General features: G+C 40.8%; 3 protein-coding genes and 1 non-coding gene across 11 annotated transcripts in view; 1 reads left to right on the top strand and 3 right to left on the bottom strand.

Annotated features, from left to right (window-relative positions):
- The first annotated feature begins 2,203 nt into the window (after window positions 1-2,203).
- Window positions 2,204-8,518, top strand: SETD6 (SET domain containing 6, protein lysine methyltransferase). Its single transcript, XM_036753115.1, has 9 exons — window positions 2,204-2,722; window positions 2,901-2,987; window positions 3,300-3,444; window positions 3,543-3,684; window positions 4,863-5,057; window positions 5,646-5,766; window positions 7,420-7,600; window positions 7,729-7,871; window positions 8,022-8,518. Exons 1-9 carry the CDS (start codon window positions 2,696-2,698, stop codon window positions 8,334-8,336), a joined length of 1,356 nt encoding a protein of 451 aa, XP_036609010.1. The 5' UTR covers window positions 2,204-2,695; the 3' UTR covers window positions 8,337-8,518.
- A 1,129-nt stretch (window positions 8,519-9,647) lies between these two features.
- Window positions 9,648-106,500, bottom strand: CNOT1 (CCR4-NOT transcription complex subunit 1). Of its 8 annotated transcripts, none has more exons than XM_036751929.1 (49): window positions 106,291-106,377; window positions 91,009-91,283; window positions 76,465-76,572; window positions 75,588-75,686; window positions 74,517-74,585; window positions 74,378-74,432; window positions 73,094-73,297; window positions 67,685-67,853; window positions 66,119-66,245; window positions 65,869-65,979; window positions 64,298-64,468; window positions 63,737-63,864; window positions 60,322-60,562; window positions 58,096-58,215; window positions 57,068-57,190; window positions 56,676-56,827; window positions 45,947-46,097; window positions 44,581-44,782; window positions 43,371-43,517; window positions 42,084-42,208; window positions 41,492-41,778; window positions 40,843-40,921; window positions 37,070-37,306; window positions 36,830-36,970; window positions 35,231-35,410; window positions 33,464-33,580; window positions 32,779-32,889; window positions 32,264-32,341; window positions 31,865-32,042; window positions 30,684-30,814; window positions 27,693-27,989; window positions 27,063-27,203; window positions 26,856-26,960; window positions 26,272-26,391; window positions 24,110-24,301; window positions 22,633-22,775; window positions 21,663-21,771; window positions 21,381-21,550; window positions 20,813-21,065; window positions 18,185-18,433; window positions 17,224-17,387; window positions 16,862-16,979; window positions 14,556-14,657; window positions 13,969-14,142; window positions 13,527-13,676; window positions 12,514-12,694; window positions 11,741-11,873; window positions 11,186-11,320; window positions 9,648-10,761 (listed from the first exon to the last, which is right to left on the bottom strand). In XM_036751929.1, exons 2-49 carry the CDS (start codon window positions 91,108-91,110, stop codon window positions 10,683-10,685), a joined length of 7,158 nt encoding a protein of 2,385 aa, XP_036607824.1. In that variant the 5' UTR covers window positions 91,111-91,283; window positions 106,291-106,377; the 3' UTR covers window positions 9,648-10,682. The 8 variants fall into 8 exon arrangements, with proteins under 8 accessions (XP_036607824.1, XP_036607827.1, XP_036607831.1 ...); XM_036751932.1 differs by having other exon boundaries at window positions 43,386-43,517; XM_036751936.1 differs by having other exon boundaries at window positions 20,834-21,065; window positions 43,386-43,517.
- On the bottom strand, window positions 45,520-45,655 carry LOC118845188. Its single transcript, XR_005010053.1, has one exon. It is a non-coding gene; the product is annotated as a small nucleolar RNA SNORA50 (small nucleolar RNA).
- Window positions 106,501-125,718: 19,218 nt separating the features above from the next.
- LOC118842690 (lysosomal protective protein-like) overlaps window positions 125,719-129,008 on the bottom strand; it is a 14,212-nt gene continuing 10,922 nt past the window's right edge. Inside the window, exons 12-13 of the mRNA XM_036750080.1 lie at window positions 126,900-127,002; window positions 125,719-125,873 (exon numbers count right to left, since the gene is read on the bottom strand). Coding sequence (XP_036605975.1) covers window positions 126,916-127,002 — 87 coding nt within the window. The 3' untranslated portion in view covers window positions 125,719-125,873; window positions 126,900-126,915. The remainder of the gene's footprint in view (window positions 125,874-126,899; window positions 127,003-129,008) is intronic.

Below are 129,008 nucleotides of genomic sequence, written 5' to 3'. Positions count from 1 at the left end.
AGTATCAGGAAAACATCTGGAAGCTTTCTCATAGCCCAGGCATAATTTTCTGTGATGGCAGCGGAGAACCCTCCAGTTTGTCTTTCTTTGTATCCCCAGCACTCAGGACAGTCCCTGGCACCTAGCAGGGGCTTAATAAATCTTACTGACTGACTGATTCAATTAGACACAGCTGTCACCCCCTTCAAAGCCCACCAGTTGAGGCAGCTGAGCATTTAGGTGCTTATCAGGGAAGCCACTTTCCCAGGAGTTGGGTGTGAGAAGACAAATACAACATGTGATATTAGAACTGATGGCACCTCCTCCCAGTGAGGCCCAGACCAGAAACTACTTGAGATCACATAGCTGGTGAGGAGCATGTGATAACATCTCCTTCCCCAACGAGAGATCAGCACCTGGCTCACAGGCTCAGACTTCCCGATTCCTCAGTTTACCCACTTCTCATGACCACCTCCTCTACTCCCCGTCAGCCACACACAGATGGTTGTGTCCTGGATCTTGCCACCATCCGTGTACATGACCTCTGAAGTCTAAATAGCTCCTCACCTACCGCCTCTCCATCCCCTCCCTACTTTATGCGTCTTGACCCCGGTCTTTGTCCTTGCCATGCTCCCCGATCCCTCAATGCTTCGGTTCTCTCCCAGGCCATCACCGCTGCCCCCTGCCCACAATCTTGCCCTGCTGGGCCCCAACCACTCTCTGCTCACGCTCCTGTTCACAGGCCGCTGAACGACGGTTACATAATCTCAGAAAGAGCTCACATGTGTACAGTGCAAAGCCATTTACAGCCACGTAAGATGGGTACTTCTATTCTCATTCTGCAGACGATGAAACCGAGGCTGAGAAGGTGTAATTGGCCATGGGCCACTCAGGCGAAGCCAGCAAGCCCAGTGGATAGTGCACCAGGCCTGGAGTTCAAATGGGGAATTAAAACCTCTGTCAGTTTCTTCATCTATAAACTGGCAGGATCAGCTGAGTTAATGATTGTACAGCGTTTCACATAGCTCCTAGCACACAGTAGGTGCTCTATAAATGCTTCCCCTAGTCTTCCTGACTGCAAATGTATCCCTCATTATCTTCTTTGTGACCTTTCAGTGCTGCCAGACGGTGCTCGGCCTACCTCAAAGACCTAGCCTCCTCATGACTCATTTTACCCCTTCAGCTGAGCACCTTGCCTCGACACTTACCAAAAACATCCCTCTTCTCCCCTGCCCCTCCTCTCACATCACCCGGTGCCTTCTGACGCCATCCCTGCACCCCTGTCTCCTGTGACGGGGGAGGCCCTTCTGGCCACGTCAAACCCCTCTACGTGCACAAGGGACCCCGTGCCCTCCTAGCCATCCCCCCATTCACTAGTCTTCGGATCTCTCCCTGCCGCCTACAAAGATGCTTGTGTCTCCCCTATCCTTAAAAAAATATAAGCAGATAGATGGGGCGGTGCATAGAGCGCTAGACCTGGAGTCAGGAAGACCTGAGTGTGAATCTTGGCTCATACGCTAGTTGTGTGACCGTGGGTAAGTCCCGTAACCCGCGTTAACCTATTGCCTCAGTTTCCCCATCTGTAAAGTGGGGATACCTGCGGCTACCTCCCGGGGTTGGCGTAAGGATCAAGCCTAAAGGGCTTTGCAAACCTTCAACTTAACTTAGAGTCAAAACCATAAAGGCAAGAAAATCACGGGGAGAGAAACGGACGCCAGGGTGATGGGACTGAAGAGACCTGGAGAGTCAGGAGCGGTGCAGCCGAGGGAGGGAGAGCTGGAAGGACAAGACGTCGTGTGCATAGAGGGGATGTGGGAGCCGAAGGTCCCAGGGTGGCCCCGCTCCCCTGCAATCTAGGAGGGAGCCGCCACACGGAGCACGGGTCACCCGCGCGGGGCTGCACTGCCCGTCAGTCTCAGTTGTGTCGGACCCATCGCCGCCCCTTTGGGAGTTCTCCTGCTAGAGATACTGGAGTGGTTTTGCCGTTTCCTTCTCCAGTTCATATGACAGATGGGGAAACTGAGGCAGCCAGGGTGAAGTCACTTGCCCAGGGTTACACAGCTAGTGAGTCTACATGCTCAGTTTGAATATCTATGTATATAAAATAAAAAAATTAATGCGTTTTATATAGAACAATATTTTGTACATACATATCTACAGATACACATACACACATACATACATGTGTGTATACGTACATATACGTCACACAATTTGAAGGGGGTGGCCACGAGGCCAGGTCCCCTGGATTGCTGCACGGGGCGCGGGGGCAGGGCGACCCACGACGGACTCTTGGCATCAGATGAGATGAAGCGCTTGGCGCAGGACGGGTACACAGTGGGTGCCTAATCAGTGTTTGTTCTCCCGTGCTGCCCCGCCTTTCCGGGTGCTGCCCCGCCTTTCCGGGTGCTGAGGGCCTGGGCTGGCGTGGGCGGCGGCCGTGGGTACCGAGAGGCCTGCGCTCGCTGCCACGGCACGCTCCATTAGAGTCCTTTCCACGTGGACGCGGCTCCCAGGGCTCCCACCTCCCCGGCTTCGCCCGGCGCAGGCGCATTACAAAGACGGGCGGGGGAGGGACAGGCCCGGTACCACCAACGCGCCCAGGACTTCGCTTTTGGCCCTCTCCGGCCCCCGTACCAAGGGTGGTCCGAGGCTTCTTTAAGAAGGGGGCGGGCCTCGAAGGGAGGAAGCACGGCGGCCACGCGCAGCCAAAACAATGGCGACGGCTGCGAAGCGGCAGAAGGTGAAGAACCGGGCGCTCGGGGCTGGTAGGGGCAGGGAGGGAGAGGGCCCCACCTCCCCTCGCGCTCGCGGAGCGTCCCTTTCCCCACCTGCGAGGACCCAGGGCCGGACCGGCACGCGCCCGAGGCCTCCGTGCCCGGAGGAACCTGGGAATTCGAGCCCTGGCGCTCTGTCCTTAGGTGGAGGGAGTCTCCGGAGGCGGAGACAATCCTGTCCCGGCCTTCCTAAACTGGTGCCGCAGGGTCGGACTGGAGCTGAGTCCCAAGGTGAGCCCGAAGGGGGCGGGTTTCTGGGCGGGGACGTGGATCTCCATTGGTAGCTTAATAAGGAGGCGGAGTCCGCTCTCGAGTGGCCATTGAATTGCTGGCGGGGGCGGGGTCTGAGTAGCGAGGGGGCGGGGCCTGTGACCCACGAGGCTCGGGTCTCTGAGCGGGCCATTGGCTGCTGAGGAAGGGGGCGGCCCTCGATCGCGAGTGGCTATTGGAAGCTGTGGGCAGGGGCGGGACCCGAATAGTGGCGGAGGGGAGAGCGGGGCGGAGCCTCTGATCGTCCAGGTCCCTGCGTCTGACTGGCTTCAGGTTTCCGTGAGCCGGGAAGGCACCGTGTCTGGCTACGGGATGGTGGCCCTAGAGGACGTGCAGCGTGGGGAGCTGCTCTTCGTGGTGCCTCGGGCTGTGCTTCTTTCCCAAAAAAACACCACCATCCGGGGCCTTCTGGAGAAAGGTAGGGAGCCTGGGGAGAGCTGGGGAGCAGGCTCCCTGCTGGGGGCGGGGAGGGGTTCCCAGCGCCCCGGGGTGACCGGGGTCTTGGTTGTCGTGCAGAGCACGGGGCCCTGCAGAGCCAGTCGGGCTGGGTGCCCCTTCTCCTGGCTCTCCTCTACGAGTACCTGGCGGAGGACTCCCCCTGGAGATGTTATTTCTCCCTCTGGCCGGACCTGGGCAACCTGCAGCACCCCATGTTCTGGTGAGAGCTGGGGGCCGGGAGGAGGGGCTCATAGAAGCGGGAAGCACAGGTGGGGAGAGTGGAGGGGGCTTCATTCATTCAAGCTTTCCAGAGCCCCTGGGAGTGCCGAGACCTCCCAGTGTGAAAAGCTGTTCTTGCCTGCCCTACACACACCCACTGTCTTGTCTCTGTCCCTCCATCTCTCTTCCTCTTCTTTCTTACCCTCTACCTCTCTTTCTGTCCCTCCTCTCTTTCCCTTCCCCCTCTTCCTTTCTATCGATTCTTCTCTTCTTTCTTTCCTCCCTCCCTCCCTCCCCTTTCCCCCTTCCCTCTTTTCCTTTCTTCCCCTCCCCTTCTTGCTCCTCTTCTCTGTTTTCACGATCGTCTTTCTGGTAAAAGTAACTGCTGGTGGGAGGTGACCAAAAGAATATTAAAACCGCAAAAGACCTTGGAGCTCACATAATCCAACAGTATTTTATAGAGACAGAGGCTCAGAGGGGAAGGAAGCTCCACAGGCCCTCACTACTGTACTTAGTGTAGAATACCGTCTGTTTCTCTGTAGCTTACTCCTCTGTTAGACTGTAAGCTCCATGAGGGGCCTGGCCTTAGCCAGACTTTGTACTTGCCCCATGCTCTGCTCGCATTCAGTGATCCATGTTTGTTGTATTACCGTGGAGAGCAGCCTGCTTTTAAACACTCCAGAGCCCACTACCTTTCCATGCCCTGATTCTTCATAAAGCAATGTTGCCCTAATGTTTGCAGGAAGGGGATCAAGCATATTGTGGCTGGTTGGCCACTGGAGAAACAAGCCCATACTCCATAATACTTGGAGCCGAGAAACAGGATCATAGATTTGGAAGTTTTAGAGAGCTTTTAGAAGTCATCTAGCTCAGCAGTCTTCATTTTTGTAGATGTGGCCATTGAAGCCCTAAGAGCTTAAGTAATTATCCCAAGCACAGGTGGATACTAAGTGGCAGAAACAGAATTTGAACCTCTTAAGTCTACTCCTTCTTCCACTGTACCATGCTGTAAGTATAGCTTAGTTTATGACCTGGGGCAAGTCACCTGCTCTTTCTGGGACCCCGTTTCCCAGTCATCTTGACTCCATGACCTCCAAAGGCCCATGGAACTTGGGCATTCTATACCACTTGTGGGGGGCCTTGGGCCTGAGGTGTGACCCTCACCCATTCTCCCCTTAGGTCTGAGGAAGAACGGAAACAGCTCCTACAAGGTACTGGTGTGCCTGAAGCTGTGGAAAAGGACATAGCCAACATCAGCCATGAGTATGGTACCATTGTCCTGCCCTTCTTGGAAGCCCATCCAGAGATCTTTCCCCTCCAGGCCAGGTCTCTGGACCTCTACCGCCAACTTGTGGCGATGGTCATGGCCTACAGGTGATCAGCATTCTGTTCTGGGGAGCTCATGCTTTGGGGATACAGGATTGGCCCATGGGGGTATCTGGAAGAATCCGTCTTTGATAGCCACCCACAATAGAATGTAAATCTTGTGAAGTTAGGGATTATTTTTAGTTTTTGCTTTTTTCTGTGTTGAGCACTTAATGATCGCTGACTGACCTTGGACTCACCCTCTAAATTAGGGGTTTTTACCTTAGGCTCCACAAACTTGCTTAATGATTTGATAACTGTTTTGATAGAATTAATTTCCTTTGTGATCTTATAGATTTTATGCATTTACAATCATGATTCTAAAAAAGGGTCCATAGATGTGACTAGACTGACTGCCCAAATGGTCCGTAATAAAAAGGTTACAATCTCCTTGTCTAAACTGAAGCCAAGTTGACCAAGACTAGCCTCTCTTCACAAGGATAAGATATTGTGTCTCTTCTGCCTTAGAGGTGTTGATCCAGTGGGAGATGATGGGAACAGTAGCTTATCTTCCTGTTCCCCAACAAAAATTTGGAGTAGGCCTACACCTCACCTTCCTTTGTGGCAACTTTCTCAGCTCTTCTTTCTTTGTGGTAGCTTTCAAGAGCCCCTTGAAGAAGAGGATGATGAAAAGGAACCCAATCCCCCTATGATGGTACCAGCTGCTGACATACTGAACCATGTGGCCAACCACAATGCCAATCTGGAATACTCTCCAGTGAGTGGGTACATTTTATTCCAGATAGGCTAACCTAATTACTGCTCTTGTGCACACCGGTAATTTAACTTTGCCTCCCAAATATGTGAGTGAATAGTGACTTGGTATTAGCATATTTCTCTCTTATACTTGTATGCAAATGTGTGTAATCAGCCCTTAGGCTCCAAGTCAGAATTTCTGACTTTCTTTATAGTAGAGAAGACCCAAGGAATAGGACAGCCTGACTTACTGAAGGCTTTACCACCTGTGTGGTGACCAAAATAGTTCTAAAATGTAGAATCACAACCACTGGCTTGTCAGGTGGATTTCAGAGGGCATGAATAGAAGACTTGGGAACTTCAGGCACATCATGACTTTCCTGGGGCCTCCTTTTCCTTCCAGCTCCTGTTGACTTGAGATTCAAGTGAAATGCCAGCTGTCACCAGTGAGATACAGAACCTGTTTTCCTAGGGCTAGGTCCCATTGCTGTTTCTGGGGTAGTTAGGGGGCACCACAGCATACACAGCACTGGACCTGGAGCCAAGATCCAATGCTTATCTGTCTGTAAAGCGCTTAGCACAGTACCTGTCACAGTAGGCACCATATAAATGTGTGCTATTCTATAGCACCTTTCTTAGAAAATATGTAAATGGGCTGCCTGGTCTGCTACGTCACAGTCACAGTACTCCTGTTGGGTCATTTCTTGCTGTGGGTTCCATTCCTTTTTATTCAGCTAGTATTTTTTTTAAAGGCTGAGAAGCTTCTTTAAGCATTAGCAAACAGCAGGCAAAGCAAACTGAACTTTAATTCTGAAACTGTCAAAGTGCCCAGCTAGGAGGGTTCTGCCCCCTCTCATTTTACAGATAGGGAGTGGTTTATCCAAAACCCTGCCTGGCAGGTAGCACAGACTTTCAGACCCCATTATTACTTCTTGCTGTCCAATCTTGGGAATGGTAAAATTGATGTTTTCCCCTAGAATCACAGAAATAATAGAGGACAGAATTGAGCTTTCATCTGCTCTGGTTCCCAGAAGAGGGGCTGCATTGGTAACTAAGGTGGGACTTTTACTGCTCTAGAATGCTCTCCCCAGGCCCACACCCTTTTACTACTAGGTGCAGAGCCTCAGGCTGGTTAGCAAACTAGTTAGCTACTTTGAGAGAGGTGGGAAGCCCCCAGGGCCCTAAGGGGAGTTGCTAAGACCAGAGCCAATAGTATTAAGTTCTGGTGGCTCAGATGACATTAGATGACATCCAAAGAGTGCGTAAAAGAGAGAACAGAGTGATTTGCTTGGGGCTGTCACTCTTGGAGGAGTGCTGATGTGCAGACTCAGGGCAGCTCTAGTTAAGAGCCCTCCAGCTTATGAACCCAAATGTTGATGCCTTCTTGGTAACTATGAATTGTATTTGATCTGTTCGGAATGCATCTTTGTAATTTGTTTGTATTTGCTCTTAAGTTCAGGGTGCTCCTGAACCAAGTGAATGGTATTTGTATGTTGGATTGAAATAAGACTGTTAACCCCTTAATGTTGCTTTCCTTAGTAAAGCGTATCAAAAGAACCTGCGCTGGCAGCGTTCTTGTTGCTGGGCTTGCGTTGGTCTTTCACCCCCACAACAGCTGCTAGCCAAATTGTTGCAACAGGGATGGACTGTCACCTCCTCTCTGCTTCTTCTGTAGGAATATTTAAGGATGGTAGCTACCCAGCCAATCCCCAAAGGCCAAGAGATCTTTAACACCTATGGTCAGATGGCTAACTGGCAACTGATCCACATGTACGGCTTCGCTGAACCATATCCTGGGAACAAGGATGACACAGCTGACATTCAGATGGCAACAGTACGTGCAGCAGCTCTGCAGGGTGCGTACCCCTTCTGGGGACAAGGGAGAGAGGCTACAGGGATTCCCATTTCTCAGCTTAACCCACTTCCCAAATACAAATACTTAAGGGATCTGAGAAAATGCTTCCTCTACTTACTTTCTGTGTAGGAGCCACAACTGAGGCCGAGAGACGCCTAATGTGTGAGCGCTGGGATTTCTTATGCCAGCTGGAGATGGTGGGTGAGGAGGGGGCATTTGTCATTGGAAGAGAAGAGGTGCTTACTGAGGAGGAGCTGTCTGCTACACTCAAGGTGAACCTTACAACTGGTCAAGCTTGCTAACCGAGGGGCTCACCCAATTTTGAATTGGATATGCCTTCTAGTAATTTTAAGCATCTGAAAACCAAGTATGGCTCTTAAGTTGGAAGGAATCCAAATTAATTTTCTGTACTCCAATTACAGGTGCTTTGCATGCCAGCTAAGGAATTCAGGGAACTTAAGGAACAAGATGGCTGGGAGGAAGATGATGAGGAGGAGGACACCTTAACACTGACAAATAAGACTATCCCCAAACTTAAAGCTTCATGGAAGAAACTCCTCCGAAACAGTGCTCTGCTGACCCTGCAGGCTTATGCCACAGACTTGAAAAGTGACCAAGAACTACTTCACAACAAGGAGTCCAGGGCCAAACTCGCCTGGAGGGAAGAACAGGCCTTGCAGGTGCGCTACGGACAGAAGAGGATCTTGCACCAGTTGTTAGAACTGACCGGCGCCTAGCCTCTGGCCTGATTGCATGCTCTTCCCTTCCCTTCTCTAACCAGGGAAGCAGATGAGGAAAATTGGCTTCTTGTGCACTTATTGGGGTCTGCTGGGTCCACCTTTCAAAGTCTGGACTTGCACTGTCTGTTCTTTGGTTAACTTTATATTTGTGCTTATATAAAATTCCTTAGTTCATGTAACAACTGAAATCTTACTTGGGGAATAAGGAAGCAAAAGTGCTGTGTTTTGGAGCACAGGAAAACAAGGAATTACAGGGGGAGTCAGGATCATACTACTTAACTTTACAGGGCTGCTGTGCAAAAGTGCTTTCTTTGTAAGTGACTGCTAACTGCCTTTAGTGAAAATGACTGCTTGGAATTCATGCTTAAGTCAGGGATTCACCTCCTCAAATCTAATGCTTCCAGTGAAAGAATCAGGCTTTAAAGGGTCTTGGATCTAGAGCTGGAATAAGTCAGGGAACATCTAGTCCAACTCCCTCCCTTCATTCAGGTCCAGCAAAGTTAAGTGACTTGTCCAAGGTAGTCACATAGGTAGTTAAGGGTCAGCAGAAAGAGTTGAATCCAGGTCCTCTGAATCTACAACCAATACTAATTTTCCTAGGTCATTTCTACCTTAATCTCCCAATTCTAGATCACGAAGTAATGAAATATAAACCTGTGGCACTGTTTTTTTTTTTTACATTAGCATCATTTGCAGGAATAAACTTTAATTCATAGTTGCCGTAACTAGGCTTTCAACTGTTATGAAGATATAGGACCTCTTAATGTCTAGATGGTAGCATAATCAGCTTAGAAAAATTTTATACATGGCCTAAGACTAGATTGTTTAAAAAAAAGTCCTGCAGTGAATTCATCCATACCTAAGGCTGTTAAGGGGGGTGAAGATGTGCACATACAATGTGGAGGGCTAGTGGACCTTCTGATCATTTCTAGATACTGAAAGGTACAGCAGCACTGCCTGCCTTCTAAATAAAGCCAAGGAGCTTTGCCAGAGTAAAAGCTTTTAAAAAAAGTTATACTCCAAGATCTCAATATTACACCCCTTCACAGAGGCTGTTCATTGCCTCTATTCAGTGTTACTATCTGTAGTGACAAATGACATTTACAGGGAGACACTAACTTGGAAAATGATTGCTCACTTGAGGGTATTAGTCTTAAAATTTCTCAAATCCAAAATGGAGCCAGGGTCCTATTCTAAATACGCCCTGTCTGTGCCTTGTGGCTGTTCAGGGCAGGGACTGTCTGTTGTTGTTAATCCTTCCTTGCCACAAGCCCTGACCACTACTGAGAAAGCCACAGTGGACTAGAGTGCATGTCATGACTTTTAATGTATAACTACAGTATGCATATACATACAAGAAGTGGGAGAACTAAAGCCCAGGAACTATAAAGGCTACAAAATACAACACATGGACCAATACATTTACAAAACATTCAAAATCCTTACAAAATGGGCTGTATTGGTCCTTTGTTCTTTTTACAAACTTAGACTGTGTGGCCATTGGGGGTGGGGTGGGGGTGGGGGCAGTTCATAGATTTGTTTCCCTTCCCCTTCCCATCCCCCACAATTTACAAGTATCAGGAAGGGGGTGGGGGGGGGGGGGAATGCTATAGACCTGGTCTGTTTTCTCTTGATCAAGAGCTGACCCTGTCCCATAGGGCCCAAAGTATGTCTTCTCCAGAAGAAGCTATTCCAACTGTGGTGTTCCCTGCTGTCAGCTTGAGGTGGAAAGAAGGGGGGCGAGGGGGGGGGATAAAGAAAAGAGGGGGAAAAACTGGACCTTAATCCCATACCCGCCCCCCAACCCCCATTCCATAGCACCCCATATTCCAACACATCCACATTTTTAACAACTTAGTGATTTTAAAGGTCCCCTGTCCACATAAAGAAAAAATAAGTTACATAATATTAAACTGGCTTTTCAATATTCTTTGGGAGTCCGGGAATGTCAGGACAAGGAGATCTGCCCTAGACAAGTGCTTGGCATCAGCAGCTGCCCCTTTATTACAAGCTGAACAGGCGCCAGTTTATCCACCTGCCTTTTAACACAATTTGCACAAACCCAAAAAGTCCAGACAAAGGTTTCGGTTCCATGTATTTACACTAGTTCAAAATGATATTCACAGCATCTTCTAAATTTTGGCCAAGAGTCAAAAAAAAATGTGTTTAAACTTTGGAACGTGCCCACAAAGATGGGAGACTCTTCCCCGAGGCGAGGGTGGACACCCAAGAACCAAGGGGGCTGGAAAGGTCAGGAAGAGCCAAAAGGATTCTTCAGTCAGTCTGTGAAACTCGGCATGGGCTCTCCCGGCTGGCACGCTTACAATGCAAGAGGCAGCCCATCTAACTGGCACCAGTCCCTTCCATCACTTGCTGAGCCTGCTTCTGTCCCATACAGCACTGTGCAACTGACTGGAACAACCTAAAGGAAAGGGGACAGGAGTTAGGAGGAAGGAGTTCAGTTCCTGTCTAAAGCACCCAAGGGGAGCTACCAAGCAGTCTTGGCACAAGTTCCCTCAGCCCCAACTTGGAAAGTCTTACAGCCTAAATGTCACTACTGTACAACAGGATGTGTTAACAGAAATCTCAGTCCTGGCTTATTTACATCTCTGAGATTTCAAAAACATACTCTATGTAATGTTGAGAACTTTCCAATGGGGGCATGAACACCTCCCTGCTCCACCCCAAATACCCAAACCAAGTCAAGACCACCAGAGGATGGGCTCCATTCCTGCTCCAGGAGGGGAAAAATACTATAGACCTGGTTAGGTTTCTCTTAATAAAGACGTCTCCACTCCTGACTTTTCCCTTGCCAGTTCAAAAATCACACCACACAACCAACTCACTTTTCAATTTCTGGGGCACAGTGAACAAACTCGTGGTTCCAGAACTTAAATGCCGGATTTTTAATCAGCTCTATGAAGGTAATGAGAAGACCCCAAGGATGTGGCCTATTTACAATCAACCGTTCCAAGAGAACCCTGTAGTAAAAGATGGAGGTGGGGGGAGGTTACAGAACCAAAAGAGAGCACAAAGATTTCATCCAACTTTTCCACTGCCATTTCTGCGAACTGGGTCATTTCAGATTTAATCTGCACTTTTCACACAGCAGTGGATCAGGGTTGAGGGTGAGGGATGATGGTCTAGAACAGAGGCTCTGAACCCTGAATCACAGAACTGCCTGGCAGTCTGGTAAAGCCTATAGACCTCTCAAAATAAAAGATCTTTAAGTAACTGAAAGAAATGATAAATCTCAGTTAAAATGTTAGTGAAAATAAAGATGTTATTTTTCTCCCATCCAAGTTTATCGATCCCCTGAAACTGATCCCCAGACCCCCTTCCTTGGATACCGTATCATGGACCCAAGTCATTCCCAGTCTATAAGATGGCATGAGTTTCACCTGGTGATCTGTTCCTGTATAGCTTCAGTGTTGGCCTCTGCAAAAAGGTACAGCATGGTGCAGCTGAAGTAGTGAGTGTGGCTGTTGGGATACCGCAGCTGATTGGCAATTGCATTCAAGAAGAGGTACCGACCTGGAAACAAGAGTAAGACTTAAGACTCCATGTGCTAACTCAAGGGCTGAGCATGGGAATGCATTCCCAATCATCCAGGCACTCTGGCTTTTGGTTTTCTAATTTCACTTTATAGAAAGCTTTCAAAGAAACCAGCTAAAACGTGAATGCACAGGCAGAACCATGTCAGGAAATGCAAAGGGCACTGGACTAGTGAAAGCCTTCATTTGAGTTACAATTCCAGCGTTTGCTAGTTATGTGACCACAAGTAAGATGACATCCCAAGGCCTCAGTCTTCCTTTGTAGAACTGGGACACTAGTCAGACTACTTGTACTTAGGGAATTGTGAGGAAAGCTCTCCTGAACTTTTTAATGCCTGATCAAGGAAGATACCAAATAAATGCTATCATTCACAATGACTGAGCCTAACTTTCTTTTCCACCTCCTTCCTTGCATGTGCTGAGGAGAAATGGAGGTTCAGACGCCTGTAGGTCTATTGTCTTCTACAGTCAACAACGCTTGATTAAAAGGAGAACCTTTCCTTAGGATGCCTACACATTCCCATATTAGAATTCTGAGTTTCCTCACAGACACATGAAGCCCATTTCCATACTGCCTAAAGGTCAGATAGAAGGGTGACTGTCACCCACCACTGACTTACCCTCCGTGTCTAGGTCCACAGCCAAGTTCTGGAAGATGTCCATGTGCGCCGAGTGAGTGATGGTGCTCATGGACGGCGTGCTGCCTTTGTTGTGGATGTGGGCGATGGCCTGAGTACCGACGTAGAGCACCAGTGCATTTATCAGCTGGATGTTGTAGCGGTTGCCAGGTTCATTTGATACCTAGTGAGCAAAACCCGAGTTAAACCTTCACTAAGTATCCTCATTAGGCTGCCTTACTGCTGAAATTTCCAAACCTCTCTATTTTTGAGGCACATAGAGGGGCCACATGATCAAAGCTCTATCCCTGAACAATGTCCTTCATTGGCCAAGACTAAGCTATAACAGAATTAAGGTGATCTTAACATTCCAAATGCTGGCATCAACCCCTTAAAAAAAAAAGGGGGGGAGGGTGCGGGAGGAGTAGAAGACACAGAGGAAAGGTTCCAGGAGAGAAGAGACAGGAAACGGGAGACAAAAGTCAAAGTATCCCATTAAGGAAATTAGAGTGTCCTCACAAAGCTGGAAGGCAGGCACCTGTAAGTAAGAGCAGCACCTGCATCTGACTCCACATGAACTGAGCATGCAGTGGGCATGGTATAGTGCCGCCTCCTCCACCCCTACCGGACTAGTTATAAATGCTTAATTAGGCATAATTCCCAGGTAAATTTCATCTGACCAACACTGAAAATACATCTAATCAGTCTTTGTAATCAAGGCCAAAGGAGGAATGAACTGCCTCTGGTACCAAGAGGCCTCCCCATCTCCTGACTAGGTGCAAAGTTAGGATGATCACTTGTTATAGAGGGACTTTGGCTTCAAATATGACTGGGATTAGGTGGCCTCTAGGTCCCTTCAAACTTCAGATTTGATGATTCTATGAAAGCACTGATTTAAAACCAAGTTGCCAGGCAACACAGAAGTGAAGAAATTTAAAAAGCACCAACCATGATCACTGCATGGTATAATCACTGAGGAATGAACTGAATACACTGAAGAAGCGTGCCAATCTAACCTGTAGGTTACTGCGCAGATCAGACAGGAAAGTGACTGGCGATCGAGTTTTAAGATAGGAATCCAAATCCTTTTTGAACTGAGGAGGCATCACTCCAGTGAAATTAGTGAGGATCCGAGGAGCAATGTTGATTTCACTCAACATGTCCACCTGTTGAGGACAAAAGCAGAAAGAGCCGATGCTGACATCTTAGACACAAAGAAAAGCAACATAGTTCTAAAATGTACCCATTTCAACACTAAACTCCTAAAATTACTGCTGTGTCTGTAGACTCTGAGCCCAAAGAGCCTCCCACCACACAATGCCCCCAGAGGGGGAGGACTCATTGACTCACAATCCACCATCTTTCACTCATTCATTGAGCACCTGGCTCCAAATGTGCCAAAGGAGTTAAGAGGTGCCTCTTCCCTACTTGTGAGCTACCACCATTACAGCTTTTTACCTTCAGGTTGGGAGTGAATGGGTCTGGTAGCCTCATATTTCGTGGAAAGGCACTCAGGATCAGATTCCTTAACTGGATGCAATTGGGTGGAATTACATCACAGAATCCATAGTGGTAGTCACAAAGAAATTCTGGGAAATCATGCAGGAGGACCAGCAGCACTCGTAAAGTACCCTGTATATTGAGAAAAGGGTTTGGAGAGGAAAAAGTGAAAAAGGTCAGCAGCTTCAGCACCAGGCATGTTCGGAACACACGAGAGTGTGTGCGCGTGTGTTTATTCGTACACACGTGTACACACAAACATGTACACACGCATACATGGGAGTACAGGTACACATGAAACATATATTCCTATTCCAAGTTTGATTCAGGTGAAAGGAAAAGCTTATACTCTCACTCAAAAGAGATGAATCATAATTAAAGCATATTATTATTTGCTACCAAAATGATGACATGTTCATAACACATCTAGAAATCATTAAAAAGAGGTTGCTCTTTCATTTTGATGATTCTCTATTTCTACGGGTCCCCCTTTAAACTGAGTCTTTAGAAGATTTAGAACTATGTGACAAACCAAAATAAATTACCTTATAGAGGATTTGCATAGGTTTGCTGAGTTCCACGTTTCTAAGGAAAGGAGCTAAATACTTGAATAAATCAATCAATAACTGTGCATACATAGGCCAGCCCTAGGAGACAAGACAAAGAAGGGAGTGATTAACTATGTAAAGCCCGAACACTCACTTGACTAGATAGCTTTATAAAGGAATCCCAGGCTACAGAAGGATTACTCACAGGCTAAGGAACAATTATTTATTATAATTTACCTTAAACTATTAGCCTGGGTCCCTAGCTTTCCCTACTCTGAAAGAAAAAGGTGGTTCCAACAAGTGTCTTAACAATTCCTACCTACAATCCATGCTCTCTTTTAAAAATCTAGCATATAGTTTAAAAACCTTGGCCAACCAAGTGACTGGCCTTTAACTAAGGGCTAGTGAGATACTGAAACTACTTCTTAAGAACAAAAGTTAGACTATCTTAAGGAACTTTCCAATCCCAGTCCCATTTCCTAAAACTGTGCAACCAATCTCACCTTCTAACCTCTAAATCTAGGTGTCAACGCCATTTTCTCTTACCCAAACTCCAGGAGCCAGCACCTTTAATTTCCCTCACCATTTCATCAGGAGCATTCCCTTCTTCATAGACTGCCTTTATTTACATGGGCAGGTCTTGTTTAAAAACAAACCAGAAACCTGACTTTATCCAATTACCTACCACATTAAACTAACAATATGGTTCTATTCTGTTTGTGGCAAAAGGAAAAATGACTTACTTCCTTTAGTCTTTCATTTTTATCTATTTCCTTACTACTCTCACTACTCTACAGCTAGGCTGATGTTCTGAAGCAAACCAATGAAGTCAAGTCAAGGTCCTTCCTGGTCCAGCTATTGATGACCTCCTAGGCTTGAAGTTCCCTCCTTAGCGTAACAGTTTCTTGGAGACCATCTTGATTTTTCTGTCACTACTTCGTCTCAGTTCCTTCCCTCACAACAGGGCTAATTCAGTCACGATTCTTGTTACTATGCACCTTACTCTCAAGCCCAGATAAATCTGCTAACCTCTTAATACAATATCTCTTGTCAGTCTAACTAGGTATTTCCACTTGGATGTCCTCCAACCTGAAATGAAATGTATTTAAACCTACAATCCTATCAACATCATGCTAGTCATCCAGGCCTCCTTAGCCAGAGTTAAATCTGACTTCTTCACACTACATTCAGGTAATTGATTTGGGCTCTCCCTTTAAGTTTCACCCAGACAACCTCCTCCTCCCAGACCTAATCCATGCCTGGATCATTATAAAATCCTCTCAACAGCTTCCTCCTACTCCAGTCTCTGACCGTCCTGCCCTGGCCACCCCACCCCCCACCCCCCACCCCTGCCACCAAGTCTGACCCCATTCTTGATTGCCACTCTTTCCTTGCTCAAGTCACACCTTAAACAGAATGGACTGGCAGAGTCCATTTCAGTCGAACTTTGTGCATACTTCTTCCTAAAATGCCCTTTTCCCTCCTCCCATCCTACTGAAATGATACTTGTTCAATCTTCAACTCAACTCCCATCAACTCTGATATCTTTAAATCCTACAGGACGAAGGCAGATACACCAAAGGAGTTTCTTAACACTCTGCTTACTTCTATATCCTGGAGGAAATTTCTGCTATCATCTGAAAGCCCTGGCCAAAGAGCATTCTATTTGGAGTCCCTTGGTTCCAATAGCCTCATATTTCTAACTACCTAAGTGACCGTGGATAAGCCACTTTCCTCTAGGCCTCAGGCTCCTTCAAACATGAAATGGCACTCTAACATTCCCTTAAAAACCCTATGGTCCCAGGACAGAAACCTCATCCTTCCTCATCCTTCATTATGAAGCCAATATGTCATGAGTGATTTAGCACTTGGTCCCATTCTGTCTTGTACTTTTACGTAACTTAACCAATTTTGTGTCTCCCCAAAAAGGCTTTGTTAAACAGAGAAGGTACGTAATCTTTTGTTTGAAGAGAATGAGGGCCAGTAACAATATGATGGAAAGAGCTAATCTTGGAAATAGAAGAACTGTGTTCCAATCTGATAACTGCTATTTGAGAGAATGTAGGTTAATGTCACCACCTTTCAGCCTCCATTACTTCATCTGTAAAATACTACTCCCACACAGATTACATTGTTTAATGGAATGAAATAAAATGAAAACAACTTAATTCTACCTACAACCCTTCAAAGAAAAGCCTGCCAACACTACCCCCAATCAGCTAGCTAAGAGAAATCTGCCCTAAGTCCTGACCCCATATGATTCATTACTATCTTCATCTGTAGGAGACAGACTACAGCCACACCTTCTGCTGTGGTGTGTGCGCCAGCATTCTTGCAATAAATATCCGATGTGAGATCAGTTCAAGCCAGGCATACACAAAGCCTGGGGCTTTAGTAGGCCTCAAGATGTGGAATGTATTGCTAGAAGGAAAAAAAAAAATCATTAACACACCTTTGCTACAAGTACAGTTTGTAAAAAGTTCAAAATAAATATTGCAGTGGTACCCCCAAAAGTTAATTTCAGAATACTGGCTAATATGGAAAAGTGGTTTCACCTCTTTGCAAATTATCTATGACAAACTACCAAGATAAATACTACCAAAAATCATACTAAAGTAGTGACATAACCAAAACAACCTATTAAATGTTATGATCAAGCACCTACCAGAAAGCTGTCAGTGTCTGGAAATTAATGGTTTCCAACACATGTTCAGGAGCATTTAGTTCTAAGAGCAACATGATGAAAATTCGGTGGTAGGGAAGTTGCTGAAACTCATTTTGTCGAACATCGTGATCCTGTAGAAGGACACCCACTACTATACCAAGAACCTAAAAATGAGTGGACAAGCATGTCAGTACTTTATCACAGAACAGGTCTCTTACATAAACTTTTCCCCTGTAGCCAGGTTTTTTAAACATACATTCCTGAAGTCCCACTTGCACTCCATAGAAAAAAAAATGACTCGGCTAAGTTTGGATTAAACAATTTGCTATATATTCCTCATGAACAGTGAGCACCTCTTAAACAAATTATTTTGCCCAAACTCTTCAACAGATGCAAAAAACAAAACCAAATTAAACATTGGCTCACTGACATTTGACTACCTGGCTTTTATATACTAGTGACAACCTATGAAACTAAACGTAACAGGAAGGATTTTACTTCAGGACACAGACTTCTATCTGGCTAAACACACTTAACACTGTTTGAGCTAATGAACCTACATTCATTAACTATATAACCAGTAAGGTCAAGAGCCACACAGGATTCCTAAACCCGGCCTTTGTGGAACAGGGGAATAAAATATCCAATATATATTAAGTCTAATAATTTCCCATCTAGAAGCAAAACTTGAAGTCTGAACTTTCAGAAATCAGTGTCCTGCTCTAAATGCCTAATTTTTAAGGAGTATCTATCTACTCTCACTTAAGGGTCTATTATTTGGTAAGACAATTTAAGTGAAATTACTGGAGCTGGGAAATGATCACGTCGATCAGAAATGATGTGCTTTCTTTATGACAACTATCAGATGACTACAATAGCATTCATTAACTAGCCAGAGGCAAAGAACACTTTCCATAGCAAACAGTATATGTCAGCTGATGGGTCAAGAAGGACAGACAACCTTGTTTAACAGATTGATCTTGGTGACTGTGTTAGTGGCCTCCCCTGAGTGCTTGACCAGCAGTGCAATGAGCCGTACAAACGCATCCAGGTTATGGTAACACTTGGCCCGGATCATCGTAGGGTTGGCAGCAGGATTGTGCTGCTGCTCAGCCTGAGCTCGATAGCTGATTTCAACACACATTTCAGTGCACAGACGGAAAAACCTTGTTATGAGGTCATCAGTCTTCAGGATTCCTTGTTGGTGCATCTGTCATGGGGACAAGAAATGAGACCTAAATACAAAGACAACACAATCCAAAAAGCAGTTTTTAAGATTGCTTCAACAATTTAAAAAAGTCTGAAGTCTTAATAATCCACAGATGACAATCATAAGCTCTCTCCCCTGTCTGAAAACTCTTTCCAATAGTTGGGGTGCCGGTGCTCATCACCTGGAGGCCAGCCTGAGTTCAGTTACAGAGCCCATTGTCAGCATTGCTGGAGCCTCCACAAACTGTGTGGACCTGCCAGAAAGTAAATCCCATTGACAGAGCCTCTGAGAATCCAAGGTCACCTCTGCACCACAATTCCAGACACTGGAATGACTTCAGATTTACAGTTTCCAAAAATAAGGAATGTCATTTCTTCTTACATAAAAATCCCCAACTTCAGTATCAGATTCTACATGGGGAAGGTTTTTCCACCTTAAATATCAAATTACCACCTCTTCTAGCTACTAGCCCAAACTTAATGGGGCACAGAGAACATAGAAATTAAGGGTGGCGGCAAATATGGCATCTTTAGAATGATAGTTACCTGCACAGCATGCTATGAAAATTACCAAGAATTAACTTATTAAATCAAGTCCTGTCATCCTGGGAGCATTACAGGAATTTCAGATTAACAGTATAAACTTCTTAGAGATTATTTTTGATTTATCATCGAAATGCCTTAGCTGATGACTGTTTTTAGGAACCCCATATTAATTTCAAAATGACTTTAGTGAAGTTAAGAGAAGCATATGGAAAAGGGGGTTCATTTTTAAATTGCATTAATATAGCTGGACACATACTAACAATCACAAGCACATAATACAAGCAAAAAAAAGAAGAAAAATCTAACTGACTCAAACAAGAAAAGGGCCTTGCAAATTATATTGCACACTGGCTTGAGGCAAAGCAGGATCGGGTTAAATTAATTCAGCTAATAAAGGAAAACTTTTGCCCCAAGCATTACAGCTACAACAAAGAAAAACCCCAAGGACTGGACTTTATTTTTAATATACTAAAAACAGATAAGCAAGAAAAGTAAATAAAGGCAGATGTCAAAGTGCCACACTGCAACATAACCACATAGAATATAGTGTCTAGTTCTGTGTATGTTTTGTTTGGGAGGTAGAGGAAGTAGATTGTTTTGGAAGATTGCTTTGGAAGAAGATACTATTGCAAAAATCAAAAGGAACAACATAAACAGGAAATGACATTAAAATAATTTAAAATGCAACAGGTATTGTCTTTTTGAAAAGGAGGACAGGTCAGTGCAAACACGTGACGGGTGCCGTATTCATGAAATGCAACAAAGGAAATGGATTCCCAGTGCTTCTGTCCACATGAAAAGCCATAAAATTGGCAACAACAGCTTCTCTTGGGATCCATTTTACTCATTCCCTAGATGAGGGAGATTTTATAGATGATCCCTTCCTGGGATTTGAAGAATAAAGTTTACCACAAAGTAGTATTGGCATGTAACCTTGCAAAATAAATTGCATTTTTAATTTATTAAAAACTAAAACTACGACATGCCTTATCACTAACCAACACGTGACCTCACCTGACCTCTACCTGGTGGTGGGATTTCTTAACTTGGAAAGCAGAACAAGAAGCCAAAGAAAGGAAGCTGACAGTTCTATTCGAGAACCTGCAGGGATCTCTCAGAAAAGGGATCCTTCTTACTAAGCTGTTACTGGGTAACATGAAGGCTGTGAATATTAACTTGGCAGCTAGGCCCCTTGAAAAAAAAATGTTAGAAATACCCCGTGGGCATAAGCAACATGGAAATTTATCTTACACTATGGAAGTAAACAACTGCATTTCTCCTTTTCACTGGACACGGTCAATCATCAAAGTCTTATTATCCTCTGCTAACCCTGCTCTCAGGCAATGCCCTATTCTTGACACTTCCAGTTAAGTTCCAATTTAGAACAAATCTGACTCAATATCAAAAATCACTTCCTAAAACCAATCTGCTTAAATTTAGTGTAGAATAAGCTAAAGTTTTCGTGCCAGTAAATACACTGCCAATCTTAAGTATTTTGGTTTTGTTTTAGTGAGGGTACAGATTAAGGTTTTGCTTTGGTGAATTGTAACTCAGAAAATTAAAATTAGCCCATAACCCCATTAAGTGCCCTATTTTCCTCATGTGCTCAGGGCTGTTAAGGATCTCACAATAAAGCACACCTGTGGCTAGATTTATTCAGCAGTCTCATTAGCCAGCATTTGATTAATCATATCCTACCTCTAACAAACTAGGACATTGCTGAAAGTACCCACATAAACAGAGAAATAACAACATTCCTTGACTACACTAGCTGTTTCCTGGCCATCAGTGACATCGGAAGCGCCACACCCCACTTATGCCGAATAAAAAGCACCTTTCTCTCCAAAAGCTCTACCTGTCCAACAAACGCAGAGAAGGCTTTGGTGCTATCTCGGCCAGCCGCTGCAGAGTGGTAGAGGTTCACCCACTCCCGCAGCAGGTATTCTGCCTTCTCCCGGAGGCCCGGGGGGTCATCATACTCAGAGGCCTGGGAGATGCCCGAATGCATCATGAAGTTGGGGCCCCCATGTGCACGGTCGATCATAGCCTCGTAGTTTGACCGCACCACTTCCATCAGCTGGGGCAACCTGGGGCAAGAAATGCAGAATGAGGGTTGTATGAGGCACTTCTGATCCCACAAGCACAGCACCCCAAAGACTCCCCAAAGGCAGTGCCCATCTCTTTTCTGATACATCACTCATTAGCATAGTTCCTCTACATTACTGCCTCTATGTTCTCTGGGTGGTCACACACTGGTAAGACCAGACCCGCCACTGAGATCAGGGACCAATGTAAGGCACAAAAGTCTGTTTGGTAGCAAGGTTATGCTTTGCTCTGAAGTCTCCTAAATGTTGTAAATAAAGCGACGCAGCAGAATTAAAATTGAACTGTGTGGTCCTCACCCTTCTGGGGCATTTCCTCGGGAGTGAGCGTTGATCCTCATCAGCGTCTCAATGGTATGAAACAGATCTGCTTCAGTCACATGGGCCACACTCCTTTCATCCACCAACAGTATCTTCACCAACTGCATAGCAAATGCCACAGCCATGTAGTTCAAACCATTCTCCATTGACTGGTAAGAAGCAAACCAGGAAATTAGCAGGGCAGCAGTCTGGGCAGAAAGGCTCCCCAAGGGAGAAATTCTCCAACTTAGTTCAGGTAAGACAGCCCCTCCCCCCCTTTACCTGAGCCAGGTGAAGATCATATTGCTGCATATTAACTAGGTGGTTGCGAATCAACAGCTCTACTGCTTCCACATTATACTTATACTCATCGCGACACTCAATCAGGCACCTAGAAAAGTTAAAATTTGGTTTTACTGACCTGGGATTAGTATACTGGATACTAAAGAAGAGGCAAATAAAGGACCACTTTTAGACCTAAAAAGGAAATGTGTTCCAAATTCAAGAAACCTGGGATACCAGCAAGTCAACAACGGCCTTTCACATTTTTAAGGGAACTCAGTATAATCACAATAGACTCAGCCCATGCTCTGACCCACTGCCACACCTCTGCTCATGCCGGTCTCTGTACTAGGAATGGCTTCCTTCTGGCAGTGCTCTTCACGTGCTGGGCTCCTCTCTACCCTTTAAAGTCCACCTCAAATGCTATGTCCTTAATGAATTCTTTGATCCCACTCCCCAATATTTACACAACCACGTGCTAATTTCATTGATGGGTATGTTAGAGTTGTTTCTTTTTCTGGTATGACAGATATCTTATGCTCCACGAAGGAAAGACAGACTGTGTGCCTCAATTAACCTTTGTATCTCTCCTCCCACCCCTAGCACCTAACAAAACTCTACCCACAGTAAGAAAATGAATCTTTGTTCAAAGAATGGCTTTACATCAAGTCCTGTATAGAAGTTTCTGCATAAAATTATTTAAATAGGGAATGCTACAGTCAAAGCATTTGCTCATTATTAAGTAAGCTACAATGTGCTTGCAAAATGTCTCTTTTCCCTATTCCATAAGAAGCTTAAAAAATTTACTGATTAAACAATTTTCAGCATTTCTGAAAGAGAAGTCAATAATTAGTCTGTACACTATCCTATTTCACCTCGTGCCAAAGGATTGTCTAGGGGACACTTAAAAACTTTGGACGCATGCAGGACAAACACAGTTCAAACTCTCCTCTTGCATCTCGCTACTGACCTTGTGATCTGTTTGTTACACCAAGGAGACCCATAGGCACGGCCATCCTGTAATGCTTTCAGTACAAGGAGGTGACATTCCCGGTAACGTAGCAGCAGGTCAGCATCTGCACCACTTGTGGCATCTAGCAAGCCCTCTACAGCCTACAGAACAGGAATAAAATCAGCATGCCACATGTACGTACAGCCAGAAACAAAATCTACCCTCAAACCACAACTTATTCCAAAGATTTGTCTATTAGTGAGTCATAAGGTTCTCCCTAACATCCTTTTGCATGCCTTGTGTTTTACCTTTAAATACCGTTTCCACCCTGATCTATTTAAACAACATCTGCTTCATATCATGCGCCTTGAATTTTGTGCCCAAACCCACACATCTTTTTCTGTCAAAAGCACGAACATCTTTCCAGTCCCTCAAGTTGATCACCTTAGAATCTTTCTTGATTCCTCAGTCACTCACCTCATGTATCCCATCAGTTGCCAAATTTGGTTCTTCCTCCATATCATCTCTCCATCGCACAGCTACCACCTGAATTTAAGCCCTCATCACCACTTCCCTGAATTGTTACAAAAGCCTCTTAATTGAGTGTCATCTGTGTCAAGTCTCTCCCTGATCCAATCCAACCAAAACATTGCTGCCAAAGTAGTTTCCCTTCTGAGCAGATCTAACTCTGTCAGTAGTTCCCTCCCACCATAAAGATAAAATCCAAATTCCTCTATTTGGTTTTTAAAGCCCCAACCTATCTGTCCATATTTGACAGGTACTCTCTCCCCTCTTATTCCATTGTGATCCAGCCAAACTAGACTGTTCCTCACACACAACGCTCCATATATTTCTCATCTCTTTGCCTTTTTGCACTGACTGCAAATACGAAATACACTTTTCCTCACCTCCACCCCACAAAAGGTAGTGCTTGAGTGGGGACCTGAAGGGAAAGAGGAATCCTTGTTTGATGCCTCTCCTGAACCCCCCAACTGCTGCTGCCCTCCTCCCTCCCTACTCTGAATTTTCTTTATATTCTGCTTCCATTTAGAGATGTGTTTGTTTCCCTGTTAGAACGTAAGGCTTATTTCTTTGTGCTTGTATCCTCAGCTCCTAGTACACAGTAGCTGCCCAATAACAGTCTCTACATTACTTTCATTCCAGTGAGAAGGCCATCTGTCTTCTGTCCTGGTACAAATTCTCTCCTGCCTAACTAAGGCTCTGGCGACATTACTGTCTAACTTATCCCTCCTTATCTTTCCCACTTCTTTAACCTTTATACCCCCCACTCTTCTCCAAAGGGATGATTTTGAAGTCCCTAACTGTACTGATGTAACTCCAAAGCTGATCTCTATTTTAAAAATCTATATGGAATACTTAATGCTTGACTCTATACAGGGAAAAATCCCACTCAAATGTGTGATTACTATTAAGTCAATAAACAGGAAAGATTTTCATTAGGATAAAGCCTATCTGACTACACCAATCAGCTGACCTTCTGCAGTAAGCCCAGGGCAGCAATAGCATCCCGAGAGTTTCGTGACATTACAACAGCATCCAGAAGGCTCCGGAGAGTCTGAGACTGGGGGTTCATGGCTAAGGCTGGAGGGATGGCATGCAGGTGCTGCTCCAGTTCCGTGATACACTTTTCATAGATCTGTGCTACATCATCAGTAGCCCAAGCTTGCTGTTTCAAGAGAAGCAGAAAACCTTCATAAATGACAGTGCCCTAAATGTACCATCACAGCACATATTTATCATTGCCTTACCATACTAATGTCTAATTAGACAGAAAAATACTGTTTTATGACCAGAAATAATAGCAGTTTTCATTTATAAGGCACATTCCTCAGAAAATACTGAGAGCGTGTGGGTAATACCACCTACTGTTCCTATTCCACAGATAAAAAAGTCCAGGGCACACAGAAGTCAGCTTATTAGGGCAAAGTCAGAGAGCTGGTCGAGAGTTGAAGGCTAGGCTCATTTCACAAATGCAGACTTCAGAAAAACCTAGAAAGACTTATATGAACTGATGCTGAGTGAAGTGAGCAGAACCAGGAGAACACTGTACGCAGTAACAGCCACATTGCCCAATGACTTTGATAGACTTAGCTCTTCTCAGCAATGCAAGAACCTAAAACAATTCCAAAAGACTCATGATGGAAAACGCCATCCATATCCAGAAAAAGAAATATGGAGTCTAAATGCAGATCGAAGAAGACTATTTTCTTTTTTTGTTTTGTTTTCCTTTCTCATGGTTACTCCCATTCATTCTAATTCTTCTATTCAACATGGCAAATGTGAATATGTTTAATAAGAATGCATATGTAGAGCCTATATTGGATTGCATGCTCTCTTGGGGTGGGGTGGATTTAAAACTTATGGAAGTGAATGATGAAAACTAAAAATAAGTAAAATAACTTGTTAATTTTTTTTAAAATGTGTATGTAGAGCCTATATTGGATTGCATGCTATCTTGGGGAGGGAGGAGAGGAGGGAGGCAGAGAAAATTTAAAACTTACGAAGTGAATGTTGAAAACTAAGAAGAAATTTATATTAAAAAAATTTCAAAAAAAGGAAAGGAACCTATTTGTACAAAAATATTTATAGCAGCTGTTTTTGTGGTGGCAAAGAATTAGAAATTGAAGGGATACTATTATACTATAAGAAATTACCAGCAGGACAGTTTCAGAAAAACCTGGGAAGACCTACATAAACTGATGCAAAGTGAAATGAGCAGGAAAACATTGTACAAAGTAAGAGCAATAATGTACAATGATCAACTGTGAATGACTTAGCTATTCTCAGCAATACAATAACCTAACAATTCTGAAGGACTTATTAAGAAAAATGCTACCCACCTCCAAAGATGAACTGATGGCATCTGAATGCAGATTGAAGCATACTTTTTTTTTAACCTTATTTTTCTTAGTGGTTTTTTTTTTTTGGGGGGGGGGGGTCCAGTGTTTTCTTTCACAGTAATATGAAAACATTTTATATAATTGTACATGTATAACATACATTAAGTTACTATCTTAAAGAAAGGGGGGAGTAGAGAGGGGAGAAAAAGAATTTGGAACTCAAATATTAAAAAAAACGAATGTTAAAAAATTTTAATTAAAGAATACATATTTCAACCAAAAAAAAATTAATTTTAAAACAGATGGTGGCTAAGACTTGAAAGTATGAATTATAATTTCAAGTCCAGTGATGCATGCATTACTTTCAGATTAGAAAAATCCATATGATTGAACTAGTGATGGAAAGGGCAACTAGATGGTACAGTGGATAGTACCAGGCCTGAAATCAGGAAGATATTTTCCTGAGTTCAAATCTGGTCTCAGACACACACTAACTGTGTGACCCTGGACAAGTCACTTCACTCTGTTTGGTTTGATTTCCTCATTTGTAAAATAAGCTGTGGGAGGAAATGGCAAACTACTCCAGTATCTCTGCCAAGAAAATCCCCGACAAAGGGGTCAGGAAGAGTCACACACTACTTAAACGGCTGAACAATGACGACAAAGTGATGGAAAACAATTTTTTTAATCATCAAAATTAAGGTTCCAAAAACCAAGTAGTCCAAGAAGTAGCTAATGGGATATATTCATATTCATCACGATTAAAGTTTCAACTCAAGTAAAGTCAACAACTTACCTTCATAGGCTGAGCTAAAAATCCTGTAGGCTGAGTTAAATCATTGGTAGGCAAGAAGCCAGGAACATTACGTGCAAACTCTTCATAAACAGCCAGCTGTTTTGGGTCTACACCACCAACCTTTTTGGAAAAAATAAAAGATTCCACATCTTTATTAGTCTGAATCACCTGTCTACAAATTTAATAAACAGTTATACCAAAGGAAAAGCCTTTATTGGAAATATGAGCCGTAAATCTACTAAGTAACCAGATTCTCACCTTCCTATCACGCTAACAGGGAACGAGCACTAAAAACCATATAAACACTAGAAGACATGACTAGAAGGAGACAAAAGTAGGAATAAACTAGAAAATAAATTCCAAAAAGTGGGTGACTTAAATACTTAAACACTCTTCCGATTGTGAGAGGACTTAGGTCAATTCCATCTAAAGTTGCCAATAGTTAAGTCCTTTACAGATAACTTGGGAGCAGCAGGTGATTCAAGTAAAAAGGGAGCATCCCTTTCCCATCCCATTCCAAATTACCATTCTACTTCTACAGGAAAAGCGTGCAAGGGGAAAGAGAAAAGGCTATGAATCCTGACCTTCAGTCTGATCTGCTCCGGCATCCGCTCAGCCTGGTACGTCAAAACAACAGGATCACAGTACCTGCGCCCCTCTTGCCTTGCATGTTTTCGAAGCTCAAATTCCTACAAACAAAAGTCTTACTAGGTTAGTTTTGTTAGAAGGTTCTTTTTAGGAAGTATTACTTTACAGAGAGCTCTTAAAAAGGCAGATGTCAAAGCACTTACAGTTGCTAGCCTCTTATCCATTTCTGGACCTGCTTTTTCTACTGCAGTTTTCTGAATAAAGCAGCACGCCAATTCACAATTGTCCTGAGCTAGCTGTGCTGCTGCCTGCTCCATCATTTCCCTCTGCTGCGGGGATGCAGCCTACACAAAAGGATAAAATGTTATAGCTTTCTTGCCATTTTCCCACTGAATTTAGAAATTGCTTGAGTAACTGAGTCAAAACATTTATGGTATTTATATTTTTAAAAGTTACTTTATACCAAGAAAATAGTTTAAAACTCAAAAATCCTCAATTGCCAATTAAGCAATTTTTTAAGCAGTTAAAAGAAACTTCCACGAAGTACATTAGCATCGAAGTCACAATTGTCAACAGTAAATTTCAAGACTATTAGTTGAAGAAAGTTGATCGCTAAATACAAGAGTCAATGAGACACAGCCAGGACCGCCCCCCCACCTTGTAGCCCCAAAACTAGTCTCCAACATGTAATTAAGAAAAGAATCTATTTTCACTGCTGTTGTTGCACATAACCAAAACAGAAGCACACAAAATGAAACTTTTTTTTTAAAAGAAAATGAATCTCAATTAGATTTAAAGAGAAGTCTTACTTACTACCTTATTTCTACACTTACTCGTAGTGCTGTGGCAAAGCTGTTTTTCAAGTTGGTAGCTATGCTCATGAGTAAAGGTTCCCTGCAAGTTATCATAGCCATGCCAGCAGTCAGGTTCCTCATCATGTGATGAGCCGCTATCCGCATGCGTGACTCCTCAGAATCCAGTGCAAAGTCTTTCCTGACAATCTGTTCACAAGTAGTCATGGCAATCTTAATTGATCGATCCACTACTGGATGGACAAGCTCTTGGACAGCACGTTCAATTGCTTGACGTACGCACTGCTTCAACTGTGGGTGAGCCTGAAACAATGGAATCTGGAACGAAGAAATATTAAATCAACTCCTAGTTAAGTAACTAAAATCAAACCCTATTTACAAATAACTGTGACTCATATTCTTTGAATTATTTTCAAAGTTAAATTTATCAAACTAACAAATACCAAACAACTGAAAACACTTGTAACTAAAATGACTGGTGTATTCCTACATCAAACTATACATATGAAAATACTTCAGAGGTTAGCAATCAAAAAGCCCAAAACAACAACAAAAAAGTTCTCCCTTGGTATACCATAGTTATAAGTCTTCATGTAACCAAATACCAATTATAATGAGGCAAATTTGAATTTACATAAAACAAAGTTTTCTACCTTTTGGTCTTATTGAAATTTGGGATTTGACAAGTAGGATGCTTTTTTTTCCTTTCTTTCTTTTATAAACAAAAGGCAAAGCAGAAAACAGTTGTCTTCTTTTTGGGACCTTCATACTTCATTAGCCTTTACAACAGACAGATGATTCTTTTAAGAGAGCCAATGTACCATGTACCAAAGCCTCTATTTTAAGCCTTTTGCATCATTACCTGAAAGCTCACTCTCATACCATAATAATTCAAATTTGGCCCCCTTTATTATAAATTTTTTGCTTGCTAATGAAAGCCATTTTCAATTGAGTACTGTAACAAATACATAAATACCCACACCTCTGGAAATGATGTAGAAGAATTCAACCTATAAGACAGTCAAGAGCACTGAATTAAAGTCAGGTGACCTAAGCTCTATTTTGTCCTGCTCTGCTATTAATTAGCTGTGTGATATTAGAGAAGTCCCTTAACCTTTCTGGGGCTATTTCCAATTCTGTAAGGTGAGATTAAGCTAGCTGATCTCAAAGGTTCTATATACAACCCTAAGTATGGTCCCCTAGGGGAAAGGGGAATGATATAATTTAATCAAATTGCTCCCTCCATTGGGAACATTTTTATTTCCCCGTGATGATTAGGACTACTCCATATAGTATAATTAGAAAAATAAGTACTTTTGAGCATAATATGACAACATCTATGAAGCAGTTGGGGGTGAAGACTGTGTGCATGTGTGCATGAGCATGAGGAAAGGGGTGAACAAAACATGACGGTAAGCTTGTGACTGTCCTAATCTACAGATTGCCTACCAAACAAACTTTACATTTAGGATTCCAGCTAGAAGCTGAAATCACTAACCCCTACCTCAAAATGAGGATGAAAATTTTAAGGTGAATATATACAAAGATAAGCTCAGTTCCAGGTATCTGCCAGAAGAGGTAGAGACTTAAGACCAGGCTCAGAAGACCTTCTGATTTGGCTTGCCAAGAAGAGCCAAGTGGGAGAGGAGAACCTGAGAACCAACATTAAGTAATAATTTAATTCATCCTGGGGCTCACCTTTGCAAAAAGCATTTAAAATGCCACAATCCACGTTAACTATTTGTTAAATTTTAAAGTACAGAAATGTAAAAGAATTTGTGCTCAAAAGCAGCACAAGGGCAAAGAATGATTTCCAACTGTGAATTTTAGCTGATGAGACTGAAGTAAGCTAATTGAACATTCACTGGCTATGCCAAAGAGCTCAAACGCTTCTAGTAGAATTGTGCAAAGGAAATGGAAAGTAGATAGAAACCAGATTTACTGAAAAGCTAGTTACCCAATCAAATACAAAAGAAGAGATTTAGTTTAGTGTCTTAATTTATAATGGCTTTAAAAAAATTGTTCTAGCTATTCTGTATTGCAGCAGATTAGGAATTAAGGTAGGAAAGGAAAGGAAAATTTAAACCAATACTACTACTAAGTTTAAGATGCCTCTTGAAAACAATGTCTTGGGTTGGTTTTGTTTTTTTTTTTAAAAGCAATTCTCATGGTTCTCAATTTAATTCCCTTTAGGGATAAATTGACAAGGTCACTGAAGGTCACACAACCACTGGTGCCTCTCAAATTCCTTAGGTGTAGAGACAGATAGTATATAAGTATTCACACTGGTGAGTCATAAAGAGCATGGCCTACCTTACCCACCAGTTTTCTGCCCAAACCAGCTTCCTAATTCAATCTTGCTCCTTGGACTCCTCTTTTATTATGTATCTGACCTTTTCCTGAATCAGAGGTGAATGACCTAGCATTCTGACCCTTTGGGGTACTCACCAAGGGAACAAGAAATATGATACGAGAGTATGAATACTTCAGTGACTATTAAGCAACCTGGTCTCTCCCTACCTTCCATTTCCTTTATTTCCCCACCTCCCTTTCTTTCTCCTTCACTCCCCCAAAATGTCTTGGACCATGCTAGGGTTGGAAAGAGAAAAACAGAGCAGATGAATTAGGTTGTCCTAGGTACTTTTTGTGCTGACAAGGAAAGGAGGTGGGATACAAGGGAAACAAAATGGCCTATGGCCCCTCCCCCAAATAAATTAAGCCCTGGTCTCCTACTATTAACATCATCAAACTTCAGAGCATCCCTCTACATTCTGTAGTTCTTTAGCCCTATTACTAGACTGTATTAACAGAAATTCAGGGAGGAAAGGGTAAAAGAGAAGACTATGGAGAGGAGCGTAGTGAACACTGTATGCCTCCAAAGACCTTTAATTGTGGGGGAAGAAAGGGGCACGGAGGGGGGGCAGGGAGGGAGGAGAGAAAAATGCACGGGGAGGGGAGAAAGGGAAGAAAGGCCTTTAAAAAATGCAATGAAGGGTAATGCTGGGAACTTACCGTAGGATTTAGAGTAATGTGTGGTGCCAGACCTCCCAGTGAATAGACATTGATGTCATGGTAGCTGTACTGAGGCTGTGGAGGAACAGTAGCTGTACAAGTGGTACTGGTAGCGGGTGTGGTAGAAGTAGCTTGATACAGAAAGGGATGAAAACTAAAATTAGAGTTACTTAAAAAACAGAACCAAGTGTTTTACAGAAGTTGAATAGCTCTCAATTTGAACACTCAGAGTAAATTAATCAGCTAGATTGCTAATCTGGAAAAAAGCCATAAAATATGGCTAAGAATCTAGTCAATCTCCCTCCAGGGCACTGACCCATTCTCAAGAATTCTGCCTCCTACACACAAACAGGTGCCTAGATTTAGATGGCCCTCAGGAGAATAATAATAACTTCACAAGAAGAGTTCAAGGCCCTGGAGTTACATTAAGTATTGCCCCATGGTTAGGCCCAAGGCTGAGAAGCCCCAACAAGAACACAGAGTTGAAGAGCTTTGAGCTACACTGGGAATAATGATATCCTCTCCCAAAGAGTCCCCAGGCACCCAGGGAGTATCCAAGCCGCCTTGCCTGCTAGAACCATTCTAATCTAGAAATAAACCACTTTTGTTCACTATAGGATGGAGTAAGGGCCCCAGACAATCTGAGGAATAACATAGATCCACTTATGACTTCTAAATTCTCATAGACAGTAAACTCTAATTCAACACAGTAACAGTACTGAGTTTTCTGGTTAGTCAAATACGTGAGGTGGTTACTGCATGTATACACATGCATATGTACATATGCATATGTTTTTAACTTTTGGTGGAAAAAAACATGAAATCTATATAATCAACCCAACTGAATCCTTCCATGAATTTTCAGAAGGCCCATCAGGATTTCAGGATACCCTGAATATCACTATCAACACCATGGATCACTGTGCTTCAGATATGAAAAATATTCTAACTCAGGGCTGTCCAAAGTGTGGTACCCGCAGTGAGATTTATGCAGTCCACCTACAAGCAAAAAAACTTACATAAATGCTTTAGTAAACAAAGCCGAGCTACTGTAGAGCTCTCACTAAAATGGCAAATCAAAATATGTGTCCGTTGTTTCAATAAAAACCTAAGGTTGGACAGCCCTGTTCTAACTAGTGTAAAAGCAGGAAAAATGTGCTTTCACCAAAGTCTGTACTCACTGGTGGTTGTGATGGGAGGAAGTGCCTCTGGCTGCTTGACGTCCTTTTTAGGGGCAGAGAGCTGCTCTTCTAAGTTTTTCAGTCTGTCCTTGTCTTTCAGGAGGCTCCCAGGTTTTAGCTCATTGATGTCCAGGGCAAGATTCTTGCAGAGAACCTCAATCTCAAACTTCAAGTTTAACTGCATTATTACAGTTGAATTAGATTTAAAACATCTAAATTCCAGTTTCACTCGCTACCCACTAATTTGTCTCCCCTCCCATAGAAGTTGCAGACTGCCTTCAAAGGACAGGGCTGTACACCACAAGACAATGGATTTTACTCCCCTTTATGTATACAATACACAAAAGCATCAGTTTCTTGCACAATGTCCCAAGAGAATAATATAATAAATACATTTACCTTTAAATCATGTTCTTGGTGAAGCTCAGCTAGTACATTCATAATTGCCATTGTCCAAGGATTTGGTGGCCTGAAAACCTAAAGAAAAAGCCTTACGTTAAAAAAAAAAAACCAAAGCCTTATTTTAAAATATCTACCCTGTTATACATGTGCATCTAAAAGTCATAATTATATGCAAAGTCTCCAAGTCCTCTTTATATCACAAAAACAACAGAATATGAAAAAATAGAGAAACTATATCATTGCCTAGGTCTAAGCTCTCAATTACGAGACAGAGGAGAGACTCGAGGGCCAGATCCGAAGTTATCTGCCAAAAAGTCATACACTTTATGTCAGATATAACACATATATCAGACAACTTGATTATCAAGTCTAGTGTTCTTACTAGCATACTGGGATACTAAAAGGAGAGGCTTTGTATGGAAAAAGAAGCAACTCTGATGTCAGTAGCACCTAAAGTTACAAGATGGTAATATGACTGTAACTAGTTCCATTTGAAAATAAGTTGTTCTTACCACACTCCGAACACTGGATTCTAAGACTTTGGCAACAAAGGGCACCACATACAGCAATTCCTGCTGTCCTTTAACGTAAGCTTCCAACAGCAAAGATTTTACATCTAAGTCCTGGAACAAACAAGGAAATAACATTTAAAAGTCTAAAGATACTTTACATGTAAATCATTTTAAGTATGCATCCAGCACACACATAGCTGAAAGGCATTAATAGGAAACTATAGGAAATAGGATGGGGTGAACTTTTTTTCACATCTATAACACCCTACTGGTCTTCTTTTCAGAAGAGAACATAACTATGGGATAAAACGGCACTGCAGTCTCACCTACAATACTGTGGCATACTAAGGCGTATGGGGCAGAGATTGTTAGCACATGCCCAGATCTTGAAATTCCAGGCGTCTACTTGCCCCAGAAACACCAATAAACCATAATTTAGACTAAAAGGTCACTGGCAGCAGCCAAGCCAGCAGATTCATGTGATGTAACATTTAAGGCTTTTTGGCATTCATTTAGGTCAATTCCACCTTTAGATTGAGGTCAGGAAGGCAAATTAACTCTCCTGGGGTAGAGTCAGGGCCATACTCAGGGGATAAGAGAGAGGAAACTAGATTCCCAGGATAAAGCCTCTATGCCCAAGCTAGAATGGTCAGTACTATACGCACAGTTTTTAATGGAAACTCACTGTGTGTAAGATGGGTTTGTTTTTGGCTAGTGTGATCATCCCCAGCCAGTGGCCCAGGTTCTTCAGCAAGGAGCGGTCTGAGAAGTTGGCAGCTGCTTTATCTGATGTCAGAAGCACCTAAAACATTGTTTTTAAGAACTGAGATAGACTTGAAGACTTGAAGAATTATTACTTCTCTACCCTAAAAGACTAAGGATTCAGAACTTAGCCTTTTAGGCTCCAAGTGAAAGAAAGAACCAGGGTTTCAGATAATCCACCCCTTTAAATCAAGTCCTCTGTCACCTAATATTTTTACACAGCATCAGGGAAACATTTTCTTCCAAGAGGAAAATCTTATGTTCTGAGAACTTTCCGGAGTTGTTACAGTGACCTGACTTCAAATCTATTTCGAAGAACCAAAGCCAACTCTCCTGAACATATAGTGATACCAATGAAACCTCCTGAGTAACACAGGGAAAGAAAAACTTAACTAGAACAACGCCATTTCAAGTTATCCAGGACATTCTACTGTTCTCCAGAGATTATGACAAACTACCTCAACAGTGAGGATTTTATACATCCAAGTTCGTAGCTGCTTACCCTGTGCCCACCCTTTCCCTAACCCTTGCAGTTTGTGACCTATCAAAGCTGCTAGTGGCTTCTGACTTCTCTATCTTTTTCTTTATCTGGGTATTCACTGAACCAAACCACACTTGCTCTATAAGCTACATGTAGCAGTTATGTTCCTTAACGCCACTGCCAGAGCACGAGCCAAACAGGCAATCAGCTGTGCTAGGACAGGCACCAAGGGGTTCTTTGGCACTACAGCGTAACCTAAGGTGGTGAAAATGTCCATCAATAGGCTTAAAAAATAGTGCATTAAGACTGACAGTTCATTTGGTCCTTTCTATAAAGTGTTCCCTAGTACTACCTTCAAAGAAGAAACAAAGTAAATAGAATTGTGTTTTGTAAGCAACACTGATAAGCTGACACCTTTCTCACTCACATTCCCTTGCTATTTACACAAGGTGAAGAGCTCAGAGTCTTCTGGGTGGACATCTATCTGTGTGGTAGTTCCACTGACACAACTTCTTGGGGGGAATAAAAAGGACTCGGTGTCTGTAACAGCACCATCTAAAAGGAGGTGGCTATACAAAAAGGAGGAAGGCTTGATAAAACTCAGAATGAGCAGGGCAGGTACGACTGGGAAAAGGCTAATCAGTTGGTGACTCTGACCCTGTATTGAAAACTTTGATAAACACCAAGTCAAGTATTACAGTAAAACAGGTTTCAAAAGTATCAGACTCACTGCATTAGGAAAACTTATAATCATTTCCCCCCCAAATTCAGATACAAGATATAGTAGTAAAGAATCCTGCTAGTTATCCTTTAATAAAACCTAAATGTAGAAAAGAATTTTTAAATGTATGTTTTAAATGTAAATTTTTAAATAAGATAGGTACATGCATGATACTACAAGAACACTTCTTACACTTTAGCTAAAAGTACTAAGAGCTTATACCAGATATTTAAACTGTATTACTATCATGTGGCTACTTTCTAAATCAATTACTAAAAGCAAAACAAGCAAATCTTAGGCTAGTAGGAACAAAGTTAGTTATAAGCAAAAAGGCTGAATCAAGAAAGGTTCTTAGGCACAAAACTGATAAAGGACTTCCCTCAGTCTAACCATTATCTGATTTTGAGATATTAAAATTATAAAATCTAAATATACTAATTTAAAAAAAAACAATTTAAAGAAGAAATTATAAAGGATCTACCACTCACTTTGATATTTCTGTAGGTCTCATTCAGAACCATCTTATTAAATTCAGGATTCTTAAGAGTATCAAGAAAATTTGAATAAAGGCTGTGAAAGTTTGGCTCAATACTGACTCTCTTCATGACGAGATATTGTGAAACCCAAGGCATAAACTCTTCTTTCACTGTTTCCTTCAGCTCTTCAACCTGAGCAAAGGAAAAATATTTAAAGCATAAATGGAATAAAACTGAATTATTAAGTGCCCCAAATGAAAACTCAACTGTCACTTTTAAATAACTGTGAAGCCATTTTCTGATAGGAATATGCCACCACATGTTAAATACTATTATTACTATGTTCACAAAAAATGCACTTGATACAAAAAGATTTCAACTGTAATACTACTTGCATCAGAAGCTAAGGCTGATTAGTCAACTAGACCTTAAGTAAGAGCTTACCATGTGTGTGCAAGGCCCTGCTCTAAGTGCTAGGAAGACAAGTAAAGGCTGCAACAGTTCCTGTCCTCCTTTTCTGCACCACACTCTAAACACACCTGTCAGGTACCTTTCCCCTCTGCACCATTTCAACTTTTCTGTGCTAACTTTCCCAGTTAGACTGTAAGCTCCTTGCAAGGGCAGGAGATGTCTTTGCTGTCTTTGTACACTTAGCACCATGCCTACACATCATAGCAGACACCTGTGAAGTGTTTACTAATGCCTGAAGGAGCTCACATTCTAATAGAAAATATAAATAATTAGGTACATTTAAAAAACACAAGCTTTGATAGCTTAACACTACACTAAGACTTTGGGGTCACCTTGTTTATAAATAGTGGATGGAAGGTAATGTCAGAAAAGAAAGTAACAGCTGCTGGAGATGATTGGAAAACTCTCTGTACCTGAGATACACAGCTTGAGACCCCAAGTTCTAGAAATCTTTTTAATTGAAATTTACTTGTTTGTAGGCCGATAAAATATTAACATTCGGTTCTAAACATAAAACAATTCGGTCAGGTCTCCCTGCTTATATGAAGTACATATCAGTGATGTCAGCCCACAGCGTAAACTCAGAGAGGAAAATATTCTATGTATTTTACTTAAAAATGAGAATGGTATGTGTGATAAAGCATTCAATAAATATACTTAATGAGAATAAAGTAGAAATTGATGACATTTGTAGACGAAAAGCTGGATTTTCTAAATAGCAAAATCAAATTTCAACAAACCTTGACAGACTATGTGTAATAACTTTTAAAGCTACGTCAAGTCAGCAGACTTTAAATGACACTGAAAGGAAAAAAGGAATTGGGGTGCAATTCAAATCCTGGTTCTCCTACTTCCTGCTTGGATGACCTTACATCCCCCCTGCGCCTGGGTCTTATCCAATATAAAATAAAACTAGAGGGCCTTTGAGGTTTCTATCAGTTTAAGAGTCACCATCCTATTATGACTTGAAATTTAGTACATATCTCAATCTATTAACTACTTTGCCTGAAAAAAACAAACTTATAACATAGGACATCAGAACCAGAAACTGAAAGCATTCACACAACCTCCCTCTAAAAGGCAAAGTTATTAAGAGAAAATTCATATTTACTATGGACCAAAGAACCAAAGTACACTCACCTTCTGTGTCATATTTGACTGAGAAAGGTTGTTAAAGATGAAAGCAATTTTTTCCTGAACATTTTCTGGAGGCTCCACAATTCTCTCAGTTTGGTCCGTAGCCACCAGCAGGGTATCAATATTTGTAGTATTAATAGATGGCTAGAAGATAAAGCAAGCAAAGTACACAAAATGGAAATTCACGTCACAATTACTCTGCATAGCTATTTCACAGCTTAACAAAGAAAGAGTTTCACTTACTGGCACATCCTTCTTAAAGCTAACTCCTGTGGGCCTGGTGATTGTTATGGTTTTAGCCACAGTAGTAGTAGTTGAGGTGGTTACAATAGTGCTGACTTGACCAGCAAGAGGAGCTTTTGCTGGAACCTGGGCCTGGGCCTGGGCCTGGGCCTGGGCAAGTGCAATACTTCCAGGGGTGGTAATTGAACCCTGCATTTTCACAGGAGGGTCTCTAGATTGCTGTCCATATTCAATGTACTTTTCAAAAAACAAGAAATAAGAATTCATTAGCTTAGAGAATATGACAGTGAAAGGGAAAAGAGGAAGACCTGCTAATTTTTTAACATTTTTCAACATCTCTAAAATTAGCCCCCTTCTGTCCTCTGGCATTGCCACCACACACTGGTGAAGGCTCTCCTCACCTGCTTATGGTATCTGCCTATCCCACTCCAATACATCCTCTAGTCAGTAACCTAAGTGTTTTTCCTAAAGCTTAAGTTTGATCATGTCACCCTTCCCCACTACAATCAATAAAATCCAGTGACTACCCATCACCTGCAAGATCAAATATAAAATGTCCCAGATTTTAAAACCCTTGATAGCGTGGCTCCCTCCTCCCTTTCCAGGCTTTCTCTAACATACTCTTCCCTCTATATAGTGTTCCTCCTACACAACAGTCCATCTCCTGATTCAATGACTATCCCACATTCCTAGAATCGTCTTCTTGTCTCTGCCTGCCAATTTCTCTAGTTTCCTTCAAGTCTAAGCTAAAACCCTGCTGTGTTCAACTTCTGCTAGTCTTCCAGAATGCCTAATACCTTCCCTCTGAGATGACCTCCAATTTACCCTGTACATATCTGGTTTGAACATAACTGTTCACATGGTGTCTCCCCTGATTAGACCGTAAGCTTCTCTTCAAGGCAGGCATTGTCTTTTTCTTTCTTTGAATCCCCAGCATTTAGTGTACCCAGGCATAGTCAGCACTAAATAAATATCTTTTGAGCTGACTTGACTTTAGGGTTCTTTAATTCTACCCCCTTCGCTTTTTGAGCCATCTAAATCCATTCGGAACAGGATTGTACCTTCGCACCATAATTTCCTTCCCTCTATTGAGGTTAATTGTAATGCTACAAAGAAAGTAAGGGATGAAAAGCTCTCTGAAACCCTAGTATTAATAGAGTAATAACATATATGATATATGCATATATCATATTATATATATAATCATACATATAACAAATGATATTATTAATTGAATATGATTATCTTTTTTGCTTATAAAATAAAGTTCAACATCAGAACTTTTAGCAAAGTGGCAACCTAATCAAAATATTTAGTCATTAAGTTCTCTAAGATTTCTTTCAAAAATCTGATAACCAGCCAAAATGAGATTAGTCACAATGATCAATCTTGGTGATAGAAAACAAATAATGAAAAAATACACACACCCCACACACCCCCTCCCCCAGAAGTGGGGGATCACAGGTACAGAATATTTCCCATACTGTCAGACAGTTACAGGTTGTGACCCTATTTAAAAAAAAAAAACTGTCAGGAGGGCTGAAAGCTGGAGATTAAGCCAAAAATAACAATTTTTTTAGTTTTGGGGAAAGACTGAAGGACCACTGATGGAGGTATACTGGACATATAGACAAAAGAAAAAAAGCATAGTGGACCAATCTTTAGATTGCTTCTGTTTCCTCTGCCAAGAAGAAGGGCCATTACATCGAAAAATCAAAACAAAAATGACTAACAAAGAGTTGGTAACTAAAATAAATAAGGTATTTAAAGATCACCTAGCAGCCCTTGGTGACATCAAGTCACCTGGCCCAGGTAAACTATATCCTTGAGTATGGAAGATCTGGATGTGATTGTTAAATGAATGACAAAGGAGACTGGGGGTGGGGGGGAGAAGAGGGATAGGAATGATACAGGATGAATGATGAAATAGACAATTTAAAAAGATGCATAGTGAAGATATGGGAAAGTTAGTAGAGATTACAAAGAAACAGTATGGGCTTCTTGAGGGTAAATCAAGACAAAGTAACCTTAGTACTTTAGTTTTTTTTCCCTGACACATCACGAAACTAGTAGGTCAGGAAAATGCTATCGGTACTGTACCCTGATTTTAGCAAGGCATGTGATAAAGTGATCGCATACTATTGGGAGGGACACAGTAGAGAGCCTACATAGTACAAGACTGGGAAGGATGGTTAAAAAAATAATTCAAAAAAAGAATGAATGACTTTTAGTAGCCTTCAAGGAGGCAACAGTGTGACATGGCAGTCAAAAAACGTAACATAATCTTGGGATGGATTAAGAAAGGTCCAGCTCCCAAGAGTAAGAAGGTGATGGCTGCTTTGTACTGGTCAGACAACCTGAAATATTTGCTTTTGGTTCTGCGCACTATAGTTGGCGCCGGGAGGGGGGGGGGGGGGGCGGGCGGGCGGCCCATAGAATCACAAGAAAGCACTTATATAATGGCACATGGCAGGCACTACAATAAAGCTAAGTATTTGACAAGTGTTATCTCATTAAATCCTAACCACCACCACAGGAGGTAGGTGATGTTAATATCTTCACTTTACACTTAAGGAAGCTGAAGCAGAGAAGTTGAGTGCCTTACCCAAGGTCACAAACCTAGCAAACATCTGAGGCTAGCTATCAGCCCAGGTCTTCTTGACTCCAGGCCTAGATCTGTGCACTGGAGCACCCCCAGCTGTCTCAAAAGCATTGCTAAGATGGAGAATGCCCAGAAAAGTGACCTGGATGCTCAGTCTTTGAACCTGTACCTTATGAGAATTGGTTTAAGGTGCTGGAGGATGTCCAGCCTTAAGAAAAGGAAACTCCAGGGATTGGGGGCAGGGAGAAGGATGTGGGACTCCCTTCACTGGGGGCCTTCAAGCAGAAGGTAGATGGGCCCTTATCAGGGAGCCTTTTCATTGGACTAGGTGGACTAGATGGTACTGAGGTCTTTTCTACTCTCAAATTCTGATTCTAATGGGGAAAGCAGAAAGGACAAGCTTGGCATTGCCCTAAGTAGGTGGGAGAGGAGTCCAAGAGAATTAACTCATCTAAACAAGTTAACAAAATGGACAGCAGGCAGTTAGAAATATGTATATAGTGCTTGTGAGAGGTCAAGGCTCAGGATACACATTTTTAAATTCCTCTGCATAGATAGAGGTGAAAACTGAACGTACTAAGAAGAGATAAGATCATCACGGGCAAGAGTGGAGGGCATCAACAAAGGATAGTAAATTTTACCAGATCTGAAACATACTTTGAAATAAATATATTAAAGACTGCTGGCATTTTAAAACTTTTGCCATTCCACAACAATATTGAGTTAAAATAGAATAATCCATTTGCAAACTGGATCACAAAACTGAATTCTTTAAGCACCAATAAATTAGACACTAGTTTATGCTTTTAATTAGCAAGGCTAATGACCCACCATAAAATTGCATTATTTAAAAAACATGTAAATATCATAACCCTGAAAAAAAGAGGTTATGATACATTTACACATGACTAGAAAGAAACAAATTACAAAGTAAATAACTATATATAAAGGGATCAACAGATCATGCCATAACCCTCTCCCTCCCCTCCACTGAAATATCGGCCCAATCTTTAGAATTACAGATGCTGAGGAAAACATTCATTAGCAGTTTAACAATGAACACTGGTTAAAAATTGTCTATACTGTGACTTAATATAAAAAGGACTCTTAAAATTGAAGCACTAAAGCCCCTTAAGATTACTTCCTCTTTTTGACCATCAAGCACACTTACCTCCTGCAGATGATGAGGAAACCGCATAAAGTGACTAATGGAGGCCAAGTGCTGACAGTACTGGGGATAGTCCTTCAATCTATTAAAGAAAAAAAGGAGTCATCTCATTTAAAGGACACAAGTAACAAGAAAGAAAAGACTTGAGTTAATACAATGACCACAGTCCAAGCCCCCAATCCTACCCTGCCCAAAAAAACTAACCAGCTCTATTGTTCTTACCAATAAAATCATCATAATCATAATAATACAGTAATTTAACTTCCCAGAATGTTATTAGAGTTTAATATTTAACTTCAATTGGCTAGAGACTATTTATAATCTTCGTATTACACTGATTTTGGTCAGCAACAGGCACTGAAACGAATATATTCAAGATGGAACACGGCACCACACAGGAAGAACCTGGTTTTTTGACCTACATCTATGCTTTCATCTTGGGTGAAAACGCCTTCTCATGAGGCAAATCAGTCACTTCTCACTAACTCACTGGGAAATTCTGTGATCTGTTCACAGGTTTGCAAACAGTATTTGTCTAAGACAGAACTTGAACCCAGGTCTTCCTGACCAGTTTTCTTCCTGGCAAGCCTTCTATGTACTCTCTAAAACAATCTTAAGAGGGAGAAAATTCCAAAAGAACAAGAACACTTACCTATTTTTAAATCTATCTAGTGCAGCAATCCCAAAAAAATACATTTTGGATTCATAAGGCTTGCGTAAGGCTTCAAGAACATAGCGCAGGGCCAGGCCAAGTGCCATGTAAGTAACCAGTCCTTTTTCTATGATCCCGCCAAACAGGCAGGCTGTTATGTGCAGCTCTTTATCAGGGTACTGGGGAAAAAACCGATATTCTTCAAACAAGTTCCTCAGCATACAATTAAACACTTCTCGTTCCCTTTTAATATTGGAGTCCTTAAACCTCTGTAACATTTCTAATACCTGCAAAAATAAAAACCAAATAGTTACCCTTAAAGCTTTACTCAACAAATTCACACTTTTTGCCACAGGGAATATTGAGGCCAAGAAACAATATCTGGTGACAATTTCTGTTGTAGTAACAAAAGTTCCTCAGAATTTCTACACACAATTTGAGACAAGAGGAAAAAAGGCAACCAAAATGTCTCTAAGATACGCAACAAAAGGATGAAGTGGGGAACTGCTGGAACCAGTTTTACTAAGGGTAAGGAACTCCTGGGTTTGTCACTACTGTGCCATCGGCTACACAGGTCCTTCTACATACTCACCTCATCAACAGACATGGTTGGATGTGGCGGATGGTTATAGATGCGCTGAAAATAGCTGTTTGCTTCATCATCAATCTCTTTACTAAAGTGCTGGTTCGCCTCTGGCCACACCTGGGACACGTCCGCTATTGAGAAATGAGAAGCAACTCCTAGGCATGTGATTCTCTCAACTTTTTTCTTCTCCCCCTACCCCTCACCCTGAACCCTCAAACACCAAAGAAGGTTTAAAACTTAGGTAAAAGAATGGACCAATATATAACTAAATTGAAGAATTATGTGGTTATGTTAATGGAAGCACAGTGACAGCCACATAACACCTTAGGCTATTCAACAGGATATTCAAGGATTCCTCCCCAAAAAACCTATTCCAAATCCTATTCCTGTCACTGTCAGCTTTTTTTCATGAGCACATTTCACATTCTACATGAGATACTTACCCTTAAGCCTAAGCTACAAATTTATGTTAAGGTTTCCCTCTGGTGCCTTAAAGCAGTCCAGTCAAATGATCTACTCTGGGTAAGCCAGAGCAGGGTGAGAAGCTGGCATGCCAAACAACACGGACACGAAGACGTCTTTCACACCAGCTTCCAGGGTGGCCAGCTGATGCAAGGCACTTCTCACATGAAATCACTACTACTACTGAGCCTAAAGAGGTCTAGGGTCACCGCACACCTTGTTTTGGGCTCTATGTCAAGGAATTACTCCTTCACCTTCAGAAACATTTAGTTTTACGAAGGTAGCACTGGGGTTAAGTAGAAAAAAATGCATTCTGCTTAGTTAACGTATGAGTACATCTCAAATCCAATTAAAATTGGGTACAACTACATCAAACTTCCAAGCAAACAGAATAATTATAAAAATCTTAAAAGACTATTTTTTGCACCTAAAGTTGTAACCAAATCTGTTGAACTTTTCCAAGCAAGTCAATAGAAGAGCTAACACTAGCAATGTCCTTTATGTGGTTTATCTCATTTCTCTTCTCACCACAATCCTCAGAGATAGCTGGCATTATTATCCCCACTTTACACACACAGAAATTGAGGCTGAGAGAGATTTCTGAGACTTGCCCAGGGTCACACTGCTAAGTCCTTGTCTGAGGCAGGATCTGAACTCAGGTCTTGCTAGGTCACCTAGCAGTCCGAGTTCAAACTTAAAAAACAAAATCCCAACCCTGGCCTTTTCTCGAACCTATTCCTACCTAGGCCCGATAAAACTGACCCAACCTCCCAAGTGCAAATTTACTATGGTCCAGTCACATTCACAGACACAGACAACACTACCACTTACGAGGTTTCATCTTACTCTGCTGGAATGTAGGTTGGTTCAGTCCGGAGGTGCCCAGCTTCCTCTGCACAAATGGATCACTATTCACTGCAGGGAGTCCCAGAGCCGCAGTTCCTATGCCAGTCAGGCTGCCTGTGCCAAGACCACCTACTAAAAAGAAGGCAAATGGTCAGAAGAATCACTGTGTATGTTATTAACTATATTTGTCTTTCTCAGATTTAAAGTTATATCACATTCTTCCTACACAAGCGCATGGACTTTTCTTTTAAATTTAGATGTAAGCAGTTCAAAGATCCATATTATTTTACTTAGAACATGGATGACTCCAAAAATCATATTATATTTTGGTTTAAGAATAAATTATTTTCACCCTATTACCTTCCCAGGCTGTTTAAACAAATAACACAAGTACACACAAACACCCAGGGAAGTGAGAGGTGAGGGGAGAAAAAAGGGAGAATGGTGATGGCTAGGATAATACCAAAAGAAGGTTCTGGAATTTAAAGTCAATTAAAGGTTTTATGTGTCCATTCTGAGTTTACTGTGGTATATGGTAGAAGACATTGGTCTAAACCTAATTTCTGCCAAATGGCTTTCCAGTTGTTCTGGCAATTTTTGGCAAACACTTGTTCCTCCTCAAGTAATTTATGTCCTCAGACTTATAGAAAAATATGCTCTTGAAATTATTTTTTTGGATTCTTCCTCATCTAGTCTGTTCCATAATGTTTAAAAGAAGCACCAAGCAATTCTGATAATTACTACTTTATAGGATAATTTGACAATTGAGGTATCATTACCCTTCATTCCTTTTTCATGATTTCCCTTGAGATTCTAGACCTTTTGCTTATCCAAGAAGCGGGAAGGTAAATGTACGTGTGTACATACACGCACAGGCACAGACACAGACAGACAGACAGACACACACACACACACACACACTACCTCAATGCCAAGACACATATTGGGAAGAGAATTATAGACAAGCTGACAGACTCTTAATAAGTATAACTGGACTGTTACTGATACGTAACAGGTTAATTTGAATTAAGTTACTTTTAGAAGTTTCTTTCTCTTTATCTTACCAAGTCAGGGAACCACTTGTAATCTCAGGATATCAAGTTTTCTTAGTCTGCACACCATAGTAACTCCATGTGATCATAACCCTCACTATGCACCAATAAGAAATACAACGTTTCTACAAATATTTCCTTACCTGGAAGCTGTGAAGAGAGACCTCCAATGCCACTGAAAGCTGTAGTCTGATTTGGAGTGGAAAGGGGTGGAAAGGCTTTTGCTGGTGACTGAGGGGTACTGAAAGCAGAACCCAAATTTGGAGGAAAACCCTGCATACTCTGGGTGTGGGGGGCAGCTGAACCTCCTATACTAAGAGATGCCATCCCAGCAAGGGGGTCAATCTAAAAAAGACAAAAGAAAATCACCAGGAGCTTCAGCCAAGAGACAAACTGACATTAGTGCAAATAAAAGTGATATTGTTTAGAACTTTAAAAAAAATTTCAAATATTCCAAAAATACAATAAACAGCCACACATTTTACAACTATTAAAGTCTAAATATTCAAAAGTAGAGATTATGAGGCATTTATTTTAGAAAAGATTTGCCAAAACTCCAAAACCATAAAATAAAGCAGAGTACCAAGCTGACCACACCAAGACTATTTCACCTATTACTTTGGTGAAATGCTGTTATATTTAACACCAAGGAATTTTTAAAAATAGCCTGATACCCCTAAGCCCTCATTTAGCCCCTTAAAGCACAAGCCAAAAGGTAAATTTTGCAGTAGTCAATGAGCCATAGATACCTTTGCTGATAAAATGTAAAGATCATTCAAGAATCTCATCCAAAAAATAACAAATCTAGTGAAAATTTGGAGGTTTTGATTAACATAGTGCCAGTGTGTATTATTTTCTATGGGGTATTTTAGAATATCTGGAAGAAAATTTTCCAACTCGGAGAGGTCTTTGATTATCACACTATTCTACATTCCCTTCTGAATTTAGAGTTTGATAGCTCACGAGTCATTCATAATGCATCATTAAGAAAAATTTCTTAAACCCCAGTCTCCCCAATGTAACTGAGAGAAGAAGTGTGTTGCTCTCAGAGGAGAAGGGTGGTCAGTGGCAGGGAGTAACTTAAATGTACCTTGTTTTTAAAAGAGCAGTTCAGTTGAAACCTGAAGAGCCCCAGTTATAACAAGTCCTTATGCTCTAGCACTGTTGCTTGGCCTGAGAAGCTACAAACAAGACATATCAGGTTCAAAGGCAGTGCTTATTCCTCAAGATTCTAAGCAATTTCCTTATTTAAAAAAAAAACCTTTATCCATTTATCTAAAAAATAATCTTAAAGTTCTGCAGTTATATTATAAAGATTAAAAGCAATGCTAAACTATGCCCCCATACAGATCTTTTAAATTTGCTTGACATGCAATTAAATTTACTATAATTGAATTTTTCCCCACTTTGATTCTTACTTGTTGCTGTAAAAATCCACTTTATTTAATCAATATGGATGGCAAAAAGATTACTTTCATTGATGGTAGCATGTTATCAAAACTTATCTACCTGTACAGGAGAAATGGCATCTAAGCTGCTTGCACTAGGGGGGCGTCCTTTTGGCATAACTCCTGGTGGTGGCTGTCGAGCCTTATTCATAACATTACTGCAATTGGCAACCATGGTCAGGATAGTCTCTGACAACTCTTGAGAAACACTCCTGAAAAAGAAAGAAAAAAAGTCAAATATTCCATATAACATTCCTAGCACATCCCTATAACTACTATGGCTCCCTGAAACGTTGAAAACAAGAATAAGCAGATGAAGTTGTAGGTTTCTGGCACGGGCCTTTGCCTGTGGCGCAGTATAATGGGGTTTATAAAAAGCAAGTCACAGCTATACTTTTTTCTTGAGGTATCAAATTGCCGACCTTTATAAATTAAGCATAAAGACAATAGATCCAAAAAATCTGAAGCAATCCTATATAGTCCCATCTCCACCACTTTGTCAAAATGCATAATCTTTGCAGCAATACACAAGCATATTCTACGGCTATCATAGCAACGGTCATTCAAGTATTAACTTATCAGGTTATACTAGATCCTACGTAGGGTTCTCTTGACACTCTATTAAGCAGGCATTCTCTCTAGCAGGAGAACACCTGAAAAAAATAATTAAGAGCCACCTATACTTACAGTTGTGCTCCTAAACCCAAAAGGCTATCTCTAACTTCTAAAACAAGTTTGTCTCCCTTTTCCATTTTCTCTACGTTCATTAAGCAGTTACACGAAACTATTCTTTATTTTATCTTATCCCCCTTCCCCAAGTTTCAAATTGGTACTGTTGCCATCTAAAGGCAGAGGTTATCATAAAACTGACAATGTTTTAACCTCTAAACTTTGTCTAACTCTAAATTTCAAAGACAAATATGAATGACAGTCTATGAAATGTTGCTCTTTACTGCACTACCTGAGGAATGACAGTTTCAAAAAATCTAAGACCTGTTCCAACATTCTTTGGAACTAAAAACATGAGACACATTAACAGGTAGGAGATTCAAAGGAATGGGCAGAGGAGAAAATTAACTTGTAAACCTAAAAAAGTTATTTAGAAAGAGACTAAACCAAAAAGAAAAAAAAATAGGCCATCAACTACATTCAAAGCCCATTTTTAAAGAAATATATGGTCAAAACATCGATTAATGGGAAATACAATTAGCAGCTGGGAACAACAACTGGCAAACTTTTAGTTACAGAAACAATGAGATTATTGGTTTTGTGAGTAGTTTTCTATTATGGCAATGAAAATACTGAATTTCTACATGTTTAAAGGGAAAAGAATGAGGTAAGATACATTGAAGTAGTTGGAAATTATTCAAAGATTTAAAAACAGTCCTTTTCTTACAAAACAGGGATGGCACTATCAGTTAGCTACCGAGTCAAATGGTAAAAAAAATACCAAATGGAGGGAGACTATGAACCAACCAATGAGTTAAAAAAAAAAAAGCGGTTTCCCATAAGATATAAACATAAGTCCAAGATCAAACTGTTTTAGAACCAATTAACAATACTAAATTAGAAGAGAAATACATATCTATATAATAATGACACAGCAGAACACGGACAACAAAAATTTCTACCTATTTTGAGAGGAACAAAAGCTTCTTAGGCTTGTAAGTATAAAAGTCTACAACTACTTCATAAGTTATCTCATCCTTCAGCTTAACAATAAGGACAGATTAACGTCCAATGAGATAAGAAACTTCCCACAAGACTTACTTTTCACTGAGTGCCTAGAGGGATCCCTGAAATGGACTACAGAAATAACAGGTTATTAAATTCTCGTAGGTTATAAGGAGTCTTTTTTCCTTTCCTCAAACAAATACAAAACTCTACTATAGTTTGTGCATCTGTTTTTCTTCTCTGCCTTAATAATGTAAGCCATGGAATAGAGATCAGTTCAAGTACTGCAACAAAATCAAAAGAAGATAAGAGTATTGCTACTATCCCTTGACTCCTACACAAAGGAGCAGCTTCTTTGTTCTCTCTTGTCCTTGTCACTTCCGGCATATTAAATTCCTACATCTCTATTTTAATTTTTTTTTCTTTGAGGTCCATTCACTGCTGATTACTTTGTAGGCTACATGTGATCTAAATAACTTCTCAAACAAAATTCCCTCTCAGTACCCTTCTCTAAATTTAGTTAATCTTACATTTTCAAACATTAGTTACTCCTGAAAAGGTCTTAGACAACACATGAAGAAACAGGATTCCATTTGGGTAATTTCAAGTATTGTAAACTTAGGTTTGACTTTCTGTTGGGCTTAATGTCTATAATAAAGCAAAAGCATGACAACTCTTCTATGACTAAAACAACAAATTCAAACACCTGTGTGTTAGTCTGCCTGCTATTAGCCATCTGAGTCTCCAAAGGCTACTTCAATCAAGATAAACAGTTCAGGTGACAACATAAACAATGATGATACCATAAATAAAAATAAACTGAAATTTTTATTAATACTTCATTATTTATTTATTAAGACTTTATTTGATTATTATTATTATTATAATTGAGAAGAATACGGTGCTCTCCCTTCTCTGGAGAATTAAGATTGTTAGCTGTGGTCGATGCCCTGGGGGAAAGAAACGTTATGGGGAAGGGGGGAAGATACACTGGGGATACAAAAGCTTTAGTGTAGTTTAAGCTTTATTAGCTTAAAATAACTATTAAACTAGCCTTAATGGCTATTAAAACTTAAAACTACATGGGCTTTTGGAATACTTCATTTCCAAATACAGCATTAACTGTGAAAAGAAATAATCCCAACAAACTAGAAGAGCCCTTAAAACATTTGTTAAGGGGGTAGAGCCAAGATGCCCAAACAGCAAGAAAATGTAGAGCAAGCCTCTCTCCACAAAGACCCTCCAGACAGATCTAGAAATGCACAAGGCCTCATCTGATGGGGAAATCCAAGAACAAATCACAATGAACCAGTGTCCCAGCCCAGGGCCTGAAAGAAGACCCAGGCTGTCCATGGGAGAAAGAAGCACTGGGGCAGGTAGGGGTTCTGGGATCTGCCCCAACAAGTGCAAGTTATGGTAATGGGTACCACCTGGCAGCCTCACTACCCATTACAGGCCAGACGCCGGGCAGTCTAAGGGGGGATTGAGCTCACACATGGCACTCCTAGGTAAAGATCAATCCAGGCTCTTAGCTGTTTGTGCTGAGCAAGGAGCAAGTCCAGAAGCCAGCCATAGCCATGGGCTCACTCAACAGGGGGTGGGAAGTAGGGGTGGTCTTGGCTCCAGCTTCTAGTCTAACCTGAAGCCTGCAGTGGAATAACCGGGGTGGCAATCCCAAACCAAAAGGGTATTTTAGAAATAGCTCGGTCCCTCTGAACCTGCAGCAGCAAGATCAGCCCAAACATTCCTTCCAGAAATGTGCAAAACCTGGCTCAAACATAAAGTCTGAAGTCAGGAATTAGGCTGGAAGAACAAGCAAACAAACAAACAAACAAACAAAAAGAATCTCACCATAAAAAGCTATTACTACGAAGAAGAACATTCAAGACACAAACCCAAAAGAAGGGAATGACTCCAAAACACCCACAAGCAAAGCCTCAAATAAAAATATAGCTTGGGCACAAATTCAACTAGAATTCCTGGAAGAGATAAAGCAAGAGTTAATAAACCATTTTAAAATGTTTATATAAATGAAATAGGAGTACTAGAGGAAAAAAATGGAAAAGAAAGGACAGCTATGGAAGTAAGAATTAGAATTAGAAGGTACAAGAGGACATAATCTGGCCAAAGCAACAAACTCCTTGAAAATTAGAATGGCCCAAATAGAAGCTAATGACTTTATATGACAATCAGAAATATTAAACAAAGTCAAAAGGCTTGAAAATATGCAAGAAAATGTATCTCAGCAAAAACAACTGACCTGGAAAACAGATCAAGGAGAGAGAATTTAAAATCATCAGACTATCTGAAAAACCATGATCAAAAAAAGTGTCCTGTTTCAAGAAATCATAAAAGAAAACTGACCAGATCTCTTAGAATTAGAGGGTAAACTAGAAAGAACAAATTCATCAGTCACCTACTGAAACACTAAAATCAAAACTTCCAGGAATATCATAGCCAAAATTCAGAGTTTCCAGGTCAAAGAAAAAGTACTGCAAGCAGCCAGAAAAAAAAGAATTCAAGCACCAAGGAGCAACAGTCAGGATCACACACGATTTAGCAGCCATCACTGGAAAGGAGTAGAGAGCTAGGAAGACAATATTCCAGAAGGCAAAGGATATAAGCTTACAGCCAAGAATAACTTACCAAGAAACATTGAGTACAAAATCCTAAAGAGAAAAAAAAATGGACCTTTAATGAAAAAGGACTCCCAAGCATTCCTGGTGAAAAGACCAGAGCTAAGTAGAAACTATGAAGGGCAACTAAAGGAGTCAAGAGAAAAATAAAAAGAGAAACACGAATTAACAGTCATGAGGAACTAAACAAGGATAAACTGCTTATATTCTAACAGGAGGAGATGACACACATATCCCCCCTGAAAACTGTTATCATTAGGAGGTTTTATCGTTAGTATAATCAAACAGAAGGCCTGAGGGTGGTTCTGTTATGTCTTAATATTAAAAGCAGAACGAAAAGAGAAAAAAGAATACAATGGGAATAAGGGGGGAGGGAAGTTAGGGAAAATTATCTCACATAACTGGGGCACATAAAAAGAAGTCTATACAAACGAGAAGAAGGCAGTAAGGCTGACAACTGAACCTCACTCTCATCTGAACCGGTCAAAAGAAGAAAGAACACAACAATACACAGAGTTAAATACAGAAATAATTTCACTCAACATGGAAATAGAAGGTGGGAAAAGGGGCAATGGGGAATTAGAGAAAAAGCATGTTAAGGAAAAGGTTAGTCCTAAGCAAAACAAACTTTGTACTAAGTGTTCAAAAATATTTATAGATTTTTTTTTGTGGTGGCAAAGAGCTGGAAACTGATGGGGCCAATCCCCATCAATTAAAGAATAGTTTTACAGCATATAAATGTGGTGGAATACTACTGTACTGTAGGAACTGTACTACACTGCAAGAACTGATAAAAGTGATGATTTCTGAGAATCCTAGAAGATTTGTACAAACTCATGTAAAGTGAAGGAACCAAAACCACAAGAATAATTTATTAAAAAGACAGTGATGAAAAAAAGGACACCAATGTTGTAAAACCAAACAACTTTGAAAGACTTTGGAACTCTGATTAGCTTAATGACTTACTACTATTCCAGAGAACTAGTGGTAAAATATGCTATCCTTCTCCTAAGGGAAAGGTAAAAGACACAACAGTACAAAATGAGAACTTTTTTAAATGATCAATTTGGAGATTTGTTTTGCTCCACTCTATATTTTTGCAACAAATGTTTTGTTTTTCTTTTTTCCTTAAACTAAGGGAGGAAGGGGGAAAGAAGAAATATTTGATTTTGATTTTTTTTAAAAAGAAAAAGAAAAATGGAAAAGCTGAAACAAATGAGAATAAAGCAAAGTTCAATCCATAAATGCTCTAACCAAAAGTTAGAGAAATTTGCTCCAAATATTTAACAATTAAATGAAAAGGCTCAATAGTCGACTAGACAGAAACAGAGCTTAGAAAGCTTCAGAAAATAAAAAATAGGTAAAATCAATTAAAGTACAATTAAACATTTTACTTTTTGTTTCCTATGAGAATATAGCACCTAAGTGAATCAAGATAACAGGTATGAATCCATGGTTCATGCTTCGGAGATAATGTTTGGCATTTTCTATCTAAGTAAGTAAGAGTACTGGACCTGGAGTCAGGAAGACCTTAGTTCAGCTCCCACCTCAATGGGTAAGTCACTTACACTTCTTTCCACCTGTTTCCTCATCTGAAAAATAGGGATAACAGCAGCACAGACCCACCTCATGGGATTGTTATGAGGAATAACTGACAGAACATGTAGAGAATTTGCCAACCTTCAGTTGCTAACTAAATGCTAGCAATTACTGTTATAGCGGAGTAGTATGATAATGCCTAACAGGTTATAAAATGCTTTCCTCACTGTAGGAGTACAAAAAATGTGAGCTATCGTGACAGAAAGGTGACAAAACTCTTAATGTGAGACGTATTATTGGTAGACATGGAAGGAGAAAAGTCCTCATACATTACTCCCTTCTTATAAAGAATCGCTTAAATGTTGAACACCAACTTTAAGACTTTTGATTTCTGAAACTTGGGCAATCCTCCGTTAGATCTTCATTTGAAAACTATTCTAGAAACTACTTATATAGACTATCCTTCATATCCTTGTACAGGGAGTTAATATTTAAAATGTCAGTTCTTGCAAATGCTTGAAGGGGATGAAATTTAGATAGAAAAGCTAGAACTCATCTCAACTTATGTTAGGGGCTTTTAATCATAAAGAATACAGATTCTGCATGTCAAACGTGAGTTACTGGTCTAGCTTTCCATAGAAAAAAGTGAAGAGGAGGACAGAATTCAGGAAAAGACAGGAAAAAGAGAAAAATGCATTCTTGCTTTCTTTGATACATGAAAAAGCTCACTGTATTTCTTTTATAAGGGAAACTATGACCAATAAATCGATCATTCCACATTTGGTGTTTTAGCTCTAAAATTAAAGGGTACAATGCCACCACATAATGGAGCCTTGTGGATAAGAATGCTATCTGGTCTTCTCACTCTAGGGCAAGTATACTTTCACTGTCTAGTATGATATATTACAGAACAAAGTAAATGGCAGCAGAAGAGAATCTGATCTACTAGATACTGGCCATTTCTACTTTTCACACTTTGTTGTGTCTTAAAATTTTCTAAGTTGTTCAAAGCCAAGTCTACAAGCATTTACTAAGCATTACTATGCGTCAGACACTGTGCTAAGCATTTGACAAGTATTAGCTCGTTTGATCCTTACAGGAACCCTTGGAAGAGGATGCTATTATTGGCCCCAACTTACAGCTGAAGAAACTGAACCAGACAAGAGATTAAATGATTTGCCCACAGCTAGTGTCGGCTGGATAGGAACTCAGGTCTTCTGGAGCAGTGGAAACCCTGCCCTCAAAGACCTCACATCCCAATGGTGAAGACAACATGCAAACGATGTAAAAAAACACTCCTCTGCAGAAACATTATGAAATGGTACTTAGGCTTCCAGGCTAATCCATAAAGGCCTATTTAACCCATAGTTTAGCTAAATTATTGCATATTAATGATGAAAATTCAGAAAACATCTTAAATAATAGAATTCAAGTTTAACTCTCTTGAATGCTTGTCTATAAAGAAAACCAAGTTTTGTGTTATGAAGTTGTATACTTTCAGGGGCTTTAGAGATGTATATAGTACTCACTCTTGATATCTAACTTCACTTCAAAAATTATTCCTTGTTGCAATGAAGGCACATCGTTAGCCTAGTCTTTTTGCCTCTTAAAATAAAAAATATGAAGAGGAAGGAGCTGGACATCATGGTTTAAATAGGTGGGTGAAAGGCCCAGACTTCCATGTCTTTTGAGAATGGGTGGAAAGAACTGGGCATATTTAGCCTAGAGAAGATGGGAGGGGAGACAGAGATGTGACGGCTGTCTCCAACTATCCGAAGAGGGTTTTTTTTTTTTAAATATGGGTAGATTAAGCTTATGTTTGTCCTCAGAGGGCACCAGCAGCCATAATGACTGGACGTTGTAAAAAGACAAATTTAAGCTTGATGCCAGGAAAGACTTACTAACAACTAAAGCTATCCGAGAGAGGAATTTGCTGCCTGGAGGAGTGGAAGGTTCCTCCTCTTTGGAGATTTTCAAGAAGACAATGACCACTTGTTACGTATGTCAGAGAATTTTTTCATATATGGGTTGGACTAGAATGGTCACTGAGGTACTTTCCAACTCTCCTGAGGAAGACCATAAAGAGCTGAATGAGTTGTGGCCTTAAAATAAAAATGGGACTAGTCCATTACCTTAAGAGTAATTTTAGTAAAGACTTTAATAGGTGAGGAAACTTCCTACGCTGCCCAAGAGGTGGCACTGTTGCACCAGACTAGATTGAAGGGAAGAAAGGCATATGCAATATATGTTAAGATGTTCTAATGCCAGGTACTCATTAAAAAATTAAGCGCTTCCATCTGGGATCTGCTTTGGCCAGATCCACCGTCCCACTTAACATATAACTGTCTGAATTTCAGGGAATAAATTTAAGTTATTTAATCCAAATGTATAAATATGAATAAAGAAACAGAGCAAAAGCAAAATCATCTTTTCAAGTAAAGATGTATAGTTAATATGAATGGCTACAGCCTGCCCCTAAACTAAGCATTTCCAACCAATGTTGGCAATTCCTGAATTTTTTTACAGTTCAGTTCAAACTGCTAAATAAATGTGCTAGAACTACATCTACAAACTTAATTACACATACTACAAGCCCTCAGTGTTTTTCTATAGGAAAAAAAATTTGGCATGACTGGACAAACTACCAGAGTAGATATACCTTCTACCTAATCACAACACGTCAAAATGAGAAAAAATCAATTATATTAGGAGGCAGCACGACAAAACAAAGGGCAAGATCTGGAGAAGACTCCCTAAATCTGAATCTTGGTTTTGCCTTCTGGTCATGTGTAAGAAGCTAAGTAGATCACTTAAACCCTCCCAGACCTGTTTCCTCCTCAGCAATAAGGATCCTGTTAGATAGAGGATGTCTAAGGTCCCCTGCAATTCAATCTATGATTCTATCATCCAAATTTCCCCAGAGCTACAATCCATACATAACATAAACTCTAGGTAGTAACAGTGATCATGTACTGGAGATAGTGCTGAATCTCAAGTCAGGGATCTGAATCTGAATGCTAACTTGACCTCTTAATGCCAGTGTGTTCACTGACAAACCACTGGATGACTCTGGAAAGCAGCTGAACTAGATGACCTGTAGGTCCCTTCCAGCTCTAAAGCTATGATCAATGCAAGCGTTTATAAAGTACATACTACATACTAAGAGCTGGGAATAAAAGTACATAAAAATGAAACATTCCCTATTCTTTAGTATTTTATATTCCAGTGGGAGAGTCAAGAACATATATGTGTATAAAGAATAAAAAGAAGTTTTTGCATGCAACTAGGAAATAAGATACACAGGCAATGGGGCATAGAAATTTATCTTGCCCTACAAGAGAAGAAGGGAAAGGGGGATGGGAGGGCTGACTGGGGAACGGGGCAACCAGAATATACGCCATTTTGGAGTGGGGGGGGAAGGTAGAAATGGGGAAAATTTTGTAATTCAAAGAATAGAAAGAGAAAAAATACAAATAAACTGAAAGTAAAATACAAGGTAGTTTGGAAGTAAGGGCATTAGCAACCATGGGATGAGGAAAGACTTCATGTAGAAGGTGATACATGAGCTGTGTCTTAAAGAGAGTGACTTTGAGACAAAGGTAAGAAGGACCTGCATTCTAGGCATGGGGTAACAGCCACAGCAAATGGGAGTACTGTGGGCCAAGAACGGGGCGGGGGAGGGGGCCGGGGCCGCTGGGGTCAGTTTGAGTAAAATGCAGAGAGTGGGAGAGAGAATACTATCCACTGAGGCTGGCAGAGACCAGCTGAGGAAGACAACACAAAACTCTAGATGAGAGGTGATGAAGACCTAACCTAAGGGGATTATTGGTATAAGTGGAAAGAGGGATAAGATGCAAGATCCTTTTAAGACAAAGGACTTAAAATAGTGAAACCCTTATATAAGGTCAGAGTAACTGGAGGGCAGATATTCAGAAACTGATGAAATGTATAGGTTATAGAGTTTTTAAAAATCTTATTACTTCCAAATATAAGCTAAATAGAACTGATCAAAGTTTTCTAAGTAAAACCCTACTATAACAAGAATGTAGGACTGATAATCCTCATTTTCAAGAGATATGGCTACAGTTCTCAAAAATTTTGCTTAACTATTCATTTTTAACTTATACTATTTGTTTTGAAAATAGTCCCAGAGATAATGCAAAAAAGCAAAAAAGTTCAGCCCTGAAAAAGTCAAAATACTATTTAATTATTAATATATCCTGGATGAAGACAGTAATTTACTTCTCAGATTTTATGGTAACACCCTTTGCCTTCAAATTGTGAAAGTATCGAGAAAAAAGGAAATGTAGTACAGAGAAAGACTAGGTTTTACCTTAGTATAATAAAACTGCTTACACAGTTTAAAAAAAAGAAAAAGCTATTATTTATGTGGGAAGGACTGTGGTACCCCAGGCACACCACCACACTGCTGGTGAAGCTATGAGGTAGTGCAATGATTCTATATAATATGGCTATCCTGTCCTGACTGATCCAAAGACATTCGACCCAGAGCACAGACCACGGAAATCAAAGACCAAGAGTTTCCACGTACACCAAAATATTCATAGCAAAACATTTTGTAACAAAAAATATCTAAAAACAAAATGTGAAAAATTGGGCAATGTCTATACAAAACACTGTACATGGACTAACTGGCTATTACCACACTGTAAAAAAGGAAAAAAAAACAATGCTAAATATTTATTATAAGCATGGTTAGGCACAGAGAGGAGTAGATGTAGAATACTATTGGCTACATTCAGATACCGTCAATGTGTTCATCTACTTTGCTGAATTGCTCATTTTTAGTCTATGTTCCAAGAAATGGTTTAATAGGTCCACACCTGGAGGGAAGGAATGTACTCAGGATTGACTGATAACAACCACCGCTACAACCTGTTACCTCTCCACATTTTAAATACATTTTCCAGACACCCTTACCCTGCACAAGCTTGGAGACAAGCCAACATCGTTGCCAGTGTTTCCGGAGGAAGTTGAGCACTTTTCGGCTGATCTTTCTCTGGGGCAAGGCCACCCAAGATGGAAGGGCACCGTCTCTTTAAGAAAGTCATACACGCCTGGATGAAGGGCTCCTGAGGAAGAGAAAGTCTCAGTCTATTTGAATTTCATCTCAATTGTTATTAGACAAAAAGATAATGCACTAAACTACTACAATTCAATAGGTTTTTTTAGGGGGACAAGGGATGGGGAACCGAACTATCAGACCAAAAACATTTTCCACGTCTTCAATGCTACATAACTAGATCACTTCTTTAGCAATTTTTCATCACCAGAATTAAAATTCAGAAATGAAAGGAAAAATCCTGCTTTACCCCATGCTCCCGAATTTTATCTGTGAGCCATTTGTCAAGTTTGAGGTATTCCCGACGAGAGGCAAGTGCAGCAAGGTCAATAACAAAGGCAAATGGAGTACCATTTAGCAGCATTGACAAGGCCTAAAGAAAAAAAATTAGAGACTACTAGTCAAAAGATCAATAACTTTCCCTCTCTGTCTTATTCTTTCTAATCCCTCTCATGTTCACAAACAAGTCTAAAGCATGCTGCTACTATTTTCTTGGCAACAACAAAAATAGTTTGGTACTATTTAGTGGTATAGCATTATGTCTTGCTTACAATAAGAACTTTTGTTCTAAATGTGAAAGCATGACACTACCTTCCAACTAAACTTGACCTTGTGCTTTCCAAAATACCTGAAAACCTGCAGCTAAGTGATAGCAGAGTAATAAGACAATGACTTTTTATTCAAATGATAAATTGCAGCCATAATCTATATCCCATCTAAAACACATCTCTGCACAAGCTTCCTCTGACAAAAGCTCAACTAAAACATCAGAAGTATAAAGCACACCCAGAGAGCAATCATGATTCAACAAATATAACTACCTTTCAGAAGGCCCTGTTGGTCCTATCAGACCAGCTATGCTACCAAAAGTTGCATCCCAAATAAATTAAAGTCCATAGAAAGGCGACAGATACCTCAAAGAAACAGTAACAAAAACATCATAATAATAGCCAAAAATTGGAAACCTTCGGATGGCTTAAAGACCACACAGAAGCTATATAATACAATGAATGGTTACAAAAAACTTTAGACCTCCTAGAGGCACACTGCTACCATCACCTGATAACAATTAAGGACGGTTTGCTAAAACTAAGTGTGTAGTACCTGCTGAGCAAAATTAACAAGCTGGCTGACCTAACAAGGAAAAAAAAATCTAAATCCTGATATGGTCAAAGCATGCTATGTTTTCAATTACCTGGACACACTGTTTGTAGATGAATAATAAAGGTGAATAATAAACCGAAAAAAAGCAATGACAAAGTATTGCCCCCAACTCACCTTCAAGTCCTGGGCCACATCAAGAATCCGTGACAATTTGGCCTGGTCATACTGCTCCCCTCGCATATACCATTCTGCCATGGCGTGCATGATAAGCTGGCGAATTGAGGGAGACTGTCCCTAAAGGAGGTGAAGAGGCACAGGAGCAAGGCCATTTTATCAACAACTATCTCACAGCTCCATTTGAATTTTTACCAGAGAGCATCGACATGTTAAAAGCATGAGCCATGGCAATTCAGCCCAATAAAGAGTTCAGAATATGTGAACATTCTGACAAAAAACAGAAACTCATCAGAATCATGAGAAACTGGCTCAAACCTAGTTAAGACAACAAATTCTATCATCTTAACTAATTATCTGCTTAGAAGTTTCAATTCAACTAAAAGGAAGCCTACTATAATAGTAAAACAAACAATTTTAAGGCACAGAACACTCTGGGACTTGTGGTAAATTCACTCAATTACCACAAATCTCAGGATAATATAAACCTCTATTTCTCAATGACCAGAAAAATACAACCTAAAATTTTTTCAATCTTAAAAAAATTAAAGGCTGATCAAAGCTGGCTCAAGTACACAATCATAGCACCTATATTATTTCTTAATACTGTTTTAAATTGTTGGCGCTTAAATTATAAAAATACCTTAATTATTTATAGTGAAACTTTGTTAACCTGTCTAAACTGGCCTAGAAGATAATACTCCATTTGTAAAGATGGTTTTTTTTCTCTGATAAAGGTCTCATTTCTAAGATAACAGGGAAGTGATTCAGATGTTTAAGAATAAAAGCCATTCTCCAATAAATGGTCAGAGGTTATAAATTAGCAGTTTTCGGAGGAAGAAATCCAAAACATTAAAAGCCATGTACAAAAATTCTTTAAATCACCTGGAGAAGAAATGCAAGTTAAAACCACTGAGGAGGTCCTACCTCACCCCTATCAGATTGACAAAGTTGACAAAAAAGGAAAACAACACATTCTGGAGGGGCTGTGGGAAAGCAGGCATGTTATTGCATTCTGAATGGAGCTGGTCCATTCATTCTGGAAAGCAATTTGAAACTATGCCCATAGTTATTAAATGGCATATACCTTTTGCCCCAGCTACCCTACTACTAGAGCTGTACCTCAAAGAGACAAAAGGAAAACAACCATTATGTACAAAAATATATATGGCAGGTTTTTTTTTTTTGGTGGTGGCAAAGAACTGGAAACTAAGGAGAGCCTGTGAATCAAGAAAAACAGATGAAAAAATTATGGCACACAAGTATGATAGAATACTATTGCACTATAAGTGACGGTGAACGGCACAGCAGCCTGAAGTGAGCAGAACAAGAGGAAAAAAATTTATACAATGACAATATTGTAAAAACAAACAACTTTCAAAGAAAAAAAGATGTGCTGTACTTCTTATTCTTATTCATGAAGTATCACCGATTATAAAGCATTAAGCAAACTAAAGTTTACGTAACTATAAATAAGTGCCTTGAAATAGTAGTTATTTATTAAGCTAAACGAAACTAAATTGCACTCCTGGAAAACAAATTATCTTTATAAAGACAATCTTCAGTGTCTCAAAGTAGAAATGTCATACAAAAAATAGCTTAAGAGACTTGGATTAATAATAATCTAGATTTCCTGGCTACTCTGAGAATCATTCCTTTTTTATGTAATTACTATGAAAAAATGATAAAGTATATATAATTTCCATACTCTACACAATCTTGTTTTGAGAAATGGGCTCAAAGATTAACAATGTGCACGCAGGGGTAACAGGTAGAATCCCAACACATGTTTTAGAACTGTGGGTGGGGTCTTAGTTGGCAATGAGCCAGCACAAGGAAGTTGGTACAAGTTGTAGAAAGAGGTACAAGCTTTTTGGAAGCAAGTACAAATACCAGAAACATGGATTATTAAGGAAGAGTCAGAAGAAAATATTGAAGAAAATGTTCTGCCTATTAAACATATCAAAAAGCAGTCTATCATCAGAGAAATAACATCAGATCTAGAGCTGGTAGAGACCTCAGGTGACAAAAAATGAGGCAAAGAGAGGCCCACCTGCCCAGGATCACAGAGCTGGAAGTCCATGTCTTGAACCCAGGTCTTCCTAAATCATTTAGTACCACAAAGTTTCAGGACATGGATGGAGAATCCACTTAAAAGATAAGGAGAATTTTTCCGGAAGAAAAAGTAATTAAGCGAAATAGACTGGCAAAGTGGTGAATTCTTACCTGCCCATGCCAGGCATAGTGCAAAATAATGGCAGAGTTGGGATGATTTCCAAGGAAAATTGGCATCAGGGTGGAGATGAGTTCATGGCGCAGTGTATGCCAAGAAGTGTTGATCTGCAGTAAGGCCAATACCAACATATCTGGACAGTGCTTGATGGGAAAGCTGAAGAGCTGTTTGACCTGCTCATACTGCCCCACCTCTGCCAGTCTCAAGAGAGATTCAATCAAGTCCAGGCTCTTCCTAAACAAAATAGAAGTTAGATGGCATATGAGAATTCACATATAATAAATTGGTTTTACAAATTAAAACCACCATTTCTCAGCTGCTCAGATCAAGATTCTATGGCATAAAGATATTACTCTCCTTAAAGTTTTTACATTCAACAAGAAACCAAAATCCCTTATTTCTTAAGTAACTCTTTTGGTTAAACCTATGCTAACAGTTCACCACTGAAAGAGGGCATGATGATCACTATACCAATGATGCCCAGATCTCTATGAGCCGGGCATTTCTCCTGAGTTTCAGTATCTCTTCAGAAATTGCCTAGGAGGCATTTCAAACTGGACATCCCCAAAACATCCCAAATTCAACACCTTTCCTGCAAATTCCTTCCTTCTTCTAGGTTTTCCTATTTCAGCCAAAGTTACCAACATCCTTCCCATCTTCCAGGTTTCTAACTTTGACATTATTCAAAGCCTCTGTCTCTGTTGCCCCATTATCTTGCCATGTCTACCTTCAAAAATCTTTCTCAAATACAAACCCTTCTCTCCACTCCTAGAGTTACCATCTTGGTTCAGCCTGTCCTCATTGCTCACCTACATTCTTTCAACAGCTTCCCAATTAGTGTCAGTGCCTCGAGTCTCTTCCCACTTCAGTCCACCCTACATACTGCTAACAATGTGACTTTAAGTGCAAATCTGACCACGCAAATCCTGTTTAACCAACTCTAGTGGCTGCCCATGGCCTCTAGAAAAAAAATCAAGTCCTCTGTTCAGTTATTAAAACCTGACACAACCTAGCCCCAAGCTATCAACATCATTTCCACTCACAAACTGCAATTTAGCCAAACAGGCCTTTCACACACAATATTCCACTTGCTATCTTCATCTGCATTTGCCCTGACTGCCCCCATGCTCACATCTCTACCTCAAAGTCACTCTTTTCCCCATGCTCACCCTTCCAAACTACCTTATACTTAACTACTTTGAGTTTATTTGTATTTTTCTCTTACTATTTATTCTGCATACATATTGTTGCACTTGTCTCCCCCATTACAATGTAAGACACTCACATGGAGGGAATGTTTCATTTTATGTCTATGTGCATAACACCTAGCACAGGGCTCAGGCACATAGCATGCACTTCTTGAATACATGATTGTGGTCATTTGTTTTACTTGACTTTAGTTACTGATAATAAAGGACAAGTCATGATAGAATTATAGGACCAAAGATTTAGAATCGGAAGGAACTTGAGAGTGTCTTGATTTGGAACACACACACACATGCACACGCGCGCTGTCTCTCTCTCTCTCTCACGCGCGCTGTCTCTCTCTCTCTCTCTCTCTCTCTCTCTCTCTCACTGAAGAGGTAACTGAGACTTAGTTTTTCTCAGTTTAAGTGGTTTGCCTAGTTCACACAGCAAAGGCCAGATTTGAACCTAGAGCTTCTTTTCCCTAAGTTCAACACTCTCTTTATGTCATGCTGCTTCTCATCACCGGGAAGTAACTGTAAATTTTTTTAAGTACCTATACTAACATGTACATACACTAAATACCGACAATAATATTAATGATAGTTTTAGAAAATGTTTTACATAGCTAAGATAATTAATGATTATTTTTAGTTCGCAGATGTTAAGAGTTTTAAGAATGATCTTACATATATAAAAAGGTTTTTCTAATAAGCAGGAATAGCATTCTTTTTTAAACACTATTTGGAGAGCAAATCTCTTCATCACAGCAAAGTCTCATATTCTATTCTATAACAAGAAGGGCATGGCTAGAGTAATGCCCTTTAAAAATCTTAAATTTATTGCTGCATAAGAAAATCAAGTTTGTACTTTCACTTCTGGAGATCTGAGTTTACAAACAAACAAGCCCACACAGTTTTTATCCCAGAATCCATTCTAATTTTCTTTGAAAGATAACATTTTTTAACATTTCATATAACACTGAATTAATATAAAAACATTAGCCTCCTTGCAGTTCAATAAACCTGTGCTTCTGGCTATAAACATTTTGGAGTACACTGTTTAAATATATAACTCTAAGAAACTAAAGCAAAAGGTCAAAACACAATACACAGTGGTAATGTGAAGTGTTAATGTGTTGGGTAGGAGCAGGGAGCAGAGAAAACATGGGAAATAATACCAGGAAATATAATTTTGAAGGTACAAAGAAAGTTCTAGGACCACTTAGTAAACCCCATAATTGAGAAAATACTTCAAATTGTAGGTAATAATATTTGTGAATTATGTATGAGCATTGAATTGGACCCATTTAATCAAAAATATAAGCTTCTATATGGCTTGTAAACCTAATCTAAAGCATATGATTACAAAGTCTCAATTATTTATGATGAGTGTATACAGAAAGTACCTATTAAAATCCATATGGCATTCTCACATTTAAAATCAACCAGGGTGGTAGGCATAAATCCAAGAAACAGGCTGATCAAAGCAAACTTTAAATCAAAGGTGAGCAATCTTTTGGTTAAACTGCATTATCTCACAGGTTTAACTGCCAAGAGGAGTGACACCTGTTTATACCCATAACAGAGATTAAGTCTTCAGGGTCAGCATTCTAACAACTTCAAGATGGAAATACAATTCTGTGAAACCTTTTTTCTTCTGTAAAAAATGACTTGTTCCAACTTTGCAAAGTATCTCTGCTGAAAATGGGAAAAAGGATTTCAAGAAACTGTGCTCTCAAATTTAAAATTAATAATTTTATGGGGAAAAAAAAGCTGCAATATTCATCCATTTCTTCAAGCTAGAAGCCAAAAATATTCCACAAAGAAACAGTGAAATTATCTTTCCTGGAGAGTGAGGGTGGGGAGATGGTGTTCCTATCCCCAAGTGATTAAAACCTAGAAATTCTTTAAAAAAAAAATGTTGCTATGTTTCCAAAATAATTGTAGCTTAATATGTTGCCTTTTATTTACGTGGCCCTCAATAGTTTTTAACTTTATAGGAAAATTTGGAGACAGCAGGACACTACATACATAAGCTGAGGAGACTCTAACCAAAAACCAGCTTTAAACAGGTATCAGTGAATAACAAACTGCATCAAAGAGAGAAAAAGGAAGGTAGTTTCTCTATTTTATAAAATGAACGGTGATCAAAGTTTTAAAACCTTTTAAAAAGAGAGAGAGATCCAATTCCCACTGTAGGAAAATAAGGGATAAGATTTACCATGTGGCAATTTCTCGATTGTCATCCTCTGGTGGCGCTTTGAGGATATCAGTGGCAACTGTGTGACAGGGATAGTCAGCAAAACAGAAGATCTCTGGATTTATCAGTGAATGCTGAATGAAGGAGAGCTAAAACAAGAAAAATACAAACTTTAATGTACCTCACCTAGGACTTGCTGATTGAACTCTTCCAAATTTAAGATATCTTTTACACAAATGCAGCACCACAATCCCATGCTCTGTTGTACAAGAAAATGGAAAAACGTGAGTCTCTCCAGATACTCTTCACATTCCTACAAATCACTGAACTTTAAATTCAAAGGAAAGCATTGTGGTGATTTGCTGCTGGTATTTTTGTGCAAACAGCTGGATGGTTGTATTTAGATTGAGCATGCCTTATTTTTAAACTGAAGCTATACAGAAGTGCTATCACATTCTTTTAAAGAAAGTTTATTTCTAGTTTACAACAAGAATCAAGTAATATAGGTAACATAATACTTTATCCATAAGTTAAATACTGTCATTACCGTCTTCTCATAAAAATTAGGTAATATAGGCTTACCTGGCCTTCTGCATGTTTCCAAGGCCTATAAATAAGGTCCACTGGGAAGACTTCCAGGCCTAGACCTCTCTGAATGCCATATACCACATTCTGAAGTCCTTTGCTGTCACGAATTTGAAATCCAGGATGGTCCAATTCGTAAGTTACTTCCTTGAAATTCAGACTTGGATTCTAAAACCAGGAGGGAAAGATATAAACAAACCGACAGCACAACTTGCTACCATCTAAAATTGGAGTTGGAGGAAGTTTGTAGGTTTTTCTTCTTATAGTAGCAACATTAAAACAATATTACCAGACCAAGTGAATTCAATCTAAAGACAGGCTAAAAGAGGGAGCCCTCAACTTTAGTAGGAGATATTTTTTAAATTACTGGAACAAGCTATAGGAAAGCTGTGACTCTCCAATTCACAGTACCCATTCACATGCTTTGAGTCCTCCATTTTCTGTTTCAAAATTCTACCACCTTTCCCCTGAGCAGAAAGATACATAATCTCAAAAACAGCCCAATGGTCAAAATGATGGTGCTGAAGACCTACTCAATATTCTGTATAAGCTCTACTACATAAGCCTTCTAACCAAAGGCAAGCATTTAAGTAAGTATATGTATTATACTGAATTAAATGATGTTCAAATCATCAAATAGAATTTTAAGGCTCTGATTTAATCTGAGTAATAACTAATCCCTTTTATAAAGCAATAATTTAAGTACAAACTCTTCATGTGAAATTGACCTTTTCCCAGATCTCTATTTTTCATCTCAATTTACAAGAAAATTGCTACTACAGAGCTAACAAGACGAAAATGAAAGGTTTGTTCAATAATTTTAAGAACTAAGTTTAAAAGCTGGCCAACAGGTTTATGCCATAATGGAGGCAAAAGGGACAGAGATAAGAAACTAATATAAATCTAAATTAAGATGCAACCTAAAACCATCACCATGACTTTTTGGTACCAAGGACTCCAAAAACTTCCTATATTTCAATACTTTCTTTCAATTATACTTAAAATGCCATTTAGTTTAGGTCCTACACAGGATTTTAACATTCCAGAATAGTGTGACTTTTCAAGATATAGTAATAATAGTCTGTGACTAACCTAATGTTTATAACTTTCGATATTATCCTTGAGAAAACCCCATTCACACCCTCAATTATACTGGCAAACTAGGACCTTCTTTTAATTTCAGCATCCCTACCCTCAAAACTTCAATCTTTCTTCAGAGAATGAATCCCTTTGAAGGCTTCACTGGGTGATTCCTTCTGTTTCTTCCTCATACTCTTTTCCAGGCACTATTTTCTAGTGCACAAAAAATTAGTCGGCAAAGGTCCATAATATAGAACGAATAGTCGCTGCTACCCAGCTATCTTGATCACCTTTCCACAAACTTATTCCATTATTTACAGTCCTACCTGTTCTATCATCTAACTTTTTTCTATTTCATTTGCTAGAGGAATGTAGTAAAGGAAATGTGACAGGGAAAATTTGCCTTGGGCATGAATATAGCTAGTTATTTCTTCCCTTTGGAATCTACTTCACACGACACTTAAAAAGCAGAATGGCAACAAACTCACCAACTCTTTGAGAACATCAATCAAGACTTCAACATTCCAGGTATGGGCCTGTGCTCCATCACTTTTATCTTTCCCATCACTCCATATTCCACTGCCAGGAGCTGAGATAGACTGAAAAAGTAGAACTTTTCATTAGCAAATAGAAATATAAAAAATGGCTGGCAAGCACAATCACAGAAGAATTTAATTATAATGAAGAAACTAGACTATTACAAGTCATTTGGTAAAATATTTGGTCTCTGATACTCACTTGTAAAGGAATGCCATCTGTCAACCCTGAATGAGTCCGAGCCATCATTCCCAAAACCCTGGCAACCTGAGCAGCTGTGACTTCTCGAACACCAAACTGCATGATTATATTGCGACATTCTTCAATACTGAAAGAAAAACATGAACTTTAAAATAGGATGCTATACTAAAAATCAGTCAATAAACATCCATTATTTGCCTACTGTGTGCAAGGCATGATGCTGAGTGCTGGAGATACAAAGAAAGTTAAAGGACAGTCCCTGCTCTGAAGGAGCATAATCTAAACATGGAAATTGTGAGTTAACTTTGTAATAGTCAAATAAATGGTAAAGTATGATTAACAAGTTTTGAACAGTGTTTGCATATATTACATAGCCTGGGTAATTTGGCCCATTTTGTATTATTTTAATATTGCTAGATTGGAAGTACAAAATCTACTTAACTAATCATGAGAGAAAAATTATAACCACAAATGGAAACAATTAACATTGGGAATTATTGTGGGTAGAGAGGGATACTGCTGCACTATTGGTAGACATCTAGAAAACAATTTGAAATTATGCAAAGAAGCTGTTTAACATCTTCATAACCTCTGATCCAAAGGTTTTACTGCTAGGTATACAATGGAATGAAGGAGGTCATGGACATTTAAAAAAAAAAGGAAAAAAGGGTAAATGCCCATAGATTAGGCCCTACACAACCTGCAGGCTGCCCAAAATCCTTTGGCATAGCATAGACTCAGGAAGGACTAAACAAGTTATGGTATGTACATGAATGTAATGTAATATTACTACGGTGGGGGGCTGCTGGCTGGTGGAGACAACACCAGGATGGAGTAGAAAGACCCTCAAATCCAGCCTCCACACTTACTAGTTGTGTAACCCCCGGGGAAATGTCTGTCTGCCTCATTTGCAAAATGGGGAGAATAATATCACCTCCCTACCTGGATTGTTGTGAAGATCAAATGAGAAAACACCTGTAAAGCACTTAGTAAATGCCTAGAACATAGTAGGCACTACATAAATGTCATCTATTATATTCATTATTATTATTAGCTATAAGCAATGATTCATGAATACAAAGAAGCAAAGGAAAACCTATATGAACTGACACAAGGAGAAGCAGAAGCATGGAAAAAAAAATGGACAGATTAAAACAATGCAAACAGCAACTACAACAACAAAATATTTACAACTGAACGCTGGTAACTGATAACCAAGCTTGGTATCAAAGAAAAGAGACAGAAGGCACCTCCTCCCCACCTTCTTTGCAGAGATGGGAGTTACACTATGGGTATTAAATAACACAAATAAAGTCTGACTTGTTCAATGGATTGGTTAGTTTGGCTTATTTTCCCCCTCTTTTATTCTATATTAGAAGGGCAGACTCTCTGGAGTAGAAAGGGATACATTCAGAATTATAAAAGGCATCAGTGGTTTATTTTTGCTTTTTTAAAACACAAAGTAAAGAAATAGGTAGCAGACTATATAATAGCAGGAACACATTTCAGAAATCCATACTGGAACTTGTAGATAATTTTTTTAACAGTAATACTATTACTACCAACCTTGCACAGAAGCCATAGCCTACTTCTTGCATGAAGTCTGCCAGAGAGCTCTCCATCATGGTTTTAGCTATCCCTCCAGAATCAGGCAGGATCCTGTCCATTAGAATGTCCCGTTTTTCAGAGTAAAGTAGTGGTGCAAGCACCACAGGACAACGTTCCTGGGGAAAATCTGTTCAAGAAAAGGGATGGTTAAAAACTAATAATAATAACAGCTTGCATTTATATAACACCTATGTGACTAGCACTGTGCTAAGAACTTTACAAGTATTATCTCATTTGACCCTCAAAACAACCTTTGAGGTAGGTGCTATTATTATCCCCATTTTTACAGCTGAGGAAATTGAGGCAAGCAGTGGCTAGGGTTTGACCAGGATCACACAACTAGGTGCCTACGGCTAGAGTACAACTCAGATTTTTCTGACTCCAAGACCAGAACTCTATTCATTGATCCATCTAGCTACCTCAGACAATTGCTTTGTTGCTACTCAGTCATGTTTAGTTGCGTATAAAAGTCTGTGACCCCATTTGGGGTTTTCTTGGCAAAGATACTGGAGTAGTTGGCCATTTCCTTCTCCAGCTCATTTGACAGATGAGGAAACTAAGGCAAACAGGATTAAGTGACTTGCCCAAGGTCACACAGCTAGTAAGTATCTGAGGTCAGATTTGAACTCACAAAGTTGCGTCTTCCTGACTTCAGGCCCAGTGCTCTAACCACTTTGGCACTTAGCTGTAGCACCTAGCTACAGTACCAGACAATTCTTACGTTAATCAAACATTAAGCAAGCCATTTTCCACTTCCCACAAAATCTTGGCTCCTGTCATTTACAGGTTCATAGTCAAAGCAAGGCCCTATCTCAATCAATCCTAGGGATGAGTTACTGAGCTCATTATAATACCTCATTTCCTACTTTCCATGTTTCATGTCAGTCAGTTATGACGCACTTATTAAGCATTTATTATATACCAGGGACCCCGTTAAGCATACACATATACTCCTCATGGCTTTCCTTTGGAAAAGATGACTCTTGATGATGGGACATAACTACTAGCATCAAAAGTACAAAGTCAGGGAAAACAGGCGCTCCCCTCATATAGTATATGTTCTAATGAGGGAGACAACAGGTAAATACAAGTTAAATCGAGGATATGGAGAATAACCTCAAGAAGAGAAGGCCCTAGCAGCTAGGGGGGCCTGAGAAAGGCTTCCTGAAGAAGATATGAGTCTTAAAAGAAGCCAGGGAAAAGAGGCGAAGGTGAGGAGGGAGAGCATATTAGGAATGGGGACACCTGGCACCGAAATGGGAAATGGAGCAGCATGCAAGATGAACACACAGCAGTGACTCTAAGAAGACTAGAAAGGGCCAGGCTGTAAATGCCAAACAAAAGAGCTTCTATTTGATCCTAGAGGTAATAGGAAGCCGTGCTGTAAGAAAATCACTTTGGTGGTTGAGTAGGTGGATGGCAGACCAGTTACTATTTCAATGCTCCAGATGAGAGGTGGTAATGACCTAAACTGAGGCGGTAGATCTGAGTAAAGAGAAGAATGTCTGAGAAATGCTGTAAAAACAGAAATATCAAGATTCAGGACTACACATGTAGAGGTGAGAGTCAGGAGCTCATGACCCTAAGGTTGCAAGTCTGGGTTAATGGAAGGAGCATAGTCCTTGAGAGGACTATGAAAGTTCAGAGAGTGCGTGGTGTGGGAAAGAAAAATAACTTTGGTTTGTAGTACTCTGGCCTAACAGTAATTTTTAATAGAACTTTCATATTAATTAGATTAAAAATGACCAGTCAGTACTAGTTTGATAACATTCCCAATAACTAAGATATCACTTGGTTTTCCCCATAAGGGAACTGCCAATCAACTTCCAATTCGAGAGCTGGCAGAGAACTATGAATGCCCCCATTTGCTTCCCTTTAATTGAGGAGATGAAATAATGCAATTCAAAATGCAGACTAAAAGCCCCAGGAGACATCAAGAAAGGCCAACATCAAGGACAACAACTATGCACCATCAGCAGGCCCTTTTCCAGGCCTTCAGGACCATATTTCTGAGACTTAAAACTTACTTTCAGTTTCGATTATCCTAAATTACTAAGAGAAAAGCAAAATGTGGGGAAAGCCTTAGAACTGATAACCTCTCAATGCATTCATATTCAGCTTCCAGGGCAGATTTATTTGGATTTAAAACTGCAGCTGCTCCTAATGTTCATATCACCAAGCAGTCTTCTTAAACCTAATTCGAAGGCCTTTGCTGCTCTTATCCTTAAAGATTTAACTGGAGAACCACATTCCATATGAATTCCAGTTCCAACACAGGGTTCATTAGATCATTTAACTTTCTCTCCAAGTAAAAGACCCTCAAATAAGAATTAAAAGCTATGTAAAGAATATAAAACAGGGGTGGAGCCAAGATGGCGGCTGGAAAGCAGGGACTTGCTTAAGCTCTCCCCCAGGTACCTCCAAACACCTGTAAAAAATGGCTCTGAACAAATTCTAGAGCTGCAGAACCCATGAAATAGCAGAGGGAAACAGGGCTCCAGCCTAGGAAAGCCTGGATAGTCGCTGGGTAAGGTCTATCGTGTGGAACTGGGAGCAGAGCACAGCCCAGCACGGGCAGCGCCAGGACCAACCAGACCAGGAGCAGGGAGGAACAGTCCCTAGCGCCCTGAATCAGTGAACTGTGGTAGTTACCAGACTTCTCAACCCACAAGCGCCAAAGACAACAGAGAGGGTTAGTGGAAAAACCGCTACATCAGAGTGAAAGGAGTGCGAGCTCAGCCCTAGCCCCAGGGATGCGGAAGTGGTGCAGCTCTGGGGCTGCTTCCAGAGCTCCAGCTGAGGTTGCTTCTGGCCCCAGGCCCACCCTGTGGGAGGAATTAAGCAGCAGACCAGAGCAGGACTGCAGAGCCTGCTTGGATCTGGGTCACAATCCAGGTTGGTGGTTCTTGGGGGAGGAGGAGCACTGATGTGGCAGAGTTTGCTGTGTAGAAGTAGCTCTGAAACAGCAGCACAGCCCCTAAAGCTTGGGACAAAGTACTCTCTACAAGCAGTCATATGCTGACAAAAACCTCAAGCATCAAGTAGTTGGCTGGGAACATGAACAGGCAGCAAAAACGGTCTCAGATTCAGACTCAGACTTTGGAATCTTTTTTTGGTGACAAAGAAGACCAAAACATACAGCCAGAAGAAGTCAACAAAGTCAAAGAACCTACATCAAAAGCCTCAAAGAAAAATATGAATTGGTCTCAGGCCATGGAAGAGCTCAAAAAGGATTTGGAAAAGCAAGTTAGAGAAGTAGAGGAAAACTTGGGAAGAGAAATGAGAGTGATGCAAGAAAACCATGAAAAACAAGTTAATGACTTGCTAAAGGAGACCCAAAAAATACTGAAGAAAACAACACCTTAAAAAATAGACTAATTCAAATGGCAAAAGAGCTCCAAAAAGCCAATGAGGAGAAGAATGCTTTGAAAGGCAGAATTAGCCAAACGCAAAAGGAGCTCCAAAAGACCCCTGAAGAAAATGCTACCTTAAAAATCAGAGTGGAGCAAGTGGAAGCCAGTGACTTTATAAGAAATCAAGATATTATAAAACAGAACCAAAGGAATGAAAAAATGGAAGACAGTGTGAAATATCTCACTGGAAAAACCACTGACCTAGAAAAAAGATCCAGGAGAGATAATTTAAAAATTATTGGACCACCTGAAAGCCATGTTCAAAAAAAGAGCCTAGACATCATCTTTCAAGAAATTATCAAGGAAAATTGTACTGATATTCTAGAGCCAGAGGGTAAAATAGAAATTGAAAGAATCCATTGACTGCCTCTTGAAAAAGATCCCAAAAAGAAAACTCTTAGGAATATTGTAGACAAATTCCAGAATTCCCAGGTCAAGGAGAAAATACTGCAAGCAGCTAGAAAGAAACAATTTGAGTATTGTGGAAACACAATCAGGATAACACAAGATCTAGAAGCTTCTACATTAAGGGATCGAAGGGCTTGGAATATGATATTCCAGAGGTCAAAGGAGTTAGGATTAAAACCAAGAATCACCTACCCAGCAAAACTGAGTATCATGCTCCAGGGGAAAAATATGGACTTTCAATAAAATAGAGGACTTTCAAGCTTTCTCAGTGAAAAGACCAGAGCTGAACGGAAAATGTGATTTTCAAACACAAGAATCAAGAGAAGCATGAAAAGGTAAACAAGAAAGAGAAATCATAAGGGACTTACCAAAGGGGAACTGTTTTGCTTACATTCCTACATGGAAAGATGATGTGTGTAATTCAAGAGACCTTTCTCAGTATTAGGGTAGTTGAAGGGAATATATATATATTCATTTATACACACACACACACACACACACACACGTATACACATGTAGACAGAGGGCACAGTGTGAGTTGAATATGAAGGGATAGCTAAAAAAATAAAATTAAGGGATGAGAGAGGAATATATTGAGAGAGGAAGAAAGAAAGAGATAGAATGGGGTAAATTATCTCACATAAAAATGGCAAGAAAAAGCAGTTCATTGGAAGGGAAGAGGGGGCAGGTGAGGGGAAATGAGTGAATCTTGCTCTCATCATTGAGGAGGGAATAACAGACACACTCAATTGGGTATCTTACCCCACATGAAAGTAGGGGGGAAGGTGATAAGAAAGGGGGGACAATAGAAGGGAGGGCAGATGGGGGAAGAAGTAATCAAAAGCAAACACTTTTGAAAAGGGACAGGGTCAAGGGAGAAAACTGAATAAAGGGGGACAGGATAGGATGGAGGGAAATATAGTTAGTCTTTTCATAACATGACTATTTATGGGAGTGTTTTGTACAATGATACATGTGCGGCCTATGTTGAATTGCTTTCCTTCTTAGGGAGAGTGAGTGGGGAGGGAAGAGGGGAGAGAATTTGGAACTCAAAGTTTTAAAAGCAGATGCTCAAAAAAAAAAAGACAGTTTTTGCATGCAACTGGGAAATAAGATACAGAGGCAATGGGGCATAGAAATCTATCTTGCCCTACAAGAAAGTAAGGAGAAAAGGGATGGGGGGAGGGGGAGAGAGGTGACAGAAGGGAATGGGGCAATCAGAATTTATGCCATCTTGGAGTGTGTGGGGGGTAGAAATGGGGAGAAAATCTGTAACTCAAAATCTTGTGGAAATCAATGTTGAAAACTCAGAACTATTAAATAATAAAGTATGGAATTTAAAAAAAAGAAGATGAAACAACACCATCAAGAATTTCCAGCACAAAATGCTCTGCAATGCTCTTAGGTCATTTAACAGGAGCAGAAGAGTGAATGTCTCCCTTTGTAGGGCCCACCTACTACATAAAATTATTTTTAATCAGATAAACTGAAGGTGCCTAAGGACTGCCATTCGTAACAATCCACCAAACAGAAGGGAGGGTCTTACCTCTACGCAGTGTCTTAAGAAAAGCGTCAATCTGTTCCTGTCCAACCCCAAAAGCTCCCTTCTGCCCAAAAAGGAGATGGGAGAGGAGAAGGTGCAGGACCTCTATGGCAATGTCTTGGAAGCCACCTTCTTGATTTCCACTGACGTCTGCGTCAATGTAAGAGCGCAGAAGATCCGGAAGCTTCTGTTTGACAAACTGGGCAGCTAAAAGAAGAAGCCAACAACACGTCATTATTTCTGTGCTATTAAAAAAAGAAAAACTAACTTCTAGGAGCCCAGTGCTTCTCTACTGCCTCTCAAAATCCCACCCTTTATTTTCTTCTCGCCCCCAATCCTAACACTGAAATCAGACCAGGATCAAGCCTGACCCTGGCACAAAACTAATTCAATTTTAAAGGGCTCTCTAAAATGAAGCTATGTTAAAACACCCACAGAAAGTCTGGTCCCAGTCACTAATACTTTTTTTTTTTTTTAACAGTCCCCATCCCCTCCCCTCATACACACACACAGGCACACAAATATTGTAAACTAAAACGAAAAAAGGAAAAGGCAGGTTATCATGAGACACGGTCACTGTGCTGATTGGCCGTGCTGAACAATTTCTCTTTTGAGACAACTGGAGGGCACAGTGCGTAGAGGGCTGGGCCTGGAGTCAGGAAGACTGAGTTAGAGGCTTATTATCTGTGTGACCCTGGACAAGTAAAATGGGGACAACAGCAGCACCTACCTCCCAGGGTTGTTGTGGGGATCAAAAGAGATAATAACTATGAAGTACTCAGCACAGTGCCTGACACATAGGGAGCATTATACAGATGTTAGCTATCACAAAGGAGAGTTTACTGGAGGGTGGGGGTAAGTGATATCTAGGAATGGCTGATATAAAAAAAAAAATCAATTAAACAATATTCAAACTGTTGTTAGATGTCATGATTGTGGCTTTCCCAAGTATGCAAGAATCAAATATAAGAAGCGGTCCATGGAACTTGAAGAAAAATTTTAAAGTACCACGGCTCCAAATAATCAGCAGGGACATGTGAAAATATGTTTTCAAAATCATCTTCCCACATTTTCTACAACCTGACTTCCTTTCAAAGGGCCACTGCTAAGAACTAGAGTTATCACCAGGTATCTGTGACAATTAGGTGACTACTTATTATTTCAATATCCAATAGGCAACCAAAGTTAGACAGAAAATAAAACAACTGATTACCTGGGCCTATGTAACTTTAAAAGAGTAGGAATTCTAACTTCATTAAAGCATTTTGGAGACCTTACTGAACTTACCAAAACCTCGTAGATCTGAGCTGGAAGAATTCAAGAGAGCAAGACCAAAAATGACCTGAAACAAGAAGATGGGACTAAGGTAAAAACCTTGATGTGCTAATTCCAATTTACCCAACCTTCACAGTCCAAAATCACTTACCTCTTGAACCTTGCTTAACTTGAGAACTTTACTCAGCTGGGCAAATAAGTGGGGTGAAGGCTTTAGACTCTGAAACGAACAAAATTGTAACACATGAATGACTTAAGTTTTCTAAAACTTCTATCTATTCCTTGATCTGGATATCAGTGGAGATAAGCAAAACAATTCTATAAAGGGCCTGTCCACAGCAAAACATAATTATGGCCTAGTATCTATCACCCTTAATTTTCAATCACATTTCTTCCACAAAAGAACTATGAAGAAGGTAGTAAATATGGCCCAAGATCACATACTAAAAAAAGTGTTAGATCCCAGGTCTTCTGGCAGTAAATTCAAAACTCTTTAAAGCCAGTCAAGTTTCCTCTTCTCTTTACAGTAGGTAGTGACTAGAGGGCATGATCCTAATTTTGTAGAAGTCTATTTTACCACATAAGCTGCCTGCATTTCACTAGAGAAGGGCATGGTCACAATGCCAACAGTTTACAACGGAAGCTAGTAAGAAAGCTGTGGGGAAAAGCACTGAATGCAGAATAAGAAAAATGAGTTTGAATCCCAGATCTTTTTAGTACTTGTGTGACTTCAGGAATGTCACTCACATTGTCCAGGAATAAAATGTTCCTAATCTACAAGATTAAGGGGTTGACCACATGACTCTTAAGGGTCATCTTTTAGATCAAAATTCTAAGATCCTGTATCACTTGGGGCTTAAAAACAGCATAATGCTAATGCATTATAATCTTTACTGAGATCTTTACCACCAAGATAATAAACTAGATACAGGGGTGGGGAACCTGCAGCCTCGAGGCCACATATGACATGGCCCTCTAGGTGCTCAAGTGCAGCCCTCTGACTGAATCCAAACTTCACAGAACAAATCCCCTTAATGAAAAGATTTGTTCTGTAAAACTTGGACTCAATTGAAAGGCCACACACAAGGACCTAGAAGACCACATGTAGCCTCAAGGCTGCAGATTTCCTACCCCTGAACTAGAGCAACCTGAGAAAGACAAAATGGCTCTTCTGAAAAACCTAATTCCAGTTCATAGGATAAAAATTATAAGAAATACAAACCTTCTGATAGTGCAATGGATTATCAATGGCATAGGACAGCGTTGAGATAAAATTTGGCTTTGTAATCAGTGATGCACACTCCTGAATCAGAAACTGAGTCTAAAAAAAAGAACAATCAGTAACTATTCAAATTGTTTAAATTATTCAAATGCCTATATAACAAGCACCTGCTCTTTTCATAATTTTTTAAAATAAAGGGTATATAAATCTATTACAATATTTTCTCATTACTTAAAGCAACTTTAAAAAATATTCTAGATTAGAAAAACAAAACTATAAAAATAGCTAAATAAATACAATGACCAATACTAGTCTTAAGCAGATGAGCAAACACTTCTCTTATTTAAATGTAATGTTTACAACCAGTACAAATACCACTATGTCCATGCAGTAATACTTGTACTAAAGAAAAAGGTATTTCCAACACTTTAGATTCTTCACCAAAGGTGATTAAGAGGTGGAAGGTCTCTGGCCTCAGGGAGGTAGTGTCCCCTTCCCTTAGCAGGGCAATCCCTCTATCTTCGACAAGAAGAGTTACTGCTTCCCAACTTGTGATTGGGGGTGGGAGGAAGAGTGTCCTACATCCCTTAGGATGATCCCACACAGTCAGTTGGCATCTACTCCACTTTCAGGTGAGAAAAGCCCCAAGAGAACATACTTTCTCTGAACTAGATCCAAGCCTGTCAAAAGTTCTGTACCCAAGATAGCATCACTGCCTATTTTTTAGCCACTAACACCACTGTCTTAGAGCTACATGAACTAAAACTCCCTACCAATCCCAATTACCTTCAAAGGGTTTAATTATTTGTCACTGCCACTGAATGTTTTCTGCCCAAACTGAAAACTGTGTGATTATATGATTATATGCAAAAAGTACCTGATGAAAATCTTTGCCGCTACTTTTACCATCGCCACTGAAATCCACATGAGAAAATAGGCAGCGTAATAAATGCCTATCTGCCTCCGGGCCGTGTCGATTCACAATCTGAAGAAACCAATGAATATGTCTTTATTCAGAACAGGAAAAAGAATACATTTCTTTGCTTAAAAATCCAAGTCACAAACAATTCTCAATCTACAATGAATACCCAATTGCTGAGATGCAGGTCCTATTAACTTTATAAATGATGAAATCTGTATTTAAATCACTTGATCATTGCTGACAAAAGGGAAAAAAGCTAATTAGTACACAATCTTAACATCATTTTAATCAACAGGCATAGCACAATTACTCTAATCTTGAAGGTACAGGAAACTTTAAACCAGCAACATTTCACATGGGCCATGTTTAAATAGTAATATCATAATTTTTCTAAATTTGGCTAAATGAAACATCTTCCCAACCCTGTAACCTATCCTAACTTTTTTAACTTGTCTACTTCTAAAAGGGCAGCAAATAGGTTTCACAGTGGATACAGTCCTGGGCCTGGAGCCAGGAAGATCTGAGATCAAATCCAGCCTCAGATACTGACTAGCTGTGTGACCCTGGGCAAGTCATTTAACCCTATTTGCCTCAGTTTCCTCATCTACAAAATAAGGTGGAGAAGGAAATGGCAAACCACCCCAGTATCTCTGCCAAGAAAATCCCAAATGGGGTCACAAAAAGTCAGGCTCAGCTGCTGGTCCAAATATAGTAGTTTGAATGAATTAAAAAGCATTTAAGCATTTATTATGTGCCAAGCACTAAGCTAAGCACTTGGGGATACAAAGAGAAAAAGTGGAATAGTCCCTGCTCTCAAAAATCTCACACCTCCAAACTGAAGAGACCACACTTTAAAAAAAAAAAACAAACAAAAAACCGAAGTTTGGCTTCAGGTCCTAAGCATGATGTCAAGGTTGCATTTGTCAATCAGATGAAAGTGGCCAGGGTCTGGACAGAGGCATGAAAGATGTTAAGAACCTCAGGTAGTAATCCACTCCACTAGAAGGAAAAGAGTTGTTGATTCCCATCTCACTTCAGCCATCTGAGAGGCCAAGTAGCTCTAATAGTCCCTGAGAAAATTTTTTTCCGGGGGGGGGGGGGGGGGGGGGGGGGGAGCCAGCGTGAGACGTGAGAGCACCCCTAGTGCCACTAGTACCTAGGCAGTTTAAGACATTGTTCCTAGAAGTTTTCAGCTATTCTATCCAAGTTCAAGAGAATCTTACATTTAATTTTAATACTCAGAAAGCTCCCAAGTCAACTAGTGTCCAGAGTCAAGTTTGGGGAGAGCAAGAGATTTACCTATTCCAAGAACTTGGACTGGAAGGAGAACAAAGTCAAGAGGAAAGTCATGACTGCCAACTGGCTAAACAGGAAATCTGCATGCATGCAAATTAGTTGTCATTTCTCCCATGCCACTTTGAAATGACTGTTGACCTTTATGCTATATTCACCCTAACACGAAATGACTTTCATTTTAGTCTTCCCTCCAAAGAAATCTAGTCTAATATGCAATGACAGGAGAGTGACAATCTAGATCACATTCAATATACAAGAACTATTTCATATTTCATATATTCATAAGATTCTCATCTGCCAACCAGGACCAAATCACAGCATAAAAATATCAAAAAAGGAAAATAACCTAGCAAATCGTTAAATCAATTCTAGAATTCCAATCTCCAAGGTCAATAAGTCACTAAGAGAATGCTGAACTAAACACCTGTTTTTCTTGTCTTCTACATCAAGAAAAATGATCTTGGTAAAACAAGAGTAGGTTATTTTTTCCTTCTAACAACCAATTTACATTAATTGTTCCTATTCTCCAAATAAAACAATCCTCTTCTTTACTATAGAAAATGTAATCAAGTTAGATATTGAATTGTATGGCTCTGTAAAACATGGGAACTAAAAATTCAAGTTCAACAAGTAAAGCTTGCACTATTCAAGTTAGTTGTAAAGGCCAAGAACAAATGTTCTTTGATCCCTTCATTTCTTCAGAAAGATCAGTTGGAATCTCTGCCTTAAATAGGAAAAGCACTAGATTTCACCTGAGTTCTTCCACTAACTACATTTCACACTGAGAACTGGGAAAGACCTTAGCTTAAAAAGGTCAAAGTCTCCCACTGCACCTGGGGCCATCTCCAGTCATCCTGATCTATACTGCCACTAGACCCAGATGGCTCCTGAGGAATGACTTTGTATAGCCCTGCCTTAACTTGCAAGTCAAGACATCATTTTCCTGATGTCATTGGTCCTCTTTGAAAACAAAGGATAGACAACAACAGCATTTTAAAAGAGTGAACCTCTCAATCTCCTCATCTGTAAAATACATAAGGTCCCAGGCAGCTAGTTGGCACAGGGGATAGTGCTGGGATTGGAACCAGGAAGACTCATCTTCCTGAGTTCAAATCTGGCCTTAGACACTTATTAGCTGTAGGGCCCTGAGCAAGCCACTTAACCTTAGTTGCCTCAGTTTCCTTGTCTGTAAAATGAACTGGAGAAGGAAATGGCAAACCACTCCAGTAACTTTTCCAAGAAAACCCCAAATGTATGTATGTGTATACACACACATAGACCCCCCCTTCTACCTCTAAATCTACAATCCTATAAACTGAGACCCAACTGACACTTATTAGTTGTGTCTTAGGCAAATTACTGCCTCAGTGGGTCAGTCTCCTCATTTCTAAAAAGGGAACATAACTGCACTATCAACCTCACTGTGTTATTAGGAGCAAATAGTTTTTAAAAACCAGAAAGTATAATATAATTGTGAGTTTGTTAATCATTATAATACTTTAGTATAAAAGAAAGGGAAAATCTAATCATTGGTACAATAACCAATCATATCTTCAAAGGAGATGTGCTATGTTAAAACCTGAACAAGATCCTAAGAGAGAAAAACTTTAATCTTACTGTTTATATAGTAGCAGCTGACAAGTGTATAGAAGTTTAGACTGGACAAAGATGCCACTAATACTTCACTCACTTATAGGTTTGAGAAATACTGTAATACAAGGGCAGCAAAAATAAACTGTTACGAGTAAGCTAGGTGATATATTGGTTAATGCTCAACCTGCAATCAGGAAGACCCAAGTCTGAATCCTATCACTTAACTTCACCTCAGTCTCCTCTGCTGGTTCTTCATCTCTATTTCAGACCATGTGTGCACTCCAAAGCTCTATTCTGGGACCCTTCTCTTTTCACTCTATATGATACCTCATTTGGTGATCTCATTAGCTCCTTCTCTAGGCAAATGATTCCCATATCTATACATCCAGCCTTAGTCTCCTTAAGCTGCCTCTTGAACATCTCAAACTGAATGCCCTGATAGGCCTCTCAAATGTAATGTGTCCAAACACTCCCAACTTATTTCCTGTTACTGATAAGAGTGCCAACACTTTCTTAGTCACCTGGGCCATCAGCCTCAGTATCATATTCAACTGCTCACTCTCTTTCACTCCACAAATCTATTATGTTGCCAAATCTTGCCATTTTTACCTTTACAACACCTTACGTGTATATACAAAGCATTATACATACATATATAACACAGACATATAAACATACACACATATTTCCCCTCCTCTCCACTCACATACCCATCACCCTAAGTTCAGGCCCTCACGACCTCTCACCTGGACTACTGCCAAAGTCTTCTAATTGGTCCCTCTTTCTCAAGTCTCCCCATTGCAATCTATACTCATCCAGCTGCCAAAGTAATTTTCCTAAAATGTAGGTGTGACTGTGTAATCCTCTACCCAGAAAGGTCCAGTGGCTCCCTAGTACCTCTAGGATAAAACATCACATTCTGTTTAGTATCTGCAGCTCTTTGTAACCTGGCCCCTTCTTCTCCTTGCAATCTTCTTATGCCTTAGGGCACCTTCATGGAAGCTATGATCCAGTTTGCACTTCTTCCCAACACTCTGTTGACCTTTGCCCCTGGCTGACCCTCATGCCTGGACTGTTCTCTGTCCTCTCCTCCACCACTTCAGTCCCCCCCCCCACCTTCTAGAGGCTTTTCCCAGTGCTGGTCCCCTTCCCTGAGGGGAGGGGCTTACTACCTTCTTAGGATTCCCAGCACTTAGCAGAGTGGCTGTGGCATAACCAGGGCTTACTGAATACTTGCTGACAACTCCTTCATTCATTATTCAAACACAGTACCATCTAGCTTATAAACAAGATACATTTATAGCTACTCTTAACAAGTGAATAAATTTAGGCGATTTATACAAAGCTACAAAAAGATCAATTAAAAGTTAGAGATCAGACCTAATTACAAGTCACATGCTCATACTTCTACCAAGTATTTTTTTAGTGTGATAAAACCAATTGCTGACTAGGGTGGATAAAAACAATTATACTTTTTAAAAAACCAACATGAAGATTGTCAAGATATGTTGGAGTTGAATAGATATCATCACTCAAAAAAGATTTAATTTTTAATATTACTGTACGTGATATGTTCAAGTAAACTTTAGTTAAGTTTTGCAAATAGGTTACAACATATACATTATTTCTTGCTAATTCCCTCAACAGCTTGGCAGTTCCAAGGCCAATTCTTAATAGCCGAAATGTATGGACATCGATTTTACAGTAGAAAGAGAACTGGCCTCACTTCCTGGAAGAACTAGATTGAAGCTCCACCCCTAACACACACTGCCTTGCATAACCCTGGACAAGTCACTTAACCTCAATGGTCTAGGCTGGTGGTATCAAACTCAAATAGAAAACAAGGTCACTAAACAGTATGTTAGGATACCTGTGGGCCACAAACTACTGACTTGGAAAACCACATAGTAACATTTAATAGTGTTTTTATTTATTGTGTTAAATATCTCCGCCCCCCCCCCCATTACATTTTAATCAGTTCATGCTGTTGCAGAGAGGGTGCCAATCTGAATTACTAAAGGGCATTTTATCACCTGGGCTTACATTAATAAAATGACAAACCCAATCCTTATCCCTAAATACAATCAGCCATTCTGCCCTAATATGAAAGTTACTGTTCAATAAATTCTTATCAAAGAGTTTTGAAAGTCACATAAATGAACTGGTCAAAGTCCCTTAAATACTTTGATTCATCTGGTATTACAGAAGTGATAATTTAGTTTATTAAAAGGACCTACAGAAATGAACTGATCCAACCATTCTGGAAAACAATGTGGAACTATGCCAAAAGGGCTATAAAACTGTGCATACCCTTTGACCCAGCGTTATTACAAGGTGTGTGTCCTGAAAGAGATCAAAGGAAAAGGACCTAGTTGTAGACAAATATTTCTAAGTAGCTCTTTTTGTGGTGTCAAAGAATTGGAAATTAAGGGAGGTCAATCAACTGGGGAATGGCTAAAAAACCTATGGTATATGATCACGATGGAACACTACTGTGCCATAAGAAATGAAGAATTTCCTTTCAGAAAACCCTGGAAAGACTTACTTGAACTGATACAAAGGGAAGCAAGCAAAACCAGGAGAACATCATACACAGCAACAGCAACACTGTATGATCAATTGTGAGTGACTTAGCTATTCTGAGCAATACAATCATCTAAGACAATTCTGAAGGACCCATGATGAAAAATGCCTCCAGAGAAAGAACGGATGGACTCTGAATGCAGATCTAAGCATACTATTTTTCACTTTATTTTTTCATAGGTTTTTTTTTCGGTTTCTGCTTCCTTTCACAACATGACTAATATGAAAATATGTTTTGCATGACTGCACATGTATAATCTATAACAAAGCACTTGCCATCTCAAGGAGGGGGTAGGGAAGGAGAGAATTCGAAACTCAAAGTTTTTTTAAATGACATCTTAAAAATTGTTTTTACATGTAATTGAGAAAAAATAATTTTTTTTAGAAGAAATGGACTGGTTCATCCTAAAACTAGCAATCATTTGCAAATTTTAGGTACCTCCTAGTCTCAAAATAGTAAGATGAAGATCATTAAATACAAAGAAGTATGGAATTTTTTAAAAATTTAGTAGTTTTTATATCCTGGACATTTTACAACAACAAATACAGATTTTAACAAGTTGTTAGGGATACGTATACACAAATATCTGTTTAGTTTTTAAAGTCTGTATATGTGTGTGAGAGGTATTTAAGCTGACCTTTTGACTGAATCAGTATAAGCATGTTTAGTATGGAAACTCCCTCCATTGATGCTTATTGGGAAACACTGCTTAAAATAACAGGAGTTGTGTAGAACACACATATAGACATATACCTAAGTTATGTGAGAGGTAGGATTTGAACGCAAACCTTTTGGACTACCAGAGCCAGCCTTCTTTCCGGCATGACATTTGGAAGATATTAGATTGAGCCTCACTTAAATACTACTCCGTTCTCATCAAGGGGAGGGAGCCGTATGTGGGTTCTGGTGGTGTTATTTATAGGGATTGTATTTTGATGGTTGACTTACGGGTAGAAAATATAGTACCCAAATATTCGCAGGTAAGCTCCTAAATTGGAGATGATTCACTTCCCAATGACACACGTTTCAATTTTTGGAAAATAATATTATAAAAACTACTGCTTTCTGCCATAGCCCCCAAAATTATCACTGATTTATATAAAACACTCATATCTAGTATATATCCCCTAAAGAACTTTAAGTTTAAAATTAGCTCTGAGGAAGTTTGGCTTTTAGAAATGCGAGCATTCTGTTATTATTTTAAATTCATTATTTTGCTAGAGCTTATTTACAATTTAATCTATGAAAAAAAAAAAAAGATTGCCCTGCCAATCCTAAGAGACTCTTCGAAGTTTCCCACTAAGTTTTCCAGAGGGGGTTGACCCAACAGGCTGGAGGCCTTCATCCTTTTCTTCCGACACTGGAAGGTTACTGGTGAGGCACTCTAACTGTCCACCTGTACCTTATTCTTCACCATGTAATCAGCCCATTTTCTTTTCCTCTCATATTACCCTTGATATGCTTGATCCTTTTATAAATGTTTTTCTGAGTTCCTCCTTGCTTATAAATCCAGCCTGTTCCCACCCACTTCTTCTTTGCCCTCTATATGGATACCCATGTTAATTCTTCTGAGGCAGTTGTATTCCACATCTCATTGCTATAGACCCAAGTGGTTGACTGTCAGTAGTAAAAAAAAAAAAAAAAAACCACACATAAAAATGGGTCTTCACTTTGTGAGAAGAGGTTGCTGTCAGCAAAGGAGACCTGCAATTTTCTTAAACCCACTCCCCTCCTTCTAATCAGTGCTGGACCCACCTTGTCCATCTGTACTTTGTCTCAGATATACACCAGTAGGCAAGCTACCTGGGCCAACCAATAATTTTGCTCTAATTTCACTATCCTGAACTGATGATCATGGTGTCTGTACTTCTGACATTAGGCTGACGGAGAATGGCTTGAACTTGATGGCATGAAACTAGAATGAGCTGGTTTCCCCACTTTTAATCAATTCTGTCAGTTGAATGCTGAATACCATGCAATGAACGTATATTTCGCTGTTCTCTTTTGCAGTGAGTTTTAATTCTGTGATTTCTGACTCCAAATTTTTGCATTTTTACTGCAAAAGTGGTGGCAGCTCTTAGAGAGCACACTCTAGGGACATGGAGGTGTTACACTGACTGTTGGTGGGGAGACGCCAAGTGTTTCAAGAATCATTGAAGCCCACAATAAAGCAGGATCAGTCACACAAAAGCACAAAGTAAAGTGCAGCTGAAAATGAAAAAAACGTGCTAAGAACAAACTATTGTTGCAAACAGCCTAATTAATCCTCAGAAAACAAGCAAAGCCCTTCAGAAGGCTCTGGCCTCCTGAGTCATTGTTACTAATGTTTCTACAACGCAGGGCAGGCTTCTTATAGTTAGAAAACCAACGACTAGAATACTGAAGACTGGAAAGAAAGTAATTTTTACTGTTCAAGCTCAGTTTTTATCCAAGGCACTGTTAGAGGTTCAAGTATGTGCTGCAGATCCATGTATAATCATCATATAAAAAAGGTTTCGGGAATTTTTTTTTAATTTTCACTGGCCTGGAAATAATACCATAAAGCAGAATTGTTTCAGAATTAGAGAAGTTCCCAAATGGGAACCTCTCCAAATGGAGGGGAAATGCTGCAACATGATCTAGCCACAGCTGATAAATTGGTTAAGAAAGTTACCCAAGAAACAGAGCAAAGCTTGCTTCAATGGCCATGGAAACTTAACTTAAACGCCTATGAAAACCTTATAGATTATATAATCAAGGCTAAACTTGGGGAAATCAGACTGGTCAAAGTATGTTTAATCACAAATATGCTAAAAGTAGTTTCAGGACGAAAAATTAAAGAACATGTCAAAAATTTATTCAACTCAATGCCAAACACAAAATGCCAGTTTGGGAGTGAGAGGACCTGGGTGTTCTATCCTATTTATTACCTGAGGGACTTCATGCAAGACACTTGACCTTTTCTGAGCCTATTTCCTCCTCTGTATGTAAGAAGAAGACATCTAAGATTCCTTCCCACTTCACTTCTAAATCAAAAGATTACAAATTCACAACTATAAGACTTCAGAAGCCATCCAGTCCAATCCCCTCATTTTTCAGATAAGGAAATTGGAATCTAGAGGTTCCTTACTCAAGGTCATACAAGTAATGAGAATCAGAGATGGGCATCTACCATCTCCCTACAGTCAGCGCTCTTTTCCCTGTACTATGTTTCTTCCGCAATCTGTGGCAATTTGTGAGCAGACAGCATTCAAAAGTGGTTGTGCCTAGAAAAACACGCATGTGTGCACGCACACACGCACCAGCCAAACTTGAAGGAAACACCATGCAAGCCTGACGTCTGCTCTGAAGTCACAGAACCCAAGTTAAAATGCTCACTGCCACTTGCTACTTCAGGTAAGCTTGGGAAGAGTACAACCTCTTTAGGACTCAATTTCATAACTATAAAATGAAGCATCTAAACGAGATGCCCCCTTCCAGCTCCAGCTCTACTATCCTACAGTGTTTCAGGGATATACTCTGCTGGCATAGCCTTTGCAAACCTATGGGAACCAGGGGAAGGTATTTCACTAAGGTCTCTGAGTGAATTCATGTATTATCGCTAACAAAATGCACTGAAGTTTCTCACATTTTACTGTATATTCTTCATCACAAACAAGTAATACAGGCAACCTCAGAATATGGATATATTATTCTACCATTAGCCATTCACTCTTACCCATATTAATAGAATACTCCCTACCAGCTTCCACTGGCCTACAAGTTGGCTGAATTTGATTTTAATTGCTACAAGTATAAAGTGTTCAACATGATACATACTTCCAAAACTCTTCCGCCCACCCTAAAAAACTGATGTAGCAAATAAAAGCAATCTGATGAAGAAACTGGGGGTCTGAATGAAACTCTGAAAGAGGTGGCCAGGGCCCAGGGATATTCATGTAAAATTATTCCTGGAAAAAGGAGCCCAGTTCAAAACAGTCAGTGGGGTTCCTATTTATCAAGGATCATTTAGAGACTTTCAAATGGTTTAGAAAGAAGATCATTCTTTTTTTCTCTTACTCACTTAAACCACCTGCCTTAATAGAAAAACAACTGTTATTTCATTCATCCTTAATCCATTTCTTCGTACCATCCTCATGGGACATCAGAATATACAGCTCTTTAGGATGCCATGCTACATTGGTGAAGTTAGTCAACAAACTAATAGACCACAGAGCTCTTTCAGACTCAGTTCCTAAATGACTGCCAAAATTTATACACTGATCACTACTGGACAATTATCTGACAATAAAGCTTAGCTATTATCTCTTTTTAGGCTCCACCTGCAAATGAATATAAAATGACATCTTGGGATCACTGCAACCAATTCCACAATGAAACTGAAAGGCAAGTCAAATTGGTAAGACACTTTCTTCTGCACTAAATGAACAAAAAAGCATTTATTAAATGATTATTACGTGTCAAACTCTATGCTAGGCACTGGCAAAAACTTGCCCCCAAGGAGCTTACATTCTAATAGGGGAAGACAACACACAGAGGAAGCAGCAACCAGGAGGTGGTGTTTTGTTAGTCAATGAACATTTAATAATCACCTACTATGCGCCAGGTAGCATGCTAGGTGCTGGAAATACAAAGAAAGCACAAAGTGCCTGTTGTCAAGCTCCCAATCTAGTGGGGGAAATTACACAAAAACAACTATATGCAAACAAGCTATATACAGGATAAATTGGAGATAATAAAGAATGGGAAGGCATCAGTATTAAGGGAGACTGGGAAAGGCTTCCTGGCAAAAGGTTGGATTTTTCTTAACTAGGAAACAGAGATAAAGAGGGAAAGAATTCCAGAAATGGAAGATGGCCAGTGAAAATGTCCATGAGTCAGAAGACAGTTCGGAGACCAGTATCACTATCCAGTGCAGAATGTGTAGATGTTGAGGGGTGAAAGGGAGAGGAGAAAGATGTAAGAAGTGTGGAAAGGTAGGGACTAGGGCAGGTCATGAAGGATTTTGAATGCCATTTGATATTATATTTGATCCTGGGGTAATGGAGAGCCTGCCACTAGAGTTCATTTTGATAGGGATTGGGGGGGGAGGGGCTCAGAGTGGAGAGAGAAAGAATGTAACAAGATCAGACCTGAACTTTAGGAATATCACTGAGCTGAATGGAGTGGGGAGAGACTTGAGACAAGCAGACCTACCAGCAGGTACTGAAACAGTTCAGCTGTGAAGCAATGAGGGCCTGCACCAGAATGGAGGCAGTGTCAGAGGAAAGAAAAGGACATATAAGAGAGAGGCCGGGAAGGTAAAATCGATAGGCCTTGGCAACAGACTGGATATGAGTGGAGGAAGGAAAAGTGAAGGATGACACCTAGGTTGTGAGCCTGGGTGACTGGAAGGATGGTGGTACTCAACAGTATGGTGAAGTAAGAAGGCAAGGTTTTAAGGGAAAGCTGATGAGCTCAGTTTTGGACAAGTTAGGGGGAATTGTGTCTTGACAGTTCTTCAACTCTGCCTAGTGTTTGCTGTCTGTCTCCCTCTCTTGGCTCCTTTTGAAATAATATTCCCTTTAAAGTTAACAAAGTATTTTCCTCAAAACAACCCTGTTAGGTTGAGTGGCACTGACCTATATTACAAATGAGGAAAATAGACTAAAGAGAGAAAAAATAATGAGGGAGGACTCTATAAGCAAAATGCTGACAGCATGAACTATATACCATTAATTTTTTGTGCAACTGGCTGGTGACTGGCCTCCATGACTGGTAGTTCAGGAAGAGATGCTCTACCACTAAACAGACAAAAAGCCACAATAACTGTCATCAAACCATGCACTTCAACTTTCACTGACAGCCTTCTTGCCTCCACCATACTTTCTAGGATGGAGGGTACTTTAATGATTTTTCCCAACCCCAAGAAGGTGGTAAGACAAGACACATAAAAGCATTAAAAACTGAGACTGACAAACCAGAAAAGTTACAAGAGAACATGGAATTAACAAAGCCTAGGAAAGCACTAAAGCTCAAAACAAACCAAGGCTGACAAAGGAAGCAAAGGACAATGAACAAGTTTTAAAAGTTTTTATCTTTTTCAAAGCAGACAGGGCAATTAAAACTGATGAGAATGTAGGCACAAGTACTCAAATGTTTAACCCTTACTCTGGTCTGGGAAGAACACAACAAAAATGACTCATCAGCAAATGACCTCCAAGACCATCTCACTACACAGAAGAGAGCACCCAGCTGTCCTTAATGAATTCACATCATGAACCCCTGACTACAGTATCCCAGGGATCTAAACATGCCTATCGCAGGTCTTTGCCAGTGACTTCCAAAACACCATGCAAAATTAGAGAGATGACAGAGGACTAGGGAAATATGAAATATGGTGTCTGTGAACTGGACCGGTATCCACGACTTGAATTTGTGACAAAATTCTAGCACATATAAAAGGGATAATTAGTGAACATCTACAAAAGGAAGAAATGATGGCAGAGTCAAGAAAAGGTTACGTCAAAATAACTTCATTTCCTTTTTTGATATGGTAAATCAAAGGAACCCTGTAAAGAATTGAACTGAAGGAACCTCAGGTTATCTAGTCCAATAACCTCATTTTGCAGATGAGGAAACTGAGTCTCAGAAATGTAAAGACTTGTTTGATATCACAGCTAATAATCAGGAAAACTAGTACATGAATCCTACAGCTCCAGCCATCCTTCTGCTCTAGCATGCTAAGCTGCCTAGATTCCAACAAAGCATTTGGCAAAGTTCTTCATCCCATTCTTCAGGACTAGCAGAAGTAGATAAATTTGGAACTGGTTGAATAGCCAGACCCAAAGAATAGATATCAATACTAGTTTATTACTATTAAGTAATAGTTCAATGACAACTTGGATAAAGGTATGGATAGTTATATGCTTCTCAAAATCAGAGGACCCTAGAAGGGATGATTTATTTCTATAACACTTGTAAAGGCACTTTCCTCACAATTACATGAGGTTTAAGAAATACATCAAATATTCTTATTACAGACTCTAAGATTAAATAATTTGTTCATGATCACATAAGACAGTAAGTGACAAAGGGCAGAATTTGAGCCTAAATCCTCTGACTCCAAAACTAGTATTCTATCCCCTCTACCCTGAGAGCTCACATATTGGATGACAGAATCCAGGAAACTCATGCCAGAACTAAAATATTAGCCTAAATAAAATTTGCTAGGAATAAAAAAGCCTTACATTTGCGTTCAAAATAAAAAATGAATTTTACACGTACAAAATGGAGACATAGCTAGACATCAGCTCATCTGAAAAACGCCTAGGGATTTTAGTGAACTACCAGCTCAAAATGAACCAACTGCGTGATACGGAAGGCAAAAATCCCAAATACCGTCTTTTTCTACATGGAGAAAAGCGTAAGGTACAAAATTAAGGAGGAGCACATCTCACTATCCGTTGGTCTGTAGTAAGACCAAATGTTAGCAAAGCATTATTAAGCTAGAGAATATCGAGAAGTCAAAAAAAGATGGTAAAAGGCCTTGTGATCATACACTATCAAGGTCTGTTGAAAGACCTGTGGATATTGAACTGAAGAAGACTCCTGAGGGATGTGAAAGCAGTCTTGAAGTACTTCAGGAACAAAGATTAGAACTGCCATCCAAAAGCAGAAAGGCTGCCAAGGGGTGATGGGTTCTCCTTCCTTGGAAATCTTCAAGCAATGGCTAGGTGACCACTTGGGTATGTTATAACGAGAATTCTTTTCATATAGATGAGTTGAGCTAGTGATTATGCTCTGCCTGGCCAGAGAGCTAAATCAGTAATAAGTGACTTACACACACAGAGTCTTGTAGCAAAGGCTAGATATCACTTGTCTGATAAGATGTAGAGGCAATGCTTATTCAAGTATAGGCTGGACTAAATGGCCCTTCCAACTTTGCAATATTGTGATCTGAGGCCATGCATTTCTAAGTATATCTCAATAAGCTCGGAAGTTATGTTTAATTATGGATTTATAATGAAAATTCCAAGTCATGTAATCAAAAGATAAAGAAAAATTAGCCAGCATACACTGAGCATAAATATTAAGGCAGCAAAGTTTTAGGAAGAGTTCCAATAAAAATATTTTGGCACTCAAAGAATACTTCATTTGTCACTTACATAGAATAACATCATCCCCTAATACCAGACATACACAGGATCAAGAAAATATAGCTATAATCTGCTCAACTACCACAATAAAAATTTAATTGCAAACATAACATATTTAAAATACTTTCATTAGCAGAACATGATTCAGAGAAAAGGCTACAAATCAAAATAAGCTCTAATACTAGCCAGATTAGCAAAATCTGCAACTCACTTCACCTTTATCCCCTATACCCGCAAGGTTCAAAACAGGCTGTTCATACAAATGTCATCTTAAGAGTAATTTATTCTGTGATTAAATGCAGTAATAATTTTGTGCTACATAGGTGACTATTCCTAATTCTAAGAACTAATATAGCTCAACAACTTTTTTTCAACTTTATTGCTTTAGCTAAAAGAAAAAAACCCATCACATATAATGCCAAAGAGCAAGATGATTCTGGCAGCCAAAATAAATACCAAAGCCCAAAAGCTCTTGTGCTTTTGTCTGTAATAACTACACAACAAACATCACTCTGTCATTTCAGGATTTTTAAATGGAGAATAAGGCAAGTTCAAAAATCTTAAGTTAGAAAACAAGTTTTAGAAGATTTGTGCCTGAAGAAGACTATTATGCTTTATATCTTGGGACGTGGAAGGAACTCCCTTAAATACAATTTATGATTTAACATCACTAAGAGTTCTACCAAGCTGTTTAAGCTATTAAAATCAACATCAGACTGGCCCTTGAAACCAAAAGGAAATTTAATCACTGAATTCTCAGATAATCTGAATTCTAAGTAGCAAACTAGGGAAAAAGTTGGCAGTGGTACCCTATGATACAAGAGAACAGTGAGTGAGGTAAGCAGACCCAATGAGCTTTTCAGCTTCCCCCTCATTTATCAGAACCCACTCTCCTGTGGGTTTACTCACATGTTGTATTTCCTGCTGGCTGGCTCGGTAGTTTTTCTTGGTTAAATTGTCCACCAGGTAGCTGATTTGAGACAAGGCCAGCGAGAGCGAGTCAAGATTCATTGCTGGTTGGGGCGGAAGCAGGCGGCCGAGCCCGGCGCAAAATCACCATTATTCCCCTTTAGTCACCTCAGAGACAGGTTAATTCTTTCTTGTAATTAGCCTATATCTGATTTCTGTAGAATTTCTTCAGTTCTTCTTTACCAAGGATCTTATTCTGTTCTGAAACATGGCACCTGAAAGAGATTCAAAATTCCAAATGATAATTAATTTTTTTTAGAAATAAAAGTAGCCCACAAAAAAAATCTTTTAAAAAAATTGAGAGAGTATACTTTACTTCCTGGCCATCTCAAAAGCAAGCTACCAAGCTGTTTCCTCAGCCCCCTTTCCAGTTCTAGAATCAGGATCAAATAAATTGCTGTTCCCAAACTGTTACCTAAGGGTATGTCAATCTACTACCCTGTGACTCCATTCACCATCCCTATAAACTGAACCAAAATGCCTTTCCCCTAGGTACCACCTCCCCCCATATGTCTAGAATCCCATTCTTAAAATTTAAGCTCTGTAAGGGTAGGAACAGTTTGCTTTTTATGTATATCCTTATCACATGTCCTGAACATCTGGCCACTGGACCCAGATGGCTCCAGAGGAGAAAGCAAGGCTGGTGACTTTGCACAGCCCTCTCTCACTTAAACCCAATTCACTTGCATGTCATGGCATCATGTACCCAATGTCATGGTCCTCTTCCAGAACAAAGGACAAACAACAACAATATCACATGTATTGTGCTTGGCACTTAAATGCTATTTTAATTCATACATCTTGATAAAAGATACAAAAATGGGGCAGGAAAAAGGAAAGAAAAGAGAAATGAAACCAGATTAATTTTTCATTTCAAATCTTGAGAAAGAGGATTCACTACTTAAATTTCTACAGAATGACAGTCTAGTAAGGTTTTACTAGCATTAAGCACTTTGGACTCAACTAAGACATAAGCAACTTGAAATAGCACTGACAATGATAATAACTCCAGTGTTCTACCAATATCCCACCATTCACCAAGATTATTGTTTTCCACTATGTTAACAAGTTAACTCATTTTTGTTACAATTTACATGTAATAGGAAGATATTTATTCCAATCTGTTAGGGTAAAGTAAAAAAAATTTTAAAACTAGAGACTGTTCTACTTTAACTTAAACTTTTTTGCAACCTTGCAAAATTAATAGTTTGCAAAGCAAAGAATACACAGTTTAATTCCCTTGGCTACCCAAGCATTTCCTAAGAGTCAGACAGTTCTGATTGTTATTTCCTTTAAAGCTGTATGCAGGACAGTAAAATACCTACTTGAACAACAAGTAAGGATCATTACAATCACATTCCTTCTAACTGTGCAGAAGCTGTTCAGTGGAAGAGAGCAGAATAGCTAAAATCAAAGGAAGCTCATCAGTTTAATTCCAGCAACCTGAAGCATCAGAGACCGCCCGGTACAGAGCTGCCCAAGTTCTACAGGGAATTCACTAGCCACCCATCCCCTATGCTCACACAGTATGTGGGATGTCTTTATTGCTCGTTTTACACACTACTTGCATAACTAGTTCAAAGGTAGAGTCCAGTTTTAATGACTTTGATGGGGACAGTCTTATCCAATACCGACTCAGAAATGGAGACAATGAAGTGCAGAACTTGAGTTTCAGATCTAGTTCTCTGTCAATAACTAGCAGTTTAACCTTGGACAAGTCACCAGAACATTCTAGACCTCAGTTTCCTAATCTGTAAGATGAGAGGTTGGGAGGGAGGAGATCGGAGATCATTACTAAAAAAATCCCTTCAAACTAATTCTGAAGAATCCCCTCCAACCTTCATAACAGAAGCCTACTGCTGCATTAGAAAGAGTACATTGTTCAGTGGACACAAAGCAAATGTTTGTTTACACTGAGTAAAGGGTGGAAACGAGAGGAGATATGCACAAAGATAAATGCAGGGTGGTGTTCAAAGCATTGCTGCCTAAGGGAATAAACTCCACTTGCTCAGAAATTGGTTTTAGCTCCACTGTGAACTTCAAAGACATATATCTCTAGAAATGCTATATATGGGGGTTAAATTCTTAGAGCAGTTCAAAAAAGTCTGAATAGAGCACTGTGCCAGTAAAATTTTAACTACTGTGTGGCACAATGTTTCTATGGGAAATTACATTTGGAACTTCATAAGCAATTATTTTAAATAAGTAGAGAAGAGGAAAATATATTTCAGATTCCCGAATTCACAAAGAAATGAATAGAAAACCAACATGCACTGTAGTATGTTGTAAATTGCCACATCTATATGAAGATAGGCTTATGGCAGCAGCTCAAAGTAATCCACTTATGCTTTAGGGTCTATATTGTCTAGAAGGGACTCATTTCTGGAGCAGAGATGGTCCATGAAATCTCAACCTAATAATACCTCAAGCTCCAAGCCACTTCAAAGCAGACTACGATAGGTCAGAGAAACCACCTGGTCAAGGTTCCTCTAACAGTGTGCAACATTATTAAAATCAGATCTCTCCCAGCCAAACGAGTGTATCTTGCCATCTCCTACAATTAAAATGGTCTTGGGTTCCCCAGCTCTCTCTAATACACCTCTCAATTCCCCACTAGGAAACTGCTTTGCCGGTTTATCTACAGATAACAAATATTCTTACAAAAGAGTTTTTTAAATCATCAGTTCAAGATTTTTGAAAAGTCAATTTAAGACACCCACTTTATAGGTATTAAAATACAATTATCGTATAAATACCATGCCGAGTCAGTATTTTCATTGCCAAATGGACAAAGACTTATGAAACCTATTATGTAGAATTTCTCCTTTAATATAATTCACTGGATCCAAAACACAGGCTTGTAAAATGGGACAAGGAAATAGACTCCTTACGTTGAAGTACACTCATTCTAATTTTTGCAACTCAGTTGTGTGCTCAGGAACTAAGGTCGCCCCACCCCCACCCCCCACCCCACCCCCTCAGTGAGCTCACAATCTACTAGAAAACGCAAGCCATGTCCACAAATAAATATAATATAAAATGGAGAGTATAGGAAAGATAAAAGTGCCAGCCCAAGGGGATAGATTACTTCCAGATAGCAGAGAAGGCGGCAGGGCTCATGTCATGTTTTGTTGTTGTTCAGTCACTCGACTCTTCACCATCCATTTGGGCTTTTTCTTAGTAAAGATACCTAGAGTGGTTTGCCATTTCCTTCTCCAGCTCATTTTACAGATGAGGAAACTGAGGCAAACAGGATCAAAAGTGACTTGTCCAGGTCACACACAGTGTCTCAGGCCAGATCTGAACTCAGGAAGATGAGTCTTCTTGACTCTAGGCCCATCACTCAATTCATTGTACCACCTAGCTAACCCCGTATTATGCTAGCAAAGCTATTTTTTCACTATTATTCAATTTAATTCAAAGAACATATATTAAGGACCTGCATTGTACTGGGGGAAATGCAAAGTTTCGATAAGCCAATCCCTACCCTAATGAAGCTTAGTCTGATAGAAAATGACATATACAACCATAATTCATAAATGTATTAGAGTTGGCTTCAGGTTGACATGGACCAGGAATGAACTTTTTACTCGTTAAGCCAAAGGAAACCACTGAAGATATTTCAGTAAAATAACTAGAAATAACATTTGGAAGACAAATACAATGGGGATGAGAGGAAGAAATTAGCTGGGGAAGAGTCAGGAAGACCTGTCAGAAGCCGAATGTAGTAAAGGAAGGTACTAAGAGTAGGAATAGAAGACAGACAAGTAATACAGAGAGAACAGAATGAAAAGAAATAGAACCCAAACTGGTTATGAGAAGGATCACACCAAAGTTTTAAACACAAGAAAATGAGTGCATGGTGCTGTCAGTAACAGAAATAGTGAGACTAAGAGCATGAATAGTATGGTGAGCTTGATAGGACACTTGAACATTTAAATATTTATGTCATGTAGGCAGTTGGATAAATCCATCTGGAACGCAGAAAAGAGGTTAGACTGAAGATACAAGTTTTATCAATCAACTGAATACAAATTATAAATACGCTACAGAAGCTACCGACATGATCAACGGAGAAAATATAGAAGAGAAGACCAACAGAATAAAAAGCTTAAAGAAGATGAGAAGTGGATAGAGATAGGAGGAAAACCAAAAGGGTAATGTGTCTAAAGCCAAGGGAGAAGAAAGGAGGAGACTGTTCAGAGCAGGAGATTATTAAGTGTCAAAAACTATAGAGAAGGCAGGAAGAAATTTGAAGATAGTCATTAGATTTAGGGATTAAGAACTCACTGGTGATGTTTGAGATAGTTTCAGCATAGGGTAGGGGCAGGGAAGCCAAACAGCAACAAAAGTAGGTGGGCATAACACTAAAGTCAATCAGGCAGAGACAGTTTTTCAAGAAGCTTTACCTATTTTTTTAAAATATCCTCTTACTCAGCTACCCAGACAGTACAGGCACTAGAAACAATAATCAATAACCCTTTCAAGACATTTATCATTCAACTTAGACATCATGGTTTTGGAACTGATTCAATATAGGATCATCTGAAAATGTCTGTTTCGACAAGAACACCCAAGTCAATGAATCCTATTTGCATAAATAAAATTTACATCATGCCAGATTAAAATACATCAGTGAAATGCTCAACATGCCTTAACAGACTACATGTTTCATTGAAGGGACAACTGCAAACTGCATCTTAGGACTTCCCAGCCTACTTATATGCATTCAACAAAAGAATGGATGTAACCTCTGAAAAAGGCAGCTAGATGGCACAGTGGATACAACTTGACTCCAGGCCCCACATTCTAGCCACTGTACCACCTAGCTGGAATCAGGAAGAACTGAGTTCAGATCTGACCTCAGATGTTTAGCTGTGTGACCTGGGCAAATCACTTTTCTTCATCTGTAAAATGAGCTGGAGAAGGAAAGGGCAAATTACTCCAGTATCTTTGCCAAGAAAACCCTAAATCAGGTCACAAAGAGTCAAAAATGACTGACCAAACTCCTGAAAAATATTTCCTTAACCAGAAGCAACAATTACATTAGTTAGAGTAGTATTTGGTACCATGTATCATAAAGTTGTTGAAGATATCAGTGTTAACCTTTAACCTCAGCGACTAGCTCTCTCTCTACACACATACACACACACACACACACAAAATATACTATATACAATTGTTCATTACAACAGTTTACAGAGCAGTTTGTTTGCTCTCTTGGTTAGGCCAAAATCTAGTTGGCCTTACACCTTTATTTTAACTCTTCCTACCCTGCTCCCCACATACACACACACACACACACACACACACACACACACACACACACACATCACCTTTAGCCTAAATGCCCAGGCTATATTCTGATTTTCGCTCACAAGTCTCATTTACAACTCATTAGGATACATATAATTAGTTCATAAAGCTTTTAACTCTCACAAATCACATGTGAGAAATTTACTCATCCAAGAAATGGATCTCTCTCCTTTCCCTCACTTTTGGAGATGAGGTGAAGAAAACCTAGGATAAAATCCTTTAAGTTTGGCCATAGGATCATAGCTTTCAAGTTGCAAAGGGCATTAAAGGTTATCAAATACAATCCTCCATTTTATTAAGAAAACTGAAGCACAGCAAGGTTGACTTGCCCAAAATCACACAGCTAGAGTCTGAGGAAGGATTTAAACCCAGTCTTTCTGACTCAAAGGCCAGTACCCTATCCACTATGTCATGTTGTCTCACTTAAAGTACTGGTTTTCATCTATCTAAATATGTTATTGGGGTGGGTGGTGCTACAGATAGGACAAATTCCTAATGTCAGTCTGAAAGCACTGAGTGTCAATGATAAATATTTCCACTTTAAGGATATTTCTACTCTCTCTCCAACCCCCAAACACCAATTCTACATTTCCCTGCTTCAGTCAGGGGATAGTTAGCCATTCTCCTCATTATCCAAAACAAAAATCTTGGTCTGCCATCTGCCCTCTCCACAAGTGCCAGGAACATTCCTGAAGTGTGCGTTTTACCAGGTGAACCTCCCCCCCACCCCTTACTCCATAAACTCCCTATTTCCTGTACTTGGCATTCAGAGACAGCTCGCACTGGCTCCAAACCTCCTCTCTCTTCTTGGCCATTTCTCCCCTCTGCTCTTAACATTTCATATACTGTCTTGAGGCATCTGTACCGGCTGCTGCCCACAGCTAGAATGTGCTAGCTCCTCATCACTGCCATGAGTGCAGCTGTCTCACTTAAAATTACTGCCTCCCTTCTAGACTCAAGTAACTCAAGAACTGACCCCTTCGAATATCATTTACTGATTCCCCAGCTGTTAGGGACTCCCTCCCAAATCACTTTGTATTTATTTTGTATACATCCTGTATTTCTTCAACTACCAACCTGCACTAGCACCCTGAGTAGAATGGAATCTCAGTTCACTTTTGAATTTGTATTCCCAGCTTCTACCAATGCCTAGTGCCTAGCAGGAGTTTAATGTCTGTTAACTGATTAATCCTTTTCATACACCATATTCTTCAAAATTTTTCTCTTAATCAGTCCATTTGTTCCCACAGTCACCACTAAAGTCCTGGGTCTCATCATGCAACAAAGCATCGATAAATAAGCATTTTCTAAACACTTCATCTGTCAAGCACTATGTTAGGTGCTGGACATACAAATTTGGAAATTAAAATAAATAGCCAAACAATTGGTGAGATACACATTCAGATAAGACACATACAAAATAAATACAAAGTGATGGGGGAGAGGTGAAGGAGGACTATTAGAACTAGAGTGACATTTGAGTTAAGCTTTGCAGGAAGCTACGAGTGGAGCTAAGGAAAGTATTCCAGGCATGGACAACGAGCAATGCCAAGAAGAGAGGGAATATCATATACAAAGAATATCAAGCAAGTTAGCTTGTAAGAGCTGTGTACATGTGGGTGTGGGGGAGGGGGGAGATTGGAGGGACATATAAATGTGTAATCAGTCTGAAAAAGAGGCTAGAGCCAGATTTTGAAGGGCTTTAAATGCCAGGAGTATGTTAATTTATCCAAGAGGAAGTGGAGCACCACAGAAGCTTCTTGAGCAGGTGAGTGACAGGATCAGACCTGTGCTTTAGAATAACAATGTGGTGTATGGAGACTAAAGAGGGGAGAGACTACATGCTGGAAGATTAATTAGGAAGATATAGTCCAGGGGTTATGAGAATGTAGACTACAGTGGTTATGCTACGAGAAAAGGGGATAGATGTAACATGTTGAGGAGTCAAGTTTGACTACTTAGAAAAGGTCTCTATCTAAATTCCTAGAAAATGTGCAAAAGTTACTACTTTAAAAATAAAAATTGTACTAAACAGTAGCTTTTTTTAAAAAGTAGAATGACTCCTTTGAAGCTCATCTATTAAATAGACATCTTAATGGTATAACTGTGACACTTTCAACTTTCTTTTTAGTCCTGCACAAAACTACTTTAAAAAAAAAATCACCACAACCCTCAGTTTTCATTCCTTTCAAACGCATACTGGCTATCAAAGTCGTTCCTATATTTAACTTTCCATTACTAATGGAGAGCTAACTATGAATAACTCAAACATGGTTGGCCAAAATAATTTATGTTCATATGTGAAAGGCACTGAATAACTTATATTTTTTTCTAGATGGGGGAGGGAGCTATAAAAAATAAACATGCTTAGCTGTAGGAATGTTAAGTTTGAAATTAATTATTTGCAAGGAATATGCCATTAAAGTGAATAAACAAGAAATGGCTCTATACAGGGTGTCCCTAAAGTCTGGACACACAGGCAATGTGGAGTTGTTGCATCAAGTTCACGTCAATCTGGCAAAGCCCATTTTTGCCTATGTGTCCAGACTTTAGGAACACCCTGTACAGCAGAGAATACACCACTTTAAGCATTTTGCTTTGCTCAACTAAAAAACCAGAATTTTTTTTTAATTTCAAGTTCTACTAACACCAAACCAGGTTATACAATTGGATGGAATATTATTCAATCTAGTGGTGCTTTTTGAATCTTAACATATTTTGCACAACACAAGGCAGGGTGACACGGTAGACACAGGATGACACAGAGGGCCTCAGAGTCAACACCTGGGTTCAAGTCCTGCCTCAGACATACATGGCCAAGTGAGTCAGCAAGCGACCACCTTTCAGGGCCTCAGACAACTAAGACAGACTAAAAGGCTTATCAGTGTATCAGCAATAATAAATGGAGTTTAGGAATCAGTTTTATTTAACAGAGTAGATAATTTACTTAAGTTCCCTCACACTTTAAAAAGATTAAGAAATTAAGGGCACCAGGAAGGTTAAGAAGCCTGCCTCTAAGATGGGGGGGGGGGGGGGGGGGGATTGGAACAATTCTAACCTCCAAGACCTCACTACCGTTTTCAAATGGATATCTAAATAGCATGTTTCCCAGCATTTATTTTTTAAGCTAGATTTTCTAACAATATAATATGTGTAAGACTGTAAGATGTCAATAACTGTACAGTGTTCTTCAATTAACTTAATTAAAAAAAGAAAGTGGTTACCCTAGATATCCACATAGACAAAGAAGCAGGGCAGAACAATAGAATTCACACTCCAAGTAAACATTAGAGACTATGCCTCCAGTAGGGCTAATCAGTTAAATTCTTACATTACTATTATTATTTTAATGCAATCCTTTCTCCCCAAACTAGCTTTTCTACCTTTCTGCCTACTTCCTTTCTAAGAGGAGTCACAAATTACAACAAAATTAAGCATTAAATGCTCGTACTCATCTTAGGAGACTGTCTTTTCATACATTAGCAGGTTTGTGAACTTCTCTAGGAAAAGTCAGGACATAGGATAGCACCAGATCAGCAACTATGGTAGAACTCAAAAAGGGAAATAACAAGAGATAATTCTTAACTTATTTTAAGAATGCACACAATGCCAGATAATTCTACTCTCCATGGTATATGGAAGGATTCACTGTGTGGGTTAGCTGCATGTTACAGTACTAGGCATTATGGTGCAAAGTAACATAAAGGCATCATCTTCAGAACTTGCTTTGGACACACAAGTTAACTGTCCCACTCCAAAATACTCCAAATCGTTTAGTTTAGTGATGCTGTATGTGCTCATGTCTGGTGCAAACCCAGACAAATTGCCCTATGATCAGTTTTGTGACCATTCAACAAGTCTTTAATTCTTACCTTCAGCTTGTATAACAACGTCAATGCTCCCACTTTAACTCTCAGAATCAGACTATTCAAAAAGCCATCGATGAATTTACAACATCACAAAAGGAGGGAAAGAAAAGCCATTCATAAACAGGTAATACTAAAATGCATTGATTCCTACTAGAGAACCAAAACAGAACAGAATATCCAACAAAAAATTGAGCTCTTCATCTGAGCAAGGCACCTGCCCTCAGAGAGTTTACCAACTGAAATCACTAGCTTGGGGGGGGAGGGGAAAATAAGTTCTCTACAGGCACTATAAAATGTTGGGGGGGGGCAGGGGAGAGGGATAAGATTAATGCCATCATTTCTATATTGCCTCCACGGGCATAGAAAAAGGAAAAGAGAGCCTGTCTTCAAGGAGGTCAGTGAAAGGGATTGTGAACTGTCCTCAATAGAACAGAACATAGACTGGGCCAAAAGACACAAGCAAAATGCTATGGGCACATAGAGGGGAAGCTGGTTGTCCGGTTTGAAAGAGACCAGGAAGGAACAAGAAGAACTGGTCATGGAAGTCGTATTTGAGCTAGTCCTCAACAGATCAGCAGGCTTTCGGGAGATGGGCAGAAAGAACAACATGAACAATGACAGGGAGGAGGAAAAGTCTGGCCAAAGCAGAGTGTAAAGAGGAGTAGGATCAGCTCAGATTTGTAGGCAGCCTACTGCAAGGGTTCTTAACCCAGAGGCCACGAACTTTTTTTAATATTTTGTATTTCAATATAATTGGCTTCTTTGTAATCCTATGTATTTTATCTTATCCATCTGAAAACATGACTCTGAGAAGGGGTTCATAGATTTCACCAGTCAATGGGGTCCAAAACATACACAAAAAAAGGGTAAGAACCCTCGGTCTAAAACCAAGCTAGAATTTGGGCTGTATGTGCCAAGCAATAGAGAGCCCCTGAGGATTATGTAAGCAGAATAACATGATCCAAGGAGGGAGAGAAATGAAGACAAGTAGCTATGACATATTCTGATGGAACCAAGGCTTTAACCTTGTTTTCATGCAATGACTAACAACAACCACTAACATTTAGACAGCGCCTCTTATGTGTCAGACACTTAGCTAGGTGCTTTCCAAATATTAACCCATTTATCCTCACACTACCCTAATAAGTGCTATTATCATCCCTATTTTACAGTTGAGGAAGTTGAGGCAGAGATTAAGTGACTTGCCTAGGAATACCTAGCTAGTAAGTGCCTGAGCCTGAATTTGAACTCATGACTTCCTAACTCCAGGTCCAGTGCCATATCCGCTGTGCCACCTCATTGTCTTTTTCTGTATACAGACTAGTTAAGAGGCTATTGAGGGACTGAGTAAGAAAAGTGGAGAAAACAATAACAGCATAAAACTAGGGTGATGTAGGTTCTTGAAAATGGTACCTTAGACAATATGTTGGGAAGAAGGATCATAATATCACCCACTTCATGCTGAGCCATCACCACTGGACTCTGGAGGAGAGGGTGAGGCTGAGGGTTTTTCAAAGCTCTGCCTCACTTAAATCCAATTCACACATAAGTCAAAACATCACCTTCCTGATGTCATTGGTCCTCGAGAATGAAGGACTAACAGCAGTATCAGAGTTACAACTAAAGGGGGCTTAGGGGTTATGACTATAACCTCTCCCTTTACAGATAAAGAAACTTAGGCTCAAGAGAGGCATAAGGTGAGAAACTAGTCTAGAAGAGCATTTCAGGGAATAAAACACCACAGAGAACAACAGCTAATACCCAACAGAGTCCAAATTAAAGTATATTCTATATAATGGGAAGATATAATTGACTGTTTGCAAAATCACATTTCAAAGCCCCTAAGATCCATAATGGCTCAGAGTTATAACTATCAATACAAGAAAAAACATGTAGATGAAGGACTTCTACTGTCCAGATTATAGTGAGCAACCCATAGAGCAGCTCAAGCAGTATATACCTCTGGGACAAACATTCTATACTGAAAATGAAGGAACTGGACCCAGAATTAAAGAGAAGATAAGCAGGACAGTAACTGGGAAACCGCCAACAACTTCAAAGAACCCAAGCTTCTCCCGAAACAAAGACCCATCTTTTTATCAATAAACTTCCAGTGATGCCATACAATTCCCTGACTTTAGATTACTATCGCAAAAGTATTAAAGTCTCAGGTCTTCCGAAGAGTAAAGGAGAGGCATGTGATGAGAGTAAGCAGCAGTATATTATTACCAAAGAATCATTAGTGTAAATTGTAAAGGGTGTCACAGCACTGACTGGAAAGGAAGATGTAGATCAATCAACAAGTCATGAAGCACTTTAGTGATGTGGGAGGCATTGTGCCAAGAGGTGGGGGTACCAAGAGAAGCAAAAACTGAGGAATAACCAAGGGAACCATCCCAAGAGGGTAAAAGGAGCTACAGGAAGGCCCCTGGTACATCAGCTCAACCTCTCTTGAAGGATTTACCAGAGCACAGGGACAAGAGTTACAAAGGCTAAGAAAGCAGAGGCGGGAAGGGGTTTCATTCTGCACTATAAAAAGAAACAATCACATGGATAAAACTTCACTGATCCATGTTCAGTAATAAAGGCTGAGAGCAATACAATTTTAATACTAATCTGCTCCTGAGAAAATGATAGAAAGACTCTGGGGGTGTGAATCCTTTTCTGAGCAACTCATTTATAAAGCAATATAAAAGTCATAGGTGTGTTAATATTCCAAAACAATCTAAAGTACCTGGAAAAAATTATTCTAAGTATAAAGTACCAATAATACATGAACTAGTCACCTTGCATTGTAAAGGCTCCTATTCTTGTCTCAGGTGCCTATACAAACATACATACGCACACACATATATACACACACACATACATATATGTACATATTTAAATTAAAGCAAATAAATTCTAAAGCATATTTTAAGCCACAAAAACAATGAAAATTAAGTTAAATTAAAGGTACCATTGCATCTCAAAACTACCAACTGTCTCTCTTGATCCAAACCTCACACCTCTTCTATTGGCATAAGCATTTCAAAAGCCTTCCCCCATACCACTACATCCTTACTAACTTAGAAATAATCACTTACTAACCTACAACTAAATTAGTTGTCTGGGTGAGGAAATGTTTAGCTATAAAACTGAGAATACAGAGGTAAATTTCAGCTAGAAATTCTAACACTAAAAAAACTTTCCTGAAATTTGTTACAGCTGTAGATCCTTTGATCCATTTAACATCTTAGGAGTTTTTTAGTGACTATGACAAGCACTGAAAGAACCCAGAAATACGTACTCTAGTCTTAAGCAGTAACTGTACTATAGTCATAACAAAACTTCCTCACATTCCTAGTTTTCTTCAACTGCAGCAATTTGTTCAAAATTCCTTACAAGTCTTCTTATAACTATACGTTTTCTTACACACAACACTGTTCAAAGGCCAAGCTTAGTTTACTTTGTTTTACTTTAAAATACGATGCACACTTGAGACTATGCAAGTGAAAATTTAGTTGATTTTAACAGCCGATCTATCAATTTTATCCTTAACCTTTGCTTTTTAAAAGTTAACCACAGATTCAAGATTTAAGCAGAAACAGCATTACTGGTTTTTCCATCTACATAGCTGAGATTGATATAAGTCTCAGTAGGATGCCATTTTGAAATTTCCCAGCAAGAAATTCAGATTGGTTTGAGGACTTAGAATAAGGTCAGGAATGCATAGTAAATGCAAAATTTAGAATGTCAGTACATCAGTCAATACTTTTTTTAAGATTCCTGAAAATTACATTTTGTTCTATTACCATAAGAAATCTACCAAATTCCTAAAGGGGCCATTTTAAAATGGCAGCCTACCACTTGTTAACTTCCAGAAGTACAAGTATTTTTAAATGCTCAGTTTTGTTTTTTTAAAAAAAAGTTGCCTAAAAGCATAGTACTAGCATTATATCAAATAAATTTTCCTTTTGGAAAAAATGCTACAGACTTCCTGACTTCCTTCGAAGTTGACACCTCTAAATTCTGGGAGGCCACAAATTTTAGGAAGTATAAAACTAGGCAAATAAGATCCAGAACTCAGTACATGACTTAACAAAACTACAATTACACTTAGAGAAAGAGACTATTATTAGTCAAGGATATGGGGGGGGGGGGGTGTTAAGCAGCTACTTTAAAGTATATCTTAAATAACAGAAGATTTGGCCTTTTCACGATGCTGAAAAATTCAAGGGATGTGTGTGTTTCAACAGTCTTCAATCTGAAGCTGAAATGTTGGGACTGAAGAGAACAACTTTAGCTATTCCTGCAGATGTTTCACTTTTGGTACCTAAAACTTACTAAACTTCTTTTAAAAAGTCCAGGACGCAAAATGTTGTTGCCAAGAGAATTTTATGTTCAAGTTAGTTTTACCAAAATGCTTCCATCAGAGTTCAGATATTCAAGATAGGTCTAAAACTCCCTGAAGTTGCAAATAAGTAGTTCTAGTTCCGGTCTTTCTCAGAAAAACAATGTAACTAGTTTTAAAACCTGAAATGTGAGCTATTAACAGTAACTATGTCATATTAACTCTCGGCTAATATACTATGGCCAGTCTTTGGAATATAAATAATTCTAATCTGGATCACAGAGAACTGGCCTCTCCAAAATTTATCAATTTTTTTAAGTTTTTCTATCCTCAGTCACTGTAACCAAAGTATCCACTATTTCTTTTTAAATCTCAGACAAACCCAAGTAACCTAATGATGGCATGGTAAGCAGAGAAAAGGAGCTATCACTCAGATGGAAGAGCAGAGGTGGTTTAGGTTTTGAGATTCCCCTTACCTGGGTCACTTATTACAAGAGAGGAGGAGGAAGTTCCCTGGCAACCGGGTTAAGGCTGCTTTTCTGTCAAATCGATGACAAGCAGTTTTGTTTCCAGAGGGTTTCCCTTTTCTACTTTTCTTCCTACCCCCCAGGGCTAGCACACAGTAGGTACTTAGTGCCAGGGCTTATCTACTATAAAAAGGTCTAGAGGGGGACCTGAAGGATTGGCACATAGTGGGCCCTCACTAAGTGCTAACGGCTTGACTACTACAAAAAGAAAACTCTAGAAAGAGACCTGAAGGATAGACTCACACAGTAGGTACTACAGTAGGTACTAAGTGCCCCTTGGCTTGACTGCTAAAGAGGTCTGGAGAAAGACCTCAAAGACTGGTACACAGTAAGCACTTACTAAGTGCCGGCAGGCTTGACCGCTTAAGAGCAGGGTCTGGAGAGGGGCCTGAAGGGTCGGCACACGGTAGGCACGAAGTGCCATTTGCATTGACTGCTAAAGAGTCAGGTCTAGAGAGGGACCTCAAAGAGTGGCATACAGTAGGCACTTACTAAGCGCCAGGAGGATTGACTTGCTAAACAGCACGGTCCCCGGAGGTCGGCACACAATAGGCACTTTACCGAACGCTGCTTCCCCCTCCCCCCCGAGAGGCCGGAGAGGCGCACACAGTAGGCACTTTACTGAGTGCCGGCCCCCCCGGAGCCGGGTCCAGAGAAGGCCCTCGGCCAGCAGACCCTTCGACTACACCGAGGCCTACAAGTGTCCCGCCCGCAGGGAGAGAGGAGGGGGCGGCAGTGAGCCTCGGCGAGAAGGGGAAGGGGCGGCACGTGTGAGTGTGTGTGTGTGTGTTCGCGCGCGCGCGTGGACGAGGGGACGCGCGGCTGTCTCGGAGGACCAGGTGGGGGCCGCCCTCCTCTCCAGGGGAAGCCGGCCCGCCGGGGCCCCCGGCGCTGACAATGTGCGCGGCGGGGCGGGCCCCCTCGGTCCTGGGCCGGCGGCGCGGCCCGGCGCTCCAGCCCCGGGGCCTTCCCGCCGGGCCCCGAGCAGCAGGGGAGGAGCAGGCCGGGCCCAGGGCCCTCCTCGCCCGCCCGCCTCCCTCCGCGGCCGGGAAGAGAGGCCTCCGATGGCCACGGGACCCCCCCCTCCCCTCCCTCGCTCCCCTCCCCCAGCCCGCGTCCGCGTTCCGGAGCTGACGCGGCGGGCGACTCGCCGGGCCCCCACTCCGGTGGGGCTCACCTCAGGCGGCTCCGGGGGCGCTGGACACAGGCAGGCTCCTGGGTCCCGGGCTCTCCCTCCTCTCGTCCTTCCTCCCCCTCCTCCCTCTCTCCTCTCTCTCTCGCTCACTCCCTCTCTCTCTCTCCTCTCTCTCGCCTCTCTCTCTCTCTCCCTCTCTCTCTTCTTCGGTTAACTCCGCTTGTTTCTCGACAAAATGGCGCCGGAGGTCGCGCGCTCACGTCGCGGCCTTTCCCCTCCCCGTTTCCATTTCACCATTCGCTGCCTGCACGGGGCGGGAGGTCCTGAACCTGGACCAATCACAGTTCCAGATGTGTGACTTCTATCCAATCAACGACTCGGGACCGCGGATTTAAACCAATCACATGCTATCACTCGAGGAAAGTAAGGAAGAAGCCCGGCTCTTTCTATCAACCACCAATCCAAACTAATCTTTCGCGGGCCTTGGCCAATGGCCGCTCACCGGTCCCTCGGGAACAGGAGTCAGGCCGCTCGCGCCTGCGCTCGTGAATCGGACCAATGAAAGTGCGCCTAAGCTTTGATTTGGGGCTTCTTGGACATCCCGCCTGCTCCTGAGAGCTTCGACCAATAGGATCGCGGCGCTGCATCCCTGAGCAACAATAAATGAAGGGGGACGGGCGGGATTTGGGGAGAATAAAATGACCACAGGCGGGAATTTCTTCTTCACCCACAGGGCTTATCTCTCTTCCTTTCTTTCAAGAGTAACACAGCTCAGGTGTCCCCATTCAAAAGACCAGAGTGACAGTCTGGATTCCCCTCTTCCTCTTTTTTTGGAGTTATGAGGGCCAACCACAGTCCCAAGCAACCCATTACAAATACCTCTTTTTGACTACTCCTCCCCACCTCCGGACTACATTTCCCATAGTGCAACACAAGCTCGAGAGAGGGAGGGTGGAGAAACGCGTTCTTGTGCGTTGCATTCTGGGACACGTAGTTTCCTCTGAGGTTAAAAGTTGTAAGGGGCGTGGTCCTTGGAGCGAGGCATGCTGGGAGTTGTAGTCTGTTGCTCTTTACACCTGGCCTTTAAAGAGAAAGGTTCCAGTACGCTGCCCTAGTTTCCCCCAGACCTAGCCGTCTTCCCTATATCCGGTCTAAGTGGGGTCTCCTCCTTGTCATGCGACCCTAAGTATCCTCAGATATACCCACTCAGAGAGATAGAGGGGACCTTGCTGGTCAGCCAGTCAAAGCCTCTTGATTTCCGAAAGGGAGAACTGAGTCTCAAAGTCACCGGACTGGGAAGGGACCTTTGCCCATGGGATGTCGAAGCTGGAAGGGACCTCAGAGACGCCCCACCCCAAGTCCAATTTAATTCAATAAGTCCCCTTGTTTCGCAGAGGAGTAAACAGAGAGGAGGTGCCCTGTCCAGACTCGGGCAGACGCGTGTCAGGATTTAGACCCGGACCCCCCCCCCCCACACCAAATCCGGGGCTCTTTCCCTGACTTTCCCCCTTCCTGTGCGAGCCCCCTGCAAAGCCGGCGTTCAGAGGAGCGCTTGCTGGGAGCTCCCGAGAAGGGAGGGTCGGAGAAAAGCACTCCCACCCGCCCCGACTGTGTGAGCCCTCTGCAAAGCCGGCGTTCAGAGGAGCGCTTGCTGGGAGCTCCCGAGAAGGGAGGGTCGGAGAAAAGCACTCCCACCCGCCCCGACTGTGTGAGCCCTCTGCAAAGCCGGCGTTCAGAGGAGCGCTTGCTGGGAGCTCCCGAGAAGGGAGGGTCGCAGAAAAGCACTCCCACCCGCCCGGACTGAGTCAGAAGAACGCTTGTTGGGAGCTCCCGAGAAGGGAGGGTCGCAGAAAACACTCCCACCCGCCCCGACTGTGTGAGCCCTCTGCAAAGCCGGCGTTCAGAGGATCTCTTGTTGGGAGCTCCCAAGAAGGAAGGGTCGGAGAAAGCACTCCCACCCGCCCCGACAGCATCCACGGGGGATGCTAGCTAAAGTGGCTGGAGTCACGCATCGCCAAGATAGGGTGCAAGGGACGGGGCTGAGTGCTGAGCGTTGAGTCTTAGGAGACTTTCCTCTCAGCCCCCCACCCCCAACCCCACTCCAAAAGTCCCTTTTCCACAGACTCCAGGTACAATATCTTCATCATACATCTTCTCTGGGGAAAACGCTTGAAACTTTCTTTCAACCCAATCTTCGCTCCTCCCCCTTTTGTGTTTATAAACTGTTTTGGTGTTTTGTTTTGTTTTTGCCTGGAAAGGATAATCGTAACAGATAGCATTTATATAGTGCTTTGAGATTTGCAAAATGCTTTACAAATACTATGTCACTCGATCGTCGCAACAACCCTGGGAGGCACAGGCTGTTACTAACTCCACTCTATAGATGAGGCAGACAGCAGTGATTTGAGCAGGGTCGCACAGCTAGGAAATATCCGAGGCTGCATTTGAACACGGGTCTTTCAGATTCCAGGTTCAATGTTCTATAAAATGGGCCAGATATACAAACATTTCAGAAGTAGGGAAGGCTAATTAGCAGATTCATTAATTGACAACTCCTCATAGTTCTGTGGTACACAATAGTCGCTTCAACAAGTATTTATCAAGTGCTATGACTCTTTGATGCCTCATTGTGGGGCAGAGGGAAGAGTCAGTCCTCAGGCATTTATTAAACACTTCCTGTGTACTAGGCATTACGCTAAGGGTGGAGGACACAAACAAGGGTAGAAACAGTCCCCCTCCATTCCAATGGGGGAGACAACATGTAAAGAATTAGATACATAAAACATATATAGAGAAGAAATGGAATGGAATCTGGGGCGGGGGCGGGGGGGGGGAGGCACAGCAGCCTGGAAGGTGGGGGGAAAGGTGACATTTGAGGAGTGAGAGCATTCCAGGCATGGGCAAGAGCTGGCACAGAGGTACAGAGAAAGGGCAAGGATGTCTTCTGTAAGAGACAGCAAGCTGCTTACTGGAGCTAGCTCATCGGCTGCGGGAAGCCAATTGCAAGTATCAGAAGCCTGAAAAAATAACAAGGTGCCAGTTTATTGTTGTATTTATTGTTCAGTCGATTAGTTGTATCTAACTCTTTGTGACCCCATTTGGGGTTTTCTTGGCAAAGATACTGGACTGGTTTGCCACTTCCTTCTCCAGCCCATTTTACAGCCGAGGAAACTGAGGCAGTTTTAAGTGATTTGCTCAGGGTCACATACGTAGTGTCTGAGACTGAATTTGAACTCAGGTCCTGACTGCAGGGACAATGTGCTATCTACTGTATCACCTAGCACTCTTACCCTCCCACCCCACCCTACCACCCCCTACCCCCACCTCCCCACCCCTGCCCTACCTAGCTGCCAGTTTGTAAAGGGTTTTAAATGGCGGAAGAACACCCAGTACTCTAGAGCTAGACCAATGGAGCACAAGTCGTGAGAAGTTCTACCAAGATGCAGAGGCTTCCGGTTTGAGCCTTGGGATGGACTTTCTTTTCCAAAGACCAACCTCGATACTTAGAATAAGCTTGTCACCAGCTAGGTGACAACCAGCTAAGTAATGAATTCTTTGGCCATGGTGTACCCATCCTATAAGCAAAACATGGTGCTAATTTCCCAAGGAGTGTCTAGGGTACTACTAGTCAACTGTGAACTCCATGAAAACAGAAACCTTATGGAATCTCAACTTTGTATTCCCTAGGTAGCAACTAGCTCCGTGTTGTGCACACAGGAGCTGTTTAATAAATATCTGTTGAACATTTGTTGTTTTTATTGTTTGTCCTTGGTTCTAGAAGAGGACCGTGACAGAATAAAAAGGATAAACTACATAGCTGAGAGGGTAAGACACATTTGTTTAACAAAGATTTAAGTAACTGATATAGACCAGACTGTATATGGGAAGGGAACCTAGAAGAGTAAGGCAAGGTCCTTGCCCTCAGGGAACACAGAGCTTGGTAGAGCATAGAGAATAATTGGATATTAGTTTAAATAGGACTCCATGCCTGGCTTCCAAGTGCCAATATATGGCAGATATTGACCAAGGCTAGATCCCCTTTATAAAAGCAAGAGTATAAATTACAATTCACTATAGCACAAAGAAAGTGAGATAAGTTTCAGGGGCAAAGGGTCTAAACCAGAGGTGCAGAGCCTGATGGCCACATGTAGCCTTCTAGGTCCTCAAGTGCAGCCCTTTGACTGAATCCAAACTTCACAGAACAAATCCCCTTAATGAAAGGATTTGTTCTGTAAAATTTGGACTCAGTCAAAAGCCCATACCCATGGACCTAGAAGGCTACAGGTTCCCCACCCCTGGACTCTAAACTAGGAAAACAGGAAAGCCTAGGAAGTCTTCATAGAGAAGATGACAACTGCTCTGTCTGTGTAGGCCATTGAAGAATGGAAAAGATTTTAGCAAGGGGAGATAGAAATGGGGAGGGGAAGAGGGATGGCATTCCAAGCATAGGGATGGAAAGACATGAGCAAAGTTTCAGAGGTGGGAGAGGGTGAGATGCATTGAGGGCACCCAGCTGTCCCACAGTTATAGACACAAGCAACTCTATTACAGGAAAAAAATGAAACAGACAAAAGAATGATAATATCTGGAATTTGTAGAATGCATTAAGGTTTCAAAGTGCTTTACATATGTTTTCTCATTTGACCTTCATAACAACCCAGGGAGTAGGTGCTATGATTATCCCCATTTTACAGATGAGGAAACTGAGTCACATAGAGGCTAAGTGACTCATCCAGGCTCTCACTCACTAAGTGTCTCAGATAGCATTCAAATTCAAGTCTTCCTGACTCCAAATCCACAACTCCATTCACTTTGCCCAACACCTGCTTAATGATAATTTTATGATAAGCATCTGGTATCAGCTTAACTAAGATCCTATACTTTGATTCCAAGTGTCAGTATATAAAAAATATTGACTAAAGTTGGATCCCTTCTGTGGAAGCTTGAAATTCAAGAAGTTTAAATACAATCACTAACTGGACACTAATGACTAATGGTGAATGGAGAATTCAGTGCAAACAGAATTGAGCTGGCAACAGGAGAGGAAGTGGAAGAGGGAAGGAGGATGCCCATGTTCTTTTCCAAACTCCAGATTTTGTACTCTGTTTCTGTCTACCAGTGACAGATGGATATCTTGAATCCACCAAGAATACGGATGGTATCATGTATATTGGTACAACGGATACTAAGAGCTCATATCTATACAGAGCTTTAGCATCTTCAGGCCTCAAAATGGTGGGATACATGGTATAAGTATTATCACGCTATGGAAGCATAGTCAAAACCTTTTGAGTTCAACTGAAAATATCAAGAAATAATATTTTCTCTAGGCTTATACTCTTATCAGACTTTTCCCTTTGGGAAAATAGAACAAAAGCAAAGGAAAATTTCTTAGGAAAATGGATTAAGAGTAATAATGCATCTTAACACAACTTATCTAGATAGGGCCGGCAACTCAAGTCATTGGCTCCATGACCTGTTACCTAGGACCAGGTATCCTCTTTTCCATTTCAGAATTAACATATCGATTACTGCAAAGAAGCCCTTTCAGTCCATGAAGGGGGTGGTCAAGGAAGAAATTGTAGAGAATAGAGTTTTATCTCCAATTTATTCTCTTTATAGTTGTTTGCATGCTGATTCCCCTCTAAGACTGTGAGCTCCTCGAGGGCAGGAACTGGTTGTTGGTTTTTTGGTTTGTTTTTTTTTTTTTTTTTGCCTTTCTTTGTATCCCTAGCACTTAGCACAATGCCTGACACAGAGCAGATGCTTAATATATGCTTGTTGACTGACTACTAATATTTGTTAATAATGATAATAGTAATAATAGCCTTTACATAGAGCCTGCTATGTGTCACTGTAAAGTGCTTTATAAATATTAACTTATTTGATCCTCACAACAACTCTGAGAAATAGGTGCCATTATTTATCCCTGTTTTACGGTTGAAAAAAATTGTGAGGTTTGTCCTTTATGACATCAGGGAGATGATGACATGGCTTGCAATTGACATTGATTTGAGTGAGGGAGGACTGTGCAAGGTCACCAGCCTCACTTTCTCCTCCAGAGCCATCTGGGTCCAGTAGCCAGATGTCCATCAGGACGACTGGAGATGACCCAGGATGCAGTGGGGATTCTTGGCCCTTTTAAGCTAAGGTCTTTTCAAGTTCTCCCTTTGAGTGAGGCAACACCCATTCAGGTTTTTTTTTTTTTAATTAAAGGGGCCATCCCTTGACTCACTTCTTGAAAAAATTGAGGCAGAGGTTAAATGACTTGTCCAGAGTCATTCAGCATCTGAATCCAAATTTGAACTCAAATCTTCCTGACTCCAGTCCCAGAATTCTATCCACTGCACCACAGAGCCTCAGAAAAGTAAAGTAATCAAAGTGGCAGAAGACTGAACCCCGGTTTTCCAATTCTGAGTCCAGTATTCTTTGTCTTGCTTACTGTGTATAGATACACACAGGAAAATCTATACGATCTATGGTCAATGCAGCAAGCATTTATTAAGCACCTATTGTGTGCTAAGAACAGAAGAATGTGCTTCCCACCCAACAGTTTTCAGCATTTCCTCTGGAACTGATATCAAAAAGATGGAAAATAAGGACTTGGGACAAGAATCTTAAAGGTAGAACCAGAATCTTTGGGAGAAATTCAGAAATTCTTTTAGTTATTTCTGTGTGAACCTGAATTTCACAGCATCATAAATTTTGAGCTCAGAAAACATCTGAAGAAACTGAGGCCCAGAGAAGTAGCATGTATGACTCCAAGATCACACTGTTACTTTTTGTAGTCACAAAGAGCCAGAAACCAAGGGGGTGTCCATCAAGGAGAGAATGACTGAACAAAGGTGTAGGAATGTGGTGGAATATTATTGTACTATAAGAAATGATGAAGGGCATGCATTCAGAGAAACTTGGAAGAGTTGCGTGAACTGATGCGGAGTAAAGTGAGCAGGGCCAGAAGAACAATTTATACTGTAATCATAAAACAGCAAAAAATTAACAAATTGGAAAGGTTTCAGAACTCTGATCAAGGTAATGACCAGCCATGATTCTACAGAACTGATTTCCAAGTATGGTCCTCAGACTCAAGATATAGAATGAAACATACATTTTTGACATGATGAATATGATCATTTTGTTTTGTTTGACCATGCATATATCTTATAAGGATATTCTTCTGTGCCACCCCCTCTCCCTGCCCCCAGTAGGGAGGAGTCAGGGAAAGAGAGAGCAGAGTTCCTGCAGAAGGTGAGATTTGAGCTGACTCTTGCAGAAGTCCAGGGAAGCCACAAGGCAGAGGTGAGGAGGGAGAGCATTCCAGGCAGGGGGCACAGCCAGGGCAGAGTTATAGAGGCAGGACTGATGGAGGACCAGAAAATAAACCAGCCAGGCTAGAGTGGAGAGTTCATGGAGGGGAGTAAAATGTAAAAAGACTAGAAAGATAAGAAGGGGACTGGTGGTAAAGGGCTTTAAAAACTAAATAGAGGGATTTTGTATTTGATCCTGAAGGTAATAGAGAGCCATTGGAACTAATTGAGTGGGAGGGCATGACATGATCAGGATGCTTTAGCACTTGAGTTGAGTGGAGGACTGAGTAAAAGCATTTGCTAGGTGACTAGAGAAGAGGTGTATACAAAGTTGTAAAGTTGTAAAGATAGAAATATAAAATTACACAACAGATTGCATATGGTATGTGTGTGCGTGCGTGTGCGTGTGTGTGTGTGTGTGCGTGCGCTTGTGTGTATGTGTGTGTGTGTGTGTGTGTGTGTGGTTTGTCCTTTGTTCTCAGAGAGGACCATAACAACAGGAAGATGATGACATGACTTGCAGTTGACTTTGATTTGAGTAAGGGAGGGCTGTGCAAGGTCACCAGCCTCACTTTCTCCTCCAGAGCCATCTGGGTCCAGTGGCCTAATATTCACCAGGATGACTAGAGATGGCCCAGGATGCAATGGGAGACCCTGGCCCTTTTAGGCTAAGGTCTTTTCAGGTTCTCACTGAGTGAGGCCATGCCCATTCAGTGAATAGGCCTCTTTAAGAAGTGAGTCAATGACTGTGTAAATAAGTTCAATGTGAAGTTATATATAGAAGATATATCAGATTCCAAGCCCTCTTGGGGGGCTTGGGGGAAGAAAATCTGGAACTCAGGTTCATGCAGAACTGAGTGTTGTAAACTAAAAATAAAAAATCTTAATTAAAAAAAGGAAAAAAATAATTTGATAACTGTAAAAAAAAATAAACCCTGAATGTTTCAACTCCTTTTCAAAATACATATCAGCGGGATTGTTATCCCATGACCGAATGTGAGGGGTTTTTTGTTTGTTTATTTGTCTTATTAAAAAAAATCTTCAAACTGGAAAAAAAAAAGTGAGTCAATGGATGGCCCCTTTAATTTAAAAAAATCATACTGGGAGGGAAAGACCCTCAGGGTTGCTGACCAAAAGAGAAACAGTTAGTATTTACATTCCCTGTGAACCAGAAGGGCCCAAAAAATAACCATCAAGTGGTACAGGGGCCTATAGGGTCCAATCCATGAGATCCAGGGTGAATTGGGTTTAAGGCTTTGTCTTTAAAAAAAGAAACCTAGCCAGTAAACTCCAAGTTAACTAGATAGTTTTTGGCCATCAAAATTTACCTTCCTTTGGGCAGAACACCCTCAGGTAAGGAAGAGGGGAGGGGAGGAGAAGGGAGGAGCTGAGTTGACCAACTGGAAGTGGCCAGCTGAGTCCCTATTCCGGTAGCTTGGACTATTCACAGTAGTTTGTCCTTTGTTCTCATTTCCTCTGGGTGATAGGTCATAGTGCTACCTTTGATAACAATAAAAAATGGAGAGTTTAGGGGAAAAGATAACAGGTCTGTTTGGCACATGTTGAGTTTGAGATGCATGTAGACACATTGAGATTGAGATGTCCAAAAGGCAATTGATAGTGTAGGACTATGGCTCACAAGAGTGGTTAGGACTGGAATATACAAATCTGGGAATCATCAGAATAGAGAGGATAACTGAACCATTAATGGAATGGTGAGGAGATCACCAAGCAAAACAGTGCAGAGGGAAAAGGGGTGGGAACCCAGAACAGAGCTAATGGGTACACTCACAGTTAATGGGCATGATCTGGATGCAGATACAACAAAAAAGACTGAGAAGGAGCAGTCCTCCAGGTAGAAGGAACACCAGCACAGAACAGTGTCATGAAAACTCATAGGAGAGAGTATCCAGGGGAAGATGGTTAGCAACAGAGTCAAAGATTTCAGAAAGGTCATGAAGGAGGAAAAGTCCATTAGACTTGGGAATTAAGAGATAATTCAAAACTATAGAGAAGGTAGTTTCCTTTAAAATAAGGCCAAAAGCCAGAGGGCAGAGGGTCTGGGAAAGAATGAGAGGAGAGGAAGGGGAAGTATTGAATGTAGATGGCTTTCTCAAAAAGGTTAGCCTAAATGAGGAAAAAGGGTAGAGGATGATAGCTAGTGTAGGTCATTGGATCAAGCAAAGGTATTTTTAAGGATAGAAGAGACACAAGTGTGTTTGTAGGCAGTAGGGAAGGTGCCAGTAGATATGGAGAAACTGAAGATTAAAAAGAGAATGAGGATGATACAGTGGGCAATCTGTTGGAGAAGATGGAGAGAGGATGGGATCAAGGACACATGCAGAGGGATTTGCCTTGGCACAGAGAAGGGCCACCTCTTTATTAAAAACAGGAGCAGAGGAGGAAATTGTGGGGGAAGATTTCTAAGTGATATGAGAAAAGGAAAAGAGGGAGCTCTCAGCAAGTGGCTTATATCTTCTCAATGAAGTAAGAGGTGAGAGTCTCACCTGAAAAGGGCAAAGGGAGTGACGATTGAGGAGAAATGAAAAGATTTGTAATAGCTGCATGAGTTAGTGGGATAGAGAATTGATTAGAGAAGAGTAGTATAATTGTCTTGCTGCAGTGAGAGCCCAGTTAATATTATGGAACATAAATTTCTAGTGGGCCATTAGCATGATTTTCTTTAGGTCCCAATACAACAATACATGAATAAGAGGGATGGTGGAATTAAATCTAGGTTAGATTTTTTTGGAAAGGTGGGAATGGTGATAGGATAAGGGGCCAAGGGACTGTCGGGTAGAGCATATGGCAAGTTTGAATTGATTCACCAGGAGGTGAAGATAGAAAAGGGAGGAGAATTTAACCAGTACACTGATGATGGCAGAGCCAAAAAACTGAGAGGTGGAATGATCGGAGGTCATAGTGAGGAGAAAGAACAGGTCAGAAGACTTTCCTTTAAAGGCTGGATGGGTGTATTCAAAAAGTGAATTTAATATAAAAACAGAAGATATCTACATGAAAGGAAAGAAACAGAGAGGAGAGGAGATAAAGGACCAATCCCTTCCCTTCCTTCAAGGGCCAGCTTTCCGTGAGGCCTTCCCTACTTCCTCAGCTAGAAAGGCTGTCTCAGAATCTTTCTTACCTCTCTGACCAGACTTATACACCTCTCATTGTAACAGGCATCATATTTCTTAAAGTAAATATCTTGTTCTTCTATAAAATTATAAGCTCCTGGAAGGCAGAGACTATATAGCTTTTCAAAAGTGCATCCTCAGCACCTTAAGCTGTACCTTGTATGTGAGAGGTGCTCAATGAATACATTTTTGTTGAATTTTCTGAATCCGTGTCTTAACCCAAAGAGGAATGGAGATGAATGAGTTAAAAATCACTTAAGAACTTTGAGATCCTGAGTTGGAAGGGACTGAAGCCAATGGTAATATATTGTTATATCCTGAGGTCAGCTGCCCTTTGACTTTTGCCATTACTCTTTCCAAGAGTCTACCCCACCCCCTGTCTAGCCAACATTTGTTTAAGATGGTTCTCAGCCCAGGCCTGGGTTATATCCAACAGGCAGGGGGACAAAGGGAAGCAGCATCACTTGATTGTAGCACAGGTTGTGAGATAGTGCTTTGTCTCCATCCCTTTTTTTAAGCCTGGGGTCCACGGACCCTGATTTTAGAAGGTCCACCAACTTGGAAGGGAAAAAAAATTGCAACTTTATTTTCCCTAACCTTTGGTTTCCTTTGTATTTTATCTTATGCATTTAAAAACATGATTCTGGGGAGTCCCTAGGCTTCCCCAGATGGCCAGAGAGGTCCAGGACACCAAAAAAATGTTAAGAACTCCTCCTTTTAATGGATTGGAGCTATAAGGTCAATCGGGGTAATTCCCTGTTCTTTCTCCTCCCATCTCCCAAACTGTGAGCCAGAAGGGAAGTAATTGAATCATAAAATGTTAACCCCATAAGGGATCTTAGAGATAGTTTCATCCAGTCCTTTCTTTCTCCATCCTCCACTATACGAAGAGAGAAAATTGAAGTCTTCCGAAGTGATTTAAGAATGACTTTAAAAGGTCTGCAAAGAAGACAGGTCTTAAACTCAGGTGTCCTTCAATATAAGTCACAGTGTTTTTCTCTACTTAAAACCTATTTTTTGCAAGAGGTAATGCCTCTATTGTTTTGAGTCTGGAGTAAAAGGAATCCCCATCTTAATTCTCAGTGCCTAATCTGCTCAATACACCACCCCTCAAACCCCCATGGAGTCAGATTAAAGACCATTGGCAGCCCCTCCCCCCAGCTGCCCCAACACCTCCCACTTTGAGCTCTTCCAGCTGGGCCCACTAGATAAACAGCTGGACTTCTTCAGGATTCAAAAGCCAGTGGAGAGAATGCTGCCATTAGCTATTAGGGATTCCAAGGCCCTTCAGCTCTAGCTGGAAACCCAGGGAAAGAGGGAAGCAGCAGAAATTTTCCCTTACCCTTTACCCCTAGACCAACCATTCTTCCCAAGCCTTACCACAGGGTTCTTAGAATCACTTGATAACTCACCTATTATGTGTCCTGAGGTTCAAAGGTATTAGGGAACAGCTGGGATGTGTCAGCCAGCTGTTAATTACTAACTAGGTCTCTCTTTTAATAATTAGTTTTGCATCCAAGGATCTAGAAGTACCTTCCAACCTCGCTAATTGTTACTCACAACAGCTGAGAGGGAAAATAAGTAATGAGGAGCAAATTGTTATCTAATAGGGGGTAGGTGCGGAGCTAATGACAGAGTTCTTAGTACAGGTCAGGATCTAAGCCATAAAAATTCTTGGAAGAAAAGTGGGAGAAATATAAAAGTCCTTGCTGTGGTAGTCTCATTATTACTACTATTATTAATTATAAGTCTCATTTGCAAATGGGGCACTGGGGTGCATGGGAGGGTGAGGTCAAGATTTAGAGCCAGAGGAACTGGGTTTGAATCCTGCCTTTTCGACCACTGCCTTGTGTAAGTCCCCTAACTTCTTGGGGGTTTTGATACCTCATCTGTAAAATGAGGGCCCTAGAGAAAAATGGATGACACCCAAAGTCCTGCCAACATTTTACTATCCTGTGCTCAAAGGTTCTTTTTATCTCTTTGACCTTGGGCAAAACTCCTCCCCATTCTAATCTCAATTTCTCAAATGAAACTGCTGGCCTAGATCAGGGGTGGGGAACCTGTGTCCTAAGTCCTCAAGTGTGGCCCTTTGACTTAACTGTGGCCTGGAGGCTGCAGGTTCCCCACCCCTGCTAAGGTTCTTTCTAGCTCTAAATTCTATATACATGTAGAAAGGGAAAACAGGCTTCTGTCAGAGGCCCTCTGATACTGGGAGGAAATGTTGTCTCCAGAAATGCCTCCCCTCTCTTTCCCTGCCAGCAAGACACCTGGCTTCTGATCTCAGCTCCGGCCAAGGAGGCATACCAGCCTAGATGTCCAAAGCCGAATTCATTATCTTCCTTCACCCAAAACTACTCCCTCTTCCTAAGAACCCTACTATTGTCGAGGGCGCTGCCATCTTCACAGTCACCCAAGCTTGCAACCTAGGAGTCATGCTCAACTCCTCACTCTCTCACCTCCCATCTGTTCTCAAGGTCTTTTGATTTTACCTTTGTAAAATGTCTCTATTATGGCCCCTTCTTTCCTCTGACACCGCCGTCATCTTATCACCTCATATCTGGACAACTGCAATAGCCTGGTCTTTGTAAAGCACCTATAGCATAGTGCCTGGCACGTAGTAGGTGCTCAATAAATGCTTGTTCCTTCCTCACACACACACCAGTCTTTTTCTGTATCATTCTATTCTCCACAGGTCTGATCATGTCACCTCCCTTTTCAATAAACTCCTGTAGCTCCCTATTACCTCTAAGAACTAAAATCTAAGATGAAATCTTCAGTTTGGCTGTTAAAGCCATCTATTGATGGAAATTGAGGGAATGCCCATTGATCGGAGAATGGCTGAACAAGTTGTGGTATACTAACATAACGGAATGCTATTGTGCCATAAGAAGTGATGAGCAGGCAGACTTCAGAAAAACCTGGAAAGGCTTATATGAACTGATGCTGAGTTAGGGAAGCAGAACCAAGAGAGCACTGTACACAGTTACAGCCACATTGCGTGATGATCAACTGTGATAGCCTTAGCTCTTCTCAGCAGTGCAAGGATCTAAGACAATTCCAAGACTCATAATGGAAAATGCTATCTACATCCAGAGAAGGAACTATGGAGTCTGAATGCAGATCTAAGCATACTATTTTCACTTTTTGTTTTTCTCATGGTTTTTTCCCTTTTGTTCTATTTCTTCTTTCACAATATGACTAATGTGGAAATGTTTAACACAACTGTACATGTATAACCTATATCAGATTGCTTGCTGTCTTGGGGAGAGGGTGGGGAGGAAGGAGGGAGAAAAATTTAGAACTCAAAATCTTATTAAAAAATGAATGTTGAAAACTACATACAATTGGAAAAAATGAAATACTATTTACAAAAAAAAAACCTTCTATAACCTGACTTCTTTCTACTTTCCAGTCTTCTCATACCTTATGACACAACCTACTCCCACCTACTCTTTGATGCATAACACTGGTAGCCTTGATGTTCTTTGAAGGGCCATTCCATCCCCTGACTTGAGTGTGGTCTTCTCCATATCTGGAATTGTATCCCTGGCCTCCTTCAAAACCTAGCCCAAATCCTAGACCTTTCCTCTCCCCCTTAATGCTAGTTACCTCACTCTATAATTATCCATAATTTATCCTGGATATACCTTGTTTGTACATAGTTGTTTGCATGTTGTCTGTCACTAGACTGTGACCTCCTTGAGAGCAAGGACTGTACTTTTTGCCTTTCTGTATCCCCAATGCTTTGCACAGTGCCTAACATATAGTAGGTGTTTAATAAATGCTTATTGACTTAACTAGCTGGGCCTCTCCTCTTTTCTACACTGACTCATGTGCCTTTGTTTCAGTCAGCAGCCTGATTCATTGATGTCCTTTGGAACCCTCCTATAAGAAGTATGAGAATGAGAAATATGAGTATGAGAAAAAACACTGTCTAAAATTGGGTTATGATGACTTGTAGCAAATGGACTATAGGTCAAACATCTGGATCAGGGTATTTAGAAAAATCTTGATATACTTTCAAGTGACTAGAAGGAGTATTTATGCCAGTATTTTTGTAACCATATATAAATGGACATCATTGCATTCTGATGAGTAGTTGCTAGGGTAGCAATCATTTGTTTATTCATATCCCAAGTCATCTACCCCACTGGTTATAAGCTCTTTTAGGGAATGACTAGAGTTTTATTCATCCATTCCACAGGAAGCAGGTTCTGCCTTCAAAGAATCACAGAGTTGGGAGGGACCTCAGAGTTGAAAGGGACCAACCCAGATTTGGAAGAGGCAATCTGGTCTGACCTTTGTCTGAACAAGACTCCCTTCCACAGCATGACCAGCAAGTGACAATTATGCTTTTGATTAAATACCAACTACTTCCCAAGGCAACAAATTCCATTTTAGGAGAGCTTTATCGTTAGGATGTTTTTTCTGTAGATAACACCTCAATTGGTCTCTCTGCCAGCTGGAATCATATTTCGAAGGGCTCTAAATGCCAACAGAGAACTCTGTGTGTAAACCTAGTGGCCACAGGGGACTATGGAAGCCTCTAGGACAGAGGAGTGATGTGATCACCTCTGTACTTTAGGAATGTTGATCTGGCTGTGGAGGGGAGAGATTTGAGTCTGGGTGACCTCAGTGTGGAGGCAAGAGTGATGAGGACTTGAACTAAGGTGTGGGTAGAGAGGAGGGTGTGGGTGCAGGGGTGTGCTGGTAAATGTTTAACAGTCTGCTAGGGGGTGGGGAAAAGAGGATGTATGCAGGACACACTTTTAAATTTAATCTGCATTCGTTCTCCAATCACTTTCTTAAGTCTAGCCAATCAACAAAACAATAAACCAAGCCCTAATCTGTACTAGCCTTTGCTAATTTCCGAGGTGTAAATGTTCACACTGAAAATTTTACAATTGGCTTCTCAGAGTCAGTAGAGCCTGGTGCCAGGGCTCAATCACACTGTAGATGGCTAAAGAAAGGAAGTGGGGGAGGGAGAGCTCCTTGACCAACCTAACAGGGAAAAGAGACTGGTCCTTCTTTGTTAACTTCAAAGACCTGATGTGATAGGACACAGATACCCTGGAAAATAAAGACATCCCTGGGCCAAAGACTTCAGTAAAACCAGGCAGCAGACAGGAATATAGTATACGCTGCCTGTCTCTCTCTTTTCAGTCAGAGTTGGTCCAATATCTTCGACTTAGACGAAAGGGTCAGCCCCTGAGGAAGTGAGAGATAATGAGGAGGTGGAAGCCACCAGACCTGGCAACCCAGGGAGGAGAGAGTAAGTATGGAAGAATTGAGGATGACTCCTAAGTGAGTAGGGAGGAAGCACCCACTCACTATTTCTGAAGCACCAACTACGTACCGACACTGTGCTGTGTTTTACAAATATCATCTTGTTTGTGAGGCAGGTGCTATTACAATCCCCATTTGCCAGTTCAGGAAACTGAGGCAAAAAGAGGCTACGTGATTTGCTGCTAGTGTCTGAGGCCAGATTTTTGTTTTTTTAGTCATGTCTGATTCTTTGTGACTTGGGGTTGTTGGGTTTGGGGTTTGGAGTTTTTTGGGTTTATTTTGGCAAAGATACCAGAGGGGTTTGCCATTTCCTTCTCAAACTCATTTTACAGATGAGGAAACCGAGGCAAACAGGGTTAAGTGACTTGCCCAGGGTCGCCCAGCTAGTAATTGTCTGAGGCTTGATTTGAATACAGGAAGATGAGTTTTCCTGACTCCAGGCACAGCATTCTATCCATTGAGCCTCGTAGCTGTCCAAATATTGTTGCTGTTCAGCCGTGTCCAACTCTCTGTGACACCATTTGGGATTTTCTTGGCAAAGATATTGCAGTGGTTTGCCATTTCCTTCTCTAGGAGGTTAATGCAAACAAAGGTTAAAGGACTTGCCCAAGGTCACACATCTCTATTTAAATCTAGACCTTCCTCACTCCAGGTGCAGTGCTCAATCCACTGTGCCACCTGGTGGCTATGGTAGCCCACACTCTCAGCAAATGTAAATTTCTCCACCAAAGGCCAACTATAACCAGCCTAAGACTTAGTTGATAATCCCAGGTTGATGCCTGAGACACATATAGGGGCCACACAGATAATTAGTGTCAGAGGTGAGATTTCAACCCAGGGCTTCCAGACTTGGAGCCCATTACTCTTTCCACTGAGCTAAACTGTCTCTGTATACTTTGCATGTAGTAGGTGCTTAATAAATAAATGTTTTGGGCAGCTAGGTGGTACAATGGATAGTGTTGGGTCTGGAGTTCAAATCTGGCCTCAGACACTTACTAGCTATGTGACCCTAGGTAAGTCTGTTTGCCTCAGTTTCCTCATTTGTAAAATGAGCTAGAGAAGGAAATGGCAAACCATACCAGCATCTTTGCAAAGAAAACCCCAAATGGGGTCATGAGGAGTCAGACACGACTGAAAATAATTGAACAAAAAAAGGATTTTTTTAAAATGGTGGTGCCCTTGTCAGAAATAGGAAAGTCCAGAGGAGGGGTGCCCTTGGGAGGAAAGATAATGAACTTGGTTTTGGAAATGTTTGTATTTGAGATGGCCTTGGGCAAGTCACTTAATTTCCATGAGCCTCAGTAAAATGGGGGTGGGTGGGCTGGATGACCTCTGGGCTAAATCTATGATCCTATCATTTTATGAACCTCCAATCCTTCTCGAGATGGTTAAATAATTTTAGGCCTTGAGATCCAATCTGCCCTTTCTGTGAACCCACTGAGATCTGATTAATACCTAGATTTCTTCTCTTCTGTCACAAATTTGGAAACAGAGTGGTCACTTTCCCCAGAAATTCCAGTTCTTCTTTGTTGATCAATATCAGGTCCAGAATGTCAGTTTCCTTCCTGACTTCTTCCACCATTTAAAAGAACAAGCAGTGACTATGTGAATGACTTTCAAACATAACAGACTGTTGGAGTGCCAAGAAAACAGGGCCCTAAGGAGGATAGTTTGCAGTCTTCCCAATTAGGAGAAGAAAGGCTAATGAGTCTGAAACTATTGGAGTCTAATTTTGCATGGTAACCTATGAAGTTTGCTGAATGAGTAGGTCAGATAAGTACAAATGAGCTTGGCAGAGACTAGAAAAGGGAGTTAGATCCAAAACTGGATAAAAGAAGATCCCAAGCTGCTCCATACTACAAAAATCCGTCTTTTTTTTTTTTTAAACACCAGTGTAGTACCTAGGTTCCCTTTCACATGTGAGTTTCCCGAAAGCTACTCCAGATTCAAGCAATATTAAAAGTCAGCATCCACCCGGAGATCATAGCTATAAACCCCCACCAATCTGTTTCTTTAACACCCAAACAGAAGAAATATCAATCCAAAGCAAAAGACATTTAATCAATGACTAAAAAGATTTCCCCTTTATGTATAAGGGTACACTTTCCCATGGGTCACCACAAAATCAGGTACACACATCAGGAGTTTCTAGAGAACATATACACACGGAACATATGGCCAGGAAATACCAGGAGTCAGGGCAACTCTTTTTCCTGGTTGCTTTCCTGAGGTGTTGCTGATTTCTTCCAGTAATATAATCGGCCTGAGATAATTTCTGCTGTTCTTGCCGATCACAGCTGGTTGTCTCTGCTGAACTGCTGCTGCTCTCCAGTTATGTTGTGGCCTCTTTCCCTCACTGGGGGAAGGGTCTATCAGCTCTTTTGTACGATAGCCCCAGGGGCTTTGTTAGCTCTTTTGAGATGAAGACCTCAGCCGACGGTACCCAACCTGATAGTAGCCAACCTGCCCACTAATAGCTAGGGAAGCCTTAGTCATTTAAGTCTGTCTTTTGAACTAAACTACCACTTGAATCACCCCATTCTAAACTCTTATTTGACAAAAATCCTTTTAACTGCTGCCCTGGTTGCCCACCTGGGTCCCTGAAAATCATTCCCGGAGTTGTCAGCAAAATTACAAAGAAACTGAGTGGAGCTGTGGTAAGGATTCCTTTCAATCCCCATCATGCTCTTGGTCTATCACCTTGGGAAGAAGACAAGAGAAGGACTCAGTGTAGCTGATGACTTTTGATCTACTTCCCCCTAACAGACAAATCAGTATTCATCCTATACCAACATTTCCCCTGCACTACTATGTAGCTGCAGGTCACTGACCTCTGCACTCTCAGAAGATCACAGCTGCTGGGTGACCCAAAGGGCAATGAAAAGATGGACAGTGGGTGTTGGCGGGTGAGAGAGAGGTGGCATAAAAGATTTTATCAGGGGCATCAGTGACCAGAAAAGAAAGGGGTCTAGGGGGCTGTGAATGCAGCAAATGGGAGAGATAACACAATCATCTTCAGTACTGTATTGGTGTCCCTGGAACCAATCAAGCCAGAGGAAGCCTTCTACCACAGTGAGTAGATAAAAGACATTTCTAAGAATCCCAGTGGAGGAGAGGACATGGAGAGGCTGTGATAGGTATCTGTGGGGGAGGTACCCCCCACCCGGAAGAGATTACATGACTGCCCCAGAGCACTGAGGACAGTGCACGTCACTGATTGAGCTGAAAATTTTACAGAGGTGCCTTATAAATAAATACCTTATCTGCCTTCAGGCTGGACAAGATGATCTCAGAAGCAGTGCTGGGTTTCAGAGGAAGGAGCAGACACTTAATTCATCTTGTGACCAGAACAAGTCCTTGTACCTTTCTAACTCTGCTTCCTCAACCATAAAATTGGAATAATGGCATTTGTGCTGCTTACCACACAAGGTTGTAGGGAGGAAGACACTTGGCCCCTGTAACTGTGTTATACGGATGTGAGTCGGAGTGGTGGGGCTGGCTATTATTATCTCTTAAAGTTCCTTCTGGCTCTGAGATCTCCGAGTCTATGATTATGCCTGTCTCGGGGCGGGGGGGGGGCGGGGGGCGGGGATATGAAGCCTGAGACATACCTCTGTAGATTCTGGGGGTGAGGAAGGGATGTTGGGGAGAAGGGGACAGAAGCTGACAGAGAGGCTAACTCTCTCTAACATGCCAGAGGTTAGATGAAGACCAAGAAAACATTTGGGAATGTCACTTTTTATTGCAGAAATTGAAATCTTTTCTAGTCCTTGAAAACTTGCAAAGGATTATTCATTTGGATAAGCTGGGATTGCTGGGTGGGCTGCCAGTCGTGGGAGCCTTTCAAGGACCCCAGGTCTGCTCTCTCAAGATTAGCAATGGGCAGCCTGAGAAGTATCTATGTGGCAAAAAAAAAAAAAAAAAGAGAAAGAAGTTAAAGACAGAGAGAGACAGAGAGGCACTGGGTAGGTTTCTAACATGCCCTTGGGGACTGCTACTTTAGTACAGAAATGTATACTTTCAAAGCGTTTCTCCCATTTTTGGGGTTTCACAATGACTTGGTATTTAAGTCTATCTATTGTGCATGGAACAGTAGATAGAGCTTTGGATTTCCCGGGGGGGGGGGGGGGCGGGGATCTGGTTTTGAGTTTCCATTTTGATACCTTCTCTTGGCAAGTCACTGAGTCACCCTTTATGAATCTGAAAGAGGTAGGAAGTCAGACTCTCAAAACCTACCTCACAGGGATATTGGGAGAAAACAACTCTGCAAACCCTAAGCCCTCTATAAATGTGAGTCACCATTTCTTTAACGATTTAAAGCTTGTAGAGTGCTTTACGAATATCTTATTTGATCTTCATAATAACCTTGGGAGGGAGGTGCTATTATTATCCCTATTTTACAGCTGAAGAAACTGAGGCAGACAGAAGCGTTATGTGACTTGCCTAGAGTCACATGGGTATGATAAGTGTCTGAGGACAGATCTGAACTCGGGTTTCTTGAATCCAGCCTTGGTGCTCTATCTACTGTGCCACCCTTTTACAGATGAAGAAACTAAGACCCCCCAAAATTAAGTGACCTATTCAACATCACCTGGCAAGTTTGTGGGAGAATTGGGACCTAGATCTCAACCAGTGATCTCAGCACTGAGACCCCCCCCCCTTACATGGCTCCCTCTTCCCTATGTGTCCCTCTCTTCATCCTCTCCTTTTTTCATTCCTACCCTTTTCCACCAGTTTTCTCCATTCCTCCCAGGTTGTTCATCCTTTCCTTCTTCTTACCTGGTCCCAGAGACCACAATACTAGTGACAGCTTGGGTGTCATCAAAGGGCCATACCCAGGATATGAAAGAGGGAAAGGGCCCCAGGAAGTGAATCCAGCAGCAGAAGCAACCTTTGGCCCCTGTTGCCCACCAGGAATTCTTACCAGCAGCAGGGGAAGATCACAGGTACATGGTGTTCCTGAGAAAAGACTCAAACATCTTCCGAGCCTGAGCTGGACGGTACCGGGGAACCCTGTGTCCAGAGCCCTATGGATCAGACAAAGAGAGGAGTGAAGAGGAGTCCAGGGGGGAGGCAAATGGGAATAAGTATGCAAGTTCCCCAAATGTGGGCTCGGATTGTTGGAAAGCAGGGTCCTGCAGCCAGAGTGGCAGATGTAGCAGAGGTGAAGCCATATTGGTGTCTTAAGTCATGCCTAGGCAAATGAGAAGAGGTGGGGCTGAGCAATATCTCTTGGCTTGGGCTAACGTCATCCAGAAGACACCAGTAATGCCACAGAAAGGTAGCAGCCTAAAGTGACTGCCTGCTCAAGGGACCACCCAAACCTTAGTATATCACACCAATTCCATCTGCTGCTACATGCAGAGGAGAAGAGTGCTGGACCTGGGGGCAATAAGACCTAAGTTCAAATCATGCATACTAGCTGTGTGACCTTTTCAATGCTCGGACAACTTTTGAAGACTTTAAGTTACAGAAAGCTGAAGTTATGAGCAGTTAGTGGCTAGAGTGGTTTAAGGTTCCCTGGAAATTGGGAAGATCTTAGTTCAAATCCTGCCTCAGACACTTACTTAGCTCTGTTATCTAGGGCAAGTCATTGAATCTTTGCTAGCCTCAGTTTATTTATCTGTCAAATGGACCTGAGTTGAAATCTTACTTCAGACACTTACTTAGCTCTGTTACCTTTGCTAGCTTTAGTTCACTTATCTATCAAGTGCAGATTAATAATAATAATAGCATCTACCTCTCCCAGGGTTGTTGAGAAGATAAAATGAGAAAATATGGTTAGCTATTATTAATTGGCACAGTTTGAAATCACAGGTCCTGGACAGGATGGATGTGTCCAGAGCACGGTGAACACTCTGTTCCTGTCAGATTGACCTAGTCCCCTTCCCCACAGCCCCCAAATACCATCTACAACACAAAGAGATGGATGGTTTCATGATGAAGCTACATCAGGTACTTGCTGTCTCCTCTAGAGACAAGCCAACACAGGAAGTGAGACGGCTGAGAGTAGAGACTGTGTCATATCCTTTTTAGTCTTTGTATTCTCATCACCTAGCACAGTGCATCGCACACAGTAGGTTCTTAACACATGCTTATTGAATTAATTTTAATTTATCCCCACTATTTGTGGCTTTGGAGTCCTTTTGACCGTGACCTTCCTCATTTGCCTTGCTGAAAACCTTAAGTACATAGTCTGCAGTAAGATTACCTTTCTTGGCTCCTATCCCTCTCAGCAACACTTCCCATCCCCATAAGATCATAAGGCATAGAACCAGAAGAAACTTTAAAGTTCACCTAGCCCCCAGTTCTGCAAGTGTAGTCCAGGGACCACTGGGGGGTCCTAAAAGTCAAATATATTTTTATAACAATACTAAAATGTTTTAATTTCTATTGCAGTAAAAAATATATATAGAATAATTGATCGATAAATACATATTAAGTGCCTATTATGTGTTAGGTACTGTGCCAAGCACTAGGGATACAAAAAGAGGCAAAAGACAGTCTGTTCTCTCAAGGAGCTTACAATCTAATGGGGGAGGCAACATGCAAATAAATAGATAGCTATAACCCACGTGAATGAAAGCTCTTTGGCTGGGAGTCCTCAATAATTTTTGAAGGTGTCTATCATATTATATCCTATATTTTTAAAAACTTTTTGTTTCTTAAAGGTAGGTTCAATTCATTGTCTGTGGGGTGGGGCAAGATTATCTGTAAATGATTATGATGCAAAAAGACAAACACACCACAAAAGGAATCATTAAAACAACAGCAAAAGAAGGAAAGTAAACATTTCAGGCTCTATCTTGATCATTAAAAAAACAACAAAATTAAATTGTAAAAAATTTTTTAAAAGTGTAAAGGGATCTGAAGACCAAAAAGCTTGAAAACTACTGATTTAGTCCAATCCCTTCCTTTTACAGAAAAAGAAACCGAGACTCAGCAAGGCTGAGTGATTTACCCAAGTTCGAACAGCCAGTAAGAATAAGGAGAGCCTAAATAAACCCAGGACCTTGGGTTCTAAACCCAGATG

The sequence above is a fragment of the Trichosurus vulpecula genome, chromosome 3 (genome assembly GCF_011100635.1).
Source record: "Trichosurus vulpecula isolate mTriVul1 chromosome 3, mTriVul1.pri, whole genome shotgun sequence".
Taxonomy (NCBI): domain Eukaryota; kingdom Metazoa; phylum Chordata; class Mammalia; order Diprotodontia; family Phalangeridae; genus Trichosurus; species Trichosurus vulpecula.
The sequence above is the reverse complement of the archived record's forward strand: the minus strand, read 5'-3'. Positions and strand labels throughout refer to the sequence as shown.

Coding starts and splice junctions, on each gene's coding strand:
- CNOT1 (XM_036751929.1), bottom strand. CDS start 91,110: ATGAATCTTGACTCGCTCTCGCTGGCCTTGTCTCAAATCAGCTACCTG. Junction 46,098..56,675: donor TGTCTCCAAGCTTGTGCAGG/GTAAGGGTGTCT, acceptor TTTCTTTTTCAG/GAGTGTTTCTCAAGAGTTGT. Junction 27,990..30,683: donor ACATTACTCTAAATCCTACG/GTAAGTTCCCAG, acceptor TCTTCGTTCCAG/ATTCCATTGTTTCAGGCTCA.
- SETD6 (XM_036753115.1), top strand. CDS start 2,696: ATGGCGACGGCTGCGAAGCGGCAGAAG. Junction 7,601..7,728: donor ACGTGCAGCAGCTCTGCAGG/GTGCGTACCCCT, acceptor CTTTCTGTGTAG/GAGCCACAACTGAGGCCGAG. Junction 7,872..8,021: donor AGCTGTCTGCTACACTCAAG/GTGAACCTTACA, acceptor CTCCAATTACAG/GTGCTTTGCATGCCAGCTAA.